The sequence below is a fragment of the Ranitomeya imitator genome, chromosome 2, assembly GCF_032444005.1.
Source record: "Ranitomeya imitator isolate aRanImi1 chromosome 2, aRanImi1.pri, whole genome shotgun sequence".
NCBI lineage: Eukaryota > Metazoa > Chordata > Amphibia > Anura > Dendrobatidae > Ranitomeya > Ranitomeya imitator.
The window spans coordinates 169,950,085-170,076,425 of record NC_091283.1 but is presented as its reverse complement, the minus strand read 5'-3'; the positions used below and the strand labels follow the sequence as shown (position 1 = coordinate 170,076,425).

General features: G+C 47.7%; 1 protein-coding gene across 1 annotated transcript; it reads left to right on the top strand.

Annotated features, from left to right (window-relative positions):
• Positions 1–10,313: 10,313 nt before the first annotated feature.
• On the top strand, positions 10,314–121,045 carry KCND1 (potassium voltage-gated channel subfamily D member 1). Its single transcript, XM_069747937.1, has 7 exons — positions 10,314–10,477; positions 24,225–25,757; positions 59,995–60,157; positions 60,345–60,428; positions 70,271–70,363; positions 71,257–71,489; positions 113,725–121,045. Exons 2-7 carry the CDS (start codon positions 24,643–24,645, stop codon positions 113,924–113,926), a joined length of 1,890 nt encoding a protein of 629 aa, XP_069604038.1. The 5' UTR covers positions 10,314–10,477; positions 24,225–24,642; the 3' UTR covers positions 113,927–121,045.
• The last annotated feature ends 5,296 nt before the right edge of the window (positions 121,046–126,341 follow it).

Below are 126,341 nucleotides of genomic sequence, written 5' to 3'. Positions count from 1 at the left end.
GATGAAATAACGATTTTTAATTAGCGGTACGTTTGCTAACGATCTGCAGTGTGTGACGCTCTGTGAAGGAGGCAAGGACCCACAGTTCATATCCCAGCAGATTATTACACCAGTGAAGCACCGGCCAACCGTACAGGCAGCACATTTGTAATTCAGAGCAGGTCAAGCCGACGCGCAAACCAGGACAACGCCATAGACAAGACGCAATTACATGGGACTGCATGTGGTGAGACAGGAAATCTATAGAAGGGGAGATAATGCCTGGAGTGACATTACAGATAGCATGTGATAGGTAACTAATGACGTGTCATAGCACAGTGGAGATAAACAGTCATGGCTGAAAGTGTTTGCACCCTTCAAACTGTTTCCGAAAATTAAGTATTTCTCAGAGAAAATTATTTAAATTTCACATTTTGTTATGCACTTGCTTATTTCCTGTGTGTATTGGAATAACACAAAAAATAAAAGAGAAAGGCAAATTGGACATAATTTTACACAAAACACCAAAAATAGGCTAGACAAAATTGATGGCATCTTTCCAAAATTGTGGGTAAACAACTTTGTTTCAAGAATGTGTTGCTCGTTCAAACTCACCCGTGGCAAGTAACAGGTGTGAGCAATATGAAAATCACACCTGAAACCAGATAAAAAGGGGAGAGGTTGACTTAATCTTTGCATTGTATGTCTGTGTGTGCCACACTAAGCATGGAGAACAGAAAAAGAAGAGAAGAGAGAATTTTGGTTCTGAGGACCTCAGAACCAAAATTGTTGAACAATATCAAGAATCTCCATCTCCAGAGATCTTGATGTTCCTTTGTCCATGGTGTGCAACATAATCAAGAAGCTTACAACCCATGGCACTGTAGCTAATCTCCATGGATGTGGACAGTAGAGAAAAAATGATGAAAGGTTGTAACGCAGGATAGTCTGGAGGGTGGATAAGCAGCCCCAATCAAGTTCCAAAGAAATTCAAGCTGTCCTGCAGGCTCAGGGTGCATCAGTGTCAGTGCGAGCTATTCATCGATATTGGAATTAAATTAAACGCTATAGCAGGAGACCCACGAGGACCCCACTGCTGACACAGACATAAATAAGCTAGGCTGCAGTTTGCCAAAATGTACGCAAGTCCAAATCCTCAGAAAGTGTCTTGTGGGCAGATGAGCCCAAGATAGATCTTTTTGGTAAAGCACATCATTCTACTGTTTACCGAAAATGCAATGATGCCTACAAAGAAAATAACACAGTGCCTACAATCAAATGTGGAGGTTCAAAGATATTTTGGGGTTGTTTTGCTGACTCTGGCACTGGGTGCCTTGACTGTGTGCAAGGCATCATGTAATATGAAGATGATCAAACATCAAACATACTTAAAGATTCCCCCAGAAATTAATGGAAACAAAGTGCTGGAGAGTTCTGCATTGGCCAGCAATGAATCTGGATCTAAATCCTATTGATCAACTGTGGAGAGAGAGATCTTAGGCTATGTGCACACGTGTTTTGGAGCTCTGCGGATTTTTCAGCAGCGGATTTGAGAAATCTGCAGGTAAAAGGCACTGCGTTTTACCTGCGGATTTACCGCGGTTTTTATGCGGATTTTGTGCAAATTCCACCTGCGGTTTTACACCTGCGGATTCCTATTGTGGAGCAGGTGTAAACCGCAGCAGAATCCGCACAAAGAAATGACATGCTGCGGAATGTAAACCGCAGCATTTCCGCGTGTTTTTTTCCACAGCATGGGTACTGTGGATTGCGGTTTCCATAGGTTTACATTGTACTGTAAACGCGTGGAAAGCTGCTGCAGCTGCTATGTGCACACGTTGCGGATTTTGCTTTGGATCCGCAGCGGATCTGCAGCTGTGGGTCCGCTGCAGCTTTCCATGCGTTTACAGTACAATTCGAACCGCAATCCGCAGTGCACATGCTGCGGAAAAAAACACGCGGAAATGCTGCGGTTTACATTCCGCAGCATATCATTTCTTTGTGCGGATTCCGCTGTGGTTTACACCTGCTCCACAAAAGGAATCCGCCGATGTAAAACCACAGGTGTAATCTGCACAAAATCCGCATAGAAACCGCGGTAATTCCGCAGGTAAAACGTAGTGCCTTTTACCTGCGGATTTCTCAAATCCGCTGCGGAAAAATCCGCAGAGCTCCAAAATATGTGTGCACATAGCCTAAAATTCCAGTTGAGAGGTGTAAGCAGCTTGTTGATGCTTATCGGAAGCTGTTGATTGCAGTTATTGATTCCAAAGGGTATGCAACCAAATAATTCAAGGGTGTCAACAATTTTGTCCTGCCCATTTTTGGGGTTTTGTGTGAAATTCTGTCCAATTTGCCATCTTTCTCTGTTTGTTTTTTTTGTTGTTGTTCCAATACACACAAAGGAAATAACCGTGTATAACAAAACATTTGTAATTGCAATAATTTTCTAGTAGAAATATTTCATTTTCTTGAACAATTTCAAGGGTGCCAACACTTTCAGCCATGACTGTATATAATTCTATACAGGAGATACCCAGGTTATACCAGCTATACATATGTAATTATATACAGGAGATGCCCGGGTTATACCAGCATGCTCCATATAACACTGTACACGATGTGTAATGCTGACATTGCTTTCCTATTACATCCATTATACTTGGCTGCAGGGCAAATATTAATACTTCATCAGTGCCCACTGTATCTGACTCCAGTGCTGCAGTGCAAATATATTAATACTCCATCAGTGCCCACTGTATCTGACTCCAATACTGCAGAGCAAATATATTAATACTCCCATCAGTGCCCACTGTATCTGACTCCAGTCCTGCAGTGCAAATATATTAATACTTCATCAGTGCCCAATGTATCTGACTCCAGTGCTGCAGTGGAAATATATTAATATTCATCAGTGCCACTGTATCTGACTCCAGTACTGCAGTGAAAATATATTAATACTTCATCAGTGCCCACTGTATCTGACTCCAGTGCTGCAGTGCAAATATATTAATACTTCAGTGTCCACTGTATCTGACTCCAGTCCTGCACTGCAAATATATTAATACTCCCATCAGTGCCCACTGTATCTGACTCCAATACTGCAGAGCAAATATATTAATACTCCCATCAGTGCCCACTGTATCTGACTCCAGTCCTGCAGTGCAAATATATTAATACTCCCATCAGTGCCCACTGTATCTGACTCCAATACTGCAGAGCAAATATATTAATACTCCCATCAGTGCCCACTGTATCTGACTCCAGTGCTGCAGTGCAAATATATTAATACTTCATCAGTGCCCACTGTATCTGACTTCAGTGCTGCAGTGCAAATATATCAATACTCCCATCAGTGTCCACTGTATCTGACTCCAGTGCTGCAGAGCAAATATATTAATACTCCCATCAGTGCCCACTGTATCTGACTCCAGTGCTGCAGTGCAAATATATTAATACTTCATCAGTGTCCACTGTATCTGACTCAGGTACTGCAGTGCAAATATATTAATACTTCATCAGTGTCCACTGTATCTGACTCCAGTACTGCAGTGCAAATATATTAATACTTCATCAGTGTCCACTGTATCTGACTCCAGTACTGCAGTGCAAATATATTAATACTTCATCAGTGTCCACTGTATCTGACTCCAGTACTGCAGTCCAAATATATTAATACTTCATCAGTGCCCACTGTATCTGACTCCAGTACTGCAGTGCAAATATATTAATACTTCCATCAGTGTCCACTGTATCTTCCTCCAGTACTGCAGTGCAAATATATTAATACTTCCATCAGTGTCTACTGTATCTGCCTCCAGTACTGCAGTGCAAATATATTAATACTTCCATCAGTGTCCACTGTATCTGCCTCCAGTACTGCAGTGCAAATATATTAATACTCCCATCAGTGCACACTGTATCTGACTCCAGTGCTGCAGTGCAAATATATTAATACTCCCATCAGTGCCCACTGTATCTGACTCCAGTACTGCAGTGCAAATATATTAATACTTCCATCAGTGTCCACTGTATCTGCCTCCAGTACTGCAGTGCAAATATATTAATACTCCCATCAGTGCACACTGTATCTGACTCCAGTGCTGCAGTGCAAATATATTAATACTCCCATCAGTGCCCACTGTATCTGACTCCAGTACTGCAGCGCAAATATATTAATACTTCCATCAGTGTCCACTGTATCTGACTCCAGTGCTGCAGTGCAAATATATTAATACTTCATCAGTGTCCACTGTATCTGACTCCAGTACTGCAGTGCAAATATATTAATACTTCCATCAGTGTCCACTGTATCTGACTCCAGTACTGCAGTGCAAATATATTAATACTCCCATCAGTGCCCACTGTATCTGACTCCAGTGCTGCAGTGCAAATATATTAATACTCCCATCAGTGCCCACTGTATCTGACTGCAGTACTGCAGTGCAAATATATTAATACTCCCATCAGTGTCCACTGTATCTGACTCCAGTCCTGCAGTGCAAATATATTAATACTTCATCAGTGTCCACTGTATCTGACTCCAGTGCTGCAGTGCAAATATATTAATACTCCATCAGTGTCCACTGTATCTGACTCCAGTGCTGCAGTGCAAATATATTAATACTCCCATCAGTGTCCACTGTATCTGACTCCAGTACTGCAGAGCAAATATATTAATACTCCCATCAGTGTCCACTGTATCTGACTCCAGTACTGCAGTGCAAATATATTAATACTCCCATCAGTGTCCACTGTATCTGACTCCAGTCCTGCAGTGCAAATATATTAATACTTCATCAGTGTCCACTGTATCTGACTCCAGTACTGCAGCGCAAATATATTAATACTTCATCAGTGTCCACTGTATCTGACTCCAGTCCTGCAGTGGAAATATATTAATACTTCATCAGTGTCCACTGTATCTGACTCCAGTGCTGCAGTGCAAATATATTAATACTCCCATCAGTGTCCACTGTATCTGACTTCAGTACTGCAGCGCAAATATATTAATACTCCATCAGTGCCCACTGTATCTGACTCCAGTGCTGCAGTGCAAATATATTAATACTCCCATCAGTGTCCACTGTTTCTGACTCCAGTACTGCAGCGCAAATATATTAATACTTCATCAGTGTCCACTGTATCTGACTCCAGTACTGCAGTGCAAATATATTAATACTCCCATCAGTGCCCACTGTATCTGACTCCAGTACTGCAGTGCAAATATATTAATACTCGATCAGTGCCCACTGTATCTGACTCCAGTACTGCAGTGCAAATATATTAATACTCCATCAGTGCCCACTGTATCTGACTCCAGTGCTGCAGTGCAAATATATTAATACTCCCATCAGTGTCCACTGTGTCTGACTCCAGTGCTGCAGTGCAAATATATTAATACTCCCATCAGTGCCCACTGTATTTGACTCCAGTACTGCAGTGAAATTATATTAATACTTCATCAGTGTCCACTGTATCTGACTCCAGTACTGCAGTGCAAATATATTAATACTCCATCAGTGTCCACTGTATCTGACTCCAGTCCTGCAGTGCAAATATATTAATACTCCATCAGTGCCCACTGTATATGACTCCAGTACTGCAGTGCAAATATATTAATACTCCATCAGTGCCCACTGTATCTGACTCCAGTGCTGCAGTGCAAATTAATTAATACTCCCATCAGTGTCCACTGTGTCTGACTCCAGTACTGCAGTGCAAATATATTAATACTCCCATCAGTGTCCACTGTATCTGACTCCAGTACTGCAGTGCAAATATATTAATACTCCCATCAGTGTCCACTGTATCTGACTCCAGTACTGCAGTGGAAATATATTAATACTTCATCAGTGTCCACTGTGTCTGACTCCAGTACTGCAGTGCAAATATATTAATACTTCATCAGTGTCCACTGTATCTGACTCCAGTGCTGCAGTGCAAATATATTAATACTTAATCAGTGTCCACTGTATCTGACTCCAGTACTGCAGTGGAAATATATTAATACTTCATCAGTGCCCATTGTATCTGACTCCAGTGCTGCAGAGCAAATATATTAATACTCCCATCAGTGTCCACTGTATCTGACTCCAGTACTGCAGTGGAAATATATTAAAACTTCATCAGTGTCCACTGTATCTGACTCCAGTACTGCAGTGCAAATATATTAATACTCCCATCAGTGCCCACTGTATCTGACTCCAGTACTGCAGAGCAAATATATTAATAATCCCATCAGTGCCGTCTGTATCTGACTCCAGTACTGCAGTGCAAATATATTAATACTCCCATCAGTGTCCACTGTATCTGACTCTAGTACTGCAGAGCAAATATATTAATACTCCCATCAGTGTCCAATGTATCTGACTCCAGTGCTGCAGCGCAAATATATTCATACTCCCATCAATGTCCACTGTATCTGACTCCAGTCCTGCAGTGCAAATATATTAATACTCCCATCAGTGTCCACTGTATCTGACTCCAGTGCTGCAGTGCAAATATATTAATACTCCCATCAGTGTCCACTGTATCTGACTCCAGTACTGCAGTGCAAATATATTAATACTCCATCAGTGCCCACTGTATCTGACTCCAGTACTGCAGTGTAAATATATTAATACTCCCATCAGTGTCCCCTGTATCTGACTCCAGTACTGCAGTGAAAATATATTAATACTTCATCAGTGCCCACTGTATCTGACTCCAGTGCTGCAGTGAAAATATATTAATACCCCCATCAGTGCCCATTGTATCTGACTCCAGTCCTGCAGTGCAAATATATTAATACTCCCATCAGTGCCCACTGTATCTGACTCCAGTGCTGCAGTGCAAATATATTAATACTCCCATCAGTGTCCACTGTATCTGACTCCAGTGCTGCAGCGCAAATATATTCATACTCCCATCAGTGCCCACTGTATCTGACTCCAGTGCTGCAGTGCAAATATATTAATACTTCATCAGTGCCCACTGTATCTGACTCCAGTGCTGCAGTGCAAATATATTAATACTCCCATCAGTGTCCACTGTATCTGACTCTAGTACTGCAGAGCAAATATATTCATACTCCCATCAGTGCCCACTGTATCTGACTCCAGTACTGCAGTGCAAATATATTAATACTCCATCAGTGCCCACTGTATCTGACTCCAGTGCTGCAGTGCAAATATATTAATACTCCATCAGTGCCCACTGTATCTGACTCCAGTACTGCAGTGTAAATATATTAATACTCCCATCAGTGTCCACTGTATCTGACTCCAGTGCTGCAGTGCAAATATATTAATACTCCCATCAGTGTCCACTGTATCTGACTCCAGTACTGCAGTGCAAATATATTAATACTCCATCAGTGCCCACTGTATCTGACTCCAGTACTGCAGTGTAAATATATTAATACTCCCATCAGTGTCCACTGTATCTGACTCCAGTGCTGCAGTGCAAATATATTAATACTCCATCAGTGTCCCCTGTATCTGACTCCAGTCCTGCAGTGCAAATATATTAATACTCCATCAGTGTCCACTGTGTCTGACTCCAGTCCTGCAGTGCAAATATATTAATACTCCATCAGTGTCCCCTGTATCTGACTCCAGTACTGCAGTGCAAATATATTAATACTCCATCAGTGTCCACTGTATCTACCTCCAGTGCTGCAGTGAAAATATATTAATACTTCATCAGTGCCCACTGTATCTGACTCCAGTGCTGCAGTGAAAATATATTAATACCCCCATCAGTGCCCACTGTATCTGACTCCAGTCCTGCAGTGCAAATATATTAATACTCCCATCAGTGCCCACTGTATCTGACTCCAGTGCTGCAGTGCAAATATATTAATACTCCCATCAGTGTCCACTGTATCTGACTCCAGTGCTACAGCGCAAATATATTCATACTCCCATCAGTGCCCACTGTATCTGACTCCAGTGCTGCAGTGCAAATATATTAATACTTCATCAGTGCCCACTGTATCTGACTCCAGTGCTGCAGTGCAAATATATTAATACTCCCATCAGTGTCCACTGTATCTGACTCTAGTACTGCAGAGCAAATATATTCATACTCCCATCAGTGCCCACTGTATCTGACTCCAGTACTGCAGTGCAAATATATTAATACTCCATCAGTGCCCACTGTATCTGACTCCAGTACTGCAGTGCAAATATATTAATACTCCCATCAGTGCCCACTGTATCTGACTCCAGTCCTGCAGTGCAAATATATTAATACTCCCATCAGTGCCCACTGTATCTGACTCCAGTGCTGCAGTGCAAATATATTAATACTCCCATCAGTGCCCACTGTATCTGACTCCAGTGCTGCAGCGCAAATATATTAATACTCCCATCAGTGTCCACTGTATCTGACTCCAGTGCTGCAGCGCAAATATATTAATACTTCATCAGTGCCCACTGTATCTGACTCCAGTACTGCTGTGCAAATATATTAATACTTCATCAGTGCCCACTGTATCTGACTCCAGTACTGCAGTGCAAATATATTAATACTCCCATCAGTGCCCACTGTATCTGACTCCAGTCCTGCAGTGCAAATATATTAATACTCCCATCAGTGCCCACTGTATCTGACTCCAGTCCTGCAGTGTAAATATATTAATACTCCCATCAGTGCCCACTGTATCTGACTCCAGTACTGCAGTGCAAATATATTAATACTTCATCAGTGTCGACTGTATCTGACTCCAGTACTGCAGTGCAAATATATTAATACTTCATCAGTGTCCACTGTATCTGACTCCAGTACTGCAGTGCAAATATATTAATACTTCATCAGTGTCGACTGTATCTGACTCCAGTACTGCAGTGCAAATATATTAATACTCCATCAGTGTCCACTGTATCTGACTCCAGTACTGCAGTGCAAATATATTAATACTCCCATCAGTGCCCACTGTATATGACTCCAGTACTGCAGTGTAAATATATTAATACTCCCATCAGTGTCCACTGTATCTGACTCCAGTGCTGCAGTGAAAATATATTAATACTTCATCAGTGTCCACTGTATCTGACTCCAGTCCTGCAGTGCAAATATATTAATACTTCATCAGTGCCCACTGTATCTGACTCCAGTGCTGCAGTGCAAATATATTAATACTCCCATCAGTGCCCACTGTATCTGACTCCAGTCCTGCAGTGCAAATATATTAATACCCCCATCAGTGCCCACTGTATCTGACTCCATTACTGCAGTGCAAATATATTAATACTTCATCAGTGTCCACTGTATCTGACTCCAGTACTGCAGTGTAAATATATTAATACTCCATCAGTGCCCACTGTATCTGACTGCAGTGCAAATATATTAATACTCCCATCAGTGTCCACTGTGTCTGACTCCAGTCCTGCAGTGCAAATATATTAATACTTCATCAGTGTCCACTGTATCTGACTCCAGTGCTGCAGTGAAAATATATTAATACTTCATCAGTGTCCACTGTATCTGACTCCAGTACTGCAGTGTAAATATATTAATACTCCATCAGTGTCCACTGTATCTGACTCCAGTCCTGCAGTGCAAATATATTAATACTCCCATCAGTGCCCACTATATCTGACTCCAGTCCTGCAGTGCAAATATATTAATACTCCATCAGTGTCCACTGTATCTGACTCCAGTGCTGCAGTGCAAATATATTAATACTTCATCAGTGTCCACTGTATCTGACTCCAGTGTAAATATATTAATACTCCCATCAGTGCCCACTGTATCTGACTCCAGTGCACAGAATAAGACCCTTTATCATTACACCTGACTGCAGTGGTGAATTCTCCATTATCTCTAGTGGTTCATGGGTTAATACTGCCATTCTAATGACTGTATTGGACAGCAGTGCAGGAGTTAATATTAACTATTATAAGTGACTACTGGAGAATGCTCCAATCATAGTGTCTGCAGTGCAGAGGTTAATACTCCCATCATGTTCCCTTTATTGGCTCTAGGTTTGCAGAACTTGCAGCACAGAGGTAATACTCCCATCCTCTCCCCTCTGCATAGTCCCAATTCTGCAATGGAGAGGGAAGTGCTCTACTATCTATTACCAAGTTTCCAATCTCTGCCTCCAGTGCTGCACTGCAGAGGTTAACTGCTACCCTGACTCTCATAGGTGAAATTAGTGTTGCAGCAATCTAAGGGTTAATACTTCTTGCTGTCTGTTGTACCTGGCTCCAGTACAGCAGATCAGAGGTTAATGCCCCATGCAGTCCCCAATACTTGCACCCCCTGTTCTCTGGCTTCAGTGCTGGAGCCTCCGCCAGGTCCCTCCTCCTGCAGAGCGATTAAGAGATGAGAAGAAGGGAGTGAGAGAGGATGGAAAGGAGGGAGGAGGACTGACGATCGGGAGGGGGAATTCTCCGAATCCAGGCTCTGACATGAGGGAAGGCAGCCCCCCAGTGACTTCTGCATCTCTCATGGACCACTGTGGAGAGTAGGAGCTACCTGGGGCGCAGGGACTGCTGATGGAGACCAGGTAAGGACTGCTGATGAGCACCCTGCTATACAGCAGACTGCTCAGAGAGGATACAGGCACAGCAGATGGAGAACAGGCAGACAGAGGGCTGGAAGCATAGACTGCAGGTGGCAAGGAGGCAGGGACTGCTGCTGGAGATCAGGAAGGACTGCAGGTGGCTAATAGACAGGGACTGCTCCTGGAGATCAGGAAGGACTGCAGGTGGCTAATAGGCAGGGACTGCTGCTGGAGATCAGGGAAGGACTGCAGGTGGCTAATAGACTGGGACTGCTGCTGGAGATCAGGAAGGACTGCAGGTGGCTAATAGATAGGGACTGCTGCTGGAGATCAGGAAGGACTGCAGGTGGCTAATAGACAGGGACTGCTGCTGGAGATCAGGAAGGACTGCAGGTGGCTAATAGACAGGGACTGCTCCTGGAGATCAGGAAGGACTGCAGGTGGCTAATAGACTGGGACTGCTGCTGGAGATCAGGAAGGACTGCAGGTGGCTAATAGATAGGGACTGCTGATGGAGATCAGGAAGGACTGCAGGTGGCTAATAGGCAGGGACTGCTGCTGGAGATCAGGAAGGACTGCAGGTGGCTAATAGATAGGGACTGCTGCTGGAGATCAGGAAGGACTGCAGGTGGCTAATAGACAGGGACCTCTGCTGGAGATCAGGGAAGGGCTGCAGGTGGCTAATAGGCAGGGACTGCTGCTGGAGATCAGGAAGGACTGCAGGTGGCTAATAGACAGGGACTGCTGCTGGAGATCAGGAAGGACTGCAGGTGGCTAATAGACTGGGACTGCTGCTGGAGATCAGGAAGGACTGCAGGTGGCTAATAGACTGGGACTGCTGCTGGAGATCAGGAAGGACTGCAGGTGGCTAATAGATAGGGACTGCTGATGGAGATCAGGAAGGACTGCAGGTGGCTAATAGGCAGGGACTGCTGCTGGAGATCAGGAAGGACTGCAGGTGGCTAATAGATAGGGACTGCTGCTGGAGATCAGGAAGGACTGCAGGTGGCTAATAGACAGGGACCTCTGCTGGAGATCAGGGAAGGGCTGCAGGTGGCTAATAGGCAGGGACTGCTGCTGGAGATCAGGAAGGACTGCAGGTGGCTAATAGGCAGGGACTGCTGCTGGAGATCAGGAAGGACTGCAGGTGGCTAATAGATAGGGACTGCTGCTGGAGATCAGGAAGGACTGCAGGTGGCTAATAGGCAGGGACTGCTGCTGGAGCTCAGGGAAGGACTGCAGGTGGCTAATAGACTGGGACTGCTGCTGGAGATCAGGAAGGACTGCAGGTGGCTAATAGGCAGGGACTGCTGCTGGAGATCAGGAAGGACTGCAGGTGGCTAATAGACAGGGACTGCTGCTGGAGATCAGGAAGGACTGCAGGTGGCTAATAGACAGGGACTGCTGCTGGAGATCAGGGAAGGACTGCAGGTGGCTAATAGACTGGGACTGCTGCTGGAGATCAGGAAGGACTGCAGGTGGCTAATAGACAGGGACTGCTGCTGGAGATCAGGAAGGACTGCAGGTGGCTAATAGGCAGGGACTGCTGCTGGAGATCAGGGAAGGACTGCAGGTGGCTAATAGACTGGGACTGCTGCTGGAGATCAGGAAGGACTGCAGGTGGCTAATAGACAGGGACTGCTGCTGGAGATCAGGAAGGACTGCAGGTGGCTAATAGGCAGGGACTGCTGCTGGAGATCAGGAAGGACTGCAGGTGGCTAATAGATAGGGACTGCTGCTGGAGATCAGGAAGGACTGCAGGTGGCTAATAGATAGGGACTGCTGCTGGAGATTAGGAAGGACTGCAGGTGGCTAATAGACAGGGACTGCTGCTGGAGATCAGGGAAGGACTGCAGGTGACTAATAGACAGGGACTGCTGCTGGAGATCAGGAAGGACTGCAGGTGGCTAATAGACAGGGACTGCTGCTGGAGATCAGGAAGGACTGCAGGTGGCTAATAGACAGGGACTGCTGCTGGAGATCAGGGAAGGACTGCAGGTGGCTAATAGACAGGGACTGCTGCTGGAGATCAGGAAGGACTGCAGGTGGCTAATAGATAGGGACTGATGCTGGAGATCAGGGAAGGACTGCAGGTGGCTAATAGACAGGGACTGCTGCTGGAGATCAGGAAGGACTGCAGGTGGCTAATAGACAGGGACCTCTGCTCGAGATCAGGGAAGGACTGCAGGTGGCTAATAGGCAGGGACTGCTGCTGGAGATCAGGAAGGACTGCAGGTGGCTAATAGGCAGGGACTGCTGCTGGAGATCAGGGAAGGGCTGCAGGTGGCTAATAGGCAGGGACTGCTGCTGAAGATCAGGAAGGACTGCAGGTGGCTAATAGACAGGGACTGCTGCTGGAGATCAGGGAAGGACTGCAGGTGGCTAATAGGCAGGGACTGCTGCTCGAGATCAGGAAGGACTGCAGGTGGCTAATAGACAGGGACTGCTGCTGGAGATCAGGAAGGACTGCAGGTGGCTAATAGATAGGGACTGCTGCTGGAGATCAGGAAGGACTGCAGGTGGCTAATAGATGGGGACTGCTGCTGGAGATCAGGGAAGGACTGCAGGTGGCTAATAGATAGGGACTGCTGCTGGAGATCAGGAAGGACTGCAGGTGGCTAATAGACAGGGACTGCTGCTGGAGATCAGGGAAGGACTGCAGGTGGCTAATAGGCAGGGACTGCTGCTGGAGATCAGGGAAGGACTGCAGGTGGCTAATAGACAGGGACTGCTGATGGAGATCAGGAAGGACTGCAGGTGGCAAGTAGACAGGGACTGCTGCTGGAGATCAGGGAAGGACTGCAGGTGGCTAATAGATAGGGACTGCTGCTGGAGATCAGGGAAGGACTGCAGGTGGCTAATAGACAGGGACTGCTGATAGGGATAGAGAACTGCAGATGGCAAATACAGGGACTGCTGCTAGGGATAGAGGACTGCAGGTGGCTAATAGACAGGGACTGCTGCTGGAGATCAGGAAGGACTGCAGGTGGCTAATAGACAGGGACTGCTGCTGGAGATCAGGGAAGGACTGCAGGTGGTAAATAGACAGGGACTGCTGCTAGGGATAGAGGACTGCAGATGGCAAAAAGGGACTGCTGCTAGGGATAAAGGACTGCAGGTGGCTAATGCAACATGGACTGCTGCTAGGGATAGAGGACTGCAGGTGGCAAATAGACTGGGACTGCTGCTGTAGATCAGGGAAGGACTGCAGGTGGCTAATAGATAGGGACTGCTGATGGAGGAACAAGAGAACTGCAGATGGCAAATAGACAGGGACTGCTGCTGGTGATCAGGGGAAGACTGCAGATGGCTAATAAGGACTGCTTATGGAGAAAGAGAACTGCAGGTGGCATTAGACAAGGACTGCTGCTGAAGATAGAGGACTGCTGGTGATGATCAGGGAAGGACAGCAGGTGGCAAAAGGACAGGGACTGCTGCTGTTGATCAGGAGGGAAGGGCTGCAGATAGGGACTGCTAGTGGTGATCAGGGAAGGACTGCTGGATATCGGAAGGACTGCTGGATATCAGAAGGACTGCAGGTGGCAATTAGACAGAGACTGCTGCTGGAGCTCAGGGGACTGCTGGTTAAGTTCAGAGAAGGACTGTAGATGGCAGATAGGGTGGGTGAAAGGAAGGGACTGCTTGTGGAGAGCAGAGAATAGTGCTGGTGAAGGAACAAGAGGATGGATGATCTGTGGGAATTTCTGGTAGGAAGCAGAAAAGTGACTGCCTGTGGAGCAGTCTCCTAGTGGAGAAAGCAAAGGGACTGTTTGTGTAGATCAGATGGGGAACCGCTGGTGGAAATATGAAGGCAACTGGTAGAAGACATCAGATGGGGGCCTATTAATAAAGCAAGGAGAGGGACACTCCTGATGGTGAAAAGAAAGGAACTGTTGGTGGAAATCAGATGGAAACTACTGCTGGCAATTTGTTGGGGGACTGTTAGATGAGGACTACTGGTGGAAAACGGATTGTTGATGTAAATTATAGGGATACTGCTGGTTGTCATTAGATGGAGTACTTGTGAGGTAAAAAAGAAAGGAACTACTGGTGAAGAAAATGTATATTTTTGGTGGAGATTAGATGTGGACTGCTACTGTTAAAAAGTAAGGGGCAATTGATGTATATCAAAGGGAGGTGCTGCTGGTACAGTTAAAAAAAAAGAAAAAAAGGACTGCTCTTTAAGAACAGAGGGAAGACTGCAATGAAAACTGTAGATTTTTTTAAGGTAACCGGATGTTTTAGCTGGGGGCAATGGAGGGGGACAGTTGACAGGCAACATATATGAACTGCTGGTGGAGAAGAGAAGAACTTCACTACTGAGAGCAAGTATAGACACCTGGTGGATATCAGTGGGGGACTGCTTATGGAGATCAGTCTTGGAGGATTTCAGGTTGAGATTGGTTATGGAGGATTTCCTGTAGAAATCATTTATAGAGTACCTCTTCTGAAGATCAGTTATGGAGTGCTTCTTCTGGAGATCAGTTATGGAGGACTTTTGCTGGAGATCAGTTATGGAGGACTTCTGCTGGATATCAGTTATGGAGGACTTCTGTGGGATATTAGTTATGGAGAACTTCTGCGGGAGATCAGTTATGGAGGACTTCTGCGGGAGATCAGTTATGGAGGACTTCTGCGGGAGATCAGTTATGGAGGACTTCTGCGGGAAATCAGTTATGGAGGACTTCTGCGGGAAATCAGTTATGGAGGACTTCTGCGGGAAATCAGTTATGGAGGACTTCTGCGGGAGATCAGTTATGGAGGACTTCTGCGGGAGATCAGTAATGGAGGACATCTGTTGGAGATCAGTGGGGGACGTTTGGGAGACTTTAGTGCGAGACTTCTAGGATTAGTTAAGGGCTTTTGATGGAAATCAGTTATGGAGGACTTCTGGTGGAGATTAATGAGGAATTCTGGTGGAGATCAGTGAAGACTTCTAATGGAGCTCAGTGGGGGACTTATGGTGGAGAACCGTGAGGATGTCTGGCCTAGATTAGTGAGGACTTCAGGTAGAGTAGAGTGTGGTAAATTAATGGATAGTGCATTTAGACAACTTGGCTATAGCACATATGAACTGCTGCAGGAATGCACACAAAGACAGGGGGCAGCACCTGCTTGTGAAGACTTTGCAGAAGAACAGCTAGCTGATGGCGAGGATAGTACTATAGAACTATTACAAAATAAGATAAGAAGGGACTGAATGAAAATCAAGCAGTGGCCTCCGCTACTAAACCCACAGAGAGTGGGATACATAGGACTGTTAGTAAGGTGCCCCCGGGCACACCTGGTGGACAGCGGACACTGCTGGCAGAGACTACCTCTTACTACATAGATGATGTTGTAATGCAGTATGTGCAGTGCCCAGCATGAGAGCTTGTATACATGCAGTAATATGGGCTGTACATAGGGCAGCATGGCAGTGCCAGCTTTTCTACATTAGAACCAGGGCACTGTGTTTACAAGAATGCCTGCAGAGCAGCATGTGAATGAATCTCCATCACCTCCAGCATCCTGGAGCCGATCAATAAGATGCAGAGATGATCCGTGCTGTGTAAACAGTCATCCCCTCGTACACAGACTAATGGGAAAAGCCGCAATGTATAGCAGGCAGGACACAGCCCGGAGCGAGCCAGAAGATTTGCAGTAAACAGTCTCTAATTCGTCTTTTATAGTCCAGAAACGTGTATATGGTGCTATCAGAAACCCCCACAAAATGTAGACTCCTGCAGTTGTTTGCGCAGGTCACAGGTAAAGGGGTACTCCAACCAATGACATCTATGGAATACCCACTGGAAATGCACCAATGTGCCCCCCTCTCCATATTGGAACAAAGGGGGTCTCATGGTCCCCACTACACCAAACAAGATGACCAAGAAAGATAGAAGTATCATAAGTGAGACGACCGAGATGGCCCTCTGCCAGGTCTAGGAGAAGCATGGCTGTGCCCATGAGGGCCCATGTATATGACCTGTAATACAGCACCACAATCTATTCTATCTATCTATCTATCTCTATCTATCTATCTATCAACAGGTGTTTCTCACAAAATTAGAATATCATCAAAAAGTTAATTTATTTCAGTTCTTCAATACAAGAAGTGAAGCTCCTATATTATATAGAGTTATTACAAGCAGAGTGATCTATTTCAAGTGTTTATTTCTGTTAATGTTGATGATTATTGCTTACAGCCAATGAAAACCCAAAAGTCATTATCTCAGTAAATTAGAATAATTAACAAAAACACCTGCAAAGGCTTTCTAAGCTTTTAAAAAAGGTCCCTTAGTCTGTTTCAGTAAGCTCCACAATCTGGGGGAAGACTGATGACTTGACAAATGTGTAGAAGGCAGTCACTGACACTCTCCACAAGGAGGGTAAGCCACGAAAGGTCATTGCTAAAGAAGCTGGCTGTTCACAGAGTACTGTATCCAAGCAAATTAATGGAAAGTTGAGTGGAAGGAAAAAGTGTGGTAGAAAAAGGTGCACAAGAAACTGGGTTAACCGCAGCCAGGATTGTTAAGAAAAGGCTGTTCAAAAATTTGGGGGAGATTCTCAAGGAGTGGACTGCAGGTGGAGTCATTGCTACAAGAGTTAACACACACAGACGTATCCAGGACATGGGCTACAAGTGTCACATTCCTTGTGTCAAACCACTCATGACCAATAGACAACGCCAGAAGCATCTTACCTGGGCCAAGGAGAAAAAAAACTGGACTGTTGCTCAGCGGTATAAGGTGTTGTTTTCAGATGGAAGTAAATTTTGCATTTCATTTGGAAATCAAGGTCCCAGAGTCTGGAGGAAGAGTGGAGAGGCCACAATCCAAGCTGCTGGAGGTCTAGTGTGAAGTTTCCACAATCAGTGATGGTTTGGGCAGCCATGTCATCTGCTGGTGTAGGTCCACTGTGTTTTATCAAGACCAAAGTCAGTGCAGCCGTCTACCAGGAAATTTTAGAGCACTTCATGCTTCCCTCTGCTGACAAGCTTTTTGAAGATGGAAATGTCATTCTCCAGCAGGACTTGGCACCTGTCCACACTGACCAAAAGTACCAATACCTGGTTTACAAACAACAGTATTACTGGGCTTGATTGGCCAGCAAACTCGCCCTGACCTTAACCCCATAGAGAATCTATGGGGTTTTGTCAAGAGGAAGATGAAAGACACCAGACCCAACAATGCAGACGAGCTGAAGGCTGCTATCAAAGCAACCTGGGCTTCTATAACCCCTCAGCAGCGCCACAGGCTGATCGCCTCCATGCCACGCTGCATTGATGCAGTAATTGATGCAAAAGGAGCCCGACCAAATATTGAGCGCATTTACTGAACATACATTTCAGTAGGCCAACATTTCGGATGTTAAAATCATTTTTCAAGCTGGTGTTATAAAGTATTCTAATTTACTGAGATAATGACTTTTGGGTTTTCATTCGCTGTAAGCCATAATCATCAACATTAACAGAAATAAACACTTGAAATAGATCACTCTGTAATGACTCTATATAATGTATGAGTATCACTTTTTGTACTGAAGAACTGAAATAAACTGGAGTGCTGCCTTCCTTTTTTCTTGTTATCTATCTATCTATCTATCTATCTATCTATCTATCTATCTATCTATCTATCTATCTATCTATCTATCTATCTATATCTATCTATCCTTTATCCATACATCCATTATCTATCTTCTATGGTATCTGTGTTTAGACTATCTTTCTCATAATCTTTCTTTCTATCTTTTTGTATCCGTCTCCTATCTATATACAATAGACATCCATTTATCCATATGTCCGTCTATCACTGTATCTACTTATGATACATAGATTTATTGGTGGATCTGAGACAGATGCGATAGACATAAATATGAGATAGATTACTAGAAATAGATAAGACAGACATACGCAGATAGTGTAGAGATACGGTTTCTGTCTCCCAACAGGAGGGCGCGCATTTTGTAGTTTTATTGCAGTATTTTATTTCCCAGCTGTAGCTCACATTTGTTGTATAATTAAGCGAGTCATTCTCCGGAGCAGCGCTCATCGGCTCTACGGCGTCATTAGTGCAGATAATCAAGATCTCATTGTATTTGTAGGGAAATGAAGAACTGGGCGCAGAGGCTTGTGAGACTGGATATATCAGTGTCGTATTAGGACGGCTGGGCTCACACGTCCTCGCTGGTGTGTAGGAGTCCCGTACACTAATATAAGGGGCCCTCCAGGGAACGGAGGATCAGGAGAAGTGCACAGGAGGCGGAGCTGTTTCCTATGTAGCCAGTCATATTTCTGCTCTGGCTCCTGGAGGGCTGTCCCAAGATAGGGACCGCCCCCACTCTATTATTTCCTTTTAGGGCCTCGGAACCACAATCCTGGTGACATTCTCTGCTTTATTAATGTCTGGAAACTACTTAGTGGGGTTTGAGCTGAGTACCAAACACAGGGGGTCCTCTGGTTGTGTGGATTGTCATAGGACACAGCAATGGGCCCCCCAAATGATGTTTTGTGCTAATTGTGCCTGAAGTGTGGCCCTTCCAGGCCCTCTTACTATGGAGCTCTCTCCAGGACAACGTGACTCGCATAAACTACAGTGAATTATTTAAGACGCCATTTACAAACAGCTGACCGAGCCGCTCAGCAGTCCGGGGACAAGGAGACACTATCTCCGAACCTCTCACCATCTCTCTCCCAGATGTCAGGAGGACAGACCTGCCAGTTGGGCGCTTCTGTGAGTGCATTACCAGGACACGTCACCATGGTTTATAGCGCTCGTAAAAACGATGGATAGATGGGAGATCGAAAAATAACAGCAGCACATTTCCATGCAAAAAGGGGTGCAAGGCCACCAAGGTGATCACAACACTTGTGTACAAAAACTCCGAATATTGTATCAAAATGTCGCATGGGCTAAATAACATCTGTTGTTTTCATCATCATTGGGAGCTTTTGGTTGGACAGATATATAAAAAAATGTAGATAGATGCTAGATAGATGTAATAGCGAGATAATAGATAATCGTTAGATAGGAGGGAGCAGGGTCTTCTGGTATGGGCCATTTAAGCACATTGTCAGGACACTGCTGGACTCGCACAGGCCATTTTCTTCCAGGCTTGACAGCCGAGTCTCGCAGTGTCAGTGATCCTTCCATTTTTTAAATTGCCTAGGTAACAAAAACTAGGGAGAATGGGATAAATTTCCGGCCTCCACAGGAACCGTTTTGTTTTTCTATGTCTAATGTGTTCACACCTTAACTGCTCTTACTGTAAAGAATCATTCTTGTAAATCATTATGGAAACTTCTTTCTTGTTTTATCTTGTGTTGATTCTGATTTACAACCTATATCTACTCTACAGCTGAATTCATAATACTGCAAGCTTCAGAGATGAAATCTCTGTACTTCCGTAGCTATTTTAGTTATGGCCTTAGGCTGGGTTCACATTAGCGTTTCTGTGCGCAGCGTATGATGTGCATGCGTCATGCATACATATCTTTAACATGATGTACGCAGGGACATGCTTTTGCATGCGTTCGCATGCGGATGCGTCGCTTCGCGGTGTGCGACGGTGTCCAGCGAACACAACATGTTGCATTTTTTGAGGCGTTAAATAGTGCGCAATCGTCCGCATGCACATGTCATCGCCTCCACCATGCACATGAAAAACGCAAACACATGCACACGCATCTTTTTTGTTTGCGTCATCCGCAAGATGATGCGCAGGCATAAGCATGCATTTTGGCATGCTTTTGCGCATGCAGATGATACGCTGTGCGTGCTAATGTGAGCCTAGCCTTATTGACTGTTTCCACTAATGACCAACAGAATTCTGAATGCAGCTCTGGAGTATAATACAGAATGTAACACAGGATCAGTACAGAATAAGTAATGTATTTACACAGTGACTGCACCAGCAGAATAGTGAGTGCAGCTCTGGAGTATAATACAGGATGTAACTCAGGATCAGTACAGGATCAATAATGTAATGTATGTACACAGTGACTTCACCAGCAGAATAGTGAGTGCAGCTCTGGAGTATAATACAGGATGTAACTCCGGATCAGTAATGTAATGTATGTACACAGTGACTGCACCAGCAGAATAGTGAGTGCAGCTCTGGAGTATAATACAGGATGTAACTCCGGATCAGTAATGTAATGTATGTACACAGTGACTGCACCAGCAGAATAGTGAGTGCAGCTCTGGAGTATAATACAGGATGTAACTCCGGATCAGTACAGGATTAGTAATGTAATGTATGTACACAGTGACTGCACCAGCAGAATAGAGAGTGCAGCTCTGGAGTATAATACAGGATGTAACTCAGGATCAGTAATGTAATGTATGTACACAGTGACTGCACCAGCAGAATAGAGAGTGCAGCTCTGGAGTATAATACAGGATGTAACTCAGGATCAGTAATGTAATGTATGTACACAGTGACTGCACCAGCAGAATAGTGAGTGCAGCTCTGGAGTATAATACAGGATGTAACTCCGGATCAGTACAGGATTAGTAATGTAATGTATGTACATAGTGACTGCACCAGCAGAATAGTGAGTGCAGCTCTGGAGTATAATAAAGGATGTAACTCCGGATCAGTACAGGATTAGTAATGTAATGTATGTACATATTGACTGCACCAGCAGAATAGTGAGTGCAGCTCTGGAGTATAATACAGGATGTAACTCTGGATCAGTACAGGATTAGTAATGTAATGTATGTACACAGTGACTGCACCAGCAGAATAGTGAGTGCAGCTCTGGAGTATAATACAGGATGTAACTCAGGATCAGTACAGGATCAGTAATGTATGGACACAGTGACTGCACCAGCAGAATAGTGAGTGCAGTTCTGGAGTATAATACAGGATGTAACTCAGGATCAGTAATGCAATGTATGTACACAGTGACTGCACCAGCAGAATAGTGAGTGCAGCTCTGGAGTATAATACAGGATGTAACTCAGGATCAGTAATGTAATGTATGTACACAGTGACTGCACCAGCAGAATAGTGAGTGCAGCTCTTGAGTATAATACAGGATGTAACTCAGGATCAGTACAGGATCAGTAATGTAATATATGCACATAGTGACTGCACCAGCAGAATATTGAGTGCAGCTCTTGAGTATAATACAGGATGTAACTCAGGATCAGTACAGGATCAGTAATGTAATGTATGTACGCAGTGACCACACCGGCAGAATAGTGAGTGCAGCTCTGGGGTATAATACAGGATGTAACTCAGGATCAGTAATGTAATGTATGTGCACAGTGACTGCACCAGCAGAATAGTGAGTGCAGCTCTGGGGTATAATACAGGATGTAACTCAGGATCAGTAATGTAATGTATGTACACAGTGACTGCACCAGCAGAATAGTGAGTGCAGCTCTGGGGTATAATACAGGATGTAACTCAGGACCAGTACAGGATCAGTAATGTAATGTATGTACACAATGACTGCACCAGCAGAATAGAGAGTGCAGCTCTGGGGTATAATACAGGATGTAACTCAGGATCAGTAATGTAATGTATGTACACAGTGACTGCACCAGCAGAATAATGAGTGCAGCTCTGGGGTATAAATACAGGATGTAACTCAGGATCAGTAATGTAATGTATGTACACAGTGACTGCACCAGCAGAATAGTGAGTGCAGCTCTGGAGTATAATACAGGATATAATTGAGGATAATGTGTTTAGAAAGTTAATTAACCTTTTTGGCTGATATAGATATACTGCTATGGTTGTTTAGGTACCATGTCCCTAACTTTGAGACTTCTTTAGGTCACCAGCAAATAGCTAATTTGGCACTGAGGTGAAAGCACACAATGAGCAAGTAGACTTGGCAATAATTAAAGCAAGTTTTTTGCTGCTATGGTTTCCTATTTTGGTAAAAATACACTTAGGTGGAGAATCCCTTTAAGAAAAGTGACCATTATTACGTCCTGTGCCAGACACATAACGTGGCGGCCTGTACAATTCTCATACACATTTAATTGCACATTTACAGCCATAGTGGAGTCAGACCCTGCTGTCAATCACCTCTGGGACACGGCCAGATGAATGGGGGTGACCTAATGTTCTCCATTAAGTGTTTCTCTTGACCTCTGAAAGTCCAATATTCTCCGAGCCGATTAGGGTGTCAGGATTTGATAAACTGCATTTCAATATTTTTATTTTTTTTAATTGTTCCATGAATCTTATATGATCCTGTCAACTTTTGTGAAGCTGAACAACTATTTTCATTACATTTTTTTTATTTTAGTTTTACTATTATATTCATAATAAATCCTTCCCTTACACAGGTGCCATGTACCCTGTGCGAGGTATGTATCACAAACCTGTGACCCGGTTTTGCTCCAGAAGCAAATGTGACATCATATAATTACCTAGCATTAAGATTTGGGTGCAACGTTGGGGATAGCATAATTACTAGCAACATTTTTTTTTAGCTTAAAGGGATTGTGTATTTTGGACTTTTGCTGTAATTCTGTATGAGAACATATGACGGTATTAGGAGGGTCCCTTATTTAGTTACCCTCGGCAGAGTGAGAGATGTTCAGTAGTTGTCGTTTTGTGATCAAAGACGGAGCGGTGACATTACTTGGTGTCACATGGAAATTACCTTGGATTTCCATCTATACAAGTAAGAAAGATAAAATGTGACTGTTCAGGATCCTGAGTGACAGACCCTCCCGTTCTGCCACATCTCCGGATCACACCAGTTCCTCAGGATGACAGCTCCTAGATAGCAGTGAGCTCTGTCGGAAGGGGATAATTCAGATGGGGGATAATAAGGAGAGCAGTTCATTCCATAGCGATGTGTTCCTATTGGGCCCCCGGACATACGACAGTGCAAGGAAAAACTGTGGTGGTGACACAGAGCTAAATCAAGCTACACCTTTGCTCTCAGGATCGGTGGGGCTACCAGACGTCTGAACACCACCAATCTCAGTGATTGCAAGATCAGAATACCCCTTTACATTTTTTAGGTTTTTGGATATACTTCTGTTCTCGATTGACTGTGGTGTTGAGTCTTCTGAACTAATGCCTAAGGGTCATCGGTCACAGGGTATCCTTGACTCCTTCATCAGTTCTCTGTAGTAAGTACTGAGAGCTACCTATCTCAGGGGCTTGACTCGTTACGCCCCTGGCTAATTTAGGAAAGTTGCAATTAACTGGACATTTTGGCCCCTAGAGTTTATAGGACCCAAAGTTTTTTGCATCGAGGGTCCAGTACTCCCCGGATCTGAACATGGTTTTAGATGGAGGTCAAGGCTTGTTTCTTATGTACATTAGCAGATACTGCCAAGACCAAAAATGATTACCTATGCATGAGACCATAGCAGATATATAGGTTAGGAGTCATCAAGTCTCTCCTAAGGTGGAGTTAATTAGACCCAATCTAATGTTTTGTGTATTAGGAGGACAAGAATGATCTATACCGAGGGCCCTCTACACCCCTGATCTGAATTTAGCTTTAGATGGAGGTCAAGGGTTGTGTATTTTGTATATTAGGAGATATTGAGAAGACCAAGAAATGATGACTATGTATGATGTGAGTGAAGGTCCGTTCGGTCCTCAAGACTCTTCTAAGGTGGAGTTGATAGGACCAGGTCTTCATGATTTGTGTATTGTCTAAACTTGAATGGTCTGTCCCAAATTCGGTGGAATTAGGAGGTCCTCAGGTCCTGCCAACACAGATAAGACTGTATTTTGTGTTGCATATCTTACATATTCTAAACATTTTTTAATCTGCCAACAGAACAAGAGTATATTGAAAAGAAATCTAATTACAGATTGTGTGGGAGAAGAACACAGGAAGAATCTGTAGGATGCAGGCAGAGAAGCCAAGAAGAGCCAGAATTAGGAAAGAAAAATAGCCATACGACTGATGACTGTGGAGCTTTATGCTCTGACTTAACCTCAGCAGTGGATCTAGACCTCCATGAGCTTGATTGATCACAAGCCCACATGTAGCCCTCGTCCTCCTAAAGCCAGGATCTCACTTGGCTGAAGGTTACAATCTTGGACTTTCCTTCAGACCAGTCTTCTTCGACTGGAACTAGGTACTAAAATTCTTCATTGGCCCTCTAGTTCCTTAAGGCAGATCCATATTTTCATGGTCACATACTGGATCCAAACACTGGACTTGTGGCCTCTGAAGACTTAGCCACTGAACTATGGCTGCTGGAGTGGCGACATGGCTTCCCTTTGCTCGAGCAGCAGCGGTGGGATGGCTTCCTCTTGCAAAGAGGCCGATGCCCAAGCCTCCGAGTGACAAAAGAAAGAGAAATGATGAAATACTGGTGGTCAATGTCAGCGGAAGGAAGTTCCAAACATGGAAAAATACATTGGACCGATATCCAGACACTTTGTTAGGAAGCACCGAGAAAGAGTTCTTCTTTAACCAGGAGACACAGGAGTATTTTTTCGACCGTGATCCAGAGATGTTCAGGCATATCCTTAACTTTTACCGAACGGGCAAGTTACATTACCCCCGCCATGAATGCATCCAGGCCTTCGATGAAGAGCTGTCGTTCTATGGCATCATACCAGAGATAATTGGAGATTGTTGTCTAGAAGAATATCGCGACCGGAAAAAAGAGAACCTGGAGAGGCTGGCGGAGGACACAGAAGCAGAGACTGCGAACGATGCCCCTCTACCCCCTGATAGCACTTTTCGGCAGAGACTGTGGAGGGCTTTCGAGAACCCTCACACCAGCACTATGGCTCTCGTTTTCTACTATGTCACCGGTTTTTTCATTGCCGTATCGGTGATTGCAAATGTTGTGGAAACGGTGCCTTGCCGTCCACCACCAGGGCGCCTTAAGGAGCTGCCATGTGGGGAGAAGTACATGACAGCCTTTGACTGCATGGATACGGCCTGTGTCCTGATCTTCACCTTTGAGTACCTCATGAGACTATTTGCGGCTCCCAGCCGTTGTAAGTTCATGCGCAGTGTGATGAGTATCATTGACGTGGTGGCCATCATGCCGTACTACATCCAGCTGGTCATGCCAGAGAATGATAATGTGAGCGGTGCCTTTGTCACGTTACGTGTTTTCCGTGTCTTCCGGATCTTCAAGTTCTCCCGCCACTCCCAAGGACTGCGGATTCTCGGGTATACCCTGAAGAGTTGTGCCTCAGAGCTTGGCTTCCTCCTCTTCTCCCTCACCATGGCCATCATCATCTTTGCCACTGTTATGTTCTATGCAGAGAAGGGAACTGGCAAGACAAAGTTCACTAGCATTCCCGCGGCCTTTTGGTACACCATTGTTACCATGACAACACTGGGGTGAGTCAATTTATCTGGTACACCATTGTCACCATAACAACACTGGTTGTGACTCACTCACATGATCTGATATTGTTACTATGACAACACTGGGGTGGGTCATATGAACTGGTTGTTGTTACTATGATAACACAAGGATCGCATGATCTGGTATTGCTGTTACTATGACTACACAAGAGTAAATCATGTGATCTCTTATTGTTACTATGAAATCATTAGGGTATGTCACATGACCTCTTATGGTTACTTTGAGAATACTAGGGTCATGTGATCTCTTATCATCATTACTATGACAATACTCAGGTGAAACCTGACCTGCACATCCAAACATAGACCAAGTGTGAACAGGTGCTGAACCTAGAGTCGCCAACTCGTATATAGTTAAGTAAATAAGGCAGCACACTGCAGCGCTAGAACATGCAAACTTGAAATACGAAATTTGAACTGCATTACTGCACTAGAAATATGAAAAATGAGAGCGTTTAGCGCATAAAAATGGCCAATTTTATGTGTACCTGGTAGCCCCTTTACGGCATCTCTCTTATACCAGGTCCTACACTTGCCTTACCTCGCTGAGAATAAACGTCTCCATCTGAATGGGTACATGTGAAACCTCTTCCTAGACTAAAATTCTCTCTCTCTGTGGAGGGGTATTGGACCTGCTGTAATTAAAACACCTGTGGCTAGGAGGCGGAGTGCACGATCAGAAGGCTAAAGAATACATTTCAAAAACCTGACCTGCACATCCAAACATAGACCAAGTGTGAACAGGTGCTGAACCTAGAGTCGCCAACTCGTATATAGTTAAGTAAATAAGGCAGCACACTGCAGCGCTAGAACATGCAAACTTGAAATACGAAATTTGAACTGCAGTTGGCGACTCTAGGTTCAGCACCTGTTCACACTTGGTCTATGTTTGGATGTGCAGGTCAGGTTTTTGAAATGTATTCTTTAGCCTTCTGATCGTGCACTCCGCCTCCTAGCCACAGGTGTTTTAATTACAGCAGGTCCAATACCCCTCCACAGAGAGAGAGAATTTTAGTCTAGGAAGAGGTTTCACATGTACCCATTCAGATGGAGACGTTTATTCTCAGCGAGGTAAGGCAAGTGTAGGACCTGGTATAAGAGAGATGCCGTAAAGGGGCTACCAGGTACACATAAAATTGGCCATTTTTATGCGCTAAACACTCTCATTTTTCATATTTCTAGTGCAGTAATGCAGTTCAAATTTCGTATTTCAAGTTTGCATGTTCTAGCGCTGCAGTGTGCGGCCTTATTTACTTAATACTCAGGTGAGTCACATGACTTTTTAATTGACAATTTGGTGTTATTGTTGCTATGCCAACCAACAACAACAATTATGTGATTTCTTTTTAAAGAAATGGTAGCTACTATTTGTCCTGTCAAAAAATTGTGATCCTGGTTTTTTGTGTACAGAATCATCAATCGAGCTCATATCCCGCTTTGTGCTAGTTTGGCCTTCAAGAGGTCGTCCAGCAGGGAAAACATTTTTGTGCCTGGTCCCGCTTCTACACACAGGAAAGACGGCGCAGCCAATCACAGGCCGCAGTAGGGAGCACCTCAGCCATTGATATGCTGAGCTGCTAGTCGAGACCAGGAGGTAGAGATTAGGGGCCAGGAGCTGGAGATAGGGGGCCAGGAGCTGGAGATTGGGGGCCAGGAGCTGGAGATAGGGGGCCAGGAGCTGGAGATAGGGGGCCAGGAGCTGGAGATAGGGGGCCAGGAGCTGGAGATTGGGGACCGATCAGTTCAGTATCACTGCCTTTATCTCTGCCCCCTTGGCCAATGTGTACAGTCTGGGGCCACATAGTGACATCGGCTGATCACACCTAGACTGGTTGCTATGGATGTCCTCCATGACAACCACAGTGTATCCCTAGCAACTAAACTGCCTCCAGTGACTCAACCCCCCGGCTGGGACTGTGCTGCCTCTTAATAAAGGTGTAAAGCAGCTTGGTGGCCTCCGTGCTGCGCCATTTCCCACTGCGGCCTACATTATTGATCAGATGTTTCCAAAAATACATGTGGGTGAAGAGCTCGAGGCTGCAAGGACCCCGGGCCCCCCAGCTAATACTAATACCCACGTGGTCTGAGCTGTGCGGCAGATTCAGAAGTTTTATGTTCTGCCACAAAACCCCGTCCCCTGAACAATGGTGGCACTGGGGTAATTACTGCAGTAATAATATGCCAGCAGGAGGGCGACTGTGATAAAAGAGCACAATAATTCATTAAATGCGGAATTAGACAGTCACATATCTATTATCTGCCCCCTCTATAGTGTTCCGACATTCCGGGTCTGATGGAATCCCGGGAGCAGGGGGAGAAAGGGTTAATAATAGCCGCATGACTCTATATACAGTATATTCCCTGTATACCCCATAGATAACTCTATATATACTCCCCGTATACCCCATAGATAACTCTATATATGCTCCCTGTGTACCCCATAGATAACTCTATATATACTCCCCGTATACCCCATAGATAACTCTATATATGCTCCCTGTCTACCCCATAGATAACTCTATATATACTCCCTGTATACACTATAGGTAACTATATATGCTCCCTGTATACCCCATAGATAACTCTATATCTACTCCCTGTATACACCATAGATAACTCTATATCTACTCCCTGTATACACCACAGGTAACTCTATATATACTCCCTGTATACCCCATAGATTACTCTATATATACTCCTTGTATATACTCCCTGGAGGGGGCTGCAATCATCTGCCTTACATTGCTGTATGTGTACATGCTGTGAGATGTGAGGAGCGGGCTGCAGCTGCAGTCTTCTTCCTTACATTACTGTATGTGTATATACTGTGAGAGGGGAGGAGGGGGCTGCAGCTGCAATCTTCTCCCTTACATTGCTGTGAGAGGGGAGGAGGGGGTGCAGCTGCAATCTTCTGCCTTACATTGCTGTGAGAGGGGAGAAGGGGGCTGCAGCTGCAATCTTCTGCCTTACATTGCTGTGAGAGTAGAAGGGGGCTGCAGCTGCAATCTTCTGCCTTACATTACTGTATGTGTAAATGCTGTGAGAGGGGAGGAGGGGGCTGCAGCTGCAATCTTCTGCCTTATATTGCTCTATGTATGCATACTGGGAGAGGGGAGGAGGGGGCTGCAGCTGCAATCTTCTGCCGTACATTGCAGCTGCAGCCCCCTCCTCCCTTCTCACAGCAGTCTTCTGCCTTACATTGCTGTAAGTACATCTGCTGTGAGATGGAGAGGAGCAGGAGGCAATATCTGATTTGTATCAGTGCTAGTAGTGAAGACTAGAATCTCCACATGGGAGGGCAGACCCATGAAACATGCATACAGCAGGCCATCACAGCTCGGTAGGGCGCACTAATTTTTCCATCTAGTAGGGATTATATTACAGTGTCCGGGAACTGCTCTTACTTCCAGCATTCACCGTTTCCACGTAGCACAGTGATGTGAATATTACGCAATTAGTAATGGATTCCTACAGGGGGCGGGCGGTCATATTACTAGACAGCAAAGTCCTATACCAAGAGTCGGAGCCTGCCCTGATCCACAGCCATCACCCCGAGTTCCACTGAGTACATAGAACTGGATTGTAGTTATGCTGGGGGTTGTAGTGTTCCATGTATAGAATATAACACAACTGTATTATGGTCTCAGCCAGTGGTCGGGTCATGCTGGGGGTTGTAGTGTTGTAGTATTATAATCCCATAGATGGTGTGAGCTGTATATATTGGTGGTGTAGGTGGATGAGGACTATATTCTGTACCATACAGATCGGCGGTGCTGCCAGTGACATTGTCATCTGATAGGCGTTGTCACACTAATGTACTCTTATGTGACCTGATGGAAGCCCTCACAGAGGAGTGAGCCCACCAACATGCCATGACTTGAGAGCTGCTGCTGAGGAGAAGAAAAGTTGCCCTCTCCTTTTCTCTCTGTCCTACTGTCAGGAAGGGGCGCCAACAAGTCACTTTGTCTGTCCATTCACTGACAGCAAGCAGAGATCTGAAGAATAGAGGAATTAAAATTCAAAGCATATTACAAAGTTGCTTAAAAGACTAACACTCGATGGGCGAGAACCGATCATTACCGTCCTCATTACCGCATATGGATGCTATGGAGAGAGCTTATGTATTAATGTTGGAGAGGAGCTGCAGTAGGAAAATGTCGGCCTCTTGAGAGCTCCCATGAATAAAGGGGATATGAGACGGTAATACAGTACATGCAGTTGTTTTTCTTGTTCGTATTGGAATGTGCACATTGTAAATTCAGAATGAAATCAGCAAAACTACAAAGGAAGGAACATATGAAAAGAAGGAGGAAAGAAACAGACCAGAATATGTGTTACACCTTAGATCATGTACCTTTTACTCTGACAGCTTCGCACTCCTTTTATCAATCTCTCCAGAAGCTTCATCAGGACACCACCTGGTTGGCTTCCAATGAATAGGTCGCCTCATCAGGAGCTCATTTGTGAAATCATCGGCTGTCACAAAGTGTTTTTGACCATCAGTCGCATTTTTCAGAAACATTGGTCCACATCTCCATACAGTGCCGAACCCTATTACACAACTGTTTATAATCCAGGAATGGCACGAACCAGTCATCTAAGTAAATGAGAAACAACAGCTCGTCCTTGCTGTAAGATATAAAGGTCAGTCTGGAAAACTGCTAGAACTGGAAGGTATCCTGAAGTGTAGTAATCAATCAAAACCATCAATCTGTATGGTGAGACTAGCTCAAATGAGAAGCATTTCAGCAAATGAAGACCAAGAATTGCCTCTGCTGCAGAGGATAAGTTCATCAGTTACAAGCCTCATAGACTCTAAATTAACAGAAGCTCAAATAACAGTCCTCCTAAGTGATGCACAGACACCAGACATCAGTCATATCTCAACATCAACTGTTCTGAGGAGACCTAAAGAGGAGCCTTTTATGGTCAAATTACTGCAAAGAAGTAACAACTTTGGCCGAAAACAACAAGAGACTTGAATGAGCCAAGAAACAGAAGGACCAGACATGAGATTAGTGGAAAAATCTGTACTGTGGTCTGATGAGCCAAAATGTGAGATTTTTGGTATCAGCCGCCATGTCCTTGTGAAACGCAGAAAAGGTGATGGTTTCCACATGGTGTGATGGTGTTGACTGTTGAGACACTATTGGTGATTTATTCCAAATTTACTACACTATATGCCACGTGGCTACCACAGTGCACTGCAGTGGCCGCCATCCCATGTAGTTTACCCTTAGTGGGACCAACATTTGTGTTGCAACTGGACAGTGACCCAAAACACCTCCCAGGCGATGTGGCCAAGATGGAGAGGGATGCAGGCTGCGTTAGATGACATGGCCTGATGACTTGGGATGAGTTGGACACACAGTGAAGGCAAAGCAGCCAACAAGTGCTCAGCTCTCCTGGGAACTCCTGCTGGACTATAACAGGTGATGACCTGATGAAGCTGCTAAGAGAATGGCAATGGGAGTATAAAGTTGTCATTAGAGTAACAGGAGGAATTTAAGGTGTTCCACATATTCTGGTTTGTATCACAGATGTTTCTTTATTTCTGGTTTCCAGATGTTCCGTCCTTCAGGGATTTGCTGTCTTCAGTCTGAATCTACAATGTGCACATTTCAATGAGAACAAGGAAAACCATTGCATGTGCAGGAGTGTCCGGATGTTTGACCCATTCTGTATGTTTTCTATAAAACACTAGACAAGTGTAGATCTTCGAATTCATCATCCTCCTCATAACATGGACTTCTGTGGGGAGTGTTGTGGGCATGCTCTGTGACATACGCAGAGGTGACTGTGCAGGGAGGGAGGAGGATCTGCGCTGTTCTCATCAATCGTTATAATACATCAGTACAGAATCATTTTTGCACACTTAGTCTATTTTATGATCTCCTATAGAAGTGAATGGAATAAAGAGTCAGACATGAGCAGCCTTCTTTATATTCACAGTAGCTCACGTCGGGCCCCCGTTCTTGTGATCGGTGTGGGTCCCAACTCCCAGAAGTGTGCTCTGTTCCATAGAGAGCGAAGCATGCGCCACCACATTTCCCATCCTGCAAGCTAGAATAGCAGCCTATTCTTATGGCTGCAAGTTCCTGTGTCGAGCCAGGAGAACAGCTGCTCTGGAGCATAAACTGGTGCTCTTATCAAGGAAAGTTCTGTAAGAAGGACTAGAAAACTTATATTATTGTAAATCTTGGTAACAATTTATCTAGAAGTTTTTCACTGAATAAAGAAAATGACTTCTGCCCTTTCAGAACCACATGGAGTTGGTTAGAAGCTACTTGTCTGTACGATTATCTGTTTGCTATTGATTTCGGGATATTTTTGCTGGAAACGAAGTATTGTGTGTTTTTGCTCATTTTGTTGCTGGCATGAGCCTGTCTAGTTGCATTGCCCGCTATTTACTGATGTGCCTGGCAGGATATGTGGCAGTGTCACACTCACTCCCGACGCATCCCTGTCATCTCTGAGGCATCTCATTTCCGCATGAACAACAAGTTTAATGACCATTGTTCTAACAAAAGAAGTTATGCTGCTGGAAGCATCATGTGCTTAAAGGGATAACCCCATTTCTCTGCCACGAGAAGAAAGCACAGGGGCATCCATGGGTCCTAGAATCTGTGGCAATGAGACAATGCACCAGCCATCTAGAGTCCTCAATATTGGCACGAGCATTCTCATCATAAACTACAGTGGGTACAGAAAGTATTCAGACCCCTTTAGATTTTTCTCTATTTGTTTCATTGCAGCCATTTGGTAAATTCAAAAAAGTTCATTTTTTTCTCATTAATGTACCCTCTGCACCCCATCTTGACTGAAAAAAAAACAGAAACGTAGTAATTTTTTGCAAAATTATTAAAAAAGAAAACCTGAAATATCACATGGTCATAAGCATTCAGACTCTGTGCTCTGACACTCAGATTTAAGTCACATGCTGTCCATTTCCTTGTGATCCTCCTTGAGATGGTTCTACTTCTTCATTGGAGGCCAGCTGTGTTTAATTAAACTGATAGGACTTGATTTGGAAAGGCGCACACCTGTCTATGTAAGACCTCACAGCTCACAGAGCATGTCAGACCAAATGACAATCATGAGGTCAAAAGGAACTGGCCAAGGAGCTCAGAGACAGAATTGTGGCAAGGCACAGATCTGGCCAAGGTTACAACAGAATTTCTGCAGTACTCAAGGTTCCTAAGATCACAGTGGCCTCCATAATCCTTAGATGGAAGAAGTTTGGGACCACCAGAAGTCTTCCTAGACCTGGCCGTCCAGCCAAACTGAGCAATCGTGGGAGAAGAGCCTTGGTGAGAGGCAAAGAAGAACCCCAAGATCACTGTGGCTGAGCTCCAGAGATGCAGTAGGGAGATGGGAGAAAGTTCCACAAAGTCAACTATCACTGCAGCCCTCCACCAGTCGGGCCTTTATGGTAGAGTGGCCCGACGGAAGCCTCTCCTCAGTGCAAGACATATAAAAGCCCACATAGAGTTTGCTACCAGACTATGAGAAATAAGATTCTCTGGTCTGATGAGAAGAAGATAGACCTTTTGGTGATAATTCTACGCTGTATGTGTGGAGAAAACCAGGCACTGCTCATCACCTGCCCAATACAATCCCAACAGTGAAACATGGTGGCAGCATCATGCTATGGGGGTGTTTTTCAGCTGCAGGGACAGGACAACTGGTTGCCATTGAAGGAAACATGAATGCGGCCAAGTGCAGAGATATCCTGGATGAAAACCTCTTCCAGAGTGCTATGGACCTCAGACTTGGCCGAAGGTTCACCTTCCAACAAGACAATGACCCTAAGCATACAGCTAAAATAACAAAGGAATCTCTTCAGAACAACGCTGTGACCATTCTTGACTGGCCCAGCCAGAGCCCTGACCTAAACCCAATTGAGCATCTCTGGAGAGACCTGAAAATGGCTGTCCACCAACGTTCACCATCCAACCTGACGGAACTGGAGAGGATCTGCAAGGAAGAATGGCAGAGGATCCCCAAATCCAGGGGTGAAAAACTTGTATAATTGCCAAGAAGACTCATGGCAGTAGTAGATCAAAAGGTGCTTCTACTCAATACTGAGCAAATGGTCTGAATACTCATGACCATGTGATATTTCAGTTTTTCTTTTTTAACAAATGTGAAAAAATGACTACATTTCTGGGTTTTTTTCAGTCAAGATGGGGAGCAGAGTGTACATTAATGAGAAAAAATGAACTTTTTTTTAATTTACCAAATAGCTGCAATGAAACAAAGGGTGAAAAATGTAAAGGGCTCTGAATACTTTCCCTACCCACTGTATGTCTACTTCTAAGACCCCCCATCACCGCTCTGGAGAACACAGCAGTATCCTTAAATGGGCACCATGTAATTCCAGGTCAAAATGCCGAACCACATGCAGCTTACTTCCAATATAAGGTAACGGTCACACTAGCAGTATTTGGTCAGTATTTTACATCAGTGTCTGTAAGCCAAAACCAGGAGTGGAACAATCAGAGGAAAAGTATAATAGAAACATAGAAACACATCACCACTTCTGCATTTATCACCCACTCCTCGTTTTGGCTACAAATACTGATGTAAAATAATGAACAGATGCTGAATGTGTGAATGTGGTCTAATCACCTGCCGCTTCCCTCCACTTTAACAGCTGATCACCTGCCCCTTCCCTCCACTATAACAGCTGATCACCTGCCCCTTCCCTCCACTATAACAGCTGATCACCTGCCCCTTCCCTCCACTATAACAGCTGATCACCTGCCCCTTCCCTCCACTATAACAGCTGATCACCTGCCCCTTCCCTCCACTATAACAGCTGATCACCTGCCCCTTCCCTCCACTATAACAGCTGATCACCTGCCCCTTCCCTCCACTATAACAGCTGATCACCTGCCCCTTCCCTCCACTATTACAGGTGATCACCTGCCACTTCCCTCCACTATAACAGCTGATCACCTGCCCCTTCCCTCCACTATAACAGCTGATCACCTGCCCCTTCCCTCCACTATTACAGGTGATCACCTGCCACTTCCCTCCACTATAACAGCTGATCACCTACCCCTACCCTCCACTATCACTATAACAGCTGATCACCTGCCACTTCCCTCCACTATAACAGCTGATCACCTGCCACTTCCCTCCACTATTACAGGTGATCACCTGCCCCTTCCCTCCACTATTACAGGTGATCACCTGCCCCTTCCCTCCACTATAACAGCTGATCACCTGCCCCTTCCCCCACTATAACAGCTGATCAGGAGCTTCTTCTCTCTTCTATAACAGCTGATCACCTACAGCTTATCTCCTTTATAATAGCTGATAATTAGCAGCTTTCCTCTAATATAACAGCAGATCACCAGCCGCTTCCTCCACTTCGATCACTTGCAGCTTCCCTCCTCTACAGCAGGTGATCACTTGCAGCTTCCCTCCTTTACAGCAGGGATTTCCAGCAGCTTATTTCCTTGTTGCGGATTTCCTGCTGATCTGCAGCTTCCCTTCTCTATGACAGGAGATCACCTGCAGCTTCCCTTCTATATAACAGGAGATCACCTGCAGCTTTCCTCCTTTATAACAGGAGATCACCTTCAGCTTCCCTCCTCTATGACAGGAGATCACCTGCAGCTTCCCTCCTCTATGACAGGAGATCACCTGCAGCTTCCCTCCTGTTGTGAATTCTGTGGCAGAGCTCCCTCCTGTGGTCACAAGTGGTACTTCGGCTGGTTCTCTCTGTGAGCTTCTGTTGGTGGAGGGAAGTGGTACTGCGGCTTCTGAGTTTCCTCCCTCAGGTGATCTGGTGAGGTCGTTAGGTGCTTCTCTACTTAACTCCACCTAATGCTTTGATCCTTGCTTCCTGTCAATGTTCCAGTGTTGGACTTGCTTTTCCCTGGATCATTCCTGTGGCCTGCTGCTCTGCATAGCTAAGTTCTTCTTTGCTATTTGTTTGCTATTTTTTCTGTCCAGCTTGTCTTATTTTTTGCTGGAAGCTCTGGGACGCAAAGGGTGTACCTCCGTGCCGTTAGTTCGGTACGGAGGGTCTTTTTGCCCCCTTTGCGTGGTTTTCTGTAGGGTTTTGTGTAGACCGCAAAGTTGCCTTTTCTATCCTCGCTCTGTTAAGAAAGTCGGGCCTCACTTTGCTGAATCTATTTCATCTCTACGTTTGTCTTTTCATCTTAACTCACAGTCATTATATGTGGGGGGCTGCCTTTTCCTTTGGGGTATTTCTCTGAGGCAAGGTAGGCTTATTTTCTATCTTCAGGCTAGTTAGTTTCTCAGGCTTACCGAGTTGCATAGGCAGAGTTAGGCGCAATCCACGGCTGCCTCTAGTGTTGTTTGGAGAGGATTAGGGATTGCGGTCTGCAGAGTTCCCACGTCTCAGAGCTCGTTCTATGATTTTGGGTTATTGTCAGATCACTGTATGTGCTCTGACCGCTATGTTCATTGTGGTACTGAATTGCCTTTCATAACAGTACAGGAAGCCAAAAGTACTAATGATTCTCAAAATAGAGGGAAAAAAGAAGTTCTGAGACCATTTTTTTTTTCTTTGCACTGTGTTTTGCCTTTTTTTTCCCCTAGACATTTGGGTGGTTCAGTACACAGGTGTAGCGATGGACATTAGAAGTCTGTCTTCATCTGTGGATCAGCTCTTGGCAAGAGTACAAAAGATTCAAGACACTATTGATCAGAAATCTATGTTAGAACCAAGAATTCCTATTCCTGATTTGTTTTTTGGAGATAGAACTAAGTTTCTGAGTTTCAAAAATAATTGTAAATTATTTCTGGCCTTGAAACCTCGCTCCTCTGGTGATCCAGTTCAACAGGTTTTGATTGTTATTTCTTTTTTGCGCGGCGACCCTCAGGACTGGGCATTTTCTCTTGCGCCAGGAGATCCTGCATTGAGTAATATCGATGCGTTTTTCCTGGCGCTCGGATTGCTGTACGATGAACCTAATTCAGTGGATCAGGCAGAGAAAAATTTGCTGGCTCTTTGTCAGGGTCAGGATGAGATAGAGGTATATTGTCAGAAATTTAGAAAGTGGTCCGTGCTCACTCAATGGAATGAATCTGCGCTGGCAGCTATGTTCAGAAAGGGTCTCTCTGAAGCCCTTAAGGATGTCATGGTGGGATTTCCTATGCCTGCTGGTTTGAATGAGTCTATGTCTTTGGCCATTCAGATCGGTCGACGCTTGCGTGAGCGTAAATCTGTGCACCATTTGGCGGTATTACCTGAGCTTAAACTTGAGCCTATGCAGTGCGATAGGACTTTGACCAGAGTTGAACGGCAAGAACACAGACGTCTGAATGGGCTGTGTTTCTACTGTGGTGATTCCACTCATGCTATCTCTGATTGTCCTAAGCGCACTAAGCGGTACGCTAGGTCTGCCACCATTGGTACGGTACAGTCAAAATTTCTTCTGTCCGTTATCTTGATCTGTTCTTTGTCATCGTATTCTGTCATGGCATTTGTGGATTCAGGCGCTGCCCTGAATTTGATGGACTTGGAGTATGCTAAGCGTTGTGGGTTTCTCTTAGAGCCCTTGCAGTGTCCTATTCCATTGAGAGGAATTGATGCCACGCCTTTGGCCAAGAATAAGCCTCAATACTGGACCCAGCTGACCATGTGCATGGCTCCTGCACATCGGGAGGTTATTCGCTTTCTGGTGTTGCATAATCTGCATGATGTGGTCGTGTTGGGGTTGCCATGGCTACAAGCCCATAATCCAGTATTAGATTGGAAATCCATGTCGGTGTCCAGCTGGGGTTGTCAGGGGGTACATGGTGATGTTCCATTTCTGTCAATTTCGTCATCCACCCCTTCTGAGGTTCCAGAGTTCTTGTCTGATTACCGTGATGTATTTGATGAGCCCAAGTCCGATGCCCTACCTCCGCATAGGGATTGTGATTGTGCTATCAATTTGATTCCTGGTAGTAAATTCCCAAAAGGTCGACTGTTTAATTTATCCGTGCCTGAGCACGCCGCTATGCGCAGTTATGTGAAGGAATCTCTGGAGAAGGGGCATATTCGCCCGTCATCATCACCATTAGGAGCAGGGTTCTTTTTTGTAGCCAAGAAGGATGGTTCGCTGAGACCTTGTATAGATTACCGCCTTCTAAATAAGATCACGGTTAAATTTCAGTACCCCTTGCCATTGTTATCTGATTTGTTTGCTCGGATTAAGGGAGCTAGTTGGTTCACCAAGATAGATCTTCGTGGTGCGTATAATCTGGTGCGAATCAGGCGAGGAGATGAATGGAAAACTGCATTTAATACGCCCGAGGGTCATTTTGAGTATCTAGTAATGCCATTCGGACTTGCCAATGCTCCATCAGTGTTTCAGTCCTTTATGTATGACATCTTCCGAGAGTACCTGGATAAATTCCTGATTGTGTACTTGGATGACATTTTGATCTTCTCGGATGATTGGGAGTCTCATGTGAAGCAGGTCAGAACAGTTTTTCAGGTCCTGCGTGCTAATTCTTTGTTTGTGAAGGGATCAAAGTGTCTCTTTGGTGTGCAGAAGGTTTCATTTTTGGGGTTCATCTTTTCCCCTTCTACTATCGAGATGGATCCTGTTAAGGTCCAAGCCATCCATGATTGGACTCAGCCTACATCTCTTAAAAGTCTGCAAAAGTTCCTGGGCTTTGCTAATTTTTATCGTCGCTTCATCTGCAATTTTTCTAGTATTGCCAAACCATTGACCGATTTGACCAAGAAGGGTGCTGATTTGGTCAATTGGTCTTCTGCTGTTGTGGAAGCTTTTCAAGAATTGAAGCGTCGTTTTTCTTCTGCCCCTGTGTTGTGTCAACCAGATGTTTCTCTTCCGTTCCAGGTCGAGGTTGATGCTTCTGAGATTGGAGCAGGGGCTGTTTTGTCGCAGAGAGGTTCTGATTGTTCAGTGATGAAACCATGCGCTTTTTTTTCCAGGAAGTTTTCGCCTGCTGAGCGAAATTATGATGTGGGCAACCGAGAGTTGCTGGCCATGAAGTGGGCATTCGAGGAGTGGCGTCATTGGCTTGAAGGAGCTAAGCATCGCGTGGTGGTATTGACTGATCATAAGAACTTGACTTATCTTGAGTCTGCTAAGCGGTTGAATCCTAGACAGGCTCGTTGGTCGCTGTTTTTTGCCCGTTTTGACTTTGTGATTTCGTACCTTCCGTGCTCTAAAAATGTGAAGGCGGATGCTCTGTCTAGGAGTTTTGTGCCCGACTCTCCGGGTTTGTCTGAGCCGGCGGGTATCCTCAAGGAAGGAGTAATTGTGTCTGCCATCTCCCCTGATTTGCGGCGGGTGCTGCAAAAATTTCAGGCTAATAAACCTGATCGTTGTCCAGCGGAGAGACTGTTTGTCCCTGATAAGTGGACCAGTAAAGTTATCTCTGAGGTTCATTGTTCGGTGTTGGCTGGTCATCCTGGAATCTTTGGTACCAGAGAGTTAGTGGCTAGATCCTTTTGGTGGCCGTCTCTGTCGCGGGATGTGCGTACTTTTGTGCAGTCCTGTGGGATTTGTGCTCGGGCTAAGCCCTGCTGTTCTCGTGCCAGTGGGTTGCTTTTGCCCTTGCCGGTCCCGAAGAGGCCTTGGACACATATCTCTATGGATTTTATTTCAGATCTTCCCGTCTCTCAAAAAATGTCAGTCATTTGGGTGGTTTGTGATCGCTTCTCTAAGATGGTCCATTTGGTACCCTTGTCTAAATTACCTTCCTCCTCTGATTTGGTGCCATTGTTCTTCCAGCATGTGGTTCGTTTACATGGCATTCCAGAGAATATCGTTTCTGACAGAGGTTCCCAGTTTGTTTCAAGGTTTTGGCGAGCCTTTTGTGGTAGGATGGGCATTGACTTGTCTTTTTCCTCGGCTTTCCATCCTCAGACTAATGGCCAGACCGAACGAACCAATCAGACCTTGGAAACATATCTGAGATGCTTTGTTTCTGCCGATCTGGATGACTGGGTGTCCTTTTTGCCTTTGGCTGAGTTCGCCCTTAATAATCGGGCCAGCTCGGCTACCTTGGTTTCGCCATTTTTCTGCAATTCTGGGTTCCATCCTCGTTTCTCTTCAGGACAGGTTGAGTCTTCGGACTGTCCTGGTGTGGATACTGTGGTGGACAGGTTGCAGCAGAATTGGACTCATGTAGTGGACAATTTGACCTTGTCCCAGGAGAAGGCTCAACGTTTCGCTAATCGCAGACGCCGTGTGGGTCCCCGACTTCGTGTTGGGGATCTGGTTTGGTTATCTTCTCGTCATATTCCTATGAAGGTTTCCTCTCCTAAGTTTAAACCTCGTTTCATTGGTCCGTATAGGATTTCTGAGGTTCTTAATCCTGTGTCTTTTCGTCTGACCCTTCCAGATTCCTTTTCCATACATAACGTATTCCATAGGTCATTGTTGCGGAGATACGTGGCACCTATGGTTCCATCTGTTGATCCTCCTGCCCCAGTTTTGGTGGAGGGGGAATTGGAGTATATTGTGGAGAAGATTTTGGATTCTCGTGTTTCTAGACGGAAACTCCAGTATCTGGTTAAATGGAAGGGTTATGCTCAGGAAGATAATTCCTGGGTTTTTGCCTCTGATGTCCATGCTCCCGATCTTGTTCGTGCCTTTCATGTGGCTCATCCTGGTCGGCCTGGGGGCTCTGGTGAGGGTTCGGTGACCCCTCCTCAAGGGGGGGGGTACTGTTGTGAATTCTGTGGCAGAGCTCCCTCCTGTGGTCACAAGTGGTACTTCGGCTGGTTCTCTCTGTGAGCTTCTGTTGGTGGAGGGAAGTGGTACTGCGGCTTCTGAGTTTCCTCCCTCAGGTGATCTGGTGAGGTCGTTAGGTGCTTCTCTACTTAACTCCACCTAATGCTTTGATCCTGGCTTCCTGTCAATGTTCCAGTGTTGGACTTGCTTTTCCCTGGATCATTCCTGTGGCCTGCTGCTCTACATAGCTAAGTTCTTCTTTGCTATTTGTTTGCTATTTTTTCTGTCCAGCTTGTCTTATTTTTTGCTGGAAGCTCTGGGACGCAAAGGGTGTACCTCCGTGCCGTTAGTTCGGTACGGAGGGTCTTTTTGCCCCCTTTGCGTGGTTTTCTGTAGGGTTTTGTGTAGACCGCAAAGTTGCCTTTTCTATCCTCGCTCTGTTAAGAAAGCCGGGCCTCACTTTGCTGAATCTATTTCATCTCTACGTTTGTCTTTTCATCTTAACTCACAGTCATTATATGTGGGGGGCTGCCTTTTCCTTTGGGGTATTTCTCTGAGGCAAGGTAGGCTTATTTTCTATCTTCAGGCTAGTTAGTTTCTCAGGCTGTGCCGAGTTGCATAGGCAGAGTTAGGCGCAATCCACGGCTGCCTCTAGTGTTGTTTGGAGAGGATTAGGGATTGCGGTCTGCAGAGTTCCCACGTCTCAGAGCTCGTTCTATGATTTTGGGTTATTGTCAGATCACTGTATGTGCTCTGACCGCTATGTTCATTGTGGTACTGAATTGCCTTTCATAACACCCTCCTCTATGACAGGAGATCACCTGCAGCTTCCCTTCTCTGTGACAGGAGATCACCTGCAGCTTCCCTTCTCTGTGACAGGAGATCACCTGCAGCTTCCCTCCTCTATGACAGGAGATCACCTGCAGCTTCCCTCCTCTATGACAGGAGATCACCTGCAGCTTCCCTCCTCTATAACAGGAGATCACCTGCAGCTTCCCTTCTTTGTGACAGGAGATCACCTGCAGCTTCCCTTCTCTATAACAGGAGATCACCTGCAGCTTCCCTCCTCTATAACAGGAGATCACCTGCAGCTTCCCTTCTCTGTGACAGGAGATCACCTGCAGCTTCCCTTCTCTATAACATATCACCTGCAGCTTCCCTTCTCTATAACAGGAGATCACCTGCAGCTTCTTCCCTCCTCTATAACAGGAGATCACCTGCAGCTTCCCTTCTTTGTGACAGGAGATCACCTGCAGCTTCCCTTCTCTATAACAGGAGATCACCTGCAGCTTCCCTCCTCTATAACAGGAGATCACCTGCAGCTTCCCTTCTCTGTGACAGGAGATCACCTGCAGCTTCCCTTCTCTATAACATATCACCTGCAGCTTCCCTTCTCTATAACAGGAGATCATCTGCAGCTTCCCTCCTCTATAACAGGAGATCACCTGCAGCTTCCCTTCTCTGTGACAGGAGATCACCTGCAGCTTCCCTTCTCTATAACATATCACCTGCAGCTTCCCTTCTCTTTAACAGGAGATCACCTGCAGCTTCTCTCCTCTATAACAGGAGATCACCTGCAGCTTCCCTTCTCTGTGACAGGAGATCACCTGTAGCTTCCCTTCTCTATAACAGGAGATCACCTGCAGCTTCCCTCCTCTATAACAGGAGATCACCTGCAGCTTCCCTTCTCTGTGACAGGAGATCACTTGCAGCTTCCCTTCTCTGTGACAGGAGATCACCTGCAGCTTCCCAAAGATCACCTGCAGCTTCCCTTCTGTATAACAGGAGATCACCTGCAGCTTCCCTTCTCTATAACAGGAGATCACCTGCAGCTTCTCTCCTCTATGACAGAAGATCACCTGCAGCTTCCCTTCTCTATAACAGGAGATCACCTACAGCTTCCCTTCTCTATAACAGGAGATCACCTGCAGCTTCCCTCCTCTATAACAGGAGATCACCTGCAGCTTCCCTTCTCTATGACAGGAGATCACCTGCAGCTTCTCTCCTCTATGACAGGAGATCACCTGCAGCTTTCCTTCTCTATAACAGGAGATCACCTGCAGCTTCCCTTCTCTATAACATATCACCTGCAGCTTCCCTCCTTTACAACCGGGGATTTCAGCAGCTTATCTCAACGGGTGCAGCTCCAGTCCTGTCTACTGTCAGCATCTGGTAATACTTTTGAGCTCCGGGCTGTACTTGCAATACCAGACACAGCCAATGGCTAGGAGTGGCACTGTTTCTATAAGATAGCAGCCATGTTTTTCTAATCTAATGAAAACCCTTTACACTTCTGTTCTGGGAGCAGTTTAGCTTTCAGCAGTGGAGGTGACGGCTCTAACTAGACCTGGAGGCAGCTAATTTTCCAGGGGGAGCTGGTAATTGGTTTGTCTGGAGGTTGCATTGCAGACACACATCTTCTGTGCTCGCTTTATAGATGACTCTGGTTAGTTCTGTTAATCCTTGAGCATTTTATTTCTGCAAAAATCTCAGTGTGAAATCATTGCAGATTCCTAGTGGATCCCACAGGGGCAATGCCATCTTTCCTAATCCCCTGTGCTGGGATTTCATGTCTCACCACCTTTCTACATGTCTGCATTCTCCCCCTCCTCACCCTTCACATGAATCATCTTCAGCAATATCATCACATGAGCCCCTGTGGTCAGATGACTAGATCAGCCTATTCTCCTCCTGAAGCACTCTGTGCTGCTATTCTGCTCCTTCAATTGGCTGCCAGTGACCTCCCTCACTGCCTGTCACTGACCTTTGCCTTATAACCGCCGTTCCCTTTCCACTTGTAGCCCCACTGAAGTACTCTGTGCTGCTGTTAGGTCAGGATGTCATGATCCAGGCCGGGGTTTGTTTCTTGTTATTCTCTCCCCGGTCTGGTCATGCGGGGGTTAACCTTCTTTGCCTCATTTTGGGATCTGTTTGGCTACTTCAGCCTGCTGCTGTCTGCAGGCAATGTCAGTTATAGTTCCCGCCCAGGCTCGAGCGGCTGACCCCATTACTCCCTGATTTGTCCTCTGCCCATTTGCTCAGTTCCCTTGTCTTCCCATTCCTGTTACCCCACTTGTCTAGTGTTTGTTCCCCGTGCTGTGACCTCTTGGTATCTGACCCGGCTTGACCTCTGACTTGTTAGATTGTTTCACGTTTCCGGCTTCTCTGCTCCCGACTGGCTCCGACTTCTCTGGCTTGTGCCTGACCACGTGTGTTGCTGTTTCCTCTGGTACTGCGTTTCCTGACCATTTCTGACCTGGCTTGTCTGACAACTCTCTCACCACCTGGTGGTGCCTGCGCTGCAGCACTGCGGTGCTACGCTGTGAGTGCAACCTTTCTTACTCCACCAGTACCACCTGGTGAAGGTTGTGTAATACTGCATGGCGGTAGCATTACATAGGCTCCTTCATTGTCTATTTATAGCATCTTGCCCCATCACAAGCCGCCCCAGGTCCCCAAAGCTATAACTTTAAGCTTGTGGTACCTCTGTGCCCCCTCTTCCCATCAGGACACTGCTCCTTCCACATTCAGCAATGCTCTCACTTACACTGGATCTTACTAGATGACTTCCTTAAATACTCTGTGCTTCTTCCCCTGCCTGTCAGAGACCTCCTCAGCCCCCCCATCCTTCCCGTCTCCTCACAGTACTGTCATTCTGAGTCCTGCCATCGATAACTGGACTTCCTTCAAGATGACAATGAGCTTCCTAAAATGCTCTGTGCTGCTGCGAGCCTTTGTTCCTCTCTCTAGCTGCTTGGCCCCATCCGATCTCCCTTCCTCTTTTTCGTATTGGTGATTATTAACCCTGGTGTCACTAACGCTGCCTCCAGGACGCTTCTTCCTGAAATACTCTGTGCTGACCTTCCCAGTCCCGTACAGCCCCATCCTCACAGGTGTAGTATAACCACAGGTCTCAATGGAGACACATGCTCGTGGTCTGAAATATTCTGTGCTGCTGTGCGTCCCTAATTACAGTCTGTTCTTCTCTTACGCCATAATTATCCTTCACTGTTCACTGTCACTTTCGTTAATAATTATTTTTTTTACACGTTTTGGATTAATGGGAGATGCCAAAAATAGTCTGGTCATTGCTAATAAGTAATAGGTCTGATGATGAATGAGAGAAGTGGACCAGATAATGGAGGAAGCGCTGAGGCAACAGCGTCCCCAGCAAGTCAGGCCAAAAGAGGTACTGCAATCATAATCCGCAAACCACTCGATGGTAAATGTGCTTCAAAGCCAACATGCACTAATGTACTTTATTAGTAATTAGTCCAATTATGTCACCAGGCCCACTGTATACCGAAAACACCCCACAAGACCCGCAGTATACCAGGAACACCCCACAACACCCGCCATATCCCGGGAACGCCACACAAGACCTGCCATATACCGTGAACACCCACAAGACCTGCCGTATAACAGAAACACCCCACAAGACCCGCCGGAAACACCCCACAAGCCCGGCTGTGTCGGAGCTGCTCTGAACCGCCATCTAGCCATCACAATGTGGTCCTGGTCACAGTCACTCTTCCTTTTGTCTGTTTTGCCTGACATCCGTTACCTTTGATTGCGTGTGGTCATAGTCCTGATATGTGAACACTCGCTATAACGGAACACGCAGGGTCCGCTCATAGTCCTGATATGTGGACGCTCGCTATAACGAAACACGCAGGGTCCGCTCATAGTCCTGATATGTGGACGCTCGCTATAAGGGAACACGCAGGGTCCGCTCATAGTCCTGATATGTGGACGCTCGCTATAATGGAACACGCAGGGTCCTCTCATAGTCCTGATATGTGGACGCTCGCTATAAGGGAACACGCAGGGTCCGCTCATAGTCCTGATTTACCACCTGGTAAAGGGGAACTCTGGATTCGCTTCCAAACCGGCCGAACCCTGCCTGTACCTGTGATCTGGTACCCTGGACTGTGGCTGCCTGTAACCATCAATAAACCAGGTAAAGAGACTGCACCCCGCCCTGTGTCCTCATTCTTTACTGCGCCATTCACCTTCTTCCATCTACACACCAGGAGCCCTAGGGATATACTTCACCTGTGGGAAGTTATACCATCTAGCTGCCATAACATCACCCCAGAGGACCCCTTAAAGCAGCGTCGGTCCCCACTGACCGAATACCACAGGTGGCGTCACGAACATAAACTTTATGCAATTTCCATTTTACATGGGTGCCCAGGGCCATGGACTGGGTCGCCACCGTGACATCCCTCTGTGAACACCGGACCGGGTACCCCCCGGCCCTGGCGGGCGACTCATGAACACTCGCTGTAATGGAACACACAGGGTCCGCTCATAGTCCTGATATGTGGACACTCGCTATAACGGAGCACGCGGAGTCCGCTCATAGTCCTGAAATGTGAACACTCGCTTTATGAAACATGCAGGGTCCGTTAATAGTCCTGATATGTGGATGCTTGCTATAACGGAGCACGCAGGGTCCGCTCATAGACCTGATATGTGGACACTCGCTATAAGGGAACACGCGGAGTCCGCTCATAGTCCTAAAATGTGGACGCTCACTATAATGGAGCACGCAGGATCCGCTCATAATCCTGATATGTGGACGCTCGTTAAAACGGAGCATGCCGGATACGCTCATAGTCCTGATATGTGGACGCTCACTATAACGGAACACGCAGGGTCCACTCATAGACCTGATATGTGAATGTGACGCCCCAAGGTCCTGGTCGTCACAGTGACATTGCTTTCCTCACGTGGAGCGTGATGCTGCGCTTGGAAGCGATGAAGGATATCTCTTTATCAGGTATCACAATGCACACATGTTCACACTCCAGACCAGAAGGGGGAGCCCACACCCTTTTTATGGGTGGCTTCCTTATATAAATTCTGATTTGGAGGGAAAAGGGTCAGAAAGTGAGTTACAGAGAGAAAAGAGTGCAGACCGACATAGAGTGTCAGAAGGTCTGAAGGGGCCCAGTAGTCTGAAGTACTACAACCCCTGGAAAAAGATACATACAGAAGGAAAGAACATCGTTCAGTGAGCGTGCAGGAGAGTAAAGCACAGGAGAGTGACATCAGGGGAGAACAGCTGCGAATGAACTATCTCCCTCTGAAGCGCAGATCACCGGTAACCAGAACACCGAGGTTGTAAGGGACTCTAAGACTTACAGCAGAGACCGGCAGGACAGCTGAACTGCAAGTTACCTGTCTGCCCTAATACCCAGGAGGCACAGTGACGAATAGAGCCAGGGTCATGATAGAGATCCCGTAAAAAGGCTCGTGTTACCTGTCATACGGGTCTGTGTCCTATCCTATATGGGGGACAGAGAGGAACTGTGAGGACCTTATCAGAAGCTATAGGCAGTAAGGGATTACAACACCACCGTGCTAGATTAAGACTTTCATCTCCACCTGGTAAAGGGGAACTCTGGATTCGCTTCCAAGCCGGCCTGACCCTGCCTGTACCTGTGATCTGGTACCCTGGACTGTGGCTGCCTGCAACCATCAATAAACCAGGTAAAGAGACTGCACCCCTGTGTCCTCGTTCTTTACTGCGCCCTTCACCATCTTCCATCTACACACCAGGAGCCCTAGGGATACACTTCACCTGTGGGAAGTTATACCATCTAGCTGCCATAACATCACCCCCGAGAACCCCTTAAAGCAGCGTCGGTCCCCACTGACCGAATACCACAGGTGGCGTCACAAGCATAAACTTTATTCAATTTCCATTTTACATGAGTGCCGAGGGCCACGAACTGGGTCGCCACCGTGACATCCCTCTGTGAACACCGGACCGGGTACATGAAGGGTCCGCTCATAGTCCTGATATGTGGACGCCCTGGTGGGTGACTCATGAACACTCGCTATAATGGAACACGCAGGGTCCGCTCATAGTCCTGATATGTGGACACTCGCTATAAGGGAGCACGCGGAGTCCGCTCATAGTCCTGAAATGTGAACACTCGCTTTAATGAAACACGCAGGGTCCGTTAATAGTCCTGATATGTAAACTCTTGCTATAACGGAGCACGCAAGGTCCGCTCATAGTCCTGATATGTGGACACTCGCTATAAGAGAACACGCGGATTCCGCTCATAGTCCTGAAATGTGAACACTCGCTTTAATGGAACACGCAGGGGCCGCTCATAGTCCTGATATGTGGACCCTCGCTATAACGGAACACGCAGCGTCCGCTCATTGTACTGATATGTGGACGCTCGCTATAAGGGAATATGCAGGGTCCGCTTATAGTCCTGATATGTGGACGCTCGCTATAAGGGAACATGAAGGGCCCACTCATAGTCCTGATATGTGGACGCTCGCTATAAGGGAACACGCAGGGTCCTCTCATGGTCCTGATATGTGGACGCTCGCTATAAGGGAACATGAAGGGTCCGCTCATAGTCCTGATATGTGGACGCTCGCTATAAGGGAATATGCAGGGTCCACTCATAGTCCTAATATGTGGACGCTCGCTATAAGGGAACATGAAGGGTCCGCTCATAGTCCTGATATGTGGACGCTCGCTATAAGGGAACATGAAGGGTCCGCTCATAGTCCTGATATGTGGACGTTCGCTGTAAGGGAACATGAAGGGTCCGCTCATAGTCCTGATATGTGGACGCTCGCTATAACGGAGCACACAGGGTCCGCTCATAGTCCTGATATGTGGACGCTCGCTATAAGGGAATATGCAGGGTCTGCTCATAGTCCTGATATGTGGACGCTTGCTATAAGGGAACATGAAGGGCCCACTCATAGTCCTGATATGTGGACGCTCGCTATAAGGGAACACGCAGGGTCCTCTCATAGTCCTGATATGTGGACTCTCGCTATAAGGGAACATGAAGGGTCCGCTCATAGTCCTGATATGTGGACGCTCGCTATAAGGGAATATGCAGGGTCCACTCATAGTCCTGATATGTGGACGCTCGCCATAAGGGAACATGAAGGGTCCGCTCATAGTCCTGATGTGTGGACACTCGCTATAAGGGAATATGCAGGGTCTGCTCATAGTCCTGATATGTGGACGCTCGCTATAAGGGAACATGAAGGGTCCGCTCATAGTCCTGATATGTGGACGTTCGCTGTAAGGGAACATGAAGGGTCCGCTCATAGTCCTGATATGTAGACGCTCGCTATAACGGAGCACACAGGGTCCGCTCATAGTCCTGATATGTGGACGTTCGCTATAAGGGAATATGCAGGGTCCGCTCATAGTCCTGATATGTGGACGCTCGCTATAAGGGAACATGAAGGGTCCGCTCATAGTCCTGATATGTGGACGCTCGCTATAAGGGAACATGAAGGGTCCGCTCATAGTCCTGATATGTGGACGCTCGCTATAAGGGAATATGCAGGGTCCGCTCATAGTCCTGATATGTGGACGCTCGCTATAAGGGAACATGAAGGGTCCGCTCATAGTCCTGATATGTTGACGCTCGCTATAAGGGAATATGCAGGGTCCGCTCATAGTCCTGATATGTGGACGCGCTCGCTATAACGGAACACGCAGGGTCCGCTCATAGTCCTGATATGTGGACGCTCGCTATAAGGGAATATGCAGGGTCCGCTCATGATCCTGATATGTGGAAGCTCCTCGCTATAAGGGAATATGCAGGGTCCGCTCATAGTCCTGATATGTGGACGCTCGCTATAACGGAGCACACAGGGTCCGCTCATAGTCCTGATATGTGGACGCTCGCTATAAGGGAATATGCAGGGTCCGCTCATAGTCCTGATATGTGGACGCTCGCTATAACGGAACACGCAGGGTCCGCTCATAGTCCTGATATGTGGACGCTCACTAAAAGGGAATATGCAGGGTCCGCTCATAGTCCTGATATGTGGACGCTCGCTATAAGGGAATATGCAGGGTCCGCTCATAGTCCTGATATGTGGACGCTCGCCATAAGGGAACATGAAGGGTCCGCTCATAGTCCTGATATGTGGACGCTCGCTATAAGGGAATATGCAGGGTCCGCTCATAGTCCTGATACGTGGACGCTCGCTATAAGGGAATATGCAGGGTCCACTCATAGTCCTGATATGTGGACACTCGCTATAAGGGAACATGAAGGGTCCGCTCATAGTCCTGATATGTGGACGCTCGCTATAACGGAACACGTAGGGTCCGCTCATAGTCCTGATATGTGGACGCTCGCTATAAGGGAATATGCAGGGTCCGCTCATAGTCCTGATATGTGGACGCTCGCTCTAAGGGAATATGCAGGGTCCGCTCATAGTCCTGATATGTGGACGTTCGCTATAAAGGAATATGCAGGGTCCGCTCCATAGTCCTGATATTTGGACGCTTGCTATAAGGGAATATGCAGGGTCCGCTCATAGTCCTGATATGTGGACGCTCGCTCTAAGGGAATATGCAGGGTCCGCTCATAGTCCTGATATGTGGACGTTCGCTATAAAGGAATATGCAGGGTCCGCTCCATAGTCCTGATATTTGGACGCTTGCTATAAGGGAATATGCAGGGTCCGCTTATAGTCCTGATATGTGGACGCTCGCTATAAGGGAATATGCAGGGTCCGCTCATAGTCCTGATATGTGGATGCTCGCTATAAGGGAATATGCAGGGTCCGCTCATAGTCCTGATATGTGGACGATCGCTATAAGGGAATATGCAGGGTCCGCTTATAGTTCTGATATTTGGACGCTCGCTATAACGGAGCACACAGGGTCCGCTCATAGTCCTGATATGTGGACGCTCGCTATAACGGAGCACACAGGGTCCGCTCATAGTCCTGATATGTGGACGCTCGCTATAAGGGAATATGCAGGGTCCGCTCATAGTCCTGATATGTGGACGCTCGCTATAAGGGAACATGAAGGGTCCGCTCATAGTCCTGATATGTGGACGTTCGCTGTAAGGGAACATGAAGGGTCCGCTCATAGTCCTGATATGAGGACGCTCGCTATAACGGAGCACACAGGGTCCGCTCATAGTCCTGATATGTGGACGCTCGCTATAAGGGAATATGCAGGGTCTGCTCATAGTCCTGATATGTGGACGCTTGCTATAAGGGAACATGAAGGGCCCACTCATAGTCCTGATATGTGGACGCTCGCTATAAGGGAACACGCAGGGTCCTCTCATAGTCCAGATATGTGGACGCTCGCTATAAGGGAACATGAAGGGTCCGCTCATAGTCCTGATATGTGGACGCTCGCTATAAGGGATTATGCAGGGTCCACTCATAGTCCTGATATGTGGATGCTCGCCATAAGGGAACATGAAGGGTCCGCTCATAGTCCTGATGTGTGGACACTCGCTATAAGGGAATATGCAGGGTCTGCTCATAGTCCTGATATGTGGACGCTCGCTATAAGGGAACATGAAGGGTCCGCTCATAGTCCTGATATGTGGACGTTCGCTGTAAGGGAACATGAAGGGTCCGCTCATAGTCCTGATATGTGGACGCTCGCTATAACGGAGCACACAGGGTCCGCTCATAGTCCTGATATGTGGACGTTCGCTATAAGGGAATATGCAGGGTCCGCTCATAGTCCTGATATGTGGACGCTCGCTATAAGGGAACATGAAGGGTCCGCTCATAGTCCTGATATGTTGACGCTCGCTATAAGGGAACATGAAGGGTCCGCTCATAGTCGTGATATGTGGACGCTCGCTATAAGGGAATATGCAGGGTCCGCTCATAGTCCTGATATGTGGACGCTCGCTATAGGGGAACATGAAGGATCCGCTCATAGTCCTGATATGTGGACGCTCGCTATAAGGGAATATGCAAGGTCCGCTCATAGTCCTGATATGTGGACGCGCTCGCTATAACGGAACACGCAGGGTCCGCTCATAGTCCTGATATGTGGACGCTCGCTATAAGGGAATATGCAGGGTCCGCTCATGTGGACGCTCGTCGCTATAAGGGAATATGCAGGGTCCGCTCATAGTCCTGATATGTGGACGCTCGCTATAACGGAGCACACATGGTCCGCTCATAGTCCTGATATGTGGACGCTCGCTATAAGGGAATATGCAGGGTCCGCTCATAGTCCTGATATGTGGACGCTCGCTATAACGGAACACGCAGGGTCCGCTCATAGTCCTGATATGTGGACGCTCACTAAAAGGGAATATGCAGGGTCCGCTCATAGTCCTGATATGTGGACGCTCGCTATAAGGGAATATGCAGGGTCCGCTCATAGTCCTGATATGTGGACGCTCGCCATAAGGGAACATGAAGGGTCCGCTCATAGTCCTGATATTTGGACGCTCGCTATAAGGGAATATGCAGGGTCCGCTCATAGTCCTGATACGTGGACGCTCGCTATAAGGGAATATGCAGGGTCCACTCATAGTCCTGATATGTGGACACTCGCTATAAGGGAACATGAAGGGTCCGCTCATAGTCCTGATATGTGGACGCTCGCTATAACGGAACACGTAGGGTCCACTCATAGTCCTGATATGTGGACGCTCGCTATAAGGGAATATGCAGGGTCCGCTCATAGTCCTGATATGTGGACGCTCGCTATAGCGGAACACACAGGGTCTTCTCATAGTCCTGATATGTGGACGCTCACTAAAAGGGAATATGCAGGGTCCGCTCATAGTCCTGATATGTGGACGCTCGCTCTAAGGGAATATGCAGGGTCCGCTCATAGTCCTGATATGTGGACGTTCGCTATAAAGGAATATGCAGGGTCCGCTCCATAGTCCTGATATTTGGACGCTCGCTATAAGGGAATATGCAGGGTCCGCTTATAGTCCTGATATGTGGACGCTCGCTATAAGGGAATATGCAGGGTCCGCTCATAGTCCTGATATGTGGATGCTCGCTATAAGGGAATATGCAGGGTCCGCTCATAGTCCTGATATGTGGACGATCGCTATAAGGGAATATGCAGGGTCCGCTTATAGTTCTGATATTTGGACGCTCGCTATAACGGAGCACACAGGGTCCGCTCATAGTCCTGATATGTGGACGCTCGCTATAACGGAGCACACAGGGTCCGCTCATAGTCCTGATATGTGGACGCTCGCTATAAGGGAATATGCAGGGTCCGCTCATAGTCCTGATATGTGGACGCTCGCTACAATGTAACACGCAGGGTCCGCTCATAGTCCTGATATGTGGACGCTCACTAAAAGGGAATATGCAGGGTCCGCTCATAGTCCTGATATGTGGACGCTCGCTCTAAGGGAATATGCAGGGTCTGCTCATAGTCCTGATAGGTGGACGCTCGCTATAAGGCAATATGCAGGGTCCGCTCATAGTCCTGATATGTGAACGCTCGCTATAAGTCCTATATTGTCCTTCTTCCCCCAACACGTCTCCTCCCGCCCGCCTTCCTTTGTAAGATGTCCTATTAAAGTAAAAGTTTTTCGTCTGGACCGAGGTGTGCGCTACTTTTCTTTCTCTTGAACTCGCAACCCTGATATGTGAACGTTCGCTATAAGGGAATATGCAGGGTCCGCTCCATAGTCCTGATATTTGGACGCTCGCTATAAGGGAATATGCAGGGTCCGCTCATAGTCCTGATATGTGGATGCTCGCTATAAGGGAATATGCAGGGTCCGCTCATAGTCCTGATATGTGGACGCTCGCTATAAGGGAATATGCAGGGTCCGCTTATAGTTCTGATATTTGGACGCTCGCTATAAGGGAATATGCAGGGTCCACTCAGTCCTGATATGTGGACGCTCGCTATAACGGAGCACACAGTGTCCGCTCATAGTCCTGATATGTGGACGCTCGCTATAAGGGAATATGCAGGGTCTGCTCATAGTCCTGATATGTGGACGCTCGCTATAAGGGAACATGAAGGGTCCGCTCATAGTCCTGATATGTGGACGCTCGCTATAAGGGAATATGCAGGGTCCGCTCATAGTCCTGATATGTGGACGCTCGCTATAGCGGAACACGCAAGGTCTTCTCATAGTCCTGATATGTGGACGCTCACTAAAAGGGAATATGCAGGGTCCGCTCATAGTCCTGATATGTGGACGCTCGCTATAGCGGAACACGCAAGGTCTTCTCATAGTCCTGATATGTGGACGCTCGCTATAAGGGAATATGCAGGGTCCGCTTATAGTTCTGATATTTGGACGCTCGCTATAAGGGAATATGCAGGGTCCACTCAGTCCTGATATGTGGACGCTCGCTATAACGGAGCACACAGTGTCCGCTCATAGTCCTGATATGTGGACGCTCGCTATAAGGGAATATGCAGGGTCTGCTCATAGTCCTGATATGTGGACGCTCGCTATAAGGGAACATGAAGGGTCCGCTCATAGTCCTGATATGTGGACGCTCGCTATAAGGGAATATGCAGGGTCCGCTCATAGTCCTGATATGTGGACGCTCGCTATAGCGGAACACGCAAGGTCTTCTCATAGTCCTGATATGTGGACGTTCGCTATAAAGGAATATGCAGGGTCCGCTCCATAGTCCTGATATTTGGACGCTCGCTATAAGGGAATATGCAGGGTCCGCTCATAGTCCTGATATGTGGACGCTCGCTATAACGGAGCACACAGGGTCCGCTCATAGTCCTGATATGTGGACGCTCGCTATAAGGGAATATGCAGGGTCCGCTCATAGTCCTGATATGTGGACGCTCGCTATAAGGGAACATGAAGGGTCCGCTCATAGTCCTGATATGTGGACGCTCGCTATAAGGGAACATGAAGGGTCCGCTCATAGTCCTGATATGTGGACGCTCGCTATAAGGGAACATGAAGGGTCCGCTCATAGTCCTGATATGTGGACGCTCGATATAACGGAGCACACAGGATCCGCTCATAGTCCTGATATGTGGACGCTCGCTATAAGGGAATATGCAGGGTCTGCTCATAGTCTTGATATGTGGACGCTTGCTCTAAGGGAACATGAAGGGCCCACTCATAGTCCTGATATGTGGACGCTCGCTATAAGGGAACACGCAGGGTCCTCTCATAGTCCAGATATGTGGACGCTCGCTATAAGGGAACATGAAGGGTCCGCTCATAGTCCTGATATGTGGACGCTCGCTATAAGGGAATATGCAGGGTCTGCTCATAGTCCTGATATGTGGACGCTCGCTATAAGGGAACATGATGGGTCCGCTCATAGTCCTGATATGTGGACGTTCGCTGTAAGGGAACATGAAGGGTCCGCTCATAGTCCTGATATGTGGACGCTCGCTATAACGGAGCACACAGGGTCCGCTCATAGTCCTGATATGTGGACGTTCGCTATAAGGGAATATGCAGGGTCCGCTCATAGTCCTGATATGTGGACGCTCGCTATAAGGGAACATGAAGGGTCCGCTCATAGTCCTGATATGTGGACGCTCGCTATAAGGGAACATGAAGGGTCCGCTCATAGTCCTGATATGTGGACGCTCGCTATAAGGGAATATGCAGGGTCCGCTCATAGTCCTGATATGTGGACGCTCGCTATAAGGGAACATGAAGGGTCCGCTCATAGTCCTGATATGTGGACGCTCGCTATAAGGGAATATGCAGGGTCCGCTCATAGTCCTGATATGTGGACGCGCTCGCTATAACGGAACACGCAGGGTCCGCTCATAGTCCTGATATGTGGACGCTCGCTATAAGGGAATATGCAGGGTCCGCTCATGATCCTGATATGTGGACGCTCGTCGCTATAAGGGAATATGCAGGGTCCGCTCATAGTCCTGATATGTGGACGCTCGCTATAACGGAGCACACATGGTCCGCTCATAGTCCTGATATGTAGACGCTCGCTATAAGGGAATATGCAGGGTCCGCTCATAGTCCTGATATGTGGACGCTCGCTATAACGGAACACGCAGGGTCCGCTCATAGTCCTGATATGTGGACGCTCACTAAAAGGGAATATGCAGGGTCCGCTCATAGTCCTGATATGTGGACGCTCGCTATAAGGGAATATGCAGGGTCCGCTCATAGTCCTGATATGTGGACGCTCGCCATAAGGGAACATGAAGGGTCCGCTCATAGTCCTGATATGTGGACGCTCGCTATAAGTGAACATGAAGGGTCCGCTCATAGTCCTGATATTTGGACTCTCGCTATAAGGGAATATGCAGGGTCCGCTCATAGTCCTGATACGTGGACGCTCGCTATAAGGGAATATGCAGGGTCCACTCATAGTCCTGATATGTGGACACTCGCTATAAGGGAACATGAAGGGTCCGCTCATAGTCCTGATATGTGGACGCTCGCTATAACGGAACACGTAGGGTCCACTCATAGTCCTGATATGTGGACGCTCGCTATAAGGGAATATGCAGGGTCCGCTCATAGTCCTGATATGTGGACGCTCGCTATAGCGGAACACGCAGGGTCTTCTCATAGTCCTAATATGTGGACGCTCACTAAAAGGGAATATGCAGGGTCCGCTCATAGTCCTGATATGTGGACGCTCGCTCTAAGGGAATATGCAGGGTCCGCTCATAGTCCTGATATGTGGACGTTCGCTATAAAGGAATATGCAGGGTCCGCTCCATAGTCCTGATATTTGGACGCTCGCTATAAGGGAATATGCAGGGTCCGCTCATAGTCCTGATATGTAGATGCTCGCTATAAGGGAATATGCAGGGTCCGCTCATAGTCCTGATATGTGGACGCTCGCTATAAGGGAATATGCAGGGTCCGCTCATAGTCCTGATATGTGGATGCTCGCTATAAGGGAATATGCAGGGTCCGCTCATAGTCCTGATATGTGGACGATCGCTATAAGGGAATATGCAGGGTCCGCTTATAGTTCTGATATTTGGACGCTCGCTATAACGGAGCACACAGGGTCCGCTCATAGTCCTGATATGTGGACGCTCGCTATAACGGAGCACACAGGGTCCGCTCATAGTCCTGATATGTGGACGCTCGCTATAAGGGAATATGCAGGGTCCGCTCATAGTCCTGATATGTGGACGCTCGCTATAATGGAACACGCAGGGTCCGCTCATAGTCCTGATATGTGGACGCTCACTAAAAGGGAATATGCAGGGTCCGCTCATAGTCCTGATATGTGGACGCTCGCTCTAAGGGAATATGCAGGGTCTGCTCATAGTCCTGATAGGTGGACGCTCGCTATAAGGCAATATGCAGGGTCTGCTCATAGTCCTGATATGTGAACGCTCGCTATAAGTCCTATATTGTCCTTCTTCCCCCAACACGTCTCCTCCCGCCCGCCTTCCTTTGTAAGATGTCCTTTTAAAGTAAAAGTTTTTCGTCTGGACCGAGGTGTGCGCTACTTTTCTTTCTCTTGAACTCGCAACCCTGATATGTGAACGTTCGCTATAAGGGAATATGCAGGGTCCGCTCCATAGTCCTGATATTTGGACGCTCGCTATAAGGGAATATGCAGGGTCCGCTCATAGTCCTGATATGTGGATGCTCGCTATAAGGGAATATGCAGGGTCCGCTCATAGTCCTGATATGTGGACGCTCGCTATAAGGGAATATGCAGGGTCCGCTTATAGTTCTGATATTTGGACGCTCGCTATAAGGGAATATGCAGGGTCCACTCAGTCCTGATATGTGGACGCTAGCTATAACGGAGCACACAGTGTCCGCTCATAGTCCTGATATGTGGACGCTCGCTATAAGGGAATATGCAGGGTCTGCTCATAGTCCTGATATGTGGACGCTCGCTATAAGGGAACATGAAGGGTCCGCTCATAGTCCTGATATGTGGACGTTCGCTGTAAGGGAACATGAAGGGTCCGCTCATAGTCCTGATATGTGGACGCTTGCTATAACGGAGCACACAGGGTCCGCTCATAGTCCTGATATGTGGACGCTCGCTATAAGGGAATATGCAGGGTTCGCTCATAGTCCTGATATGTGGACGCTCGCTATAAGGGAACATGAAGGGTCCGCTCATAGTCCTGATATGTGGACGCTCGCTATAAGGGAACATGAAGGGTCCGCTCATAGTCCTGATATGTGGACGCTCGCTATAAGGGAATATGCAGGGTCCGCTCATAGTCCTGATATGTGGACGCTCGCTATAAGGGAACATGAAGGGTCCGCTCATAGTCCTGATATGTGGACGCTCGCTATAAGGGAATATGCAGGGTCCGCTCATAGTCCTGATATGTGGACGCGCTCGCTATAACGGAACACGCAGGGTCCGCTCATAGTCCTGATATGTGGACACTCGCTATAAGGGAATATGCAGGGTCCGCTCATAGTCCTGATATGTGGACGCTCGTCGCTATAAGGGAATATGCAGGGTCCGCTCATAGTCCTGATATGTGGACGCTCGCTATAAGGGAATATGCAGGGTCCGCTCATAGTCCTGATATGTGGACGCTCGTCGCTATAAGGGAATATGCAGGGTCCGCTCATAGTCCTGATATGTGGACGCTCGCTATAAGGGAACATGAAGGGTCCGCTCATAGTCCTGATATGTGGACGCTCGCTATAAGGGAACATGAAGGGTCCGCTCATAGTCCTGATATGTGGACGTTCGCTATAAGGGAATATGCAGGGTCCGCTCATAGTCCTGATATGTGGACGCGCTCGCTATAACGGAACACGCAGGGTCCGCTCATAGTCCTGATATGTGGACACTCGCTATAAGGGAACATGCAGGGTCCACTCATAGTCCTGATATGTGGACGCTCGCTATAAGGGAACACGCAGGGTCCGCTCATAGTCCTGATATTTGGACGCTCGCTATAAGGGAATATGCAGGGTCCGCTCATAGTCCTGATATGTGGACGCTCGCTATAACGGAACACGCAGGGTCCGCTCATAGTCCTGATATGTGGACGCTCACTAAAAGGGAATATGCAGGGTCCGCTCATAGTCCTGATATGTGGACTCTCGCTATAAGGGAATATGCAGGGTCCGCTCATAGTCCTGATATGTGGACGCTCGCCATAAGGGAACATGAAGGGTCCGCTCATAGTCCTGATATGTGGACGCTCGCTATAAGTGAACATGAAGGGTCCGCTCATAGTCCTGATATTTGGACGCTCGCTATAAGGGAATATGCAGGGTCCGCTCATAGTCCTGATACGTGGACGCTCGCTATAAGGGAATATGCAGGGTCCACTCATAGTCCTGATATGTGGACACTCGCTATAAGGGAACATGAAGGGTCCGCTCATAGTCCTGATATGTGGACGCTCGCTATAACGGAACACGTAGGGTCCACTCATAGTCCTGATATGTGGACGCTCGCTATAAGGGAATATGCAGGGTCCGCTCATAGTCCTGATATGTGGACGCTCGCTATAGCGGAACACGCAGGGTCTTCTCATAGTCCTAATATGTGGACGCTCACTAAAAGGGAATATGCAGGGTCCGCTCATAGTCCTGATATGTGGACGCTCGCTCTAAGGGAATATGCAGGGTCCGCTCATAGTCCTGATATGTGGACGCTCGCTATAAGGGAACATGAAGGGTCCACTCATAGTCCTGATATGTGGACGCTCGCTATAAGGGAACATGCAGGATCCGCTCATAGTCCTGATATGTGGACGCTCGCTATAAGGGAACACGCAGGGTCCGCTCATAGTCCTGATATTTTGACGTTCGCTATAAGGGAATATGCAGGGTCCGCTCATAGTCCTGATATGTGGACGCTCGCTATAAGGGAATATGCAGGGTCCGCTCATAGTCCTGATATGTGGATGCTCGCTATAAGGGAATATGCAGGGTCCGCTCATAGTCCTGATATGTGGACGCTCGCTATAAGGGAACACGCAGGGTCCGCTCATAGTCCTGATATGTGGACGCTCGCTATAAGGGAACACACAGGGTCTGCTCATAGTCCTGATATGTGGACGTTCGCTATAAAGGAATATGCAGGGTCCGCTCATAGTCCTGATATGTGGACGCTCGCTATAAGGGAACACGCAGGGTCCGCTCATAGTCCTGATATGTGGACATTCGCTATAAAGGAATATGCAGGGTCTGCTCATAGTCCTGATATGTGGACGCTCGCTATAAGGGAATATGCAGGGTCCGCTCATAGTCCTGATATGTGGACGCTCGCTATAAGGGAATATGCAGGGTCCGCTCATAGTCCTGATATGTGGACGCTCGCTATAAGGGAACATGCAGGGTCCGCTCATAGTCCTGATATGTGGACGCTCGCTATAAGGGAACACGCAGGGTCCGCTCATAGTCCTGATATGTGGACGCTCGCTATAAGGGAACATGCAGGGTCCGCTCATAGTCCTGATATGTGGACGCGCTCGCTATAACGGAACACACAGGGTTGGCTCATTGTCCTGATATGTGAACACTCGCTATAACGGAACATGCAGGGTCCGCTCATAGTCCTGATATGTGGATGCTCGCTATAAGGGAACATGAAGGGTCCACTCATAGTCCTGATATGTGGACGCTCGCTATAAGGGAATATGCAGGGTCCGCTCATAGTCCTGATATGTGGACGCTCGCTATAAGGGAACACGCAGGGTCCGCTCATAGTCCTGATAGGTGGACGCTTGCTATAACGGAACACACAGGGTTGGCTCATAGTCCTGATATGTGACCACTCGCTATAACGGAACACGTAGGGTCCGCTGTGTCCGTGCACTTACACTTCCCTCCCTCTTCCCTCAGATATGGAGACATGGTCCCGGACACCATAGCTGGGAAAATCTTTGGTTCCATTTGCTCGCTCAGTGGAGTGCTGGTGATCGCTCTGCCTGTCCCTGTCATCGTCTCGAATTTCAGCCGCATATATCACCAGAACCAGAGAGCTGACAAGCGGCGGGCGCAGCAGGTGAGGCCGCACCTGAGGTTTGCTTCACTTTTCTCTACAATTTCAGTACCACTTCTCACCATTGTGTCTTGCTGTAATATCTATAGACAGTAATGCAACAGTGCCCTCCTTAACCAAATATTTATCTGAAATGACAAGTCAATGTTGTCAATTATCGTCTCATTTTTGTTTCTTTTGCTTTTTGCAGAAAATCCGTTTGGCCAGGATTAGACTGGCAAAGAGTAACACGACCAACGCATTCCTGCGCTATAAGGAGAGCGGCGGCCTGGAGGTGAGGGCGGCACGTGGGAATAGGTAGGATGGAGGTAAACGTAAAAACCTACAAAGGAAACCAGAGTTTAGCTTTTTTTCCAGTTCTCTGCGCTAGTCCTGCATCTGAAATACCTGGACAAGACCTAGTGACCTGTTGGTGCTGCAAATAAAACCCTGCCTTTTTAACCCCTCAATGCTCCATGACAGCAGATTCTGGCTGTATTACACAGCTGGCATTAATGTCTAACAGCAGCAATCGGAGCTAGGTCACTCCGATTGCTGCTGTTATCCACTTGCCATGGTATCGCCATACTCACACGGGCCTGGAGAAGTTTACTGTGCTGTTGTTTTTTCCACTCAAACACCATAAAAAAAATAAAAAAAAACAAAACAAAAAAATAACAATTCGGAATTGCATTTTACAGAATTTGTCATTTTTTCTTACTTATCACTATATTATACGGTAAATTCAATTCCGCAATTCAAAACTACAACTCATCCTCCAAAAAACAAGACCCCATACGGCTACAAAAAAGTTCTGTCTCTTGGAGGGATATACTCGCTACAGAGCTGCTCTCTGACAATCAGCAGAATTATAAATGCAGCTCTGGATGTGACTAGAGCAAGATCTGATATAAGCCAAGGCACATAACGTTTAATCTGCATTTTTTTTTTTTACTGAAACATAATGTGCGAGAGAGAAGCTGTGAAGTCCTGCACTGCAGGGAAATCAATAGCGAAGGATTCGGCAGTGGGGACGGAATAAGGACAAGACGTTATATTGGCAGCTGGTATAGGAAGGAGGAAGGTGAAGAGATGTAGACGAGCTCTTAGGGCGAAATCGGAGCCTCCTCAGAGGTCAGAGAATGACAAAGAGAGGAGAAGAGGAAGATGAGGGATGACGCGAGGCAGGAATACAATGAAGAATAGCATTTACTAGCTGTCTCCTATCTGCGGCATGCTGGGAGTTGTAGTTCTGCGACCACCAAACTGGAGACCACTGCTATAGATCAATCTTCTCAAGCCTGTGGCAAAACTACAACTCCCGGCATGGGGTGAGATCACTGCTGTACATGCAGCTGCTCAGAAGTTCCAAAAGTTTCCTTAGAGGGGTTGTAAACTTTTGGGAACTTCTTTTTTTTTAACTTAAATGAATGTTTTTGGGGCTAAATATAATTTTTACATTAGGGTAACATTAAACATTTTGCATCATTTTTCTTTTACAGACCTTTTGTTTTCAGGCACATTCATCTGTGATGTGATCTGTGGGTATAAATCAGCTAAGAGAAGCTTAGAAAATGTCAGATAGGAGTTCGGAACTCCCCGTCAGACCGAGCTCACTGACGGACTCTCAGCTAGCTCATTCTACAGCCAGCAATAGGCCGAGCGACACAAGGAGGCTGGAGAAGGCAAAAGGTGAAATCTCTTTAATGAGATCCAACTGCAAAAATGACTCTTGGCCCCAAATACATGCATTTAAGGGCAGTCCCACACGTCCAGATAATTCCGGTACCGGAATTATCCGTGTCCGTGTGCCCGTGCATTTCTGTGGCACATCAGTGTGGCACACGTGTGCCGCCTGGGTACCACATGCACAGTGCAGGAGACAGCGCTAGAGATAAGCGCTGTCCCCTGCATCTGGTGCTGAAGCCGCCATTCATATCTTCTCTGCAGCAGCGTTTGCTGTAGAGAAGATATGAATAATCCTTTTTTTTTGTTTCTCGTGTTTAAAATAAAGATCCATGTCCCCACCCACCTCCCACCCCCTGTGCGCCCGCCCGCTGTTATTAAAATACTCACCCGGCTCCCTCGCTGGCGCTGCTTCCTGTCCTGGCCGCACCTTCTACTGTATGAGCGGTCACGTGGGGCCGCCCATTAGAGAAATGAATATGCGGCTCCACCCCTTTGGGAGGTGGAGCCGCATATTCTTGACTGTAATCGGGGGACCCACGTGACCGCTCATACAGTAGAAGCTGCGGCCAGGACAGGACACTGCGAGGGAGCCGGGTGAGTATTTTAATAACAGCGGGCGGGCGCACGGGGGGTGGGAGGTGGGTGTTTACATGGATCTTTATTTTAAACACGAGAAACAAAAAAAAAAAAGGATTATTCATATCTTCTCTACAGCAAACGCTGCTGCAGAGAAGATATGAATGGCGGCTTCAGCACCAGTGGGGGGGACAGCGCTTACTGTAGCGCTGTCTCCTGCACGGCACACGGACTGCACACGGACAACGTGTTTTACACGGACCCATTGACTTTAATGGGTCCGTGTAATCCGTGCGCTCCCACGAGCACTGACATGTCTCCGTGTTTTGCACACGGACACACAGTCCGTGAAAACACGCTGACATGTGCAGAGACACATTGATTTCAATGTATCTACGTGAGTCAGTGTCTCCGATACGTGAGGAAACTGTCACCTCACGTACCGGAGCCACTGACGTGTGAAACTGGCCTAAGTAAAAAAAAAAAAAAAATGTCGCCAAAGATGGACAAATCCTTTAATCCCTTCTCTCCGCAGCCAATTTTCGTTTTGCTCTTTTTTTTCTTCTTCTAAGAACCATAACTTTATTTTTCCCTCCCCACAGCTGTATGAGGCTTGTTTTTTGTGCTGTGCAGTGTTGAATGACATTGTTCATTTTACCACATGATGTACTGAAAACCGGGAAGAATATTCCAAATATGGTGAAATTGGGAATTAAATGCAATGCTGCCATGGTTTTTTTTTTTTTTTTTTTTCTGGAAAACATTGTACTAAAAGTTACTGTGATTCTCCAGGTCAGAATTAGGCCATGTTCACACCATCCTTTTTTTAATGCGGAATCGCCGCGATTTTCCCGCTGCGGGTCCGCAGCTGTTTTCCATGCAGGGTACATTACAATGTACCCTATGGAAAACAGGAACTGCTATGCCCACATTGCGGAAAATCACGAAAAAAGCCGCGCTGAATAGCGCGGTAAAAAAGAAGTACCATGTCACTTCTTTTTGCGGAACTGCAGCGGTTTTGCACCCATAGACCTCCATTGTGAGGTCAAACCCGCAGTAAAACCTGCAGATGAAAAAAATATCTGCGGGTTTTCTGCGGTTTGTGGTGCAGAACCGCTGCAGTGTGGCTGCCCCCCCGTGCCCCAATCCCACCCCCCCATGCTCCGATGTCACCCCCCCGTGCTCCGACGCCCCCCCCCGTGCCCTCATCTCCCCCCCTTATACTTACCCGGCCTCCCGATGTCCGTCCGGCCGTCTTCTCCCTGGGCGCCGCCATCTTGCAAAATGGCGGGCGCATGCGCAGTGCGCCCGCCGAATCTGCCGGCCGGCAGATTCGTTCCAAAGTGCATTTTGATCACTGAGATATAACCTATCTCAGTGATCAAAATAAAAAAAAATAGTAAATGACCCCCCCCCCCTTTGTCACCCCCATAGGTAGGGACAATAAAAAAATTAAGAATTTTTTTTTTTTTCCACTAAGGTTAGAATAGGGGTAGGGTTAGGGGTAGGGGTAGGGTTAGGGTTAGGGGTAGGGTTAGGGGTAGGGTTAGGGTATTTTCAGCCATTTTAACCCTAAAAACTTCCTAGAAAACACACAGACTCTGCATAGAAAACTGCATAAAAAAACGCATAAAAAAACGCATAAAGAAACGCACCAAAAAAGCACCAAAAAAAGGACCTGCGTTTTCTGCCAAGAGCTGCGGTTTTTAGTCCTGAAAAAAAAGGAGGGAAATCAGGAACGTGTGAACATAGCCTAATTATGGCGATAACAATCTTGCAAAGATTTTTTATTTTTTTAAGTAAATAAATTATTAAGAAATTTGTAAATAAATAAATATAAATAAACTAGATGGTGACCCGATTCTAACGCATCGGATATTCTAGAATATGCATGTCCACGTAGTATATTGCCCAGCCACGTAGTATATTGCCCAGCCACGTAGTATATTGCCCAGTCACGTAGTATATTGCCCAGCCACGTAGTATATTGCCCAGTCACGTAGTATATTGCCCAGTGACGTAGTATATTGCCCAGTAACGTAGTATATTGCCCAACCCCATAGTATATTGCCCAGTTACGTAGTATATTGCCCAGTTACGTAGTATATTGCCCAGTCACGTAGTATATTGCCCAGCCACGTAGTATATTGCCCAGTCACGTAGTATATTGCCCAGTCACGTAGTATATTGCCCAGTCACGTAGTATATTGCCCAGTCACGTAGTATATTGCCCAGCCACGTAGTATATTGCCCAGTCACGTAGTATATTGTCCAGCCACGTAGTATATTGCCCAGCGACGTAGTATATTGCCCAGTCACGTAGTATATTGCCCAACCCCATAGAATATTGCCCAGTCACGTAGTATATTGCCCAGCCCCATAGTATATTGCCCAGTCACGTAGTATATTGCCCAGTCACGTAGTATATTGCCCAGTCACGTAGTATATTGCCCAACCCCATAGTATATTGCTCAGTTACATAGTATATTGCCCAGCCACATAGTATATTGCCCAGCCACGTAGTATATTGCCCAGTCACGTAGTATATTGTCCAGTAACATAGTATATTGCCCAGCCACGTAGTATATTACCCAGCCACGTAGTACATTGCCCAGCTACGTAGTATATTGCCCAGCCACGTAGTATATTGCCCAGTCACGTAGTATATTGCCGAGTCACGTAGTATATTGCCCAGTCACGTAGTATATTGCCCAGTCACGTAGTATATTGCCCAGCCACGTAGTATATTGCCCAGTCACGTAGTATATTGCCCAGTGACGTAGTATATTGCCCAGTAACGTAGTATATTGCCCAACCCCATAGTATATTGTCCAACCCCATAGTATATTGCCCAGTTACGTAGTATATTGCCCAGTCACGTAGTATATTGCCCAGCCACGTAGTATATTGCCCAGTCACGTAGTATATTGCCCAGTCACGTAGTATATTGCCCAGTCACGTAGTATATTGCCCAGCCACGTAGTATATTGCCCAGTCACGTAGTATATTGTCCAGCCACGTAGTATATTGCCCAGCGACGTAGTATATTGCCCAGTCACGTAGTATATTGCCCAACCCCATAGAATATTGCCCAGTCACGTAGTATATTGCCCAGCCCCATAGTATATTGCCCAGTCACGTAGTATATTGCCCAGTCACGTAGTATATTGCCCAGTCACGTAGTATATTGCCCAACCCCATAGTATATTGCTCAGTTACATAGTATATTGCCCAGCCACATAGTATATTGCCCAGCCACGTAGTATATTGCCCAGTCACGTAGTATATTGTCCAGTAACATAGTATATTGCCCAGCCACGTAGTATATTACCCAGCCACGTAGTACATTGCCCAGCTACGTAGTATATTGCCCAGCCACGTAGTATATTGCCCAGTCACGTAGTATATTGCCCAGTCACGTAGTATATTGCCCAGTCACGTAGTATATTGCCCAGCCACGTAGTATATTGCCCAGTCACGTAGTATATTGCCCAGTCACGTAGTATATTGCCCAGTCACGTAGTATATTGCCCAGCCACGTAGTATATTGCCCAGTCACGTAGTATATTGCCCAGTCACGTAGTATATTGCCCAGTCACGTAGTATATTGCCCAGCCACGTAGTATATTGCCCAGTCACGTAGTATATTGCCCAGTCACGTAGTATATTGTCCAGCCACGTAGTATATTGCCCAGTGACGTAGTATATTGCCCAGTCACGTAGTATATTGCCCAACCCCATAGAATATTGCCCAGTCACGTAGTATATTGCCCAACCCCATAGTATATTGCTCAGTTACGTAGTATATTGCCCAGCCACGTAGTATATTGCCCAGCCACGTAGTATATTGCCCAGTCACGTAGTATATTGCCCAGTCACGTAGTATATTGCCCAACCCCATAGTATATTGCTCAGTTACGTAGTATATTGCCCAGCCACATAGTATATTGCCCAGCCACGTAGTATATTGCCCAGTCACGTAGTATATTGTCCAGTAACATAGTATATTGCCCAGCCACGTAGTATATTGCCGAGTCACGTAGTATATTGCCCAGTCACGTAGTATATTGCCCAGTCACGTAGTATATTGCCCAGCCACGTAGTATATTGCCCAGTCACGTAGTATATTGCCCAGTCACGTAGTATATTGCCCAGTCACGTAGTATATTGCCCAACCCCATAGTATTTTGCCCAGTCACGTAGTATATTGCCCAGTCACGTAGTATATTGCCCAGTAACGTAGTATATTGCCCAACCCCATAGTATATTGCCCAGTTACGTAGTATATTGCCCAGTTACGTAGTATATTGCCCAGTCACGTAGTATATTGCCCAGCCACGTAGTATATTGCCCAGTCACGTAGTATATTGCCCAGTCACGTAGTATATTACCCAGCCACGTAGTATATTGCCCAGTCACGTAGTATATTGCCCAGTCACGTAGTATATTGTCCAGCCACGTAGTATATTGCCCAGTGACGTAGTATATTGCCCAGTCACGTAGTATATTGCCCAGTCACGTAGTATATTGCCCAACCCCATAGTATATTGCTCAGTTACGTAGTATATTGCCCAGCCACATAGTATATTGCCCAGCCACGTAGTATATTGCCCAGTCACGTAGTATATTGTCCAGTAACATAGTATATTGCCCAACCACGTAGTATATTACCCAGCCACGTAGTACATTGCCCAGCTACGTAGTATATTGCCCAGCCACGTAGTATATTGCCCAGTCACGTAGTATATTGCCCAGTCACGTAGTATATTGCCCAGTCACGTAGTATATTGCCCAGCCACGTAGTATATTGCCCAGCCACGTAGTATATTGCCCAGTCACGTAGTATATTGCCCAGTCACGTAGTATATTGCCCAGCCACGTAGTATATTGCCCAGTCACGTAGTATATTGCCCAGTCACGTAGTATATTGTCCAGCCACGTAGTATATTGCCCAGTGACGTAGTATATTGCCAGTCACGTAGTATATTGCCCAACCCCATAGAATATTGCCCAGTCACGTAGTATATTGCCCAGTCACGTAGCATATTGCCCAGTCACGTAGTATATTGCCCAACCCCATAGTATATTGCTCAGTTACGTAGTATATTGCCCAGCCACATAGTATATTGCCCAGCCACGTAGTATATTGCCCAGTCACGTAGTATATTGCCCAGTCACGTAGTATATTGCCCAACCCCATAGTATATTGCTCAGTTACGTAGTATATTGCCCAGCCACATAGTATATTGCCCAGCCACGTAGTATATTGCCCAGTCACGTAGTATTTTGTCCAGTAACATAGTATATTGCCCAGCCACGTAGTATATTACCCAGCCACGTAGTACATTGCCCAGCTACGTAGTATATTGCCCAGCCACGTAGTATATTGCCCAGTCACGTAGTATATTGCCCAGTCACGTAGTATATTGCCCAGCCACGTAGTATATTGCCCAGCCACGTAGTATATTGCCCAGCCACGTAGTATATTGCCCAGCTACGTAGTATATTGCCCAGCCACGTAGTATATTGGCCAGTCACGTAGTATATTGCACAGCGAAGTAGTATATTGGCCAGCCAGGTTTGTCACAGGTGAAAAAATAAAAAATAAACATATACTCACCTTTCCGAGGGCCCCTTGTAGTCCACGGCAGGTTCCGGTCCCAGGGTTGGTATTAGCGCAGGACCTGTGATGACGTCGCGGTCACATGACAGTGATGTCCTGGCAGGTCCTTGTCGTGCAGGTGCGCAGGGCCTGTGATGACGTCGTGGTCACATGACCGTGACGTCATGGCAGGTCCTTCTGCCACCGGAACCTGCAACGGAAGATGGCGGCCGGCGCGAGCGCTACGGAGGGTGAGTATAGCAGGTTTTTTTTTTTAATTATTATTATTTTTAACATTACATTTTTTACTATTGAAGCCACATAGGGAGCTTCAATAGTAAAAAGTTGGGGACACACAGGGTTAATAGCAGCAGTAACGGAGTGCGTTACCCGCGGCATAACACGGTCCGTTACCGCTGGCATTTACCCTGTGTTAGGCCAGTCTCACACGTCCAGATAATTCCGGTACCAGAAAAATTGGTAAAGTTTAGCGCTGTCCCCTGCATGTGGTGCTGAAGCCCCATTCATATCTTCCCTGCAGCAGCGTTTGCTGTAGAGAAGATATGAATAATCGTGTTTAAAATAAAGATCCATGATCCCACCCCCTGTGCGCCCCCCCCCGCTGTTATTAAAATACTCACCCGGCTCCCTCGCTGGCTGACGCTGCTTCCTGTCCTGGCCGCACCTTCTCCTGTATGCGGTCACGTGGGGCCGCTCATTTACAGTAATGAATATGCGGCTCCACCCCTATGGGAGGTGGAGCCGCATATTCATGATTGTAATGGGCGGCCCCACGTGACCGCTCATACAGTAGAAGGTGCGGCCAGGACAGGAAGCAGCGCCAGCCAGCGAGGGAGCCGGGTGAGTATTTTAATAACAGCGGGGGGGCGCACAGGGGGTGGGCACATGGATCTTTATTTTAAACGCGATTATTCATATCTTCTCTACAGCAAACGCTGCTGCAGAGAAGATATGAATCGCGGCTTCAGCACCAGTGGGGGGGACAGCGCTTACTGTAGCGCTGTCTCCTGCACGGCACATGGACTGCACACGGACAACGTCCGTGTGCGGTACGTGTTTTACATGCACCCATTGACTTTAATAGGTCCGTGGTCCGTGTGCTCCCACAAACACTGACATGTCTCCGTGTTTGGCACACGGAGACACGGTCCGCAAAAAATCAATGACATCTGCACAGATGCATTGATTTCACTGTGTCTACGTGAGTCAGTGGCTCCGGTACGTGAGGAAACTGTCACCTCACGTACCGGAGCCACTGACGTGTGAAACCGGCTTTAGCAGTGACCGGAGGGGAGTATGCGGGTGACAGGCACTGACTGCGGGGAGTAAGGAGCGGCCATTTTCTTCCGGACTGTGCCCGTCGCTGATTGGTCGCGGCAGACATGACAGGCAGCTGGCGAGACTAATCAGCGAATGAATAACCGTGACAGAAGGACAGACAGACGGAAGTGACCCTTAGACAATTATATAGTAGATAAAATAAAAATAAAAAATATATATATATATATATATATATATACACATTTTTGTAATTGTGTCGCCCTGCAATTGTGTCACAGTGCGCTAAAAAGAGCCAGTAAGTGGAAGCAGCATCATGTTCCATGTAAAGAGAGTCTGTCATCAGGTTTTGCTATGTAATCTGAGAGCAGCATTATGTAGGGGCAGAGAGCCTGATTCCGGCAATGTAACACTTACTGGACTGCCTGGTGCAGGTTTGATGAAATCCCTGTTTTCTCTTGTAAATGTAGCAGTGCTTTAAATGCTGAGCTGTGTATAACCCCGCCCACACCCCTGATTGGCAGCTTTGTGTGCAGGTTTCCAATCCGTGATGGGGGCGGGGTTAAATATATTAGCCTGACTGGTTTGCACATGACACCTAGTCCGGCAGTGATAATCTACTGCTGATAAAACACTGATTGTTTTGAAATTAGAGCTCACAGCCTTATAAGTGACACATCTCTGGAATCAGGGTCTCTTTTCCTACATTATGCTGCCTGCAGATTAAATAGCAAAACCCTGCTGACAGGTTACTTTTAAATGCTTCTGTCAGAGATTGACAGTGGCGTTTAACGGCCATGGCTGGAGCTCATCTCCTCTGTTATTCACAGACGCCAGCTATTTGACATATCCAGAATCTGTCGTGTGTGGAGAGAGCCTGGCTCCTGAGCCTCCTCCACACACGATCACCCCCAAAATCACGTATAGGACCGGAGGGGATTCTGATCTCAGCGTGGTTTGCTTCTCTGCAGGAGGACACTGAAATGCACGCCCTCTGCGTGAAGAACCGCTCCGCCTTCGAGCTCCAGCATCACCATCTGCTGCACTGTCTGGAGAAGACCACGGTAAGAATCCATAGACGGACTTGTGTCTATAGTGTACACAGCGCACTCCTCAGCTCCCTCTAGTGGTGAGTACAGGTAGACAAAAAGTTATCCATTAATTCTGGTTCTAACAAGTTATAGGATGGGTCATAACTAGTATATCTGTGGGGGCATGATCGCTAACACCCCTCCCCCATCAGTCGTTGTTCTAGTGATCTGTGTGGGTCTGACCTACTCCGATCTTGTAGATTTGTGATTACTTGTCAAAACCGGCATACTCCTCTAAAAAGAGCATCTCAGCAGTTTTCTCCTTGCTCAGCCTCCACCTTTTGCTTCTGCTTTAGTCTTATATAGAACATAAGAAGTTTAACCACTGCAAGCGCTGGCTGTAATTTACCTTGCAGGAGTCATGGAGGAGGAGCCACTGGCAGAAGAGATTATGCTGCGCCTAATCCTGTGCTGTGGCTGGAATAAATCTTGCGTATGTACCGTTGTGTTATGGTGCATGAACAGAGAAACATGGTGTACAGGTGTCCTCTACTCGCTTCCAGCGCATGAGAGCAGCAGGCTGGCATCACTGGTACTATACACCCAGCTGCACTGGGACTAGAAGACAATGGCGCATGTGCAGGATTTACAATGGGCTCCAGAAGACATCTGTTGTACTCCTGGATCTCAACCAACCCAAACCGACGCAGGAAAGGCGCTACCGTGGCTCTTCTGCCAGCTGGCTCCGCCTCCATGACTACTACAAGGTAATTTACATACAGCATGTAGAGGAACACTTTGACTTGCAATTAGCTGACATGCCTCAGTTATTTGGAGGGGTCCACATGCTTGGGGCCATCTAGTGTAGGTGTCACAATCCGTTGCTTGTATCGCTGTCTCCTTCTCCTCTTCCTTCTTGTTCCCAGTGCCATGAATTCACGGATGAGCACACCTACAGTGAAGCGCTGATGACCGAGTCTATAGGGTATCGGACCAGCCGCAGCACCTCCGTCTCCTCCCAGCAGGGTCTAACGACATCTTGCTGTCCGCGACGAGCCAAGCGCCGTGCCATACGACTGGCTAACTCCACCGTCTCCGTCAGTCGTGGCAGCATGCAAGAGCTGGATACCCTGCATGTACAGAAGGGTCTCAGCCAGAGGTGAGCAAAAGCCGCGCTGGCAATACTGACAGTCTGTTTCCCACTTTTGTCAGTGAGAATGGAGCCTGATAATCTACTGGCTTCTCCTACTAACAGTGCTAACCACTGAGCCACCGTGCTGCCCGCACCTGTGTTGTGCAGTGTGGCAGTGCAGATGTGCACATTTCTTCACAGACCAATCCTGCGTGAGAATAAAATCACGGCGTGCGCACCAGTTACTTCCATGTGTCAGATGAGACTCATCCTGGACTATGGATGTGCAAAGAAAAAGAGATTTTATAGGGATCAACCACATAGTATCCAATCTTACCGGACACATTGGAAACTGTGAATAGTCAATAGCTGGTGCTGGCAAAAATGAAGAGTGCCCTCCAAAAATCAGTGCCAGAAAAAAGTGCCCCCCATGAATAGTGGCAGAGGGTAAGTGCCTCCATGAGCAGTGCTAGCCAGAATCCCTCACATAACCATTGTTAGCCAGAGAGTGGCCCCCCAACTGGCGCACAGTGGTGTCAGCATAGAATGCCCCCTCAAATTAGTATATACTGTACACAATAGATTACATCCGATACATAGTGTATAAGGCTGGGTTCACATTGCGTTAACAGCAGCCGGTTCAACACATACGTTAACGGGCTGCTGTTAACACTAGTGCCGGTATGGCAGCACGCTAGCGCAGATAGAGCATCTCGTAGCTCTATCTGTGCTAGCGGTGACGGACCCGGAAACGCTGCAGCCCACGTCCCAGGGTCCATCACTCAATGACGGCACATCGCTAGCGCACGCCCAAATGCGTCCGACATTGGATTCAATGGCGGCGTTAATGGACTACGTTACACCGCGTTATGCCACAGTGTAACGTCATCCGTCTAACGGACGGGTTCAACGTAATGTGAACCTGGCCTAAGACGGTAGAATAGATGTTTTATCAAGTATGGCATGGTATACTGTATGTATACCCAAAAGAAGACTAAGGGTATGGGCACACGTCCGGATTTCTTGCAGAAATTTCATGAAGAAAACTGGAAATTTTCTGCAAGAAATCCGCATTTTTTTTTGCGTTTTTTTTAGCATTTTGCAAGCGAAATTAGCTTGCAGAATGCTAAAGTTTTCCAAGCGATCTGTAGCATCGCTTGGAAAACTGACTGACAGGTTGGTCACACTTGTCAAACATAGTGTTTGACAAGTGTGACCAACTTTTTACTATAGATGCTGCTTAAGCAGCATCTATAGTAAAGGATAGAATGTTTAAAAATAATAATAAAAAAAAAAAATGGTTATACTCACCCACAGACAGCCGATCTCCTCAGCGGCGTCCGTTCCTATAGATGGTGTGTGTGTGCAGGACCTTCGATGACGTCACGGTCACGTGAGCGGTCACATGAGCGGTCACGCGACCAATCACAAGACGGCGACGTCATCGCAGGTCCTTCACACAGAGCATCTATAGGAACGGAAGCGGCAGCGTGCACCGATGAGAGGCGGGAGGACTCCGGGGCCATCAGAGGGTGAGTATATCACTATTTTTTATTTTAATTCTTTTTTTTTTTACCAATTATATGGTGCCCAGTCCGTGGAGAGTCTCCTCTCCTCCACCCTGGGTACCAACCGCACATGATCCGCTTACTTCCCGCATGGTGTGCACAGCCCCATGCGGAAAGTATGCAGATCAATGCACTCCTAGGTGTGCGGAATCCCTGCAATTCCGCAAATTTAATGAACATGTTGCTTTTTTTTCCGCAATGCGATTTTTTTCGCGAAAAAAAAAGCAACATTTGCACAAGAAATGCGGAATAGACTGTAAATAATAGGAGGCATATGTAAGTGGTTTTTTTCACATTTTTTTCGCGTTTTTATCACGTTTTTATAGCAAAAAAAGTGAAAAAAATGCGAAAAATACTGAACGTGTGCACATGGCCTAAAGGAATAATAATGCACCTGTGATAAGCAAATAAATAAGTGGCTAAAGATACTTTGAAACTGAGAAAACCTTTAAAAATAGCACTTAGCCCAAAGGGAAAAATAGATAGTTTTTATTAGTTGATAATTACAAAAAGGTTAAGGCTATGTGCACATGTTCAGGATTTCTTGCAAAAATTTCCTGAGCAAAGCAGGACATTTTCTGCAAGAAATCCGCATGCATTTTTTGCGTGTTTTTACTGCGTTTTTGGTGCATTTTTTTTGCGGATTTTTCCAGAGGTTCCCAATGCAATAATATAGTGGGAAATCCGCAAACAATCCGCAAACTTAATGAACATGCTGCATCATGTGCACAAAAATTGCGGAATGCATTCTAAATGATGGGATGCATAATGTATGCGTTTTTTCGCGTTTTTATAGCGAAAAAAACGTGAAAAATCTGCAAGATGTGCACACAGCCTTAAAAGTGAAAGAAACGCACACGAAAGAAATGCGCATCAGGGCTGGCGCCATTCCAGCAGGAAAAGTCACACATTGGTAAGATTCATATTATTTTTTACTGAGGTATTTTTTCAAGTTCCTTGTCAAGTCCCAATAACACCTTTACTCTTACTGATGTGGATCTCCCCCTAAGGCTAGGTTCACATTGCGTTATGTGAACCCGTTTAACAGACTACGTTACACCGCAGCATAACGCGGTGTAACGTAGTCTGTTAACGCCGCCATTGCTTGTAATGGCGAACGCATCGCTAGCGCACGCCCAAATTGGGCGTGCGCTAGCGATGTGCCATCATTTGAGTGACGGACTAGCGGTCCGTTCCTCGCTAGTGCAGATCGGGCATCTGCGCTAGCGGGATCGGCAAACGCGATCCCTTTTGGGACATTGCGTTAGCGCAGTCCGTAGCGCTATGCGCTAAACGGACTACCCTAACACAATGTGAACCTAGCAGGCCCCTTTCACACGTCCGTGTCTCCGGTACGTGTGGTGACAGTTTTCACACGTACCAGATACATCTACACACGTAGACCCTTTCAAATGAATGGGTCTGTGCACATGTCAGTGTCTTTCCATGGACCGTGTGTCCGTGGGCAAAACATGCTGACATGTCTGTTTTTTGCCATCAGCACGGACGGCAAAACATTCCGCACACGTGCACACGGATAACACACATTGATGTCCTCTGTGTGACACGGACGGCCGCCGGGGAGGAAGCGCTACAATAAGTTTTTTTTTTTAATTATTTAAATAAATAATTAAAAAAAAAAAACAGCTTTGGGTCCCACCATTTTTGACAACAATATATAGGACTGGACCTCACCCATATTAGTCGTGGTGTGTATGTGGCAGCGCCAGCCCCTACGCGCGTTTCGCGTAGGCTTCTTCGGGGGGCTGTACAGCGTGTGTCGCTAGCTTGTTTTTTTTAAGACCACTGCACCTGGTGCTAATAACGGGACTTAATTGACGGCATGTGCGCCAATGACGTCAGCGCCGGAACTAGCATCACCGCTCGGCTGTCCGGGCAAAGCGGTAAGTCAGGGAGCCAACACCATGGCAACCATGACTCACACGCCTGACCCAATGGGCGCCGGCGGCGATGCACCGTCACGCCGACGTCACAGTCATGCGCACTAGTCCCAGACAAGAAAATAATGATGAGAGCGGGTACAGGTATGTATAACGCTTGTATAAGATTACATAGAATAAATGTAATAAGCATACCAATTTATGTAGCGGAGACGCTCCGTCTCCACTGCATAAATTACCTATAGACTTTCATTAGATGTGGTAAAACCGCATTATCTTCCTAATCACATGCGTAATAAGTGCAGGAACGCAGCTTACTACGCATGTGTACTAATTTAAATAATGGTGAATCTTGTGATAAAGCCAGAGCAAAATAGCATGGGGTCCCCTATATTTGTTAACCAGCCAGAGTAAAGCAGACTACTGGGACTGGTATCTTAGACTGGTAAGGATCCAATATCCATGAACCTTACCAGCCTGTTAATACCAGGCTGCAGCAGTCCGCTTACTTTGGATGATTAGCAAAAATAGTGGGATCCCCTCCCAAAAAATAGCATGGGGTCCCCCTATATTTGTTAACCAGCCAGAGTAAAGCAGACTACTGGGACTGGTATTTTAGACTGGTAAGGATCCAATATCCATGAACCTTACCAGCCTGTTAATACCAGGCTGCAGCAGTCCGCTTACCTTGGATGATTAGCAAAAATAGTGGGATCCCCTCCCAAAAAATAGCGTGGGGTTCCCCTATTTTTGTTACCCAACCAAGCAAAAACCAGACAGCTGCGGCCTAGTATTCTCAGGCTAGCGAGGCCCATGGATTTTGTCCCTCACCAGCCTAAAAATAGCAGCCCGCAGCCGCCCCACAACTGGCACATCCAAAGATACGCCAGTTGTGGCACTTTACCTGGCTCTTCCCACTTGCCCTGTAGCGGTGGCAAGTGGGGTTCATATTTGTGGGATTGATGTCACCTTTGTATTGTCATGTGACATCAAGCCCACGGCTTAGTAATGGAGAAGTGTCTATAAGACACCTATCCATTACTAATCCTATAGTTACATGGTGAATAAAGATACAGCCAGAATAAAGTATTTTAATTGAAATAATGGCATAGACTCCTTTAATAGATCTTAATTAAACCATACTTACTGCATCACCTATTCCACCGACACCCTTATCTCCTGGAAGAGAATTAAAATAAAAAAGCAACAATATTCTTACCTGTCTGCCGAGAAGATATACATACAGTCCCGCGACGAGTCCAGCTCTGCTACATCTGGATGCCTTTGGCTGAACGGTGGCATTATGTCACCATTCAGCCTGGCATCCAGAACACAGCTGAGCTTGAAGCTGATGACTGGAGATAACTCGGATCCCGGCGGTCACGTGCATTGCAGTTCTTGCGATCAGCTGATCGTGAGAACTTGGCTAGTGACCGGTGATAACCCGATCCCTGGTGGTCACGTGCACTGCAGTTCTCGCAATCAGCTCAGCTCGAGGCCTAATGCAGCTGTTCTTTTTGTGGGTGGGGCGGTTAGTAGGGCCCATATAAACTTGCAACCAGTTACTGTGGTTGACATGGTCACTCTGGGGCTCAAGGACACTGGTGGAGAATGAACTCTAATCTGCCCTGAATTTGTGTTCCCTGAAGAACTTATCCCTGATAAGACCCTGACTGTCACCTGGTTTGGGGATATTTGCTGACCTTTACCGATATCCCAGGTTTTCCTAAACTGGGGTTCCTAGATTAAGAGAAGTGGGGTGTCCGAGAATCTCCCCACTTATTGGAGACCGATCTGGGACGGTTGGTCGCTCAATACGTTCCTGACAACCCTCCCAGGTCTGGTACTTTACATGATTCAAATATCGATAACTTGAATGTCAATGTCATGCATGATGATAATGTGTTTCATGGTAGAGGAGAACTCGGCCATGTCACGCTGTGGTGATGTTGCTGAGGATCCCCTAATAGAAGCAAACGTCAGTTCTAAGGGCGATGGGGACAGGCACAGGCACAGGTGGTATCTGCCTCATGATTAGCAGTGCTCTGGAAGTATTGGGGGAGGATAGAGACAGGCACAGGGATCATGAAGCAGGTGGTCGTGTGCAGCTGACCAGTGTCACGACAGACTGTAACATGGCTGGTGGTATCTGCCCCATGATTAGTGCTGCTCCTGAGGTAACGGGGAGGATAGAGACAGGCACAGGGATCATGAAGCAGGTGGTCGTGTGCAGCTGACCAGTGTCACGACAGACTGTAACATGGCTGGTGGTATCTGCCCCATGATTAGCACTGCTCTGGAGGTAACGGGGAGGATAGAGACAGGCACAGGGATCATGAAGCAGGTGGTCGTGTGCAGCTGACCAGTGTCACCACAGACTGTAACATGGCTGGTGGTATCTGCCCCATGATTAGCACTGCTCCGGAGGTAACGGGGAGGATAGAGACAGGCACAGGGAACATGAAGCAGGTGGTCGTGTGCAGCTGACCAGTGTCACGTCAGACTGTAACATGGCTGGTGGTATCTGCCCCATGATTAATGCTGCTCCGGAGGTAACGGGGAGGATAGAGACAGGCACAGGGATCATGAAGCAGGTGGTCGTGTGCAGCTGACCAGTGTCAGGACAGACTGTAACATGGCTGGTGGTATCTGCCCCATGATTAGCACTGCTCTGGAGGTAACGGGGAGGATAGAGACAGGCACAGGGATCATGAAGCAGGTGGTCGTGTGCAGCTGACCAGTGTCACGACAGACTGTAACATGGCTGGTGGTATCTGCCCCATGATTAGTGCTGCTCCGGAGGTAATGGGGAGGATAGAGACAGGCACAGGGAACATGAAGCAGGTGGTCGTGTGCAGCTGACCAGTGTCACGTCAGACTGTAACATGGCTGGTGGTATCTGCCCCATGATTAGCAGTGCTCTGGAGGTATTAGGGTAGGATAGAGACAGGTACAGGGATCATGAAGCAGGTGATCATGTGCAGCTGACCAGTGTCACGACAGACTGTAACATGGCTGGTGGTATCTGCCCCATGATTAGTGCTGCTCTGGAGGTAACAGGGAGGATAGAGACAGGCACAGGGAACATGAAGCAGGTGGTCGTGTGCAGCTGACCAGTGTCACGACAGACTGTAACATGGCTGGTGGTATCTGCCCCATGATTAGTGCTGCTCCGGAGGTAACAGGGAGGATAGAGACAGGCACAGGGAACATGAAGCAGGTGGTCGTGTGCAGCTGACCAGTGTCACGTCAGACTGTAACATGGCTGGTGGTATCTGCCCCATGATTAGCACTGCTCTGGAGGTAACAGGGAGGATAGAGACAGGCACAGGGAACATGAAGCAGGTGGTCGTGTGCAGCTGACCAGTGTCACGACAGACTGTAACATGGCTGGTGGTATCTGCCCCATGATTAGCAGTGCTCTGGAGGTATTAGGGTAGGATAGAGACAGGTACAGGGATCATGAAGCAGGTGATCATGTGCAGCTGACCAGTGTCACGACAGACTGTAACATGGCTGGTGGTATCTGCCCCATGATTAGTGCTGCTCCTGAGGTAACGGGGAGGATAGAGACAGGCACAAGGATCATGAAGCAGGTGGTCGTATGCATCTGACCAGTGTCACGACAGACTGTAACATGGCTGGTGGTATCTGCCCCATGATTAGTGCTGCTCCTGAGGTAATGGGGAAGATAGAGACAGGTACAGGGATCATGAAGCAGGTGGTTGTGTGCAGCTGACCAGTGTCACGACAGACTAACATGACTGGTGGTATCTGCCCCATGATTAGTGTTGCTCCTGAGGTAACAGAGGAGGCGGGGAAAGTTTTTTTATCCCCAACCTGTCAGGATGGTGGAAAAAGGGGTGCCCACAACCTATCAGGATGGTGGGAAAGTGGTACCCACAGCTTGTCAGGATGGTGGGAAAGTAGTAAGCCCAGTCTGTCAGGGTGAGGGAAAGTGTTGTTCCCCAGGGAGACTGCCTACATAGGTGCTCAATATAGAAAAAGGAGCAGCATCCGTTCCAGGTGAAAAATATCAAGACTTTATTCCAACACCATCATACTTGTATGATGGTGTTGGAATAAAGTCTTGATATTTTTCACCTGGAACGGATGCTGCTCCTTTTTCTATATTGTGAATCTTGGTCCAGTGGATCCGTGGACGTTGGAGCGGGCATCCTGATTGAGTGCTGCTGGTTGCTGTTTTTTCCTCTATGCCTACATAGGTGCTGTCGCCAGCAGTCAGAGTTCCCAGAACGCAGGTAATGTGCTGCCTTCTGGATCCTCATCATCCTGACAACAGGACCAGTTACTGTCCCGAAGGGTTCCTGTGAGTGTGGGGCTTTAATTTCAATAAAGTTTTATTTAAACAATTTAAACTTAATACATTATTTCCAGAAAAGGAAAAGGAAGATATATTATTCCCTCGCAGGGGAAATTCAAAAAGTTGTAACAATAGTAGTAATGCAGTTAACATAGGGGAAAACCAAAGATGGGGGAAGGATAGAAAAATGGGAAAGAGACAAACAAACATTCCAAAGCATATAAAGTAGCATTAACTTATCCTTGTAGAATATATCAATCTAAATGTGCCATATTATAGATAGAATTATGGAGAGAGGCGTAATACCCGATCCATTTGGACATTTGGCTCCAGATCCATCCAAGGACTCCAGAGTTTGAAAAAGAGATCCCAAGTATCACCTCTGGTTTCTTCAATATGTTCAAATAGCATAATATTATTCATTCTTTCCTTAACAACTGATATGGATAGCGAAGGTGATTTCCATTTAGCAGCTATAGGAATTTTGGTAGCCATAAAGAGAACGTTTACTAACTTGTGCAAACCCTTATGGAGTAAGGCCATGTTCACACCATCCTTTTTTTTAATGCGGAACCGCCGCGATTTTCCCGCTGCGGGTCCGCAGCTGTTTTCCATGCAGGGTACATTACAATGTACCCTATGGAAAACAGGAACTGCTGTGCCCACATTGCGGAAAATCGCGAAAAAAGCCGCGCTGAATAGCCGCGGTAAAAAAGAAGTACCATGTCACTTCTTTTTGCGGAACTGCAGCAGTTCTGCACCCATAGACCTCCATTGTGAGGTCAAACCCGCAGATGAAAAAAATATCTGCGTGTTTTCTGCGGTTTGTGGTGCAGAACCGCTGCAGTGTGGCTGCCCCCCCGTGCCCCAATCCCGCCCCCCCATGCTCCGATGCCACCCCCTGTGCTCCGACGACCCCCCAAAACCCCCCCCCCCGTGCCCTCATCTCCCCCCCCTTATACTTACCCGGCCTCCCGGTGTCCGTCCGTCCGTCTTCACCCTGGGCGCCGCCATCTTGCAAAATGGCGGGCGCATGCGCAGTGCGCCCACCGAATCTGCCGGCCGGCAGATTCGTTCCAAAGTGCATTTTGATCACTGAGATATAACCTATCTCAGTGATCAAAATAAAAAAATAGTAAATGACCCCCCCCCCCTTTGTCACCCCCATAGGTAGGGACAATAAAAAAATAAAGAATTTTTTTTTTTTCCCCTAAAGTTAGAATAGGGTTAGGGGTAGGGTTAGGGGTAGGGTTAGGGGTAGGGGTAGGGTATTTTCAGCCATTTTAACCCTAAAAAACTTCCTAGAAAACACAGACTCTGCATAGGAAACTGCATAAAAAAAACGCACTAAAAAACGCATAAAAAAACGCACCAAAAAAGCACCAAAAGAAGGACCTGCGTTTTCTGCCAAGAGCTGCGGTTTTTAGTGCAGAAAAAACAGCAGGGAAATCAGGAACGTGTGAACATGGCCTAAAGGTACCGTCACACTAGACGTTATCGCTAGCGATCCGTGACGTTGCAGCGTCCTGGCTAGCGATATCGTCCAGTGTGACACGCAGCAGCGATCAGGCCCCTGCTGTGATGTCGCTGGTCGGGGAAGAAAGGCCAGAACTTTATTTCGTCGCTGGCTCTCCCGCTGACATCGCTGAATCGGTGTGTGTGACGCGGTGTGTGTGCGCAGGGCCGCGCTTAGTAACCCGATGTTTACCCTGGTTACCATCGTTAAAGTAAAAAAACAACCACTACATACTTACCTACCGCTGTCTGACCTCGGCGCTGTGCTTCTCTGCTCTGGCTGTGAGCGCCGGGCAGCCGGAAAGCAGAGCACAGCGGTGACGTCACCGCTCTGCTTTCCGGCCGCTGTGCTCACAGCCAGACCAGAGAAGCAGAGCGCCGAGGACAGACAGCGGAAGGTAAGTATGTAGTGGTTGTATTTTTTACTTTAACGATGGTAACCAGGGTAAACATCGGGTTACTAAGCGCGGCCCTGCGCTTAGTAACCCGATGTTTACCCTGGTTACCGGCATCATTGGTCGCTGGAGAGGTGTCTGTGTGACAGCTCTCCAGCGACCAAACAGCGACGCTGCAGCGATCCGGATCGTTGTCGGTATCGCTGCAGCGTCGCTTAAGGTACCTTCACACTAAACGACGCTGCAGCGATCCAGACAACGATCCGGATCGCTGCAGCGTCGCTGTTTGGTGGCTGGAGAGCTGTCACACAGACACCTCTCCAGCGACCAACGATGCCGGAAACCAGGGTAAACATCGGGTTACTAAGCGCAGGGCCGCGCTTAGTAACCCGATGTTTACCCTGGATACCATCCTAAAAGTAAAAAAAACAAACGCTTCATACTTACCTTCCGCTGTCTGTCCTCGGCGCTGTGCTTCTCTGTACTGGCTGTGAGCACAGCAGCCGGAAAGCACAGCGGTGACGTCACCGCTCTGCTTTCCGGCCGCTGTGCTCACAGTGAGTGCAAGAAAGCACCGGGGACAGACAGCAGAAGGTAAGTATGAAGCGTTTGTTTTTTTTACTTTTAGGATGGTATCCAGGGTAAACATCGGGTTACTAAGCGCGGCCCTGCGCTTAGTAACCCGATGTTTACACTGGTTACCGGCATCGTTGGTCGCTGGAGAGCGGTTACCAGCGAAGACATCGCTGAATCGGTGTCACACACGCCGATTCAGCGATGTCAGCGGGAGAGCCAGCGACCAAAGAAAGTGCTGGCCCTCTAGCCCCGACCAACAACATCACAGCAGGATTCTGATCGCTGCTGCGTGTCACACTGAACGATATCGCTAGCCAGGACGCTGCAACATCACGGATTGCTAGCGATATTGTTTAGTGTGACGGTACCTTAACTCAATTTTTTCTCATCATGAGGAGGACTAATAATTGAATATATCAAAGATATTGTACCTCTTCCCATAGGATCGCTTATACATTTTTGTTCAAAACTGGAGATGGTAAGAGGGTTTTTAGTTGGTATAAGTCTCTTAGCAAAATGGAATATTTGGTTCATTCATAAGAACCGGAGGTTCATATTTCTGAATAAACTCCTGCTTATCCAATAATATATTAAATGGTATACACAAATGTTTTAATGTAAAAAAAAACCCTTTAAGATCCACCATGAAAAGAGGTGTGGGCTTAGACCAAGGGTAAACATTGTATTACAGAAAAGATTAGCCATAGGGACTGTAGTCCAACTTTAAATCTAGCTTTTCTCCAGAGGAGCAAAGAGTGAGCTGTAAAGGGTGCTGTAATATTAATGCCTTGTGGGAGTTTTTCCACTGCCCACATTACGCTGGGTAATGAGAATGGTTTGAGAAGGAATGAGCAAGTACTTGTTAATTGAGCCATTTGTGCAGACCTATAATACAAAGCAAAGCTTGGTAATGAGACACCTCCTAATTTTCTATGAAAAAACATGGATTTTCGTAGAATTCTAGGCTTCTTTCTCTGCCAAATATAGCTAAACTAGCTATTGAACCCGTTCTACGCCCGGGTGGCGAGCATTTATATTGGTATATGGTCTCCATCATGTGCTGCCGCCATCCTGCGCCCGTTCTGTCATGTGCTGCTGCCATCCTGCCCCCGTTCTGTCATGTGCTGCTCCCATCCTGCGCCCGTTCTGTCATGTGCTGCTGCCATCCTGCGCCCGTTCTGTCATGTGCTGCTGCCATCCTGCGCCCGTTCTGTCATGTGCTGCTGCCATCCTGCGCCCATTCTGTCATGTGCTGCTGCCATCCTGCGCCCGTTCTGTCATGCGCTGCTGCCATCCTGCACCCGTTCTGTCATGTGCTGCTCCCATCCTGCGCCCGTTCTGTCATGTGCTGCTCCCATCCTGCGCCCCCGTTCTGTCATGCGCTGCTGCCATCCTGCGCCCGTTCTGTCATGCGCTGCTCCCATCCTGCGCCCGTTTTCTCATGCGCTGCTCCCATCCTGCGCCCGTTCTGTCATGTGCTGCTGCCATCCTGCGCCCCCGTTCTGTCATGTGCTGCTGCCATCCTGCGCCCCCGTTCTGTCATGCGCTGCTCCCATCCTGCGCCCGTTCTGTCATGTGCTGCTGCCATCCTGCGCCCGTTCTGTCATTCGCTGCTGCAATCCTGCGCCCGTTCTGTCATGTGCTGCTCCCATCCTGCGCCCGTTCTGTCATGTGCTGCTCCCATCCTGCGCCCCCGTTCTATCATGCGCTGCTGCCATCCTGCGCCCGTTCTGTCATGTGCTGCTCCCATCCTGCGCCCGTTCTGTCATGTGCTGCTCCCATCCTGCGCCCCCGTTCTATCATGCGCTGCTGCCATCCTGCGCCCGTTCTGTCATGTGCTGCTGCCATCCTGCGCCCGTTCTGTCATGTGCTGCTGCCATCCTGCGCCCGTTCTGTCATGTGCTGCTGCCATCCTGCGCCCGTTCTGTCATGTGCTGCTGCCATCCTGCGCCCGTTCTGTCATGTGCTGCTGCCATCCTGCGCCCGTTCTGTCATGTGCTGCTGCCATCCTGCGCCCGTTCTGTCATGTGCTGCTGCCATCCTGCGCCCGTTCTGTCATGTGCTGCTGCCATCCTGCGCCCGTTCTGTCATGTGCTGCTGCCATCCTGCGCCCGTTCTGTCATGCGCTGCTGCCATCCTGCGCCCGTTCTGTCATGTGCTGCTGCCATCCTGCGCCCGTTCTGTCATGTGCTGCTCCCATCCTGCGCCCCCGTTCTGTCATGCGCTGCTGTCATCCTGCGCCCGTTCTGTCATGTGCTGCTCCCATCCTGCTGCCATCCTGCGCCCGTTATGTCATGCGCTGCTGCCATCCTGCGCCCGTTCTGTCATGTGCTGCTGCCATCCTGCGCCCGTTCTGTCATGTGCTGCTGCCATCCTGCGCCCGTTCTGTCATGTGCTGCTGCCATCCTGCGCCCGTTCTGTCATGTGCTGCTGCCATCCTGCGCCTGTTCTGTCATGCGCTGCTGCCATCCTGCGCCCGTTCTGTCATGTGCTGCTGCCATCCTGCGCCTGTTCTATCATGTGCTGCTCCCATCCTGCTGCCATCCTGCGCCCGTTATGTCATGCGCTGCTGCCATCCTGCGCCCGTTCTGTCATGTGCTGCTGCCATCCTGCGCCCGTTCTGTCATGTGCTGCTGCCATCCTGCGCCCGTTCTGTCATGTGCTGCTGCCATCCTGCGCCCGTTCTGTCATGTGCTGCTGCCATCCTGCGCCCGTTCTGTCATGTGCTGCTGCCATCCTGCGCCCGTTCTGTCATGTGCTGCTGCCATCCTGCGCCCGTTCTGTCATGTGCTGCTGCCATCCTGCGCCCGTTCTGTCATGTGCTGCTCCCATCCTGCGCCACTATTGTATTATATGCCCCCGTATGCTGCTGCCATGTAAAAAAAAAAAAATACCATACTCACCTATCGTCCGGCTCCACTGCAGGTGTGTCTTCAAGAAAATGGCGCCGGAAAGCGCGGACTGCGCAGGCGCCGATTCCGGCAGCAGGAATGGGCGCCTGCGCAGTCCGCGCTCTCCGGCGCCATTTTCTTGAAGACACACCTGCAGTGGAGCCGGAGTGTGTCTTCAAGAAAATGGCGCCGGAAAGCGCGGACTGCGCAGGCGCCGATTCCGGCAGCAGGAATCGGCGCCTGCGCAGTCCGCGCTTTCCGGCGCCATTTTCTTGTACACACACTCCGGCTCCTCTGCCTGTGACTGGACTCTGTCACAGCAGAGGAGCCGGGAGACGGAGCCGCACGCAGCGCTGGAACGGAGGACAGGTGAATATACTTACCCTCCCTCCTGGCGCGTCCACGGTCCCTGACTCTCCGGTGGAGATCACGGTATGCGTTCAGTGCTTACGCATACCGCGATCTCCTGGGAGCGTCACTCTGTGGGGGCCAGACTGCGCCGGCGCTTGCGCCTGCGCAGTCTATAGAGGCTTCGGACAGAGTGACGCTCCCAGCGTTATATTATAGATAGTAAATTATGTATCTCAGAAAATGTTATAGTTGGTAGCGTATTGGTAGGGATCGGAAAAGGTATAGGAAACGAGGTAGAGAGACCATTTTAATTGAGTGGATTCTTCCTAACCAAGATAAATTAGTCGAGGACCATTTGGTAAGATCAGCTTGGAAATTCTGAATAAGGGGGTATAGTTCCACTTAAGGGTGGGTGTCCAGTTCCCTGCCTCCTCATAGGGACTGCGATTGTGCCATTAATTTGATTCCTGGCTGTAAGTTCCCTAAGGGCCGACTTTTCAATCTGTCTGTGCCAGAGCATGCCACTATGCGGAGTTATGTAAAGGAGTCCTTGGAGAAAGGGCATATTCGCCCGTCTTCGTCACCGTTGGGAGCGGGATTTTTTTTTGTTGCTAAGAAGGTTGGCTCCTTGAGACCCTGTATAGATTATCGCCTTCTCAATAAGATCACTGTCAAATTCCAGTATCCGTTACCTTTGCTTTCTGATTTGTTTGCTCGGATTAAGGGTGCTAGTTGGTTTACTAAAATCGACCTCCGAGGGGCGTATAATCTTGTGCGTATTAAACAAGGTGATGAATGGAAAACAGCATTTAATACGCCTGAAGGCCATTTTGAATATCTTGTAATGCCATTCGGGCTCTCTAATGCTCCATCGGTATTTCAGTCCTTTATGCATGATATCTTCCGGAATTATCTGGATAAATTTATGATTGTGTATTTGGATGATATTTTGGTTTTCTCCGATGATTGGGAGTCTCATGTGAAGCAGGTTAGGATGGTGTTTCAGGTCCTTCGTACTAATGCGTTGTTTGTGAAGGGGTCTAAGTGCCTCTTTGGAGTTCAGAGGGTTTCTTTTTTGGGTTTCATTTTTTCTCCCTCGGCTATTGAAATGGACCCTGTTAAAGTCCAGGCCATTCATGATTGGACTCAACCTACATCTGTAAAGAGCCTTCAGAAATTTTTGGGCTTTGCCAATTTTTATCGTCGCTTTATTGCTAATTTTTCTAGTGTGGTGAAGCCTCTGACCGATTTGACGAGGAAGGGCGCTGATGTGGTGAATTGGTCCTCTGCGGCTGTTGAGGCCTTTCAGGAGCTTAAACGTCATTTTACTTCTGCCCCTGTGTTGCCTCAGCCAGATGTTTCTCTCCCTTTTCAGGTTGAGGTTGATGCTTCTGAGATTGGGGCAGGGGCCGTTTTGTCTCAGAGAAATTCTTATGGCTCTTTGATGAAACCTTGTGCCTTCTTCTACAGAAAATTTTCGTCTTTTGAGCGTAATTATGATGTCGGCAATCGGGAGTTGTTGGCTATGAAGTGGGCATTTGAGGAGTGGCGACATTGGCTTCAGGGAGCCAAGCATCGCGTGGTGGTCTTGACTGATCACAAGAATCTGATTTACCTCTTGTCTGCTAAGCGGTTGAATCCTAGACAGGCTCGGTGGTCTTTGTTTTTCTCACGTTTTGATTTTTTGGTCTCGTATATTCCTGGATCTAAGAATGTGAAGGCTGATGCCCTTTCTAGGAGTTTTTTGCCTGATTCTCCGGGAGTTCTTGAGCCGGCTGGGATCTCCCCTGATTTACGGCGGGTACTTCAGGAGTTTCAGGCTGATAAACCTGACCGCTGTCCTGTGGGGAAATTGTTTGTTCCTGATAGATGGACTAGTAGGGTAATTTCTGAGATTCATTGTTCGGTGTTGGCTGGTCACCCTGGGATTTTCGGTACCAGAGAGGTCCTTTTGGTGGCCTTCCTTGTCGCGGGATGTGCGTTCGTTTGCGCAGTCCTGTGGGACCTGTGCTCGGGCTAAGCCTTGCTGTTCCTGTGCCAGCGGGTTGCTTTTGCCTTTGCCTATTCCTGAGAGGCCCTGGACGCATATTTCCATGGATTTTATTTCTGATCTTCCTGTTTCTCAGAAGATGTCTGTCATCTGGGTGGTTTGTGACCGGTTTTCTAAGATGGTCCATTTGGTGCCGTTGCCTAAGTTGCCTTCCTCTTCTGATTTGGTTCCATTATTTTTTCAGCATGTGGTTCGTTTGCATGGTATTCTGGAGAATATTGTGTCTGACAGAGGTTCCCAGTTCGTTTCTAGGTTTTGGCGGTCCTTTTGTGCTAGAATGGGCATTGATTTGTCTTTTTCTTCTGCATTCCATCCTCAGACAAATGGCCAAACGGAGCGAACCAATCAGACCTTGGAAACCTATTTGAGATGCTTCGTGTCTGCTGATCAGGATGATTGGGTGACCTTTTTGCCGTTGGCCGAGTTTGCCCTTAATAATCGGGCTAGTTCGGCTACCTTGGTTTCGCCTTATTTTTGTAACTTTGGTTTTCATCCTCGTTTTTCTTCAGGGCAGCTTGAGCCTTCTGACTGTCCTGGTGTGGATTCCGTGGTGGGCAGGTTGCAGCAAATTTGGACTCATGTGGTGGACATTTTAACGTTGTCTCAGGAGAAGGCTCAGCGTTTTGCTGAACGTCGTCAGTGTGTTGGTCCCCAGCTTCGTGTTGGGGATTTGGTCTGGTTGTCTTCTCGTCATGTTCCTATGAAGGTTTCTTCCCCTAAGTTCAAGCCTCGCTTTATTGGGCCTTATAAGATTTCTGAAATTATCAATCCAGTGTCTTTTCGTTTGGCCCTTCCAGCTTCCTTTTCCATTCATAATGTGTTCCATAGATCCTTGTTGCGGAGATATGTGGTACCTATGGTTCCCTCCGTTGATCCTCCTGCTCCGGTGTTGGTTGAGGGGGAATTGGAATATGTGGTAGAGAAGATTTTGGATTCTCGTTTTTCGAGGCGGAAGCTTCAGTATCTGGTCAAGTGGAAGGGTTATGGCCAGGAGGATAATTCTTGGGTTGTTGCCTCCGATGTTCATGCTCCCGATTTGGTTCATGCTTTCCATTTGGCTCGTCCTTATCGGCCTGGGAGTTCTGGTGAGGGTTCGGTGACCCCTCCTCAAGGGGGGGTTACTGTTGTGAGTTCCGTTCTGGAGCTCCCTCCTGTGGTTGCTAATGGTATTTTTGCGAGTTCTGCCCTTGGGCTCCCTCTGGTGGTTTCAAGTGGAACTGCTGCTCCGTTAGGTAGCTGTGGCAGCTGCCTTCACTAATCGCCTTGCCTGGGTTTGTTATTTAAACCTGCTCTGGGCCTTAGTCCATGCCTGCTGTCAATGTTCTTGGTTGGATTTGATTCTTCCCTTGGATTTCTCATATGGCCAGTCCTTGTCTGCAAAAGATAAGTTTTGCTAGTTTTGTTTGTCCATTTGCTTGGACTCTATTGCTTTGCATTTTGTCTCTTTTGTCCAGCTTGTCACTATGTCTTATTCAGGCTAGCTGGAAGCTCTGGGAAAGCAGATTTGCCCCTCCACACCGTGAGTCGGTGTGGAGTTCATTTTTGTAAACTCTGCGTGGATTTTGTAGTTTTTAATACTGACCGCACAGTATCCTTTGCTCTCTGTCTATCTAGTTTAGTTTTGGCCTCCCTTTGCTGAAATCTAATTTCATTTCTGTGTTTGTCATTTCCCTCTCCTTTCACAGTCAATATTTGTGGGGGGCTGTCTTTCCTTTTGGGGGTTTCTCTGAGGCAAGATAGCTTTCTATTTCCTTCTTTAGGGGTAGTTATCTCTGAGGCTGTGACGAGGTGTCTAGGGAGTGTCAGGAACATCCCACGGCTATTTCTAGTTGTGTTGTTAGGATTAGGGACTGCGGTCAGTAGAGATACCACCTTCTCAGAGCTCGTTCCATGTTGCGTTTTAGCCACCAGGTCATTTCAGTGTGGCCTCTTAACCACCAGGTCATAACAGGTGGGGCTTTAATGTCGCTTCTGGCTAACTCTAGCCTTGAGCTTCACACAGCACTCCCGTCTTGGGGTGCTGAGTGACCTCACGTAGAAGCCCATCTCCAAGTCCAAGAAGGAGAGGGCATTGTGGAATCTCATATGACCCTCACATTGAGCATATAGGATTAATTGTAACTAGGGAAGTGAGAAAGAGCTGTCACTTCAAAATTCATTGAAGTAATGACCTCCTGCCATTGACAGGTAATTATGGAAGAAATTTGCTCTGGGAAGCAGCCACCAAGACTCAGATTTGTTTACTCGGAGGCAGAGACGTACACTTCCAAGCCAAAAGCGTCCTCTGTTCAAAGCAATGATCGCAGGCGTTTGGGAGCAAGTGGTCAGTGATGAGTATTAGGGTTTCCATCTATCTGATATTTAGTGGATATATATGGTCTGTGTCATAGGGAAGGGACAAACATGATCTAATAAATACCAGAGGTCGGGTTTCTGTCACTATTTATTTCTGGAAGACACAGTTCTCTGTGAGAGTACTCCAGTTTCCTAATCAAAGTTCTTCCCCCATAAAGATAAAAGCCATTCCTGCATCATCAGGTTTAGTACTTCTCTTTTGTTATTCCTTTTTATTCTATGTGATTGCTTATACCATATTGTTTTGTTCCCATTTTGTATCATCTTTGCATATTTTTTATAAACACTGCCTACCTTTCTAGATGAAATATATAAAATGTATTAGCTCTGTTTCTCTTGCTTGTAAAGCACACCTCTGAAACCAGACGCTACTGTAACGGGTGTCCAAACGGCACAATTGGTGGTGGCAGCTAGTAGCTCCTTTTGTTATTATGGAGCTGGCAGTGACTGTACCAGTATATATATTCCATGTGTGGGAATCGGAGGTGTATAAACTATGCACTCACTGAGTTACCCAATAACCGGCCTAGTCGTGAAAGCAGCCATGGCCTCATCAGTAAAATGCGTAATTGCTTCCCCAGCAGTCACAGGGGGCTCTGTTGTGAATTCCGCTCTTGGGCTCCCTCCGGTGGTTGTAAGTGGCACTTTTGTGAGTTCTGCTCTTGGGCTCCCTCTTGTGGTTTCAAGTGGTATGGCTGCTCCTTGGAGTTAGCAGTCATCAGCTGCCTCCACTTATCGTCTCTTCTGCTCTGCTATTTAGGCCTGGCTCTTTCCTTCAGCCAGTGCCACTTGTAAATAGTTCCTGGTTGGATTCACATCTCTTTGGATTTCCCTGTTATCCTGACCAGTTCAGCAAAGCTAAGTTTTTGCTTGCTCTTTTCTGTCCATAGATTGTGGACTTATCCGTTCTGTGCTTTCTTTGTTTGTCCAGCTTATCAGTATGAATTAATTCTGTCTTGCTGAAAGCTCTGGGAAGCAGATTTACCCTCCACACCTTTAGTCAGGTGTGGAGATTTTTGTAAACTCTGCGTGGATTTTTTGTAGTGTTTTATACTGACCGCACAGTATTCCATCCTGTCCTATCTATTTAGCTAGACTGGCCTCCTGTGCTCATCCTGGTTTCATTCTGTGTATGTCTTTTCCCTCTCCACTCACAGTCATTATTTGTGGGGGGCTAATCTATCCTTTGGGGATTTTCTCTGAGGCAAGATAGCTTTCCTGCTTCTATCTTTAGGGGTAGTTAGCTCTTAGGCTGTGACGAGATGCCTAGGGAGAGTTAGGAGCATTCAACGGCTACTAGTGTTGTGTTGAGCTTAGGGACTGCGGTCAGTACAGTTACCACTTCCTTCAGAGCTCGTTCCATGTTGCTCCTAGACCACCGCATCATAACAGTACAAGTGGCCAAAAATGAATTAAATGCATCTCAAAAGAAGGAAAAGAAAGTTCTGAACCATCTTTTTTTTTCTGTGCTCTGGTTTGTCTTTTTTTTTCCTCTTCATATCTGGTTGGTTCAGGATATATGCTTTGGCATGGATGTTCAGGGTTTGTTTTCTCGTGTGGATCAACTTGCTGCAAGAGTACAGAGTATCCAGGACTATGTTGTCCAGACTCCGGCTTTAGAGCCTAGAATTCCTACTCCTGATTTGTTTTTTGGGGACAGATCCAAGTTTTTGAACTTTAAAAATAACTGCAAATTGTTTTTTGCTTTGAAACCCCGTTCTTCTGGTGATCCCATTCAGCAAGTAAAAATCATCATATCCTTGCTGCGTGGTGACCCTTAAGACTGGGTTTTTTCTCTTGAAACAGGGGATCTGGCATTATTGAATGTTGATGCATTTTTTCAAGCGCTCGGATTATTGTATGACGAACCTAATTCTGTGGATCATGCAGAAGAAACCCTGTTGGCCTTGTGTCAAGGTCAGGAAGCGGCAGAGTTATACTGCCAGAAATTTAGAAAATGGTCTGTGCTCACTAAATGGAATGAAGAGGCTCTGGCTGCTATTTTCAGAAAAGGTCTTTCTGAAGCCCTTAAAGATGTTATGGTGGGCTTTCCTACGCCTGCCAGTTTGAGCGAATCTATGTCTCTAGCCATTCAGATTGATCGGCGTCTGCGCGAGCGCAAAGCTGTGCACCATATGGCAGTATTCTCTGAGCAGAGTCCTGAACCTATGCAAGGTGATAGGATTTTGACTAGAACAGAACGGCAGGAATTCAGACGTCAGAATAGGCTGTGTTTATACTGTGGTGATTCTGCTCATGTTATCTCTGATTGCCCTAAGCGTACTAAGAGAGTCGCTAGGTCTGTTACCATTAGTACTATACAGCCTTAAATTTCTCTTATCTGTGACCCTGATTTGCTCATTGTCGTCCTTTTCTGTCATGGCATTTGTGGATTCAGGCGCTGCCCTGAACTTAATGGACTTAGAATTTGCCAGGCGCTGTGGTTTTTCCTTGCAGCCTTTGCAGAGCCCTATTCCTTTGAGGGGTATTGGTGCTACACCCTTGGCCAAGGATAAACCTCAGTACTGGACACAGATGACTATGTACATGGCTCCTGCACATCAGGAAGATTGCCGTTTTCTGGTGTTGCATAACCTGCATGATGTTGTTGTACTGGGTTTTCCATGGTTACAGGAAAATAATCCGGTGCTGGATTGGAAAACTATGTCGGTGACTAGTTGGGGTTGTCAAGGGGTACATAGTGACGTTCCTTTGATGTCAACTTCCTCTTCCCCCTCTTCTGAGGTCCCTGAGTTTTTGTCGGATTTTCAGGATGTATTTGATGAGCCCAAGTCCAGTTCCCTTCCTCCGCACAGGGACTGTGATTGTGCTATTAACTTGATTCCTGGTTGCAAGTTCCCTAAGGGCCGACTTTTCAATCTGTCTGTGTCAGAGCATGCCGCCATGCGGAGATATGTTAAGGAGTCTTTGGAGAAGGGGCATATTCGTCCCTCTTCGTCACCATTGGGAGCGGGTTTCTTTTTTGTTGCTAAGAAGGATGGCTCCTTGAGACCCTGTATTGATTATCGTCTTCTTAATAAAATCACGGTCAAATTCCAATACCCCTTGCCTTTGCTTACTGATTTGTTTGCTCAGATTAAGGGGGCTAGTTGGTTTACTAAGATTGACCTCCGAGGGGCATATAATCTTGTTCGTATTAAACAGGGTGACGAATGGAAAACTGCATTTAATACGCCCGAAGGCCATTTTGAATACCTTGTGATGCCATTTGGGCTCTCTAATGCTCCATCTGTGTTCCAGTCTTTCATGCATGATATTTTCCGCAATTATCTTGATAAATTCATGGTCGTATATTTGGATGATATTTTGATTTTTTCCGATGATTGGGAGTCTCATGTGAAGCAGGTCAGGATGGTGTTCCAGATCCTTCGTAATAATGCTATGTTTGTGAAGGGGTCTAAATGCCTATTCGGAGTTCAGAAGGTCTCTTTTTTGGGTTTTATTTTTTCTCCCTCGTCTATAGAAATGGATCCTGTTAAGGTCCAAGCTATTCATGACTGGATCCAACCCACATCTGTGAAAGGCCTTCAAAAATTTTTGGGCTTTGCTAATTTCTATCGCCGTTTCATTGCCAACTTTTCCAGTGTGGTTAAGCCCCTTACTGATTTGACGAAGAAAGGCGCTGATGTGACGAATTGGTCCTCTGAGGCTGTTACGGCCTTTCAGGAGCTTAAACGCCGATTTACTTCTGCCCCTGTGTTACGTCAGCCTGATGTTTCTCTTCCTTTTCAGGTTGAGGTCGACGCTTCTGAGATTGGGGCAGGGGCCGTTTTGTCTCAGAGGGAGTCTGATGGTTCTTTGATGAAACCGTGTGCTTTTTTTTCCAGAAAGTTTTCGCCTGCGGAATGCAATTATGATGTCGGCAATCGGGAGTTGTTGGCTATGAAGTGGGCGTTTGAGGAGTGGCGACATTGGCTTGAGGGAGCTAAACACCGCGTTGTGGTCCTGACCGATCATAAGAATCTGATTTACCTCGAGTCGGCCAAGCGGCTGAATCCTAGACAGGCTCGATGGTCCCTGTTTTTCTCCCGTTTTGATTTTGTGGTCTCGTATCTTCCGGGATCTAAGAATGTTAAGGCTGATGCTCTCTCTAGGAGTTTTTCGCCTGATTCTCCTGGAGTCCTTGAGCCGATGGGCATTCTTAAGGAGGGGGTGATTCTTTCTGCTATCTCCCCTGATTTGCGGCGGGTGCTTCAGGAATTTCAGGCTGATAGGCCTGACCGCTGTCCAGTGGGGAAGCTGTTTGTTCCTGATAGATGGACTAGTAAGGTAATTTCTGAGGTTCATTGTTCAGTGTTGGCTGGTCATCCTGGGATTTTTGGTACCAGAGATTTGGTTGCTAGGTCCTTCTGGTGGCCTTCCTTGTCGCGCGATGTGCTTGCTTTTGTGCAGTCCTGTGGGACTTGCGCCCGAGCCAAGCCTTGCTGTTCCCGCGCTAGTGAGTTGCTTTTGCCTTTGCCGGTCCCTGAGAGGCCCTGGACGCATATTTCCATGGATTTTATTTCGGATCTTCCTGTTTCCCAGAGGATGTCTGTTATCTGGGTTGTTTGTGACCGGTTCTCTAAAATGGTCCATCTGGTACCTTTGCCTAAGTTGCCTTCCTCCTCAGATCTGGTTCCATTATTTTTTCAGCATGTGGTTCGTTTGCATGGCATTCCGGAGAATATTGTGTCTGACAGAGGTTCTCAGTTTGTCTCTAGATTTTGGCGGGCCTTTTGTGCTAGGATGGGCATTGATTTGTCTTTTTCTTCGGCGTTTCATCCTCAGACTAATGGCCAAACTGAGCGAACTAATCAGACCTTGGAGACCTATTTGAGATGCTTTGTGTCTGCTGATCAGGATGATTGGGTGTCTTTCTTGCCGTTGGCCGAGTTTGCCCTTAATAATCGGGCTAGTTCGGCTACTTTGGTTTCACCTTTCTTTTGTAATTTTGGTTTTCATCCTCGTTTTTCTTCTGGGCAGGTTGAGCCTTCTGATTGTCCTGGTGTTGATTCTGTGGTGGACAGGCTGCAGCAGATTTGGACTCATGTGGTGGACAATTTGACGTTGTCTCAGGAAAGGGCTCAACGTTTTGCTAACCGCCGTCGGTGTGTTGGTCCCCGGCTTCGTGTGGGGGATTTGGTTTGGTTGTCTTCTCGTCATGTTCCTATGAAGGTTTCTTCCCCTAAGTTTAAGCCTCGGTTTATTGGCCCTTATAAAATTTCTGAAATTATTAATCCGGTGTCTTTTCGTTTGGCTCTTCCAGCCTCTTTTGCCATTCATAATGTTTTCCATAGATCTTTGTTGCGGAGATATATGGTGCCCGTTGTTCCCTCGGTTGACCCTCCTGCCCCGATGTTGGTTGAGGGAGAGTTGGAATATGAGGTTGAGAAGATTTTGGATTCTCGTTTTTCGAGACGGAGGCTTCAGTATCTTGTCAAGTGGAAGGGTTATGGCCAGGAGGATAATTCTTGGGTTCTTGCCTCCGATGTCCATGCCACCGATTTGGTTCGTGCTTTTCATTTGGCTCGTCCTCATCGGCCGGGGGGCTCTGGTGAGGGTTCGGTGACCCCTCCTCAAGGGGGGGGGTACTGTTGTGAATTCCGCTCTTGGGCTCCCTCTTGTGGTTTCAAGTGGTATGGCTGCTCCTTGGAGTTAGCTGTCATCAGCTGCCTCCACTTATCGTCTCTTCTGCTCTGCTATTTAGGCCTGGCTCTTTTCTTCAGCCAGTGCCACTTGTAAATGGTTCCTGGTTGGATTCACATCTCTTTGGATTTCCCTGTTATCCTGACCAGTTCAGCAAAGCTAAGTTTTTGCTTGCTCTTTTCTGTCCATAGATTGTGGACTTATCCGTTCTGTGCTTTGTTTGTCCAGCTTATCAGTATGAATTAATTCTGTCTTGCTGGAAGCTCTGGGAAGCAGATTTACCCTCCACACCTTTAGTCAGGTGTGGAGATTTTTGTAAACTCTGCGTGGATTTTTTGTAGTGTTTTATACTGACGGCACAGTATTCCATCCTGTCCTATCTATTTAGCTAGACTGGCCTCCTGTGCTCATCCTGGTTTCATTCTGTGTATGTCTTTTCCCTCTCCACTCACAGTCATTATTTGTGGGGGGCTAATCTATCCTTTGGGGATTTTCTCTGAGGCAAGATAGCTTTCCTGCTTCTATCTTTAGGGGTAGTTAGCTCTTAGGCTGTGACGAGATGCCTAGAGAGAGTTAGGAGCATTCCACGGCTACTTCTAGTGTTGTGTTGAGCTTAGGGACTGCGGTCAGTACAGTTACCACTTCCTTCAGAGCTCGTTCCATGTTGCTCCTAGACCACCGCATCATAACAGGGCTCCTTCTCTTCCCCAGTAGTCACAGCAGGCTCCTCCTCTTCCCCAGTAGTCACAGCAGGCTACTCCTCTTCCCCAGTAGTCACAGCGGGCTCCTCCTCTTCCCCAGTAGTCACAGCAGGCTCCTCCTCTTCTCCATTCGTTACAGCAGGCTCCCTCCTCTTCCCCATTAGTTACAGCAGGTTCCCTCCTCTTCCCCATTAGTTACAGCAGGTTCCCTCCTCTTCCCCAGTAGTCACAGCAGGCTCCTCCTCTTCCCCAGTAGTCACAGCAGGCTCCTCTTCCCCAGTAGTCACAGCGGGCTCCTCCTCTTCTCCAGTTGTCACAGCGGGCTCCTCCTCTTCCCCAGTAGTCACAGTAGGCTCCTCCTCTTCCCCATTAGTTACAGCAGGCTCCCTCCTTTTCCCCAGTAGTCACAGCGGGCTCCCTCCTCTTCCCCAGTAGTCACAGCGGGCTCCCTCCTCTTCCCCAGTAGTCACAGCAGGCTCCTCCTCTTCCCCATTAGTTACAGCAGGCTCCTCCTGTTCCCCAGTTGTCACAGCAGGCTCCTCCTCTTCCCCATTAGTTACAGCAGACTCCTCCTCTTCCCCAGTAGTCACAGCAGGCTCCCTCCTCTTCCTCAGTAGTCACAGTAAGCTCCTCCACTTCACCAAAAGTCACAGCAGGCACCCTCCTCTTCCCTAATAGTCACAGCAGGCTCCTCCACTTCCCTAGTAGTCACAGAAGGCTCCTCCTCTTTCCTAGTAGTCACAGCAGTCTCCCTCCTCTTCCCTAGTAGTCACAGCAGGCTCCCTCCTCTTCCCTTGTAGTAACAGCAGGCTCCTCCTGTTCCCCAGTAGTCACAGCAGGCTCCTCCTCTTCCCCAGTAGTCACAGCAGGCTGCCTCCACTTCCCCAGTAGTCACAACAGGCTCCTCCTGTTCCCCAGTAGTCATAGCAGGCTCCTCCTCTTCCCCAGTAGTCACAGCCAGCTGCCTCCACTTCGCCAGTAGTCACAGCAGGCTGCCTCCTCTTCCCTAGTAGTCACAGCAGGCTGCTCCTCTTCCCCAGTATTTACAGCAGGCTCCTCAATTTCCCCAGTAGTCACAGCAGGCTCCCTCTTCTTCCTCAGTAGTCACAGTAGGCTCCTCCACTTCACCAGTAGTCACAGCAGGCTCCCTCCTCTTCCCTAGTAGTCACAGCAGGCTCCTCCTCTTCCCTAGTAGTCACACCAGGCTCCTCCACTTCCCTAGTAGTCACAGCAGGCTCCTCCTCTTCCCTAGAAGTCACAGCAGTCTCCCTCCTCTTCCCTAGTAGTCACAGCAGGCTCCTCCTCTTCCCCAATAGTCACAGCAGGCTCCTCCTGTTCCCCAGTAGTCACAGCAGGCTCCTCCTCTTCCCCGGTAGTCACAGCAGGCTGCCTCCACTTCCCCAGTAGTCACAGCAGTCTGCCTTCCACTTCCCCAGTAGTCACAGCAGGCTCCCTCCTCTTCCCTAGTAGTCACAGCAGGCTGCTACTCTTCCCTAGTAGTTACAGCAGTCTCCCTCCTCTTCCCTAGTAGTCACAGCAGGCTCCCTTCTCTTCCATAGTAGTAACAGCAGGCTCCTCCTGTTCCCCAGTAGACCCAGCAGGCTCCTCCTCTTCCCCAGTAGTCACAGCAGGCTGCATCTACTTCCCCAGTAGTCACAACAGGCTCCTCCTCTTCCCCAGTAGTCACAGCAGGCTCCTCCTCTTCCCCAGTAGTCATAGCAGGCTCCTCCTCTTCCCCAGTAGTCACAGCGGGCTCCTCTTCCCCATTAGTTACAGCAGGCTCCCTCCTCTTCTCCAGTAGTCACAGCAGGCTCACTCCTCTTCCTCAGTAGTCACAGCAGGCTCCTCCTCTTCCCCATTAGTTACAGCAGGCTCCTCCTCTTCCCCAGTAGTCACAGCAGGCTCCCTCCTTTTCCCCAGTAGTCACAGCAGGCTCCCTCCTCTTCCCCAGTAGTCACAGCGGGCTCCTCCTCTTCCCCAGTAGTCACAGCAGGCTCCCTACTCTTCCCCAGTAGTCACAGCGGGCTCCTCTTCTCCATTAGTTACAGCAGGCTCCTCCTCTTCCACAGTATTTACAGCAGGCTCCTCTTCTTCACCAGTATTCACAGCAGGCTCCCTCCTCTTCCTCAGTAGTCACAGCAGGCTCCCTCCTCTTCCCTAGTAGTTACAGCAGGCTCCTCCTCTTCCCCAGTAGTCACAGCAGGCTGCCTCCACTTCCCCAGTAGTCACAGCAGGTTGCCTTCCACTTCCCCAGTAGTCACAGCAGGCTCCTTCCTCTTCCCTAGTAGTCACAGCAGGCTCCTCCTCTTCCCCAGTATTCACAGCAGGCTCCCGCCTCTTCCTCAATAGTCACAGCAGGCTCCTCCACTTCACCAGTAGTCACAGCAGGCTCCTCCTCTTCCCCAGTAGTCACAGAAGGCTCCTCTTCCCCAGTAGTCACAGCAGGCTCCTCCTCTTCCCCATTAGTTACAGCAGGCTCCCTCCTCTTCCCCAGTAGTCACAGCAGGCTCCTTCTCTTCCCCATTAGTTACAGCAGGCTCCCTCCTCTTCCCCAATAGTCACAGCAGGCTCCCTCCTCTTCCCCAGTAGCCACAGCGGGCTCCTCCTCTTCCCCAGTAGTCACAGCAGGCTCCTCCTCTTCCCCGTTAGTTACAGCAGGCTCCTCCTCTTCCCCAGTAGTCACAGCAGGCTCCTCCTCTTCCCCATTAGTTACAGCAGGCTCCCTCCTCTTCCCCAGTAGTCACAGCAGACTCCCTCCTCTTCCCCAGTAGTCACAGCAGGCTCCTTCTCTTCCCCAGTAGTCACAGCAGGCTCCCTCCTCTTCCCCAGTAGTCACAGCAGGCTCCCTCCTCTTCCCCAGTAGTCACAGTGGGCTCCTCCTCTTCCCCAGTAGTCACAGCGGGCTCCTCTTCTTCCCCAGTAGTCACAGCAGGCTCCTCCTCTTCCCCGTTAGTTACAGCAGGCTCCTCTTCCCCAGTAGTCAAAGAAGGCTCCTCCTCTTCCCCAGTAGTCACAGCAGGCTCCTCCTCTTCCCCATTAGTTACAGCAGGCTCCCTCCTCTTCCCCAGTAGTCACAGCAGGCTCCTTCTCTTCCCCAGTAGTCACAGCAGGCTCCCTCCTCTTCCCCAGTAGTCACAGCAGGCTCCCTCCTCTTCCCCAGTAGTCACAGCGGGCTCCTCCTCTTCCCCAGTAGTCACAGCGGGCTCCTCTTCTTCCCCATTAGTTATAGCAGGCTCCTCCTGTTCCCCAGTAGTCACAGTAGGCTCCTCCTCTTCCCCATTAGTTACAGCAGGCTCCCTCCTTTTCCCCAGTAGTCACAGCGGGCTCCCTCCTCTTCCCCAGTAGTCACAGCGGGCTCCCTCCTCTTCCCCAGTAGTCACAGCAGGCTCCTCCTCTTCCCCATTAGTTACAGCAGGCTCCTCCTGTTCCCCAGTAGTCACAGCAGGCTCCTCCTCTTCCCCATTAGTTACAGCAGACTCCTCCTCTTCCCCAGTAGTCACAGCAGGCTCCCTCCTCTTCCTCAGTAGTCACAGTAAGCTCCTCCACTTCACCAAAAGTCACAGCAGGCACCCTCCTCTTCCCTAATAGTCACAGCAGGCTCCTCCACTTCCCTAGTAGTCACAGAAGGCTCCTCCTCTTTCCTAGTAGTCACAGCAGTCTCCCTCCTCTTCCCTAGTAGTCACAGCAGGCTCCCTCCTCTTCCCTTGTAGTAACAGCAGGCTCCTCCTGTTCCCCAGTAGTCACAGCAGGCTCCTCCTCTTCCCCAGTAGTCACAGCAGGCTGCCTCCACTTCCCCAGTAGTCACAACAGGCTCCTCCTGTTCCCCAGTAGTCATAGCAGGCTCCTCCTCTTCCCCAGTAGTCACAGCCAGCTGCCTCCACTTCGCCAGTAGTCACAGCAGGCTGCCTCCTCTTCCCTAGTAGTCACAGCAGGCTGCTCCTCTTCCCCAGTATTTACAGCAGGCTCCTCAATTTCCCCAGTAGTCACAGCAGGCTCCCTCTTCTTCCTCAGTAGTCACAGTAGGCTCCTCCACTTCACCAGTAGTCACAGCAGGCTCCCTCCTCTTCCCTAGTAGTCACAGCAGGCTCCTCCTCTTCCCTAGTAGTCACACCAGGCTCCTCCACTTCCCTAGTAGTCACAGCAGGCTCCTCCTCTTCCCTAGAAGTCACAGCAGTCTCCCTCCTCTTCCCTAGTAGTCACAGCAGGCTCCTCCTCTTCCCCAATAGTCACAGCAGGCTCCTCCTGTTCCCCAGTAGTCACAGCAGGCTCCTCCTCTTCCCCGGTAGTCACAGCAGGCTGCCTCCACTTCCCCAGTAGTCACAGCAGTCTGCCTTCCACTTCCCCAGTAGTCACAGCAGGCTCCCTCCTCTTCCCTAGTAGTCACAGCAGGCTGCTACTCTTCCCTAGTAGTTACAGCAGTCTCCCTCCTCTTCCCTAGTAGTCACAGCAGGCTCCCTTCTCTTCCATAGTAGTAACAGCAGGCTCCTCCTGTTCCCCAGTAGACCCAGCAGGCTCCTCCTCTTCCCCAGTAGTCACAGCAGGCTGCATCTACTTCCCCAGTAGTCACAACAGGCTCCTCCTCTTCCCCAGTAGTCACAGCAGGCTCCTCCTCTTCCCCAGTAGTCATAGCAGGCTCCTCCTCTTCCCCAGTAGTCACAGCGGGCTCCTCTTCCCCATTAGTTACAGCAGGCTCCCTCCTCTTCTCCAGTAGTCACAGCAGGCTCACTCCTCTTCCTCAGTAGTCACAGCAGGCTCCTCCTCTTCCCCATTAGTTACAGCAGGCTCCTCCTCTTCCCCAGTAGTCACAGCAGGCTCCCTCCTTTTCCCCAGTAGTCACAGCAGGCTCCCTCCTCTTCCCCAGTAGTCACAGCGGGCTCCTCCTCTTCCCCAGTAGTCACAGCAGGCTCCCTACTCTTCCCCAGTAGTCACAGCGGGCTCCTCTTCTCCATTAGTTACAGCAGGCTCCTCCTCTTCCCCAGTATTTACAGCAGGCTCCTCTTCTTCACCAGTATTCACAGCAGGCTCCCTCCTCTTCCTCAGTAGTCACAGCAGGCTCCCTCCTCTTCCCTAGTAGTTACAGCAGGCTCCTCCTCTTCCCCAGTAGTCACAGCAGGCTGCCTCCACTTCCCCAGTAGTCACAGCAGGTTGCCTTCCACTTCCCCAGTAGTCACAGCAGGCTCCTTCCTCTTCCCTAGTAGTCACAGCAGGCTCCTCCTCTTCCCCAGTATTCACAGCAGGCTCCCGCCTCTTCCTCAATAGTCACAGCAGGCTCCTCCACTTCACCAGTAGTCACAGCAGGCTCCTCCTCTTCCCCAGTAGTCACAGAAGGCTCCTCTTCCCCAGTAGTCACAGCAGGCTCCTCCTCTTCCCCATTAGTTATAGCAGGCTCCCTCCTCTTCCCCAGTAGTCACAGCAGGCTACTTCTCTTCCCCATTAGTTACAGCAGGCTCCTCCTCTTCCCCAGTAGTCACAGCAGGCTCCTCCTCTTCCCCGTTAGTTACAGCAGGCTCCTCCTCTTCCCCATTAGTTATAGCAGGCTCCCTCCTCTTCCCCAATAGTCACAGCAGGCTCCCTCCTCTTCCCCAGTAGCCACAGCGGGCTCCTCCTCTTCCCCAGTAGTCACAGCAGGCTCCTCCTCTTCCCCGTTAGTTACAGCAGGCTCCTCCTCTTCCCCATTAGTCAAAGAAGGCTCCTCCTCTTCCCCAGTAGTCACAGCAGGCTCCTCCTCTTCCCCATTAGTTACAGCAGGCTCCCTCCTCTTCCCCAGTAGTCACAGCAGACTCCCTCCTCTTCCCCAGTAGTCACAGCAGGCTCCTTCTCTTCCCCAGTAGTCACAGCAGGCTCCCTCCTCTTCCCCAGTAGTCACAGCAGGCTCCCTCCTCTTCCCCAGTAGTCACAGTGGGCTCCTCCTCTTCCCCAGTAGTCACAGCGGGCTCCTCTTCTTCCCCAGTAGTCACAGCAGGCTCCTCCTCTTCCCCGTTAGTTACAGCAGGCTCCTCCTCTTCCCCAGTAGTCAAAGAAGGCTCCTCCTCTTCCCCAGTAGTCACAGCAGGCTCCTCCTCTTCCCCATTAGTTACAGCAGGCTCCCTCCTCTTCCCCAGTAGTCACAGCAGGCTCCTTCTCTTCCCCAGTAGTCACAGCAGGCTCCCTCCTCTTCCCCAGTAGTCACAGCAGGCTCCCTCCTCTTCCCCAGTAGTCACAGCGGGCTCCTCCTCTTCCCCAGTAGTCACAGCGGGCTCCTCTTCTTCCCCATTAGTTACAGCAGGCTCCTCCTCTTCCCCATTAGTTACAGCAGGCTCCTCCTCTTCCCCAGTATTTACAGCAGGCTCCTCTTCTTCACCAGTATTCACAGCAGGCTCCCTCCTCTTCCTCAGTAGTCACAGCAGGCTCTCTCCTCTTCCCTAGTAGTTACAGCAGGCTCCTCCTCTTCCCCAGTAGTCACAGCAGGCTGCCTCCACTTCCCCAGTAGTCACAGCAGGTTGCCTTCCACTTCCCAAGTAGTCACAGCAGGCTCCTCCCGTTCCCTAGTAGTCATAGCAGGCTCCTCCTCTTCCGCAGTATTTACAGCAGGCTCAATTTCCCCAGTATTCACAGCAGGCTCCCTCCTCTTCCTCAGTAGTCACAGCAGGCTCCTCAACTTCACCAGTAGTCACAGCAGGCTCCCTCCTCTTCCCTAGTAGTCACAGCAGGCTCCTCTTCTTCCCTTGTAGTCACAGCAGGCTCCTCCTCTTCCCCAGTATTTACAGCAGGCTCCTCAATTTTGCCAGTAGTCACAGCATGCTGCTCCTCTTCCCCAGTATTTACAGCAGGCTCCTCAATTTCCCCAGTAGTCACAGCAGGCTCCCTCTTCTTCCTCAGTAGTCACAGTAGGCTCCTCCACTTTTATTATTATTATTATTATACATTTTTATAGCGCCATTTATTCCATGGCGCTTTACATGTGAATACGGGGCAAATATAGACAATTACATTAAACATGAGCAGATAACAAGGCACACGAGTACATAAGGAGGGAGGACCCTGCCCGCGAGGGCTCACAGTCTGCAGTGGGTGGGTGAGGATACACTAGGAGAGGGAAGAGCTGGCTGTGCGGCTGTTCAGTAGGTTGAGGATGACTGCAGGCTGTAGGCTTGTCGGAAGAGATGAGTCTTCAGGTTCTTTTTGAAGGTTTCTATGGTAGGCGCAAGTCTGATGTGTTGGGGTAGAGAGTTCCAGAGTATGGGGGAAGCACGGGAGAAGTCTTGGATGCGGTTATGGGAAGAAGAGATGAGAGGGGAGTAGAGAAGGAGGTCTTGGGAGGATCGGAGGTCGCGTGTAGGTAGGTACCGGGAGACCATGTCACAGATGTATGGAGGAGACAGGTTGTGGATGGCTTTGTATGTCAGTGTGAGGGTTTTGAACTGGAGTCTCTGGGCGATAGGAAGCCAGTGAAGGGCTTGACACAGGGGAGAGGCTGGGGAATAGCGGGGGGACAGGTGGATTAGTCGGGCAGCAGAGTGTAGGATGGATTGGAGTGGTGCCAGAGTGCTAGAGGGGAGTCCAGAGAGTAGGAGGTTGCAGTAGTCGAGGCGGGAGATGATAAGGGCATGCACTAGCGTTTTTGCAGTGTTGCGGTCAAGGAAAGCACGGATCCGGGAAATATTTTTGAGTTTGAGACGACAGGAGGAGGCAAGGGCTTGGATATGTGGCTTCACCACTGTCACTTCACCAGTAGTCACAGCAGGCTCCCTCCTCTTCCCTAGTAGTCACAGCAGGCTCCTCCTCTTCCCTAGTAGTCACAGCAGGCTGCCTCCTCTTCCCTAGTAGTCACAGCAGGCTGCTCCTCTTCCCCAGTATTTACAGCAGGCTCCTCAATTTCCCCAGTAGTCACAGCAGGCTCCCTCTTCTTCCTCAGTAGTCACAGTAGGCTCCTCCACTTCACCAGTAGTCACAGCAGGCTCCCTCCTCTTCCCTAGTAGTCACAGCAGGCTCCTCCTCTTCCCTAGTAGTCACACCAGGCTCCTCCACTTCCCTAGTAGTCACAGCAGGCTCCTCCTCTTCCCTAGAAGTCACAGCAGTCTCCCTCCTCTTCCCTAGTAGTCACAGCAGGCTCCTCCTCTTCCCCAATAGTCACAGCAGTCTGCCTTCCACTTCCCCAGTAGTCACAGCAGGCTCCCTCCTCTTCCCTAGTAGTCACAGCAGGCTGCTACTCTTCCCTAGTAGTCACAGCAGTCTCCCTCCTCTTCCCTAGTAGTCACAGCAGGCTCCCTTCTCTTCCATAGTAGTAACAGCAGGCTCCCTCCTCTTCCCTAGTGGTCACAGCAGGCTGCCTCCACTTCCCCAGTAGTCACAGCAGTCTGCCTTCCACTTCCCCAGTAGTCACAGCAGGCTCCCTCCTCTTCCCTAGTAGTCACAGCAGGCTGCTACTCTTCCCTAGTAGTCACAGCAGTCTCCCTCCTCTTCCCTAGTAGTCACAGCAGGCTCCCTTCTCTTCCATAGTAGTAACAGCAGGCTCCTCCTGTTCCCCAGTAGACCCAGCAGGCTCCTCCTCTTCCCCAGTAGTCACAGCAGGCTGCATCTACTTCCCCAGTAGTCACAACAGGCTCCTCCTCTTCCCCAGTAGTCACAGCAGGCTCCTCCTCTTCCCCAGTAGTCATAGCAGGCTCCTCCTCTTCCCCAGTAGTCACAGCGGGCTCCTCCTCTTCCCCAGTAGTCACAGCAGGCTCCTCCTCTTCCCCAGTAGTCACAGCAGGCTCCCTCCTCTTCCCCAGTAGTCACAGCGGGCTCCTCCTCTTCCCCAGTAGTCACAATGGGCTCTTCTTCTTCCCCAGTAGTCACAGCAGGCTCCTCCTCTTCCCCGTTAGTTACAGCAGGCTCCTCCTCTTCCCAAGTAGTCAAAGAAGGCTCCTCCTCTTCCCCAATAGTCACAGCAGTCTGCCTTCCACTTCCCCAGTAGTCACAGCAGGCTCCCTCCTCTTCCCTAGTAGTCACAGCAGGCTGCTACTCTTCCCTAGTAGTCACAGCAGTCTCCCTCCTCTTCCCTAGTAGTCACAGCAGGCTCCCTTCTCTTCCATAGTAGTAACAGCAGGCTCCCTCCTCTTCCCTAGTAGTCACAGCAGGCTGCCTCCACTTCCCCAGTAGTCACAGCAGTCTGCCTTCCACTTCCCCAGTAGTCACAGCAGGCTCCCTCCTCTTCCCTAGTAGTCACAGCAGGCTGCTACTCTTCCCTAGTAGTCACAGCAGTCTCCCTCCTCTTCCCTAGTAGTCACAGCAGGCTCCCTTCTCTTCCATAGTAGTAACAGCAGGCTCCTCCTGTTCCCCAGTAGACCCAGCAGGCTCCTCCTCTTCCCCAGTAGTCACAGCAGGCTGCATCTACTTCCCCAGTAGTCACAACAGGCTCCTCCTCTTCCCCAGTAGTCACAGCAGGCTCCTCCTCTTCCCCAGTAGTCATAGCAGGCTCCTCCTCTTCCCCAGTAGTCACAGCGGGCTCCTCCTCTTCCCCAGTAGTCACAGCAGGCTCCTCCTCTTCCCCATTAGTTACAGCAGGCTCCCTCCTCTTCTCCAGTAGTCACAGCAGGCTCACTCCTCTTCCTCAGTAGTCACAGCAGGCTCCTCCTCTTCCCCATTAGTTACAGCAAGCTCCTCCTCTTCCCCAGTAGTCACAGCAGGCTCCCTCCTTTTCCCCAGTAGTCACAGCAGGCTCCCTCCTCTTCCCCAGTAGTCACAGCGGGCTCCTCCTCTTCCCCAGTAGTCACAGCAGGCTCCCTCCTCTTCCCCAGTAGTCACAGCGGGTTCCTCTTCTCCATTAGTTACAGCAGGCTCCTCCTCTTCCCCAGTATTTACAGCAGGCTCCTCTTCTTCACCAGTATTCACAGCAGGCTCCCTCCTCTTCCTCAGTAGTCACAGCAGGCTCCCTCCTCTTCCCTAGTAGTTACAGCAGGCTCCTCCTCTTCCCCAGTAGTCACAGCAGGCTGCCTCCACTTCCCCAGTAGTCACAGCAGGTTGCCTTCCACTTCCCCAGTAGTCACAGCAGGCTCCTTCCTCTTCCCTAGTAGTCACAGCAGGCTCCTCCTCTTCCCCAGTATTCACAGCAGGCTCCCGCCTCTTCCTCAATAGTCACAGCAGGCTCCTCCACTTCACCAGTAGTCACAGCAGGCTCCTCCTCTTCCCCAGTAGTCACAGAAGGCTCCTCTTCCCCAGTAGTCACAGCAGGCTCCTCCTCTTCCCCATTAGTTACAGCAGGCTCCCTCCTCTTCCCCAGTAGTCACAGCAGGCTCCCTCCTCTTCCCCAGTAGTCACAGCAGGCTCCTTCTCTTCCCCATTAGTTACAGCAGGCTCCTTCCTCTTCCCCAATAGTCACAGCAGGCTCCCTCCTCTTCCCCAGTAGCCACAGCGGGCTCCTCCTCTTCCCCAGTAGTCACAGCAGGCTCCTCCTCTTCCCCATTAGTTACAGCAGGCTCCTCCTCTTCCCCATTAGTCAAAGAAGGCTCCTCCTCTTCCCCAGTAGTCACAGCAGGCTCCTCCTCTTCCCCATTAGTTACAGCAGGCTCCCTCCTCTTCCCCAGTAGTCACAGCAGACTCCCTCCTCTTCCCCAGTAGTCACAGCAGGCTCCTTCTCTTCCCCAGTAGTCACAGCAGGCTCCCTCCTCTTCCCCAGTAGTCACAGCAGGCTCCCTCCTCTTCCCCAGTAGTCACAGCGGGCTCCTCCTTTTCCCCAGTAGTCACAGTGGGCTCCTCTTCTTCCCCAGTAGTCACAGCAGGCTCCTCCTCTTCCCCGTTAGTTACAGCAGGCTCCTCCTCTTCCCCAGTAGTCAAAGAAGGCTCCTCCTCTTCCCCAGTAGTCACAGCAGGCTCCTCCTCTTCCCCATTAGTTACAGCAGGCTCCCTCCTCTTCCCCAGTAGTCACAGCAGGCTCCTTCTCTTCCCCAGTAGTCACAGCAGGCTCCCTCCTCTTCCCCAGTAGTCACAGCAGGCTCCCTCCTCTTCCCCAGTAGTCACAGCGGGCTCCTCCTCTTCGCCAGTAGTCACAGCGGGCTCCTCTTCTTCCCCAGTATTTACAGCAGGCTCCCTCCTCTTCCTCAGTAGTCACAGCAGGCTCTCTCCTCTTCCCTAGTAGTTACAGCAGGCTCCTCCTCTTCCCCAGTAGTCACAGCAGGCTGCCTCCACTTCCCCAGTAGTCACAGCAGGTTGCCTTCCACTTCCCAAGTAGTCACAGCAGGCTCCTCCTGTTCCCTAGTAGTCATAGCAGGCTCCTCCTCTTCCCCAGTATTTACAGCAGGCTCAATTTCCCCAGTATTCACAGCAGGCTCCCTCCTCTTCCTCAGTAGTCACAGCAGGCTCCTCCACTTCACCAGTAGTCACAGCAGGCTCCCTCCTCTTCCCTAGTAGTCACAGCAGGCTCCTCCTCTTCCCTAGTAGTCACAGCAGGCTCCTCCACTTCCCTAGTAGTCACAGCAGGCTCCTCCTCTTCCCTAGAAGTCATAGCAGTCTCCCTCCTCTTCCCTAGTAGTCACAGCAGGCTCCTCCTCTTCCCCAATAGTCACAGCAGGCTCCTCCTGTTCCCCAGTAGTCACAGCAGGCTCCTCCTCTTCCCCAGTAGTCACAGCAGGCTGCCTTCCACTTCCCCAGTAGTCACAGCAGGCTCCCTCCTCTTCCCTAGTATTCACAGCAGGCTGCTCCTCTTCCCTAGTAGTCACAGCAGTCTCCCTCCTCTTCCCTAGTAGTCACAGCAGGCTCCCTTCTCTTCCCTAGTAGTATCAGCAGGCTCCTCCTGTTCCCCAGTAGACCCAGCAGGCTCCTCCTCTTCCCCAGTAGTCACAGCAGGCTGCATCCACTTCCTCAGTAGTCACAACAGGCTCCTCCTGTTCCCTAGTAGTCACAGCAGGCTCCTCCTCTTTCCCAGTAGTCACAGCAGGCTGCCTCCACTTCCCCAGTAGTCACAGCAGGCTGCCTTCCACTTCCCCAGTAGTCACAGCAGGCTCCCTCCTCTTCCCTAGTAGTCACAGCAGGCTCCTCCTGTTCCCCATTATTCACAGCAGGCTGCTCCTCTTCCCCAGTATTTACAGCAGGCTCCTCAATTTCCCCAGTAGTCACAGCAGGCTCCCTCTTCTTCCTCAGTAGTCACAGTAGGCTCCTCCACTTCACCAGTAGTCACAGCAGGCTCCTCCTCTTCCCCAGTAGTCATATAAGGCCCCGTAGCAGAAAGCTCTCCTAACACCTCTCCGTTGGGTATAAAGCTTCATTCCTAAGGGTGTGTTGCTGGGGGCGTGGCCTGAGAGTCCATGTGAGCGGACGTGCGGCTGTGAGCTCCCGCCGCTGTATATTGTAAAATCCTGCAGAGCCGCTGCTGTTTGGTCCCTGCGGGGGCTTACCGGCTGCGGGGAGACTTGGAGAGGCCGGCGGTGCTGTTCGGTAGCGCTGGAACCGACGAACATGACCAGGAGACGGCAGAAGGACGCGGGAGCCGGGGATGCAGGCGCAATCCAAGATGGCGCCGACTTGAGGGAAAAGGCAGACAAGGAGAACGCCGCATGCAGAAAGCGCATGGAGGTAGCGGCAAAGCTCCAGCAGTTTGCGAGAGCGGAGGCCGCAGAGGAGGGAGCCGGAGCTGATACCGAAGAGGAGGAGGAGGAGGAGAGCCCAGCAGGAGAACATGAGGTACAACAGGGGAGAAAGGAGAGCAAAATGGCGGTGGCAGAAGGGGGACCCGAGGAAATGGCGCCAGAAGCTGAGCCTACCCTAAGAGACGTTTTTGCGCTAGTCTCTTCATGTAAACAATCTCTGACCATACAGATACAGGAGGTTAAGGGGGACACAGCCCAGATAAACGCAGCCATGCAGAAGATTGACAAACGTGTGGGGGAGGTAGAGGAGAGAGTGAGCACTGCAGAAGACCATATAGTGCAGCTGCAAAAAGCAGAGAAAAAGTTCACTCAAGCAATAGCTGAATTGGCTGCGAAAAATGAGGACCTTGAGAACAGGTCCAGAAGAAATAATATTCGCATAGTGGGCATCCCTGAAAAAGCTGAAGGGAGGAATCCAACGGAATATATTGAAAAATGGCTGTTAGAGACATTTGGAGATATGGCGCTAACAAAAGTGTTCGCGGTAGAAAGAGCGCATAGGGTCCCGCCGAAACCACCTGTCCCTGGAGCGAATCCCCGTACCATGCTCGCCAAAATTCTAAACTATAGAGACAGAGACATTATCCTGAGGAAGGCCAGAGACATGACGGATCTGACAGTTGAAGGTCAAAAGATTGCTATATACCCAGACTATTCTACTCTGGTGCAGAAACAACGGATGATGTTCACGGGTATCAAGAGACGGCTGAGGGAATTGGGTGTGCAGTATTCCATGATGTTCCCAGCAAGACTGAGGGTGGTGGCGTTTGATAAAATTCATTTTTTCCAGAAGCCGGAGGACGCTACCCAGTGGATCGATATTAATGCTAAAAAGCTTAAAGGAAAAGGAGACTGAAACTGTGGGAAGAGTCTGAAGTTGTTTACTTATCTGTCAGTTGGAAAAGAGTCATGTGATTGACAAGCCAAGGGGTTTGGGGGGGGAAGAAGGGAAAGGGATGGTGTAATGGCTGCTGGGAAAGGGGGAGGAAGGGTTTGCGACATATTTTAAGTTTATGCAGACTTCTTGTGTGTGCAAATAATTCTAAGTTAAAATGTTTTGAGAACGTTATTTTTCAAAATGTCTGAAATCCTGTTATGTACAGTGGTGGGAGGAGGGTTGGGAAGGTAATGCCAAACGGAGTGTTCGCTATGGGCGATGATGCCCCACTCTTGGAAAGAGGTGGAATGGTTAGATGTGAGGGGGGAAGGGTGGGAGGGGGAGTTGGGAGGGGGGGGGGGGGGGGAGGGTAGTTATACAGCCTGAGCTCAAAATTGATGATACTTATAGTGAAGATGAGCCAAGTGATGGGGACCCGTTTTAAGATTTTGTGCTGGAATGTGAGAGGCCTAGGGGAGAAATCTAGACGTGCTGCGTGTTTGCAATATGCAAGAGACCAAAGGGCCTCAATGATATGCTTGCTGGAGACTCATTTGGTAAGGGAAAAAGTGGATGTTTTGAATAGACGATGGATCCAGAGGGGATATCATTCTACCTTCTCCACGTATGCAAGAGGAGTCTCAATCTTGGTTCCAGCGGGAGTTCAGTATGAGGAGGTGAAGGTATATGTGGACGTGGAGGGACAGTATGTACTATTACGGTGTATACTGTATGGAGTGATGCTGTGTGTTGCCGCGATGTATATTCCGCCTCCCTACTCTAGCAGGAAGATTAGAGAAGTAATGGAGCGAGTGGAAAAATGGGGACCGACACCGTTAATAATTATCGGAGATCTAAATAACATCTGTGATGAATATTGGGATAAAAATAAAAATACTCAGAATAGGTCGGAGGGACACATAACAACATTTGGCACCTATATACAGGAGATAGGTTTGATTGATCTGTGGAGGGTTAGACATGTGGGGGAGAGAGGGTACTCATGTTATTCACCGGCACATGCCACACTCTCTAGGATTGATATGGCTCTGGGTAACAGGATTTTGGACACATTGGTTGGGGAGGTGAGATATCTGCCAAGGGCCTTGTCGGACCATAGTCCAATTGAAGTAGAGGTTAGATTGGAGGGGGCTCGCTCGCTAAGTGGGAGAGAATGGAAGATTCATCCTAATTGGTTACAGAGTATTGAGTTGGAAAGTATAGGACGGGAGGTGGCGGAATTCTTTCTCTTAAATGATGGAAGCGCCGACGCTCTTACAATTTGGGATGCAATGAAGGCGTACCTGAGGGGACTACTGTTTAGGGACATTAGTAGGTGTAAGCGGAGGACGAGAGAGGTAGAAAAAGCGGCAGTTGAGGAGTTGAAGGAAGCAGAGGATGGGATGGCCACACTGGGAACCCCTGAGGCAGAGAGAAGAATGAAAAACGCACAAAATCATTTGGAAAAAATTCTGCTAGGCAAAGCTGAGAGGAAACGAGATTTCCAAAGGGTATTGTTCTATCAGGAGGGAGAAACAGTGGGACATATGCTGTCGGTAGTGGCTGCTGCTCAGAGAGGTTCTTCATATATACACTCTTTGGATTCTGCTAGTGGAGGTAAAATAACGGAAACACCTGAAATTTTGAGAGCCTTTGCGGACTTCTATGCAGATTTGTATTCCTCTCGGGTTGGTGAATCGGTCGTGGATGCACTGACTTTCTTGGAAGGTCTGGATTTGCCGAGACTGAGTGAGGCAGATAGGGAGAGCGGGTGGTGGTTTTGAGCCGAGTTGAAGCAGCGTATAAGTGCAGAGTTGTTAGAGACCCGATAGTATGTGTGCTGGGATATGTGGAAGAAATTGGAGTTGACAATACTTGGAAGATTGCAATTGCTAGGCTACTCTACATGGCCAGGAAAGTAATAGCACGAAACTGGATAAACGCGGAACCACCTGTGAGAAGGGAATTTCTCCAATATGTTCAACATGGTCTAAAATTGGAAAAGGGGGTGTACAGTAAAAGGGGGAAAATAGAACTCTTTAATAAAATATGGTCTCCTTGGCTTGATTTGGATTGAGGAGTATAGGCGTCGTGTTTCCTAAGACCTGGAAGAGGATAAATTACAAGAGGCAGATAATGCCTCGGTGGGGTGGAGATTGAGACTGAGCTGTCTTATGGGGGAGGGGGGTAGTTGGGGTAATGTTGGGGTTTATTAAAGTAAGAAAATGTGTATCTGATATAATGCAATGTAAATGGCATTCTGTTGTTCTCCTTTTTTTTTATATTGTTAATAAAAATCTATTTAAATTTAAAAAAAAAAGGGTGTGTTGCTGTCATTCTCCCTAGTGATGCATAAAATGCTGACAAGTGCCATTGGAAGGGACATTTTTCTCATAAGACTCCCTCCGTATATTATATTTCAGACATTATAAGCCACAGGCCACACAGCCACACAGATTCAGTAGATGTGGTAGAGGCAGAGTGATCTCTGCTCAGCCCATAGATATATCTTAAATAAATACATTAATAGACATGAATAATGAATAGGAGCACTCCTGTGTGCAGAGCACCGCCTGACCTGTTCTGTGAGGGCGGGGGATTGTGGACACTTCAGCACCTCTGCCCTATACTGCGGCCTCTGCTGCCACCTGTCCCCTGACGGACTCTGTTGTTCCCTGTTATCCATAGTCAGAGGCATAAAGGTGGTCTCTAAGGTGCCCGCCAAATGCCCATTCAACCCAAAACTATCCCCCTTCCCCATACATAAAGCATGAATGTGGGGAGAAGGGAATAAACTGCTTCAGGCACCTCTGGTGGTCATTTGTGCGACCAAAGGAGCAAACGTTGAAATCCAGCATGCCCAACCCTCCACTATGGGGAGAGACAAGGCATCTTATCCTACATCAGATGGTATTCCAGTCTCACCAATCATCTAATGTGTATGGGCACCTGTGCCCATCTGTACCAGGCCCCTCCTGCCCCAGTGCTCATCTGTACCAGGCCTCTCTGGCCCCAGTGCTCATCTGTACCAGGCCCCTCCAGCCCCAGTGCGCATCTGTACCAGGCCCCTCTGGCTCCAGAGCGTATCCGTACCAGGCCCTCCGGACCCTGTACTCATCTGTACCAGGCCTCTCTGGCCCCAGTGCTCATCTGTACCAGGCCCCTCCGGCCCCAGTGCGCATCTGTACCAGGCCCCTCCGGCCCCAGTGCTCATCTGTATCGGGCCCCTCCGGCCCCAGTGCTCATCTGTACCGGGCCCCTCCGGCCCCAGTGCTCATCTGTACCAGGCCTCTCTGGCCCCAGTATTCATCTGTACCAGGCCCCTCCGGCCCCAGTGCGCATCTGTACCAGGCCCCTCCGGCCCCAGTGCTCATCTGTACCAGGCCCCTCCGGCCCCAGTGCTCATCTGTACCGGGCCCCTCCGGCCCCAGTGCTCATCTGTACCAGGCCTCTCTGGCCCCAGTATTCATCTGTACCAGGCCCCTCCGGCCCCAGTGCGCATCTGTTCCAGGCCCCTCCGGCCCCAGTGCTCAACTGTACCAGGCCTCTCCGGCCCCAGTGCTCATCTGTACCAGGCTCCTCTGGCCCCAGTGCCCATCTGTATCAGGCCCCTCCGGCCCCAGTGCGCATCTGTACCAGGCCCCTCTGGCCCCAGTGCGCATCTGTACCCCTCTGGCCCCAGTGCTCATCTGTACCGGGCCCCTCCGGCCCCAGTGCGCATCTGTACCAGGCCCCTCCAGCCCCAGTGCGCATCTGTACCAGGCCCCTCCGGCCTCAGTGCTCATCTGTACCAGGCCCCTCCGGCCCCAGTGCTCAACTGTACCAGGCCTCTCCGGCCCCAGTGCCAATCTGTATCAGGCCCCTCTTGCTCCACTGCTCATCTGTACCGGGCCCCTCAGGCCTCATCTGTACCGGGCCCCTCTGACCCCAGTGCCCATCTGTACCAGGCCCCTCCGGCCCCAGTGCCCATCTGTACCAGGTCCCTCCGGCCCCAGTGCTCAACTGTACCAGGCCTCTCCGGCCCCAGTGCCCATCTGTATCAGGCCCCTCTTGCCCCACTGCTAATCTGTACCGGGCCCCTCAGGCCTCATCTGTACCGGGCCCCTCTGACCCCAGTGCCCATCTGTACCAGGCCCCACCGGCCCCAGTGCCCATCTATACCAGGCCCCTCTGGCCCCAGTGCCCATCTGTATCAGGCCCCTCCTGCCCAGTGCCATTTATACCAGAGTCTCTGTATGTGGCTGAGGGACCCTTGGGTCCATTTCCACCACCTGGGTGTTCCTCTCCACACTCTGGAAAGTGATGTGCTTCTGAGGGTATCTGCAGATCGGAGATCTTCCTGACCACACAGGTTACTTAGCTGGGGGTGGCGCTGGGTGCCAGGGGGGCACAAACAAGCTAATAATTGGATCCAGGGCTATGAAGAAAGCCTCGCTGCAGCTCTGCATCCACACCCAAGAAATCTTCCCCGTGTCTCATGCTGTCTGGGTTTTGTCTTCTTTCTTTCCAGTCGCTCCAGTCTCAATGCCAAAACCCACGGGAACCTGAAGCTTAATTGTGAGACGTCCGATCTGACAGCCGCCATTATCAGCATCCCGACGCCGCCCGCCAACACTCCAGATGAGCCCTCGTCACCGAATGCTGGCGTCATGAGGAATTCCAGTGTGACCGCCAGATATTACCAGGAGACTGTCAGGATCTCCAGCTTGTAGGGTCCGGGGTACCCCGGAAGGAAGGAGTGGCTTCTCCATACACACTGTGACACCTCACATCATCCATATATACCAGACAATCAACCCATCGCCACGTGGAGAGCAGAACCGACGCCATCATACCGACAGCACACCGCCGCACCAAACACCGCTGCTACTGCACAATGACACCACGGCCACACGCTGCCCTCTCTCAGAACAGCACAACTTTACTGGTCTCCATGGCCCATGACATCGACGCGCACACTCACACCACATCCAATGGAATGAAACCAGTAAAGGACATGGGCGAATAAAAAGCACATTTTACGATGTCATGGAGGTGGATGGGAAAGACCGGCAGGGGGACACAGTCAGCAGTCTGGGCCATGGGACTGTGATACCTGGCCACCACGTATCATGGCCACCCAGCAGGGGTATGAGAAGACAGAGGGACCCTCGTAGAAGGGGTTAAAGCATATCATGGGCTGAAGGGATGACAGGTAATGGGGTATCAGGACCATGACAGACACTGAAGGTCAATTTATAGGTTGCCAGGATATTCTCAGACCCTGAAGGTCAGTGTATGGGGGTGACAGGATTTTTGTAGACTTTGAGATTTGGGGTAGCGTAGAACCTTCGAAGATGCAGAGGATGAAATAAGAGGTGAAAAAATGTCACAGGCACTTGTGGTTCAGTTTTGGGGTGACAGGACTTTTACAGATCTGTAAGGTCAGACCATAGGCAGCATGAAGGCCCCGCACACACGGGAGCGAAATGTATGCAGGGGGAAGGTTCCATCGTCATCGCTCTCCATGCACGCGGTTTCTTCCTCGCCCCCATACACATACCAACTGAGTTTATGGCACCGATCAACCACCTACTGTATATGGGGGACTGCTTGGATCCCCCAATAGATGATTGTGGAGGAGAGAAGGTCCAGACATTTTGAATTTCAGTTCTTCTAGAAGATGAGCCACCATCAGAGGTGTCTATAAGTGGCTTATGGTCCTGTCCCCACTGGTGAGGGGTGTGTATGGGGGCTGGGAGAGTACCTGTGGCCAAACAAGTGTAAACTATGTAAGGTGTATGAGCAGCTTTAAATATACACACACGTCACATATGCGGTATATACAGAGACGTTACATACACAACATGTATACGGTATATACACACGTTACATGCACATCACAAATGCGGTATATACACACACGTTACATACAGATCACGTATGTGGTATATACACACGTTACATACACAACATGTATACGGTATACACACACACGTTACATGCACATCACGTACACGGTATATACACACATGTTACATATACGTCACATACGTGGTATATACACAGAAGTTACATACACATCATGTACGTGGTATATACACACGTTACATACACAACATGTATATGGTATATACACACACGTTACATATACATCACGTACGCGGTATATACACACGTTACATACTCGTCATGTATGCGGTATATACAAACACATTACAAGTTATGTACGCGGTATATACATACAGATCACGTACGCTGTATATACACACATTACACATCATGTACCCGGTATATACACACATTATATACACATCATGTATGTGGTATATACACGCACACATTACATAAACATCACGTATGCAATATATACACACACGGTACATACACATCACGTACATGGTATATACAAACACGTTACATACACATCACTTACGCAGTATATACAACACGTTACATACAGATCACGTAGGCGGTATATACACATGTTACATACACACCATGTATGTGGTATATACACGCACACAGTACATAGACATATGCAGTATATGCACACACACACGTTACTTACACTGTATACACACACATTACATAGACATCACATACACGGTATATACACGCACGCATTACATAGACATGCGGTATATACACACATGTATGCAGTATACACACACATTACATACACACACCTCACATGCAGTATACACACTTCACGTACGCGGCATATGCTCACACGTCATGCATGCGGTATATACACATGTATGCAGTATACACACATATTACATGCACACACATCATATATGCAGTATACACACTTCACGTACGCGGCATATGCTCACCCGTCATGTATGCGGTATTTATACACATGTATGCAGTATACACACACATTACATGCACACACATCACATATGCAGTATACACACTTCACGTACGCTGCATATGCTCACACGTCATGTATGCGGTATATATACACATGTATGCAGTATACACACACATTACATGCACACACATCATATATGCAGTATACACACTTCACATACGCGGCATATGCTCACACGTCATGCATGCGGTATATACACATGTATGCAGTATACACAGACATTACATGCACACACATCACATATGCAGTATACACACTTCACGTACGCGGCATATGCTCACATGTCATGTATGCGGTATATACATATGTATGCAGTATACACACACATTACATGCACACACATCACATATGCAGTATACACACTTCACGTATGCGGCATATGCTCACATGTCATGTATCGGTATATACACATGTATGCAGTATACACACACATTACATGCACACACATCACATATGCAGTATACACACTTCACGTACACGGCATATGCTCACACGTCATGTATGCGGTATATACACACGTATGCAGTATACACACACATTACATGCACACACATCACATATGCAGTATACACACTTCACGTACATGGCATATGCTCACACATCATGTATGCGGTATATACACATGTATGCAGTATACACACACATTACATGCACACACCTCACATACGCAGTATACACACTTCACGTACACGGCATATGCTCACACGTCATGTATGCGGTATATACACATGTATGCAGTATACACACACATTACATGCACACACATCATATATGCAGTATACACACACATCACATACGTGGTCTACACACGTCACATACGCAGCATATACACACACGTACGTGGTATACACACACCTCTGTACCCCCTGGACTGACATTTCTGTAGTCTAGAGTAATGCACAAATTGAGAGGAATCTATGCACATATTCTTGTCTATACGTTGTGGCGGGGAGGGTCCCTGCATTTGGAGCTGAGACACATTGCACACGCGTGTACAGAGCCAGTATGGACATGTATGTACAGACCTGTAGATAGATACTTCTATAATGCCTACATGCACAGAGCCATGTGCAGTATATGGCTGCACAGCCTTGTATATATATGTACACGTATGCACAGCACAGTATAGATGGGTAGTCACCGCCATGTTTCTGACTATGCAGAGCCCCTGTATGCACAGCAGTGTATGTGTATATAGGTACAGCATGTATGTGTATATATGTACAGCACTGTATAAATGGAGGCAATGTGTTCCAGGGTCGATGATGCAGATTTGGTAGGTCAGGCGACTATGCATAATAAAGCCGGGTGGTGGGCCGCAACCCCCTGCAAGGGAAGCGGAGGATTCAGTAAGAGCTTCTGACTCAGGGACACACAGATTTTCTTCTTCCTTTTTTGTCGGCCTTCATGTCTAAGGCCTTGCAGACCCCATGGCCGGGGGGCTACACGGCGACACAGAGATCTGCACCGTCACATTGTAACTATCGATTCTCATTGGGGTAGTGTTCAGTGTTGTGACCCCCCACTGCAAAACCTCCGGTGGGATTTTTGCTTACTCAAGACTTTGCCTCCATAGACTTTAGGGTGAGTCACATTGTGCTTGTGTGACACATGTCGCCGTGTAGTCTGAGCCTAATACGTCTGATCCTTGCAACCAGAGACCACTGCATGCCACCAGCCCCACTGTGCTGCCTGCCCACCGCCTGCAAGGACAAAACGAAGGTGATGCCCAGGGTGTGTCAGCGAGGAGCGCGCCACCCAACCCTCCTTCTGTTCTCAGAGAATCAATGCGTGATACATGTATGATGTCATTGTGTGATACAGGCAGATATATGATGTCATTGTGCCATTCTTGGTGTTGATGTGATGTCATGTTGCCATTTTTGCAAAACAAATGATGTACTATAATTGTGTGATATTTTTGTAGAGGTATGATGTCATTGTGTAATGCTTGCGGATGTACATTACAAGAGTTATGCAGTAGTTATGTGACGTATGACATCATTGTGCCATGATGTCATGATACGATTCTTGCAGCGGTATGATGTCATATTTCTAGCTGACATATGATGTCATTGTGCTAGGTATGATGCGATTGATTATGTGTGGTGAGATGTCATGCTGCAATTCTTACGGAAGAAGTATAATGTCATTGTGCTAGGTATGAGGTCCCCGTATGATTCCTGCAGAGGTGTGATGTCAGTGTAATGCTTGCGGATGTATGGTGCCATTGTGCAAGGTATGGCGTTATTATGTAAGACACTGTCATTCTGCTGTTCCTGCAGACGTATGATGTGATTGTGTAAGGTATGATGTCATACATTGTGATATTTGTGGAGGTATGATGTCATTGTGTAAGGTATGATGTCCCCGTATGATTCCTGCAGAGGTATGATGTCATTGTGTAAGGTATGATGTCATACATTGTGATATTTGTGGAGGTATGACGTCATTGTGTAAGGTATGATGTCCCCGTATGATTCCTGCAGAGGTATGATGTCATTGTGTAAGGTATGATGTCCCTGTATGATTCCTGCAGAGGTATGATGTCATTGTGTAAAGTATGATGTCATGCATTGTGATATTTGTGGAGGTATGATGTTATTGTGTAGGGTATGATGTCCCCGTATGATTCCTGCAGAGGTATGATGTCATTGTGTAAGGTATGATGTCATACATTGTGATATTTGTGGAGGTATGATGTCATTGTGTAAGGTATGATGTCTCCGTATGATTCCTGCAGAGGTATGATGTCATTGTGTAAGGTATGATGTCATGCATTGTGATATTTGTGGAGGTATGATGTTATTGTGTAGGGTATGATGTCCCTGTATGATTCCTGCAGAGGTATGATGTCATTGTGTAAGTTATGATGTCATACATTGTGATATTTGTGGAGGTATGATGTCATTGTGTAAGGTATGATGTCTCCGTATGATTCCTGCAGAGGTATGATGTCATTGTGTAAGGTATGATGTCATGCATTGTGATATTTGTGGAGGTATGATGTTATTGTGTAGGGTATGATGTCCCCGTATGATTCCTGCAGAGGTATGATGTCATTGTGTAAGTTATGATGTCATGCATTGTGATATTTGTGGAGGTATGATGTCATTGTGTAAGGTATGATGTCATACATTGTGATATTTGTGGAGGTATGATGTTATTGTGTAGGGTATGATGTCCCTGTATGATTCCTGCAGAGGTATGATGTCATTGTGTAAGTTATGATGTCATGCATTGTGATATTTGTGGAGGTATGATGTCATTGTGTAAGGTATGTCATACATTGTGATATTTGTGGAGGTATGATGTTATTGTGTAGGGTATGATGTCCCTGTATGATTCCTGCAGAGGTATGATGTCATTGTGTAAGTTATGATGTCATGCATTGTGATATTTGTGGAAGTATGATGTCATTGTGTAAGGTATGATGTCATGCATTGTGATATTTGTGGAGGTATGATGTTATTGTGTAGGGTATGATGTCCCTGTATGATTCCTGCAGAGGTATGATGTCATTGTGTAAGGTATGATGTCATACATTGTGATATTTGTGGAGGTATGATGTCATTGTGTAAGGTATGTCATACATTGTGATATTTGTGGAGTTGTGATGTCATTGTGTGAGTGTTGCACAATCGTGTGGCTGAAGAAAATGTAGTCAGTTCGCAAGTCTGCGGCAATACAGTGGGGTAATGCCAGGGCGTATGTGGGCGCCATCTGCAGGCTGACAATGGGCATTACAAGGGCCGTTCTATGCATGTTGTGACTTTCATATATGCACATGTGGGCACAATTGACACACAGCCATATGTCAGGGTGGGGGAGGGGTATTATGAGCTCTGGGTACCGTTCTAGGTACCTGTCCACACGGTCCTGATGTACAAGACCTGGGGCGACTATTTGGATTGTTTTTTCCATTGTATCGCTTGTAGTTAGTATTCCACAGACTGTACCATAAGCCTGTGTGTGTACTGCGGGGTGACAGCTGCAGATCCGCTGTCTGCAGAGCATCGCTCCCCGTGTATAGCACCTGCAGCGTTATTTACCCTACTGCAGAGCATCGCATCCGCCTGTCTATGACGCCTGCAGGATTGTTGCTGTAGCCACCCACGGAAATCGCTCATGGCCTAAGGAATCCGCAGACTTTACTTTACAGCTCATGCTTGCCTTGTCTATGGTACCTGCAGATCGTCTGTCACCTAGTCTGCAGAGCATTGCTTCCCTCGGTCCATGAGATTTGCAGAATGTTGCTGTTTGCTTGCAGACCATTGCTCTTAATGCAGTTTGCAGAATGTTCCCCTGGGCCTGTCATTTTCCTCAATCATACCCGTCTAGCAAACTGCTCACCCTGCCCATGGCATCTGCAGAGCATTGCATCTCCGATCTATGCAGATTCCTGCTCATTTCCAATATCTGCACTATTAGTACAGAAGTGAAGTCGCTACCTGCAGAAGATTGCACTACAAGGACTTGAAATCTGCAGAACATCTCGTCTGTGTAGTAATTCACACTGGAGAGGAGTGCGACTTCCAGACATCACACTGATGGCTCATTGATTTCCATGAAACAGATGTGTAATGCACCATTTCCCCTGCGGGGGCGCTGCAGGGAGAGTGACACTTGCTGCCAGGAGCCACCTGGACTTCTAGTGACCCAAGACCAAGAAATGTCACAATGTCTACAGCACACACAATGGGCCACCAATGGATCCTTAAAGCAACATGCTCCAATTGACTTTGCTCGATCTACTGAAAGGCATGGACACTGTGAGCAGCCAACGACATCTTCTCCGTCTTGATTTCTCCTGTCCCCCAAATAATGGACCCGCTCAGAGCAGTTGTCACTATCTTGTCTTCCATGCATGTTACTCGTCTGTCGTCACCTGGATCGGGTGGTGTGGGGGGGATGTTTCTGATTCTGCATCTCATTTGTCCTTTTAAATTAAATATTTTGATGATAAGGAATCAAAATAAAAGAACTTAAAAAAATGTAAAGTTTTATTATTGGTTTATACAGTTCTGAGATATAACAAAATATATTATATGATCAAAGACCAATCTACTGCTGAGATACGAGAACACATCATATATGATCAGAAAGCGCTCCACTGCTGAACTATAAGAATAGATCCCATATTATGTGATCACAGAGCACTCTACTGCTGAGATATAAGAACGGATCCCATATTATGTGATCAAACAGCACTCTACTGCTGAGATATAAGAATAGATCCCATATTATGTGATCAAAGAGCACTCTACTGCTGAGATATAAGAACCAATCCCATATTCTGTGATCAAAGAGCACTCTACTGCTGAGATATAAGAACCAATCCCATATTCTGTGATCAAAGAGCACTCTACTGCTGAGATATAAGAACCGATCCCATATTCTGTGATCAAAGAGCACTCTACTGCTGAGATATAAGAACCGATCCCATATTCTGTGATCAAAGAGCACTCTACTGCTGAGATATAAGAACCAATCCCATATTCTGTGATCAAAGAGCACTCTACTGCTGAGATATAAGAACCGATCCCATATTCTGTGATCAAAGAGCACTCTACTGCTGAGATATAAGAACAAATCCCATATATTATGTTCAAAGAGCACTCTACTGCTGAGATATAAGAACCGATCCCATATTAGGTGACCAAAGAGCACACTACTGCTGAGATATAAGAACCGATCCCATATTATATGATCAGAACGCACTCTAGTGCTGAGATACAAGAAGACATCACATTATATGATCAGAGAGAACTCTACTGCTGAGATATAAAAACCGATCCCATATTATGTGATCAGAGAGAACCGATCCCATATTATGTGATCAAAGAGCACTCTACTGCTGAGATATAAGAACCAATCCCATATTCTGTGATCAAAGAGCACTCTACTGCTGAGATATAAGAACCAATCCCATATTCTGTGATCAAAGAGCACTCTACTGCTGAGATATAAGAACCAATCCCATATATTATGTTCAAAGAGCACTCTACTACTGAGATATAAGAACCGATCCCATATTATGTGATCAAAGAGCACTCTACTGCTGAGATATAAGAACCAATCCCATATTATATGATCAGAACCCACTCTAGTGCTGAGATACAAGAAGACATCACATTATATGATCAGTGAGAACTCTACTGCTGAGATATAAAAACCAATCCCATATTATGTGATCAGAGAGCACTCTAGTGCTGAGCTACAAGAAGACATCACATTATATGATCAGAGAGAACTCTACTGCTGAGATATAAGAACCAATCCCATATTATGTGATCAAACAGCACTCTACTGCTGAGATATAAGAACCAATCCCATATTCTGTGATCAAAGAGCACTCTACTGCTGAGATATAAGAACCAATCCCATATTCTGTGATCAAAGAGCACTCTACTGCTGAGATATAAGAACCAATCCCATATTCTGTGATCAAAGAGCACTCTACTGCTGAGATATAAGAACCGATCCCATATTCTGTGATCAAAGAGCACTCTACTGCTGAGATATAAGAACCGATCCCATATTCTGTGATCAAAGAGCACTCTACTGCTGAGATATAAGAACCAATCCCATATTCTGTGATCAAAGAGCACTCTACTGCTGAGATATAAGAACCGATCCCATATTCTGTGATCAAAGAGCACTCTACTGCTGAGATATAAGAACAAATCCCATATATTATGTTCAAAGAGCACTCTACTGCTGAGATATAAGAACCGATCCCATATTAGGTGACCAAAGAGCACACTACTGCTGAGATATAAGAACCGATCCCATATTATATGATCAGAACGCACTCTAGTGCTGAGATACAAGAAGACATCACATTATATGATCAGAGAGAACTCTACTGCTGAGATATAAAAACCGATCCCATATTATGTGATCAGAGAGAACCGATCCCATATTATGTGATCAAAGAGCACTCTACTGCTGAGATATAAGAACCAATCCCATATTCTGTGATCAAAGAGCACTCTACTGCTGAGATATAAGAACCAATCCCATATTCTGTGATCAAAGAGCACTCTACTGCTGAGATATAAGAACCAATCCCATATATTATGTTCAAAGAGCACTCTACTACTGAGATATAAGAACCGATCCCATATTATGTGATCAAAGAGCACTCTACTGCTGAGATATAAGAACCAATCCCATATTATATGATCAGAACCCACTCTAGTGCTGAGATACAAGAAGACATCACATTATATGATCAGTGAGAACTCTACTGCTGAGATATAAAAACCAATCCCATATTATGTGATCAGAGAGCACTCTAGTGCTGAGCTACAAGAAGACATCACATTATATGATCAGAGAGAACTCTACTGCTGAGATATAAGAACCAATCCCATATTATGTGATCAAACAGCACTCTACTGCTGAGATATAAGAACCAATCCCATATTCTGTGATCAAAGAGCACTCTACTGCTGAGATATAAGAACCAATCCCATATTCTGTGATCAAAGAGCACTCTACTGCTGAGATATAAGAACCAATCCCATATATTATGTTCAAAGAGCACTCTACTGCTGATATATAAGAACCGATCCCATATTAGGTGACCAAAGAGCACACTACTGCTGAGATATAAGAACCGATCCCATATTATGTGATCAAAGAGCACTCTACTGCTGAGATATAAGAACCAATCCCATATTATATGATCAGAACGCACTCTAGTGCTGAGATACAAGAAGAAATCACATTATATGATCAGAGAGAACTCTACTGCTGAGATATAAGAACCGATCCTATATTATGTGATCAGAGAGAACTCTACTGCTGAGATATAAGAACCGATCCCATATTATGTGATCAAACAGCACTCTACTGCTGAGATATAAGAACCAATCCCATATTATGTGATCAAAGAGCACTCTACTGCTGAGATCTAAGAACCGATCCCATATTATATGATCAGAACGCACTCAAGTGCTGAGATACAAGAAGACATCACATTATATGACCAGAGAGAACTCTACTGCTGAGATATAAGAACCAATCCCATATTATGTGATCAAAGAGCTCTCTACTGCTGAGATATAAGAACCGATCCCATATTAGGTGATCAAAGAGCACTCTACTGCTGAGATATAAGAACCATTCCCATATTATGTGATCAAAGAGCACTCTACTGCTGAGATATAAGAACCGATCCCATATTATATGATCAGAGAGCACTCTACTGCAGAGATACAAGAATAGAGCCCATATTATGTGATCAGACAGCACTCTAGTGCTGAGATACAATAAGACATCACATATTATATGATCAGAGAGAACTCTACTGCTGAGATATAAGACCCGATCCCATATTATGTGATCAAAGAGCACTCTACTGCTGAGATATAGGAACCAATCCCATATTATGTGATCAAAGAGCACTCTACTGCTGAGATATAAGAACCGATCCCATATTATATGATCAGAGAGCACACTACTGCTGAGATATAAGAACCAATCCCATATTATATGATATAAGAACTGATCCCATATTAAGGGATCAACGAGCACTCTACTTCTGAGATATAGGATATCCCATATTATATGATCAGAAAGCACGCTACTGCTGAGAAATAAAAACCGATCCCATATTATGTTATCAAAGAGCACTCTACTGCTGAGATATAAGATATCCCATAATATATTATCATAAAGCACCCTACTGCTGAGATACAAGACATCACATATATAATCAGAGAGCACTCTACTGCTGAGATATAAGAACCGATCCCATATTATATGATCAGAGAGCACTCTACTGCTGAGATATAAGAACCGATCACAAATTATATGATCAGAAAGCACTCTACTGCAGAGATATAAGAATAGAGCCCATATTATGTGATCAGAGAGCACTCTAGTGCTGAGATACAAGAATACATCACATATTATATGATCAGAGAGAACTCTACTGCTGAGATATAAGAAAGAGAATGGGGGTAGCCAAAGACGGACAGTATCTATAGACTCTCATCTGGGAAACTTTTAATCAAAGTATAATTTGAAATAATCTATAATAAACCATTCCCAGTAACACTTATTCTGCCCTAGTACGGTAGCGGATCAAGACAGTTATCAAAACCTATATACTAGAAGGGGGGGAGGAAATAAATCCAAAAAGATAACTTTATGTCTTATTAGTAAAATTGCTTTATTGAAGTGCAAGGCAAAGAGACAGTGATGACAACAGAGTCATCCAATAAACATATAAACAATCAATACATCTGGGACACTAGGACAACTACTTGCCAACCCATAATAAAGGAGTAACACGCCACATCAGCATAAAGGGTTTAAAGTTACAGGGCCAATAGGGGAAGAAAAGCCCTCAATCAAGGCCGGTCCTTGGCAAATGTAGTGTCTCAGTGTCCAAGGACCGGCCTTCTTTTGGGGTGATGTATTAATCTCTTTTACCGCTCTGTCTAGCCCTTAACTACTACGTGATGTTGTATGTCATGCTTGATATGGTACTATCCTATATAATATATGGCGTTTTTTTTGCATACTAGTCCTTCTTTGATTGAGGGCTTTTCTTCCCCTATTGGCCCTGTAACTTTAAACCCTTTATGCTGATGTGGCGTGTTACTCCTTTATTATGGGTTGGCAAGTAGTTGTCCTAGTGTCCCAGATGTATTGATTGTTTTTATGTTTATTGGATGACTCTGTTGTCATCACTGTCTCTTTGCCTTGCACTTCAATAAAGCAATTTTACTAATAAGACATAAAGTTATCTTTTTGGATTTATTTCCTCCCCCCCTTCTAGTGCTGAGATATAAGACCCAATCCCATATTATGTGATCAAAGAGCACTCTACTGCTGAGATATAAGAACCGATCCCATATTATATGATCAGAACGCACTCTAGTGGTGAGATACAAGAAGACATCACATAATATATGATCAGAGAGCACTCTAGTGCTGAGATATAAGAACTGATCCCATATTATGGGATCAAAGAGCACTTTACTTCTGAGATATAGGATATCCCATATTATATGATCAGAGACCACTCTACTACTGAGATATAAGAACCGATCCCATACTATATGATGAGAGAGCACTCTACTGCTGAAATACAAGACATCACATATATCATCAGAGAGCACTCTGCTGCTGAGATATAAGAACAGATCCCATATTATATGATCAGAGAGCACTCTACTGCTGAGATATAAGAACTGATCCCATATTATGGGATCAATGAGCACTCTACTTCTGAAATATAGGATATCCCA

Excerpts from the sequence above, each read along its gene's own strand:
- KCND1 (XM_069747937.1), top strand. The coding sequence starts at position 24,643 with ATGGCTGCTGGAGTGGCGACATGGCTTCCCTTTGCTCGAGCAGCAGCG. Across the intron at positions 25,758-59,994 it reads GTTACCATGACAACACTGGG|ATATGGAGACATGGTCCCGG; the intron begins GTGAGTCAATTT and ends CTCTTCCCTCAG. Across the intron at positions 60,429-70,270 it reads AGGAGAGCGGCGGCCTGGAG|GAGGACACTGAAATGCACGC; the intron begins GTGAGGGCGGCA and ends GCTTCTCTGCAG.